At 41.7% G+C, this 134,201-nt stretch overlaps 3 protein-coding genes across 4 annotated transcripts; 1 reads left to right on the top strand and 2 right to left on the bottom strand.

Annotated features, from left to right (window-relative positions):
- Window positions 1-20,213: 20,213 nt before the first annotated feature.
- On the bottom strand, window positions 20,214-31,291 carry baz1b (bromodomain adjacent to zinc finger domain, 1B). Its single transcript, XM_079557760.1, has 21 exons — window positions 30,514-31,291; window positions 29,640-29,756; window positions 28,949-29,093; window positions 28,555-28,747; window positions 28,306-28,427; window positions 28,025-28,222; window positions 27,775-27,945; window positions 26,466-27,699; window positions 26,199-26,381; window positions 25,987-26,125; window positions 25,736-25,902; window positions 25,517-25,637; window positions 25,346-25,444; window positions 24,587-24,764; window positions 24,319-24,507; window positions 24,082-24,229; window positions 23,552-23,702; window positions 23,371-23,486; window positions 22,884-23,008; window positions 22,708-22,814; window positions 20,214-22,626 (listed from the first exon to the last, which is right to left on the bottom strand). The coding sequence occupies exons 1-21, from the start codon at window positions 30,630-30,632 to the stop codon at window positions 21,771-21,773; spliced, it is 4,878 nt and encodes a 1,625-aa protein (XP_079413886.1). The 5' UTR covers window positions 30,633-31,291; the 3' UTR covers window positions 20,214-21,770.
- Window positions 31,292-40,182: 8,891 nt separating this feature from the next.
- bcl7bb (BAF chromatin remodeling complex subunit BCL7B b) lies at window positions 40,183-43,616 on the bottom strand. The gene is made up of 6 exons (XM_079575202.1): window positions 43,459-43,616; window positions 42,901-42,976; window positions 42,712-42,802; window positions 41,469-41,621; window positions 40,506-40,609; window positions 40,183-40,429 (listed from the first exon to the last, which is right to left on the bottom strand). The coding sequence occupies exons 1-6, from the start codon at window positions 43,569-43,571 to the stop codon at window positions 40,358-40,360; spliced, it is 609 nt and encodes a 202-aa protein (XP_079431328.1). The 5' UTR covers window positions 43,572-43,616; the 3' UTR covers window positions 40,183-40,357.
- Window positions 43,617-48,442: 4,826 nt separating this feature from the next.
- hip1 (huntingtin interacting protein 1) lies at window positions 48,443-117,291 on the top strand. 2 transcript variants are annotated; one of them, XM_079573799.1, is made up of 31 exons: window positions 48,443-48,630; window positions 74,474-74,537; window positions 76,010-76,152; window positions 76,232-76,288; window positions 79,865-79,945; window positions 82,188-82,264; window positions 83,821-83,882; window positions 86,805-86,945; window positions 88,389-88,446; window positions 88,631-88,706; window positions 90,568-90,711; window positions 91,762-91,859; window positions 91,943-92,015; window positions 93,362-93,545; window positions 95,025-95,113; window positions 95,202-95,318; window positions 96,233-96,334; window positions 98,273-98,467; window positions 99,663-99,810; window positions 99,883-99,969; window positions 101,282-101,389; window positions 103,375-103,511; window positions 105,804-105,914; window positions 106,509-106,567; window positions 108,201-108,294; window positions 108,784-108,884; window positions 109,902-110,007; window positions 110,139-110,262; window positions 110,365-110,426; window positions 113,921-114,038; window positions 116,221-117,291. In XM_079573799.1, exons 1-31 carry the CDS (start codon window positions 48,514-48,516, stop codon window positions 116,229-116,231), a joined length of 3,144 nt encoding a protein of 1,047 aa, XP_079429925.1. In that variant the 5' UTR covers window positions 48,443-48,513; the 3' UTR covers window positions 116,232-117,291. The 2 variants fall into 2 exon arrangements, with proteins under 2 accessions (XP_079429925.1, XP_079429924.1); XM_079573798.1 differs by lacking the exons at window positions 48,443-48,630; window positions 74,474-74,537 and having other exon boundaries at window positions 75,986-76,152; window positions 96,233-96,346; window positions 98,282-98,467.
- The last annotated feature ends 16,910 nt before the right edge of the window (window positions 117,292-134,201 follow it).

Below are 134,201 nucleotides of genomic sequence, written 5' to 3' on the forward strand. Positions count from 1 at the left end.
GATCGGAAGGTCGTGGGTTCGAATCCCAGCTCCCGCACACACTGTGGTCTCCAGTGTCTGCGTACATTGGTGTGTGAATGAGAGAGTGAATGGGTGACTTACTGTAAAGCACTTTGGGCCTGATAAAGGTGGAAAAGCGCAATATAAGTGGAGTCCATTTTACAATGTATCAAGGTACTGTAAAATAAAGTGATACCTAAGTACATTACACAGTTGTGGGACATATGATCCCTCCAATCAGGCTGCTGTCTACTCAAGGTCAATAACAAGATCCTTTTCATTTCAAATACACATCTTACCTGACTAGAATATGGGGAAGCGATCGTGAAAGTGCAACAAATGCCCAATTTAAATGTGCCCAAAGCCTAGACTTGAGCTGGCCATGTTGCCGACCTAAAACTGGGTGCCATGTCTCGGCCCCCACAATGATAAAAGTCTGGACACAAGGCGCCCCTGGCTACTTGCATCGTTGTTTATTCCCAGTTTTCCTTTGATGTCACTGAAGCGTTTTGTTGGATGCCGAGGGAGTCATATAGGAGTGTTAGCAGAAAGTCACACTGGTGTACACGAGTTCAAATGGGGAATTTTTATGAATGAAACAATGTAATGAGCAAAGTCTACGGCCTCTGGAGAAGCAAGGGCGAAAGTTTGGTGAAAGTCTCGGCTTTTTTTACAGCATCTTTTCCACGGTGCCTTTTAACGTTCTTTGATCAATAAGCAGAAGACAGGAAAGTAGAGCTCCTCGTGCCTCTGTACTCATTCCTGCGCGGTGTCCGCCCGTGGCTGAAGCCGAGATGAATCGCTGAACAGAGGGAGGTTCCGCCGCTCGCGCTCGCTCTCTGAAGCCAACACCACTGCTGTGATCACTGCTAATCTCCTTTGCCACTCCGCTGCCATCTCCTCCAATGCATTCATCTCATTTCCAATAGTGTTCAGAGCCTCTTCTTCCTTTCTAATTAGGCACCGTCAAGATTTCAGGAGTCACTCTTTGGTGTTCGGCGGCGGCGCGAGATGGGCCTTTGAGCGAGAGGGTCAGCGGTGGCAAGCATTTGTTTGAGGGTTAAATCACAGCGAGCCTTTCATCATGTTGTTATGTTGCACGATCAGAGGCTTGGGATTATGTAGGTCAGACGTTGGAGAGTGAGAGCGCCCCTTTTGTAGCTGCCATTTTTATTCGGTTGCTAGGCAGCAGTCGCTCTAATCTCTTGTACCAAAGAGTCTCTCCCCGGAGAAAAAGAGAGGGAGCAGGAGTTACAAAGGATGAAAAACATGTGAAAACAGCATCAACAAAGGACGCGACGCTATGCTAGGACTGCTTTTGGAAACAGTCTAAAAGGGAAGGGGAGAGGAGAGACAGGATGTGGGAGTCTAAGCGCGGCACTGAGACCTGCCTCGGCCCTCCTCCAGGTCAGACTGGACGTCCTTAAAACCAGGCTCACAGGGTTTAAAAGGCCAACCACTGTTAAACTCAAGACTTAAAGGGATATTTCAGGATTTTTGACATAGAGCCTCATTTCCTAGTTATCCAGAGTGTTGTCGATTTCTGGATGTATTTTTTTTGTAATTCATGCAGTTCTTATATTTGAAGAGTTTTGTGGTGCTAGGCTAGTGCAAGGCTAGTGCATTTCTATGGTATCAGCTAGCCTGCATTAAAAACAGTCTGACCCGCTCCACAGTGCACCTGAGGCAAATCCCTTATAACGCCAGACTAACCATATAAATGTCTGTGTCGATAGAATATTTTTTTGGAATATAACTGACCTTGCTTCACATGAATGATCGTATTTTGAGGGACTATTTTTTAGCAGAGCAGAGTAGCTTATACGTTTGTTTAGTTTGAAGTCATGACTTCCGCTTTCGGGTCCTAGCATACCGGCTAATATGCGAGAAAAACAACATTAAAAACTTTAATACAACAATCAATATTTTTTAACTTAACGGGGAGTGGCTGAACCAACTTATTTCTCAGACTCATTAGCCAAAAATGCCGCACCTACTGCTAAAAAAGTATTATTTACTAAAGTCGGTACTTCCGGGGTTGGCGTAGCAGCTGCGCCGTTAGCATTTATCTCCGCTAAACTGGAAGTACCGATTTTGGTAAATATTACTTTTATAGCAGTAGGTTCAGCATTTTTGGCTAATGGGCCTGATAAATAAGTAGGTTCAGTAACTCTCTGTTGAGTCTCAGAAATATTGATTGTGGTATTGAAGAGTTTTTTTGTAGTTTCTCGCACATCTTCGACCCCGGAAGTAGAGCTGTGACGTCACCACTTAATCGACACAGACATTCATATCGTTAGTCTGGCGTTATAAGTGATTTTCCTCAGGTGCTCTGTGGAGCGGGTCAGACTGTTTTCAATGCAGGCTAGCTGATACCGTAGAAACGTGCTAGCCTAGCACTAGCCTAGCGCCACGAAACCCTTCAAATACAAGAACTGCATGAATTTAAATCAAAAAACTATCTTCAGAAAAATCAACAACACTCTGGATAACAAGGAAATAAGGTCCTATGTCAAAAATCCTGAAATATCCCTTTAAGCAGGATTTTACTTGCCCTTTCAGCTGCTGTATCTACTCTACCACCTACCAGTCTTTGTCCAACTGATTGAAGCTTCATCAATCTGTCAGAACGCTGAACTGTCTCCTTCTCCCTTTACATTCTGATTTTGTTATATAGCGTTAACTGTTCTTTTTTCGCCCCCGGAGGTGTGAGAATAAAGCAGTTTTCCGTGCTTTACAAGTGGAGGAATTGACATTAAAGCTAACTGAACGGAATAACATCTGAATATGGTGCAATCATCCAACATACGCTTTTCATAGTTGTTGTTAGACCAATTTTTTAATACAAGTGGCTTTAAGAAAACATTGCCGTTAAACGTTGTCAAAGGATTCGTTCCGTCTTATCTTCGCTTCACATAAGTGTGCAGCAGACGCCGTTAATGATGCAGCTTTGGTGTGACATCACCTTCATCGTGATGGATGTAAAAATAAAGAATTGGAGCTTTACACGCTGACACATCAAAAAAGCGGAAAAATCAAAAAAGCGGAAACTGCTGCGACTGATGAAGTGTGTCCTGACATGCATTACTTAAACTCTCGTAACAAGTAACTAACAAGTCCGGCGCTACTTGTATTCTGGACTATCGCTGGCAGGTCTCTGTACTGTGACAGTGCCACTGCTGCAGCACCCCAATCCTAAACGCGCTCATGTCACGCTCCGCCATCAAAGGCTCCCCCCTCGGCTCAATGTTCAGAGAGGAGCCCCACCACCACCCTCACCACCACCACCACCGCACGCACTCCCGCCCCCCCCCCCATCCCTGCCTCCAGCACGGCGCGGATCTGCTATTCTCCCTTGCATTTCACACTCTTTGATTTTGAGTTTTGAAGTTTGTTCTTGCCTTCCTCTTCTTCCTTTTCGACTAGACGGTGGTGTTTCATATTGAACTGTCTCGATTCATGAAGTTTCTAGATTAGGCGCGCTCTGCAAACCGTCGGCTCTGATGCTACACTTCTCACACCTGATACCTGATCTTAATGACTGCAGCGTTTTAGAAAGTTACAATATATCTGAGTTAAACTAAGTTGAATTAGCTGCTGCTGGCTGCATGCCCGATGGCAGGCAAACAACCATGCTGTTCAATAAGATCTGGATTTCAGAGAATCTCCTCAGACAATACTGGAGCCTAAAATCTGAAGGTTCAGCCTGTCTAGCTCATTTAAAGCGACCATTGCACTGATTAATGGTGCGCCTTGGGTGAGGGGGCTGACTTAATTTCCTTGACCAGACCATAGAGGTATAAAAGGCCTTTGTGCGGCAGCCCAAGGTTTGTTTGGAGGGTTCGAAGGAGGTAATTAATCGGACGCTGTGATTGGTTCTTACGCTCCGTGTGTGGGGGGATTGTATCAGCAGTGGAAACTCATTCCTGCTCTTGTTATTTGTTCCAGGTACTTCTGAAAGAAGTTTCATTTGAGCATGTTGCTCCTTATGTAAGGGGCGAATGAGCCTGTCTGAGGCTGTTTGTGCTTTGCGGGTAAAATGACACAGAAAACACAACCGGACCGTTTGGGGAAGATCAAACAGATTCAGATTTTCCGATCATCAATAAGCGCTGTTTCAGCCAGCACTGTTGACACAGGCATTGGCCAGTCTATGTGGTTAAAGGAACCAGCAAAGACCACAGTCTTTAACACTGGACCTTTGTTGCGGCCAAGGGTCCATAGAACTAAAATAAAGTAACTAAAATAAGTTGCATGAGAGATAGTCTTTGTATGGAAGCAGACATTGTTCCCATTGTGGCATGTCAAAGCTGACATGCCAGATCCAACACAGTGCTGAATAAACTGCGGTTTGTGTACACACTGTAACTGAAGGCTGTGGAAAAGTAGCGAGGCAGCGGTCTGTGATGATCTTGGCGGGCTGAGAGGATTTGGCGTGCGGAGTAAGAGCTGGGGCAGCAGGACCGCATGTAGCCCTCAGGATAATAAGCAACGAGGAGCCAGGACGCAGAAAACCTGCAAGGATCAGCCTTCCTGTTCACACCCGTCATACGCGAGCTGGCCGGCCCCGTGTTGTTACGACCATGAAACATTTCCGGTCTGTGTTATGGTTGCATCTGGCCTTGTTTACAGCCCAGAGTAAAGCCTCATTAAGTGGTACTGGGTACTCAGCGGATGTAAGGGCCCATTAGTGGAGCCGACACATAGCCCCAAACCAGAACCCAACAGGGCCAGGTGCCCCGGTCTCAGCCTGGTTCAGCTAAAACTTAGCCTCGAGTCAGCATCACTTACCGATGAGTAAAATGTGTCTCATACAAAAACATTCAGCTTGAACCACACGGGCTGCAGTTTATGCCTCCGGTTAGATATTATAAAGGGAGACGTGTTTGGTAACAGTTCACAAATCCCATGGAAAGTCAAAATCAAATCATGCATCCTCTTCAAACCCAGACAGTTTTACGACTTCCTTTGCTGCGTGTGGCCGTGAGCCCCAACCTCAGCAATCCAGGACATTTCAAAAAATCAATACACTCTCATTCAGTTTAACGCTAAGTCTTACTTAAAACATCCGGGGCCGATCTGTATTTAGCCGCTGTTGTTCAAACACAAATAAGTGGTGTACTTGTTTCAGGCTATTTTCGGGCAGTGGATTAATACACATATGGAGGATATTTATGGCACAAGGTCTGTGTTTGTGGGAAACCGCGGGGCTCGCGTTCATCATAACCATGGAACCGATCAACCAGTCTGCAACGGTGTCTCACTAATGCGTAGTAATGGTTTTAACACGAAACACGAGGAATAAACTCAAACTGCTGTAATTTGTGTGCAGACGTTGGGCAAGTGTCCCATGTAGCCGCTTTTTATTGCCCAAAACTGTCCCAGCCACTAATGTCATGTTCAGTCATTTTTGTGGGGGGATAATTGGAGCGCTAAACTAAATGGTTGTCAGCATATGTATCGGACTGTATAATCTCATTACATGTAAAAAAAAATTAGTGGCATGGAGGGTTTGGGGTTTGAGTTTTTTGTATATTGAAATGTTTACTGTTCATAAACTAATGTTGTGCTACAGTGGGTTGCGTAAGTATCTGCTCCCCTTTAACATTTCGACATTTTGCCACACTATGGACCATAATAAATATATTTAATTGAAATTTTATGTGAAAGTGACACGTGAAGTGAAATGAAATGTATATATATTGATTATGTTTTATAAATAAAAAACTGAAAAGTGTGATGTGCAAAAGTATAGCCCCCTTTTCCTTTTAGTGCAAACAATTGCCTTCAGAAGTTGCCTGATGATTTCTGAATGATCACATGTTGACCTAATGACAAATTAGAGTCTACCTGTGTGTAATCTAAGGTCAGTTCAAATACAGCTGCTCTGTGATGGTCTCAGAGGTCTGTTAAGAGACTATAGAGGAGCAGACAGCATCATGAGGTCCAAGAACACACCAGACAGGTCCGGGATAAAGTTATTGAGAAGTATCAAGTTATTAAAAGACTTCCAAAGCTTTGAACATCTCTCAAAGTACAGTTAAATACACCATCCAGGAATGGAAAGAGTCTGGCATCACTGCAAACATACCAAGACCCGGCCGTTCTCCTAAACTTACTGACCGAACAAGGACAGCACTGACCAGAGCTGTTACCAAGAAGCCTATGATGACCCTGGATGAACTGCAGAGAGCTACAGCTCAGGTGGGGGAAACTGTCCACAGAACAACTAGTCGTACACTTCACACATATGGCCGTTATGGCAGAGTGACATTTTTTAAGAAGTCCTGTTTTCTGTTTGCCAGAAGCCTCCCTGTGGCTTCTGGCAAAAAGGACTTTATATGGTAATCTTTCAAAAATGGCTTGTTCTAGCCACTCTTCCATAGAGTTGAGTTGTTCTGTGGACAGTTTCCCCCACCTGAGCTGTAGCTCTCTGCAGTTCATCCAGGGTCATCATAGGTATCTTGGTAACAGCTCTGGTCAGGGCTGTCCTTGTTCGGTCAGTAAGTTTAGGAGGACGGCCGGGTCTTGGTAGGTTTGCAGTGATGCCATACTCTTTCCATTCCTGGATGGTGTATTTAACTGTACTTTGACAAATGTCCAAAGCTTTGAAAGTCTTTTTTATAACTTTATACTTCTCAATAACTTTAACCTGTCTGGTGTGTTTTTGGACTTCATGATGCTGTCTGCTCTCCAATATGTGATCATTCATAAATCTTCATTCAACTTCTAAAGGCAATTGTTTGCATTAAAAGGAAAGGGAGGCCGATAATTATGCATATCCCACTTTTCATTGTATGTATTTAATTTCACTTCACAATTGTGTGTCTCTTTCACATAAAATGTCAATTAAATATATTTATGTTTATGGTCCATTGTGTGGCAAAATGTCGAAATGTTAAAGGGGAGCCGATACTAATGCAACCCACTGTATTTCTGAACCCATTGATTTCAGTAGGAGCACGCTGTTCTTGATCATAATGGTGGTTCAGTCCAAGAGTATAGATGTGCACCCCTGGGAGACCCTCCGAGTGGCATTTACATGAATTCCTCTGGAGTGCCTGTGTGAAGTGTCCTTGCGAAGGCCTGGCCAGTGCAGCAGAGGACAAAGCGGAGAGGGATTAGCGTCTCCCGCCTTCCTCCTCCTCCCGCACAGCCGCACCGTGTAACGCCGGGTATAATCAAACGCCCAGTGTGACACAAAACACAACCAAACACTCCTCCGCGGCTTTGCTACTAAAACAAACTGGCCGCAGGAACCCCCCGGCAGGAGGCGAGCGCTCGGAGGAGCCGGGGTGGCGGATGTGAAGGAGGCCAAGCCATAGGGGTGTTTATGCCGAACGGGCCGGGGAGTGGGAAACGCGCAGAACACGATCCCCATGTTTTCCTTGCCCCAGCTAATCCGACAAAACGACAGAGGGAGCAGATTCTCTTACAGAAAAAGCTGCCACTTAGATATTTATCCTCGCTAAGGCAAACATCTGGCCCCAACAGGCTCTTTTCGTTGGGACGCAGAAGTGGGTGTGATACTGGGCTACATTTATTTGGGTGTGAAGTTTTAATTAAAAGTGAAAGCGATGCCCTCTGGCCAGCCCCCATTGCTCTGTCTTTCCCCTGAGCTCCATGGGAGTGTGGGATGAGAAAACAAAGACATACCTCATGAAGGAGAAGCAGGCCGTGTGATGTACTGAAGACAATGCTCATTTCAAACCAATTACTTCTATTCAAATATATTTAGCTTTGGGATTTAGCTTTTTATTTCATGTCACTGGCCATCATTTTGTTGAACCATATGCAGCATAGAAGCTTTGGAAGAAACCCGCTCCAGTTCAGCTTTACCCAAATCTGAAAGCTTCTCAAATGGAGCTTACAACCTTTAGGCCACAGTAACGCCTCCTTTGAAAGCTAAGATCTGCAAAAGTTTCATCGCTTTTTCTGCCACTTTTTTTGCTGCCTTTTTTGTCACTTTTTCTTCACTTTTTCGTGTCTTTTTTTGTCAATTTTTTGCCACCTTTTCATCACTTTTTATGCCACTTTTTTGCTGCCCTTTTTCCCACTTTTTCATCGCTCTTTTGTAGCTTTTTTTTGGTCCATTTTTTGCCACCTTTTCTCCACTTTTTGTAATAATTATTATTTGTAATGCACTTTACAGTTGACACCAAATCTCACAGTGCTACAGTGGACAACATAGTATAGTATAAAACAGATTAGAATATAACACAACATATATTAAAAGACAGGACTAAAAACCAAGCATTAGCTGTTAAAACAAGCTTGAGTAAAAAGGTGGGTTTTAGGTCCTTTTTTAAATGCGTCCCCCATCTGCGGGGCCCTGAGGTGATCTGGGAGGGCGTTCCTCAGGTAGGGGAGCAGCGACTTCAAAGGCCATGTCGCCCATAGTTTTGAGCCGTATCCTGGGCATGACAAGACGGTGCTGTTGGCCTGATCGGGTCCTGGTTGAGGTGTGTGGTGGGACCTTGTATTGTATGCGGGACTGAATGTGGAGCCAGTGCAGTGTACCACGGATGGGGGTGAGGCGCTGGTGTTTTCGCACCCTCATCAGGATCCTGGCAGCGCTGTTTTTGAACATACTGGAGCTTTTCGAGGCTCCTGCCAGGGATCCCGATGAGGAGTGTGTTACAGTAGTCCAGCCTGGAGGAGACAAAAGCATGATTTTTATGCCACTTTCTTGCTACCTTTTTGCAACTCAATACATCAGCAAAAGCAAAACCATAAATTAAAACCTGAGTCTAAGCCAAACTGGAGAAAATGTGCTCTGTTCAAGTGGGTGGTAAGAGGATAACCAAGAAACTCTCACTAACATAACAAAGTCCTGATCCTACATGTTTTCAGTGGTAGGGGCCTCTCTCTGTGTACTGTAATGTCAGGAATAGAAGGGTCAAACCAATAATTAATGATTGGCAAAAGATTGGCATACGTTTTAGCAATGATCCTTGAGCTCACTAACCCAGCAGCCACCTGTTCAGAGGCCGCCCGGGGTGTGAATATCTCCTCCCCGTTTGTTTTCAGTCAGATGGAACAGTCTAGGGTGCCCCCCCCACGCACAGGAGGCTGCTCTGCTGAAGAATCTGCTTACTCTCCAGAGGCACTCTTGCATGTAAGATCACTTTTGTCAAACGGCTTAAAGCACACGGACCTTTTGGACTCATCACCAGAGGGCGGCTCCCAAACTACGTCCATCCCAACGCTCCTCTCCAAACTTTAGAGAAGTTATTTTTCTTTGCGTTGTTTGGTTTGAGGAAGCCTGACGCCAGAGCTGCTTCACATTGTGGTCCCTGACACAGTTTACGAGAGAGACTGTGCTCATGTTGTGTTTACTAATGGCCCCCGGATACAAGCGCCCGGGCCTCGTTTATGAGCTGGCACAAGAATTCATTCATGGCTTTCAAGTTAAATTTAAAAAAAAAAAGTTAATTGTGCATACATGTTGTTTATAGCAGCTCAGGTAATAAAGCTAAACCTTCCACCTATCAGCCGTAATTACCTCGAGGGGGCTCAATCACTGCTCCCACGTGAAGCATTTCCCAGACACGTTTTAATTACAGCTGTGTTTGTTTTCGCTGACACACAGCGAGGGACTGTTCCACATTCATCAGGTTGGGTTTAATTGTACTTTGGAAAAGTCTACCAAGTGAGAACAGTGCAACTATTGTATGTTTTCATACATTAAAGATGTATAAATTGCATATTGCTGAAATTAAAAGTAGTGTCTATGTAGCATGCATTCTCTTAGTAAATTATAAAAGACAATGCAAACTCAGCTGCATGGACACAGTTATGAACTTCTGGACAAACTACAGCCAATGTATGAATCTACAGAGTTCAGTCACTGAGCTTTAACTGGAGGAGGCCAACACTAGCACACAGGAAGTGAGAGTCCTTTTATTATTATTGTAAACTAGTTTGAGCTGCTGGATCTGCCAATCCTAAGAGTGGGGTTTTTCCTGCTTTTTTATTGGATTATCAGCTAAAGAGCCGAAGTACACATTGTAAACATAGCGTGTAAAAGTTTTTGTAATGGTGAGTAAACCAGATAAACATGTTTATCTCATTCATGGATCACAAATCCTACATCCCTACATTTCAACATAAAGGTGAAAGTTTTGTCGTTGTTCACAGGCCACCACTTGAACATTTTAAGAGCTAATAGCGGAGACCATTTTGTGTGAACATTACATACACATTAAAAACTCCATGGCTGCTGAGGGACTGTGTTTTCTAAAACGCAGCTATTGTGTATTACCTGGCTGTACTTGCAAGAGTGAGACAACACTAACTGGTGCTGAGGCGCCAGTCTCTCCTGCTGCTGCTTTGGCGCCAGCTCGAGCCAGGAAAGGTGGCATAAAATGCCTGGCCCACGTCCTGAGGGAACAGGGGGCTTGATCCAGCAAGAGAGGACCATCCTCGAAGCAGACACCTGGCCTACGAACTGGAAAATCTGCCAGAGAGCAATGCAGCTAAGTCAAAGTTTGAACAAAGGAGGGAGTCATTTTCAACTTAAAACACAAAGCCTCTCAGTAAAAACTCTGGTGCTGAGCAGAGCTGCCCTTTGGCAGATTGGAGAGCACCCAATGTGCGTGTGCCCTGGCTCCTGTCTGCCGTCCGTCTGCCTCCCCTGGATAGGGCTCCTGTCGCCTTTCGCAGCGAAGGGCCACTCAACCTGGTTGGATATTCTTTCCCTCACATCTGCTATGAATTTACCAGAGCCAAGCCATTCAAAGACTCCTTTATGGAGCCGTGAGCAGCCCAGTGACTGCTTCCCATTAGGACTCCCACACACTGCAGTAGGTACAACACACCTTGGCGTACGCGGGTGAGGGTCAGTCGCATGCATTTACATAAACATAGAAATAAACATCTCAATTGATGGTGCTGACACCTGCACACCCCCTAAGAACATTGTGCATGCATTCTACTCCCGCAGTTTCTTATTAAACTGAGACCTTTACTTAAGTCAGGCTGAACAGCTGCATGGTGATGCGATTCAGGGGTGGATAAACGGGGCAGCACTTTAATCTATTTATTGCTGGCATCCCCCTCACTGGACACGAGGCATATGCACATCGGAGAAACATGAACCCAGACTGCAGTCGTGTAACTTAAGATTTGATCAGGGGGAAAAAAGCCAAAACAGGGTAGTAGACCTATAGAGTTTCGGAACAAAAGTTAATACATTTACCAAAGTAAATATTAGCCACTTGTGGGGATGCCACAAACATTGTCCATAGAAAAACAATAGGTAAAAACAATATATGAAAAAGAAGAGGGTAACTGGCAGCTCTTACATCAGTTAATAAACCAAAATTAAAACAAATCTGAAATAGAATGAGTAATAGTTATGTCACCTTGCATGTTTAATAAAGACAAGAAAGATTAAGACTGTAAACCCATACAATGTCCAAAGGTTTAAAATGATTTTCAAGGACCAAGGAGCCCATTAGCGTGTTGATAACTGATAGCCAAGGTGCGATGCTACATATCACGGGAACTAGTTCAATTAAAACATGTGTCTTGTAGGCTATTGTTTAAGATTTGGTCAAATGCAGCACTTATAGCCTTATCTTTACTTTTAAGTATATATAAAAGCGTTTTTTTTTTTTGCAGTATTGTAGTCCGACCTCATCCAATCCAGAAACCACTGAAATGATGAATGAAATGGACTCACTTTGTTCTTTTATTTTTGCCACAGAGCTGAGCCCGGTTCTGCAGAAGTTGGTGACGAGAGTGAGCCGACGCATCTAAATAACGTACCTTGCTGTTTAGCATTTTACTTACCTAAATACATAAACAATTTCTTCATATTGTCTTTTGCTCCCACAGTTTTCATCAGATCAAAAAAAAATGTGGAGCACTAACCAGTGATGTCCAAAATAAAAACAATTCTACAGTTACAAATATTGAAATCACTGTTTTCTTCTCTATTAATGATCAAATAGGAAGTAAAATCCTTCTCTGGCATCGGATCCAGACACTCCTCACCAACCTTGATCAGACGTGTCCTAATATCTATGAGAATGTGACATAAGCCGTAAACGCTCTCTGTCACTAAGCAACCATACTGTACATAAGGGCCATGAACAAGTCCCAGCCCTGTCCTAAAGTGAGGCATTCTCCCTTTACCCATGTCACTTTCAACATGTCTTTATGAAACATGAACATCAATGAAACTAAGAAAACTACTCATCACAGGAATATTATTAACATAACAGACTTCAGAGATGATGATTTTAAACAGTTTTATTTACAATTTGAAAACATAAGAAATAAAATGGAACAGGCTAAGATTGTCAAGAAACATGTAGATTAATCAAGAGTTTATAAAGACTGATCAGTTAGCTCAAATCAATGCAAACATTTCTAATTAAGTATATAACTCATAACTTATAACTAACTTATAACTACTAACTTATAACTCATTCAACATATTGTACAGTATTTCATAAACAGACAAATACATTTTTTGAGAAGAAAAAAAAATCAACATACAGTGTGTCAAGGTTGTTAAAAAGGTATATCCAGAAGCAGTCAAGTCAATTCAAATCAAATAAATCACTTGTAATTGCACAATTAATTGTTTTACAAGGCCAAAAAGAAGAACAAGCTTTAAAAGGTTGTGTTAGCGACATGTAAATATATTTTTTATTTAAACAGAATAAAACAGACAACTTCAGAAATAAAGAAAAAATGTTCTCTAAGTATTGGATGTTGAAATTTGCTTTTAACACTGTGTCTTTTTAGACTACATCTCCAGGTGAATGTTTTCTGTCAGACGGTGCAGCAGTAAAGCCTCTCTCCTGTGTGTGTTCTGCTATGTTTTTTTAAAAGCAGACTTATCGCTAAATGTGTTACTACAGATTGAACAGGCCTTGTGGTTTCTCTTTTGTGTGTGTTCTTCTATGTGCCTTGAGGTTAGAGAGCTGTGTAAACCGTTTCTCACAGATCTGACAGCTGTAAGGCCTCTCCCCTGTATGTGTTCTTCTATGTACGTCCAAAGTAAGCTTTTGAGCAAATGTTTTATTACAGATTGAACAGCCGTGTGGTTTCTCTTTTGTGTGTGTTCTTCTATGTGTCTTGAGGTTGGAGAGCTGTGTAAACTGTTTCTCACAGATCTGACAGCTGTAAGGCTTCTCCCCTGTATGTGTTCTTCTATGTGTCTTGAGGTTAGAGAAGCGTGTAAACTGTTTCTCACAGATCTGACAGCTGTAAGGCCTCTCCCCTGTATGTGTTCTTCTATGTGTCTTGAGGTTAGAGAAGCGTGTAAACTGTTTCTCACAGATCTGACAGCTGTAAGGCTTCTCCCCTGTATGTGTTCTTCTATGTACATCTAGATTCCATTCATGAGCAAATGTTTTCTGACAGGTCGAACACTTGTGAGGTTTCTCTCCTGTGTGCACTCTAATGTGTCTCGTTAAACCCTTTTTTGTGCTCAATTTCTTGTCACAAACATGACACTGGTGCTTCTTCCTCTCTGCTCCTCCGTTAGCTCCCGACGTCTCTCCGTTGTTGACCGTAGCGCTCGTCTTTGGTGCAGACTTGTTTTGGGCGGAGACTTTGGTGCTTGTGTCTCTGCTGTGGACCTGGTTGTGGTGATCTCCCTCAGCCTCTGTCTCCATCTGTGCCTCTGAGCGGCTGAATGGAGGTTCCCAGTCTTCATCGTCATCGTCAGTGTCAGACGAGTGCTCAGTGCGTCTCTTCGTCTCTGAGTGGAAATGTGGCTTCCTGTGCTCAGTTTGGCTTTGTGGAAGCGGGGAGGGCTCTTCTCTCTTCACGCACACAGCACTGGACTCTGGGAAGCACCTGAAATATGATTTAAATATGAATACACTGAACAATAATGTGACTGAGACGTGTTTGAAAGTGTGTGAGCCTACACTGGCAGCTCCTCCTCCTGTGTGACGCTCTGCTCTTCTAGCTCCTCTTTGATTCGTGAGGTTTCGGTGATTTCCTGTTTCAAACTTGGACCAGTGTCCACTCTGACCAGTACGACTGTCGGGCTCAGTATGTTGTCCAGGAGCCGCTGCTTCCTCCTATTCTCCTCTTCGGAGCGACGAAGTTCCTCCTCACACTCCGCTGTCGTCCTTTCAAACAGCAGACGTACCTCACCAGCCGCCGCAGCCAGACGCTCGTTCACAAAAGCTCTGAACGTTTGGCCTTCACACATTTTTACAAACAGGCAGCGACTGTTTCAGCCCTAAACAGAGACAACAGAGAAAACAATGAGGTTTTAGCTGATAATTTACATGTTACTCTCCTGTCAAATAGTGCTAAAGCTGAGCCTAGACTTTTAAACTGTCACCAAAATAAATGATGGGAAAGAATACATTTGACTTTTGAACATAAAGTGGCCACATAATAGTAACGTTAACACATATTTTCTGTGGCAGTTACTCTCCTGTTGAGCTAACTGCTAATTTAGCCTTTAGCTCCTGAGAGATTTTTACTTCAACCTCATCAGGATTAAGGCCAACAATCATGAAAACAAATCCCTAAAGAGGTGTTTATCAACCTTATAAAACATTATTAACACAAACTGAACACATTTACTCACCTGCTCCGTGTCTAAAATGATTAAAATCTCAGTCGTTAGCTTCACACAACAGCAGCAGACTTTGGGAAACAGCAGAGTGGAGCTGTGTTGCCGCGGTAACGGACTTAACTGTTTCTCTACAGGAAAAAGTCTGAAATAAAACCTCTACAAACAGAAATAAAAAGGAGAAATGGCGTTCAGTCCTAACGTATGAGGACATTAAACAAGTTGGCTACTCCTCGAATGTTTTCAGAACACTTTAGCCTGTTCAATGTGTTTTTCCTATAGCTGTTAGCACTTAGCAACCTAAAGCTAACATCTTAAATTATGAAAGATCCAGATGTTTTCAGCTGTTGTCAAACCATCAACCACATTTAGGTGATGTCAGAGCCTGGTTATAAATCATTACTGAACATACAGAGCTTTTGAGATTTAACAGATTTAACTTAAGTTAGGAATTAGCTTAAAACAGTAGCATCAGAGCTAAAGGCTAAGTCATATTCAGTTCAGTTTCTGCTTTTAGTGGGGATGTAATGGTCCACTCTAAACGTGAGCAGAGAGTATTTAAACTCTCCTGTTGAGTTACAGTCAGTGGCGTAGCTATGTGGGGGCCAGGGGGGCCACGGCCCCAGCTTGAGCCTGTCCCCCCCTACAAGTGATACATTTTATGAAACACAAAAATTACCAACTTGTTCAACGTAAATCCACTAATTCCACAGCACAATGAGCTCGAAATAGACTATTATTTTATATATGATATCTTATTCATAATATTCTCATCCATAACCCAATTAAGATGGAAGGCAAAAATGTAAACCATTTTTTAAAGAAGTCGCAAGTTCATTGAATAATTAATGAGCATTAACGGTAATCATAATAATGGCTTATACTTATAGTAACATTTTCTCAAATAAATAATGACAAAAGTCAATGCTTTTGTGTCCCATTATTACATTTTCAATGTTTCAGCACTTGTCCCAATCCTTTTTGGTCGGTCAATATTGCTGTGGATGACAGTGGATTCTTTTTATCATCTTTTTGAAGTGCCAGCCCAGCAATATAACTGTACCCCCTTGGCCCCCCTTGTAAAAAAAAAAATTCCTGGCTACGCCCCTGTGCCCAAGTCACCACAACTCTGCTCCCCTTGATGATGGGGCAGCGGCTCTACCTCGAGCTCTCCACAGGGGATCCCTTCTCTCACAAAGATCTGCATGTCGAAACAGTGGAAGAATGCTTTCTAGCATGTTGTGCAACTTTTGCTTTGCGGAAAGAAAGAGCATTGGCCTATATAGTTGAGTATATGAGCTCCCAGAACATTTCGGATAAGTAGGGTAGTCTGAATGCTAGATGAAGTCTGAGGATGAATCATGAAAGGCCTGAGCTTGACTGCCTTTCATCTTTACTTAAAGCGCTTTTATCCAGTTGTTGCGCCTGCCATATTTGGATCCCTGCATTTAGAAAAAAAAGAGCTGGGTGATTTTGAGGTTAGCCTATTCCATGTAATTTTTATAGCTTAGCCCAGTGGTTCTTAAACATTTCACACTGCCACGTCTTTTAAAACAGGTCTAGATCAAGATCAAATCAGAATTTCAGTAAAGAAAGTCTAAAAAGGTCTAAATGGGACTCATTTTTTTCCTAAACTGGGTGTAAACCAAGTCTAAATCAGAAAAACAACCTAAATGCATAATGGAAGCGTACATAAAATATTCTCAAACTGAAAAGTCTAAAATTTCACATAACTCGAGTGGGGCAGGTACCACCTGAGGAAGGCCAGGTACCGCCTTTGCTCTGTCCAATCCCGTCAGATCTCGGAAGCTAAGCAGGGAAGGGCCTGGCCGGTCCTTGGATGGGAGACCAGGAAGCCTGGGGTGAATGAGTATGGGTGTGTGGTTGGTGGTGGTCGGGGGGGCCGATGGCACAGACTGGTTGCCTCACTTCTGTCAGTCCACCCCAGGGCAGCTGTGGCTACAATAGTAGCTTACCACCACTGAGTATGTAATGAGTGAATAATGAGGACAGTGTAGCGCTTTGAGAAACTTGGTAATACAGGCTCGTAAAGCGCATTACAAGTGTAAGGCATTATTGTTATCATTAATACATGTCCCACAGTATGAGAACCACTGGTGGTCAAAAGCCTTTCTACTATTTTTTATTGTGTAAACCAAAATATCGTTGTCTTAGTGCCTTTTTGTTGCTCTACCCTTCAATTTAGGGTTCAGACTGAAGGCTAGACACTGAGGCTGACTACGTCTGTCTGCAAGTAGCCTATATGTTGGAAATCATACATGAGTGATATGTAAATGCAGGAGAATCAGACTATTTTAGATGCGTGCAGGAGGCCCGGTGGGATGAGCGCGGTGCATTCCCAGGAGACAAGCCATCCTCTGAACTCCTCCATTTCTGCAGCCCCCTCTTCTTCCCCATCTTACTTTGGTTATATCATCAAAGGCAGCGGCGGACGCACATCACTGAAAAAGAGGTGCGGGGAAACGGCTCTGTTTTGTGAATAATGCATTTGTAATCATATAGTTAAAACAGAACGGAAAGAAGAATTTGGGGCATGTCCGTGTTGCTGCGAGGGCACTATACTCCCTGACTGATTTTGCCTCTGATCTGTCAAACTGTTATGCCACATCCTGCAAGTCTTAGTTTGTGTTCACGTCTGTTGAGTTAAGACTGTTGTGATTTGAAGCCTGCCATGTTGGTTCACATGCATAAAAAGAGTCAACATGACGCGTGTGTCAACGGGACAGATGTCAAAATACACAAGTGGGAACGCTTGCATTTTGAAGTGAAATTGTGGATCATGACCCAAAAAAGTCTAAATATAAACTCAAGGCAATAAAAGATGAAGAACTTTATCTATAAAGCTGGATATAGGCCTATAGTTTAATTCGTGCCAACTTATTTCTGAATAGAGTTTATGTTCTCCCAGTGTTAGTGTTTGTTCTTGTTCAAAATCATACAATTCTTGCCCTTAATCCAAGGTTATATCTGGCCACAACACAATAACATTCAACTACTGCTAATAAATAATTTAAATTAAGCTTTAAATGGGCTGTATCATGCAAAATTGACTTTTTGGAGCTTTTAACCATGTTGTCCGCCCTATCCTGGAAAACGACTGAGTTGGGACACTGCCACAGGAAGAGCCCGACATTTGTAATGTAATGCCTTATGGCCTAATTTTAATTTGTAAAACAGCTTTTTCATTATATCTGTCGTAAGAAAGAAACACTTCCAGGTCAGCGCTGCCCCTGTGGCCAAAAACAAACGCACCCACTGAGCGTCTGAACAGATGTCATGTTTGCACTGCAAGCTGTGAAGATGGAGCTCTTTCTAACCTACTCTGGACACACCTGTTCTTTTTTCTTACCTAACAATGATGTCACGGAGATTTAAAAAAAAAAGCGCGTTTGGCTACGAGGACTTAATTCAACCTGCCAAAGAAGAGGCCACTCGTCAGAAGAAGTCACCAAAATAATGTTTTTCTGTGGCTGTCTCTGATGGATGCCTGGTGAACCTTGGCCAGAATCAAAGTGGATTAACTTTTACAACCAAGGCGAGTCCCATATGTAAACACCTGATGAAGTTGCCAGGACAGAGCGGTGAGTCAATCAAAACACATGTTAGTGTGTGTGTGTTAGCCATTTATGAAGCTGTGTTGCAGAAGTCAACTCCTTATAACTGCATTGTGAAGTAACTTCACTTATTGCTGTGGTATATTATTTCTACTACAGTAAAGTTGTATGAGCGGAGAGAGGGGGCCGAGTTAACTGAATCCAAGCGTTTTGTCTTCCGGGTTTGAAAAATACCTCCAGAAAATACTTCATTACAAACATCAGTACTCCATAGTGGTAGTAGTACAATATATCACATAAATGCCTATACTTTACTCTGGAATGGCTAAAATAGCATGATACAGATCCTTTAAATGTACAGTTGACACAGCTGCTCTGAAGCCATTACAAACCAATGGTATATGGTCTCAGTGTACACAGCACTTCTACATTAGGCAGTCAAAGCGCTTTGCATAAAAGCCCAACACTAGTGTGCACCTGCAGGAGCTGGGAATCAAACTGCCAACTTTCTGGTAATAAGACGGCTCATTCTCCGAGCTGCACCACCCCCAACGCCAACATCAATGCAAGAAATTTGGCAAGGAAGTGCCTTGCGCAAGGACACACGAGGACAGTATGTATTGGCCAGGAATATGGATTTGAACTGCCAAGTACTCAGATTTATGTATTGCCCTCTGTCATGCTATTTGTGCAATGGCAATCCAATTTTAAACAGGCTATTTCATCACTTGCACTTGCATCTGATTATATATTGAGAAGAAAAAAAGACTCTGATAACAAATGAACAAACTACAACAACATGTAATGATAGTGTGCGTAATAACAATCAGTAGTCGCCCTCTGTCTCTCTCTGTGGCTGCTCTGAGTTGGGTCTGGAGTCAATATTTGCTGGGTGGGCTGCTTCCCATGCAAACTCGGGTCACACACAGCTCCAGTCAGTTTGCTCACGGTTCAAAGATTAGTGTGTGCATATTATGGCTTCTGTTTACTTGTTGTGGAGTGAAAGCACCTGCTGTCGAACCTGCTCCATCCTGTCCCCCCCATTACTTTTAACTTCGACTTGAATGACCTTATGTGGAACTAACAAAGCTTCTGTCTCTGAAACGACCCTACCATAGACTGCCTATATTTTTAAACCGTGCCTGGCCGTCAGCGCATGTGCAGTCAGTCATTGTTTGAAGTTTCCAAGGGAGGTATGTCTCTGTGATTAACTTGGTGCGTAGGATGTGCAGACCGATTTTAATGACTTTGGAAAGCACATGAGATTGTATTTAATTGTTGTGTTTCGGTGAAGCATATAAAAATAGAAGTAGATGATCAAACACTTTATTGCTGTGGTGGGGTTGGGATTATCACAATGGGTTTAAGTAAACTCTTCCCTGCACTACAGAGGCCGAATAGATTCCCTGCATCAAACAATAACCAGAGGTGGTAAAAAAAGAAGTAAAAAATAAAAGGTTATGATAGTCCGTTAAACTTGACTGCATTTAAGAGCCTGTGCTTTTGACATTGCAACCTTTTCAATAATAATGTAAATTAATTTGGCTGATTCTTTAAAGGAACAGGCCACCGCTTTTCCATACTGAGATCTGTTCTTACCTGAGCTTAGACGAGTTGATATGTACCTGTCTGGTCTTTGCCCGTGGAAGAGCTTGGTCGCTTCCAACTTCACCCTGTTTGGAGCCATAATATACTGGGAGAAATGCTAACAACATCTTTGGTCGTTTTGCGTGGCTGAGGGCGCACACAAAGACCAGACAGGTACGTATCAACTCGTCTAAGCTCAGGGAAGAACAGATCTCTTTGTAAAAACAGTGGCCTGTTCCTTTAACCACTGACTTTCCATAATTACAAATACACTATAGACAACTCATGTTCTCAGTGCACATCTCAAATGCCTGAGATGTGCACTGAAGGTTTATTTGCAAACTGCTGCTTTGGTTTGCATGTAGCCACTCAATGTAAACCACCAGACAGGCAGCTGACATTTGTCCACACCATGATCAACAAAATGACCATAATCATGCTAAGTGTCAGTTCAGAGAACAGTCCACACCAAGGTAAAAGCACTGATATTTTATTACAAAGTAAAAGACATCAGGTTTTTTAATCCAAAGTTTTACAGATGGCAGTGACATCAGCTTGACACAGAAAAACCAAGGACTGTGTTGTTCGGCAACAAGCTTTATTGTGTATTTAACATGTGACCCTGCCCAAACCCAATTTCAGAGACTATAAATATATATGTATAAAAGGAGGTGTAAAAGACTTCTGTAGTTCCTTCACTAATAAAGAAAGCATTTACAGTCAGGTCTTACTTTAGAAGGGGGCAGACTGTTCTCAAAAATGATAAACAAATTCAGTAATTAAAATCAAAATACTATTCTGTGGCCAAATAAAATAAATGTTAACAGCATGTAAAGAAACTAACTGCTCCGATACAGGGAAAGCCCTAAAGGAGCTCCTCTTCAGAGAACAAAGACTTCAGCACATGTAAAGTACTGCATAAACAGTCTCCAATAATATTTACCCACCACTGAGCTCATATTCAAATCAGCCCACGGAGAAGTGCCAAATAACAGGTTAGAAACGCCAATGGTAATGCCAGGTGTCTGCATGGGAACCTTTTCAGGCAACAGTTCAATGCCAGAGCACCACCTAGTGGCATTTGCAAAAGCACAAAATAGTCCTCACACAGAATATGGTGATTCTATGAAAATAACATGCAAAAAAACATGTATAACTGAAGAAATGCCCTCCTCTGGCATTTGTTGGATGTGAATAATTTACTTTTACAATAGGTTGAATTGAAATATGAAAAATGCCCATTTTTATAAATCAAATGTAATTTTAAACACTGTTAACAGATGTTTATGCACATAATTTTTCAAACTGCTGGCATATTACACTGAAGACGCTCTTCAGACAAAAATAGTGCAGAGCTTTGAGGTACAGGTGTGCAGCGAGAGCACGGAGAGGCTGGCCAGCTCAACGCAGAGACTCAAACTTGAGTATAATAGACACCGACATGTCCTGGAACAACCCACGTGATGAATGTGGCAACGTTCAACTTTGGGTGCAATACTAAAGCACTAAAAACTATTTTTTTTGTAAACTACAGGTATAATCTTGAACTCGATAGGCTACATGTTGACACTAAGGATTAGGGGAAAACAGACTTCACAGAATAAACAACAGTGACACATTTAAGTACTCTGTGGTGACGTACAAATGGAAACAGCTGAGGCTGAACTGCTTGGGCGACCTGCCAATACAATGCAACGGCTGGACTTGTGCATCAGAATTAACAGCACACCAAATGCAAAAGTCCCACAATTACAATTACATGTTTGAGTGTTTGAGGTTAAATACTTGGAGGAGCCATCCGCCTGGATCATGGATCCACATCAAAGTGTCTAAGAGCTCTGAGGACATTATCGTAATCATAACGTTTGTTGAAAAAAATCCACTGATACAAATATAAATCTATTTTCTTTTATCTCAAAATATGAACAGAAATTCAATAACAGAAATAATTCCTGCTGGTGGTGACAGGGAGCAATGAAGAGCTCTTTCAATGTTTTTACAAAGAGCTGGACACTATTATTAAAACAAGACAAAAATTAATATCACCCTGAATGTCAGCGTCTGAGCCTCTTGGAATGTCGCTGGACGGGCTGCTCCTCGTCACTGCTGCCCTCGTCCCTAGAGGCCACTTTTTTGCGAGTTCTGCGTGAGTCCTGCTCTTCGTCACTGTCCTGTTCCCTGTACTGCTTCTTCCCAGAGCTCCGTGCACTCCTTCTCTTCCCGCCGTCCTCCTCTTCTTCACTCTCGCTCTGCTCCTGCCTCTGGTTGCGTTTATTCTTTGCATTGGCCTTTCCATTTTGCACCTTCTTCCGAGGGCGCACTTCCTCTTCCTCCTCCTCTTCTTCTTCCTCCTCACTCTCGCTCTCCTCCTGCCTCCGGCTCCGGCTCTTCTTTGCATTGGCCTTTACATTTTGCACCTTCTTCCGGGGGCGCACTTCCTCTTCCTCCTCCTCCTCCTCTTCTTCCTCCTCACTCTCGCTCTCCTCCCGTCTCCGGCTCTTCTTTGCGTTGGCCTTTGCATTTTGCACCTTCTTCCGAGGTCGCACTTCCTCCTCCTCTTCCTCCTCCTCCTCCTCCTCTGCCTCTTCTTCTTCCTCCTCCTCCTCGTCGGATGTCTCAGGAGCACGGGTGACCCGTTTGCGAGAGCGCCTGCGGATGTAGTTGAGGCCGGGCAGCAGCTTCTGGAGGAGCTCGGTGAAGGCCTGCTCGGTTTTGGCCAGGCAGCAGAGCACGGTGCTGCCCTGCTGATTGTACTCCTCTGCGTTGGAGAACACCAGTTTGATGTCCTCCATAAAGTCCTGTGCATTCCGGTACGAGCCTTCGCCGAATTTTCCCAGCATTGTCTGGAAATCCATGGGCTGGGAAATTATGTCCAGGTAGTCCTCCGCCTCATCTGGAGACACAGGCTCCCTGGAAAATGACAAGTTGACACTTTAGGACGACATGTACTAAGCACATTTTCCTACATTATCGACAGTCTACACCACATACCTAAAAGGCCAGCTGTAACGAAACTTTGAGAGTTTCTTGAGGATTTCCTCACATTTCTCCAGCTCCAGTCGTTGCCTGCGTGCACCAGTTTGAGAACTTTGGCGAACCTGTGAAAGCCACATTGTTAGAGACAGAAATCTACTTCGAAATGACACAAAAACAAAAACAATTCTTACCAATTCATCAATGTCTGCAGGACTGTTCGGACCAGATTTTTGCTTGCTACTGCTCGACCTCTTGGGCTTGCTTTTTGAACTCTTTGATCGTGATGAGGATTGTTTCGTTTTTTTCCTTGGTCGCACTGAAGAAAGATATAAAACTCAGGATTAACATACATTTGACAGAACAGCCTTTAAATTGGGGGGCAACACCTATTAAATGCAGCAAAGAATAATGTCACGCTCATCCTTGAGTTGTGCCCTGATCTGACAGCAGGGATCATCCTGCCACATACTCTGAGTGAAACCAAAGTGAATCGGGGCTTAGAAAAGTCTCTCTGAACCTGAGATATTCTACATAACAACGCACACAATGGGGACACAACATTCCACTCATTCCAAAACCCACTTTATTAAACCCCAAATCCTTTGTGATCTCCTTGTTTTCTTTATATCAGGTCAGTGGAATTCAACTATAAGCATCAAACTTAATCTGGGCACTTACAGCTGTGGCCCATCGCTTTATAGTCATTCTCCTCTTCGTCGTCCTCCTCCTCGTCAGAGTCCTCTTCTTCGGAATCTTCCTCGTCTTCATCATCCTCTGCATCTTCATTATAGTTTCTAAAACAAACGTTGCGTTACTTTTCCTCCTTACAACTGCCTCCATCACACTCTGGGCCACGTACCTCGAGCGGGAGCCACGTCTGGGAGCCAGAGTGGGTTGGCAGGCCGGGCACAGCCACTCCCCGACGGGAATACGATAGAGCGCTGGCCGTAAGCAAAACAGATGGAAGGCCTTGTTGCACTCATCACAGAGAATGAGTTTCTCATCGTCACCTGGAAGAGAACAGGGGACATTAGAAGCGCTAAAGCGGCGTATTATGTTCAATTTTTGCACGCTTTCCCTGCGATACTGACAAACAGCTGTGTGTGAGATTTGACTGTCATCTTATTACTGTTTCACCTGGTCGCTTTTGGCACGGCTGACACTGAAAGATGACCTGCCTGACACTATTAGCCTGTCCTGCACTACGCTTGCCATGACACTCCATGAGCTTCACCACAGACCGGCTTTGTCTGCACACTGGACAAAAAGGCAAAAGACTGGTTGGGAGGGGAAACTGCTCTTCACTTTGTTTTTTCCTGAAGTACAAATTTATGTAATGCCTCATCTTTTCTAGTCTTTGCCGGTGTCAACCCGTAGTGAAACGTTTACCTTTCCTGCGGCAGACTTTGCAGCGAGCATTCTCAGCAGACATGTCCCACTTGATGCAAGCGTCCAGCATTCCCAAAAGCACATGCATCCTGGAGAAGGTCTGGGTCTCTCGGATTGCCGTCTTCCATTTCTCAACAGCAGTGGCCACCTAAAAATGGAAGAATGACAGTGAGAGGTATTCTATCGGTGGTAGTCACAATGTTTTTACGTTGACACTTGATTTAAGTGTGCTCTTACCCTTGCCTCCTCTGCCAGTTTCTTCTCCTCATCTACTTCTTCAACCTTACTGCTGTTCTCTTCTGTAGCCTGCTTTTTCTTCTTCTTCTGCTTAGGGGCCATGAATCCCTGGAGGAACTTCTTTATGACACACGACTGGATAGTGATGACCAGCTCACCGAAGTCTTTCAGGTGTTCTGTTTTTTCCAACTGCGCCCAAGAATAATAAGTGTCATAGATCAATAAAAGTAAAAATGCAACAACTTTTCCACAGCAATAATAAAGCTACCTGTTCTTCGATATCTACATTGTCTTCCATATATCCCAGGCCTCCCTTCATGAGGCGCGAGGCCACCTCCAGGATGTCACTGCGCAGATACTTGAGCAGCTCTTCATGGCCGTCACAGGTTCGGAGGCCGGTCTTCCCCTTTCGGGTCAAATAGATGGAGTGGAGGATGTCCTGGTAACTGTAGATTGAAGAGTAGCACAGGGAGAGGTGTGAGACCACTGTGTAGCTATGAACTTAATACAAGTGAAAAGAATTTATGCAGGTAGCAGTAGGGTGGGCGATATTGACAAAATTGAAAATCTGAATCCTTTTTGAGGACTTTATAATGACAATGAAGCAATACTTCGTCTAAACGTCTAAATTTACATTGCTTTGTCGCTCAAAAAGATATTTTTCCCACTTTTCCATTTCACTTGTTTCCCCATTTACCCTGATGCTTTTAACGATTGTCCCACCCCTTTGTTTGTTTTCTAAATAAATCCCATGAATCCCAATTCAACATTTATTGACATTGGAGATAGATATTTGCTTTCAAACAGCAATTTTGATGATTATTTTTTATCTTGTAGACGATATATTGCCCACCTCCAGGTAGCAACAAGTCAAAAGTATAATTTCAATGCCACAAACTAAAAAAGTAGAGTAAAAATAGTTCCCCTCATTACTCGACAAAGCCAATTGGACGTGCTCCGTGGAAACCCTGTTATGTGCACACTCCTTTTTATTGTTTGGTATTGTTTAAATATCAACGGCATTCACCTCTTTTGTATCTTTGCTTTCAGTACGCTCTCCCGCACTCCCTGAGGATGAAGACACTCCATCAGCTCCTCCAGTTCCGCCGGGTTGTCGCATACGAACCTGTACAGAAGGCAAATCTTTACAAAACATTCTTACAGGAAACCACCACTGAGTGCAGAGAAGGATCCTTACCAGAGGTTTTGGCCTTGCTTTGGAGAGGTCGTCTCAACACAGATTTCATGAGCTTGTGCTGCCCCCTGCAGGCCTGTTTCACTAACAGCACCGTCCACACTGCCGTCATCCTTTTCATCTGCTGTGAATAGAATGAAGAATGAGGACCAACTACAGTCACAGGCATAACACATCTCACGAAAAGTCATTTTGCTGCACAATACTACAGAGGAATAGTACCTTGTGAGTCCTTAGTTTGAACAGAGCCAGCATCTTCCTCCACATCAGCCTGAGGATCAGTTGGGGTTTTTTCTTCAGGGGGAGGGGTGAAGCTGTAGTCTATGCTATCATGAACCCAGCCCTTTTCAATGTACAGTCCGGGTACAACATCAGAGAACAGCCAGTATCTGGACAAGAAAATTTGAAACCGTTAAAAATATTGCCTTTTTAATTGTGTATTTTCGATGTGCACATGCAGTGACAGTACTGACCGGTTGTGATTTCTGTCAGTACCAAGGGGTGCCCGTCTTAACACAAGTTTGGCTTTGGTGATGCCCTCCTGGAAGGCCTTCTCCACAGCCGCTCTTTGTCTGCGCACCCGTTCTTCCTCTGCCTCCTTTTCTATCCGCTCTGTAAAAATTCAAATGCATTCAGTTTTGCATCAACACATGAATTTGTGCATTTATGAATTACAAAAATGTACCTTTTCTCTGGCGGTCCATTTCTTCCTTGTCTTTCTTGGCCTGAGCAGACATCAATCGCCTGCTCTTTACCAAACTGATCAAGTCCTCTGGTTCAGGCTCCACCTTTACATCACTTTTGCGTTCCTTCTTTGAAGCGTCGTCTTTTTTCTTCTCCGTTTTGCCTGTCGAACCATCTTCTTTAACTAAATCAACAGAACAGAACGGGTGCTTTGTTACATCCTACCAACTTTTATTGTGACATCAACGTGATGAGACAATCCACCAACCTTTGCCCTCCATCTCCTTGCGTTTTTGTTTTTCAGCCTTCTTTTGATCATTGGCCTGCTTGAGCATTGCCAGGCGCTCCTTCCACCTCTCTCCCGCACGCGACTGCATTGCATCCACATGGTCCTCCACAGAGTAGGTCATGAGGATGCGGTGACATAGGCCAACGAGGAGGTAGACTTTCTCATCTGGACTGAGCTCAAACACCTCAACCGTCTCCAGTTTGTCCAAGAACTCGCTGGTCACCACGTCGTCAAAGCCGGACACTGTGCCCGAATCGTCCGATCCATGGTGGCTCTCTTCTCCGTGGGAATCGGTCGGTCGCAGGCACAGGCGGGCTAATTCTGAAGCAGAGTGCATAGTGAGGGGGATATCTGAAAGGGACATATCAAGCTCGCTGTAGCCTTCTGCCAATTCATCCTGCAAAAGCGTCTGCAGCAGAACCACTAACACACGATTCAGGTAAAGGAATCCTGAAGTCTCTCCTGCCAGCGCTTCCATTAGGGCTACAGCCGTTATAGGGTACTGATCGTCAGGCATTAGCAGTCCTGCATAACAATTGAGGAAGTCCACCACCATTGCGATATCACCGAAGAGTGCGTTCGGCAATCCTTCGGGCATGTCTACCAGTTTAAATGCTGGCAGTGGCTTGCAATCTTCGATCTCTTGGTCCTCAAATCTCCTGGACTCTTTTTGACGCCTCTCCTTGGCCTTTTCTTTAGCCTTCTCTGTTATTTCCTTTCGTTTCTTCTTCATCTCCTCCTTCCTCTCCTCCTCGGTCAGGGCTGCCCAGCGCTTCTTCTGCTCCAACAGATCATATCGTTTCTGCACCAAAGCTTTCAACTCCTCTGGCAGTCGATTGCGCTCCTCCCCTGCCAAAGTTTTGGCAGCCTTAGAAATCAGCGTGGAAAGGGTATGCTTTTTGTCTTCTTTATCCTTGTTTTCCTTATAATATTTAAGCAGATGGAGAGCTACTGGGTGTAATGGCTTGCCCAGCTTTGGACTTGCTACGACGGAGCTTCGAGGCCTTTTCTTCGGACTTCCAGCTGATGGACTTTTGGCCAGATGCAGTAGCGTCATCTGCTTCATCTTTGGTGTTTTTGCTCCTGCTTTACCGTCCTTTTTTGAGACTTTGAGGATATTCTTCCCAGATTTTTTCCCTTCTTTCTTTTCACTTTTCTTCTTAGGAGAACCTGAGTTTTTAACCTTAAGCGGAGAACCATTCATCTTAATTTTCTGGAACAAAATTAGGAAAAAAAGTTAGAATACATCTTTTATTTTCTTAAGTCATGTGGACGACTTTGGACCAACCTGCATATGACCCAAAATAGTAGGGCTAAGGGGTGTCTTTTTCTTTTTCTTTTCTCCCTTCTCATTTGCTGAATCGTCTCCAGGTGTGGTGGCAGTCTTCAGCTTTTTGCTTGGTTTTCCGTCAGGAGACGACAGGCTCTTTCTCTTTGCACTGGAATTTTCCGCCAAGAACTGAAATTACAGGGACACATGAGAACGAGAAGAATCTGGGTTCATTGGATAATAAGACACTACAAGATAAAATAAATACCTTTTGTGGATCAAGAAGAAAGTCACACAGTTTACTGGGCAGACTAAACTTTTTCACCATTTCATCCTCAACAACCCAGGGGGCGCTCTCACTTAACCCCAGCCTCAGAGAATGGTGCCTGATGAAATAGCGGATTATCTCTTTGGTCGGTGGGCGCTCGGTTCTGAAAAGACTGTCGGCTGGAACATCACTGATCACCTACGACACAAGGTGTTTACACATTTACACAAACACGAATATAATATATAATGACTCAAATGTAAGATAATTGAAAAACAAACCTTGTCCTCACTGATTAGCTTCACATCATATTTGTGAGGCAGAAATTTGGGCATTACCCATCTCTTTCTTTCTTCTTTGACAGTAGTTTGAACTTTTCTTGGAGATCGACGAGCTCTGTCACCTAACAGGAAATAAATAAACCCTCATATTAAAGATGGCAATACATAACAAGATTTTGCATATTAATGATCCACAGTCCGCCAATATGTTTCATGAAATGCATTTAACATCAATAAATGGTTACATACTCAGACTCTCCCTCCGAATCTCTTCTTCACGTGACGGAAGCTCTTTCCTCTGATTCTCTTGACTGGCATTTTCCTTGTCACTCGATGGAGAGTCACAGGCACCCTCAAGCTTCTTTTCACCCATTTCACCATCCGGATTTTCTAAAGGGTGAATCTTGGTAACATTCACCCTTAGACTTTTGTCTTTTCCCACCTGATTAAATAAAAAAACAAAGCTTTATATCCAGTTGTGGTCTGTCCAGCTTATGTTAAAAGACCCTGTACTTGTTTTTAGTTCACAAACAAGGAGAGTAACAATATACGAAAAAAAAGAAAAAAAGACAATATAACAAGAAATGCAACTTAAAAAAAATGATGCTCAAAGTATTATTTCAACTAAACAATAAAAACTTACCAGAAAGTCACACTCTTCACCAACAGCGTACTTGGTAAGGATTTCCATCCATGCCATTTCAACCAGTTTGTCCAAAGATACAGTGTTATGGTGAACCATCTCCAGGATTGGTTTCTCAAACCAAGGGTTATATTCTTCCTGTAGCCTGAAAGGTATAAGAAATGTCATATTGCAGGCTTCTGTAATAATGCCAATTATTATAGAGATGCAAGATATTTCCCCAACACACTTGCTGTCAGTACAAGCATATTACATAATAGTTATGTCACTAGACCAAGGATGGCCACTAGAGGTCCCAATTCTATTGAAGTGTATAATTAGAGGTTTATTTAACTATAGTATGCTTTATTTTCCCTCTGATGTCGACAGGACATTTCAATACTTAATGGTGGGCACTGAACAGGGATGGACATTCAGCAATTCTACAGGACCGGGATTCTAACCCACGACACTACAGACAGCAATAAACATGCCAGAGCCCGGGAACACCTTGGCCGTGCCGCTTACATTGTGTCTATAAAGGGTGGTGGAAAATCTAGACTGACGAATTGTGTCCAAGCCTTCAAGTAAAAAACTCGTTCTACTAAATGCAATTGTATTACTTAGCAAGAATTAACAGCAAGGTGGGCAAGCAAAGGGTACAGTCCTGAATAATTGAAGGGACACCGTGCTGTACAGTGTGGTTACTCACAGTTCAGTGACTTCTTGTTCCTCCTCCCATGCTTCTTTGTGTGTTAATTGGGAGCTTCCAGTGCTTTTGCACGTCCAGATGCGCTCACTATACCGCTCTATGCGTGCCTCGTATTCTCTAAAAACCGCTCAGTTAAGGTACATAACAAACACATATCTTCACATGTTTATCTACAGCACAAAAAATGTCCTTTAAAGCTTCTGGTCAACATTTAAAGAAAGACGGGACTGGGCATTTGGCATCTGCATTCACAAGTTCCTCCAGGCAGAAGAGGTGGTGTTATAATATGCTGTGCAAACTGTGCAGGACGTATAACTCTTTTTAGTTTGGTAATGTAATTTCAACAATAGGAACACGCTTTCTGCAAACGGGTTCACTGTGTCCTAACTGGGAGCCCGACGTGAGCGTTCGCCGTACTCACGAGCTGTGATTGGGCATGCGTGCAGAGGGCTATTGTGACAAACGCCAATATTAGCGGCGTGTGTGCTAACTCTGCTAGCCTGGTAGCTGTCAACAGAAACATAAAGACGTATAAATGTATCTAGAAAACATCTGACGTGCTACCGCATAGATGTGAACGCTTCAAAGGAGCGAAGGAGCAACGAACAGGTCTCTCTGACTGAAAATAGCGTCGTTGTGAAGCTACAGCAAACCCTAGTGTTACTGTACACGTTAGCATGTTATCAAATGTAAAAGAGGTGGCACACAAAACAGTGGAATGTCAGGTAACAATGAATCACACACTTACCCAAGCTCTCAGTCTGATGTAACCTAGCAGGAAATCATTAGCTGCGTCTGTACGTCACATTTGATGTTTTTGCCGGTGTGTTCGGTGTAGCTAATGTGAGCCTCAGCGGCATAATGTGAAGGATACTCTTTGTTCCTGAAGGCCTCCTTGGTGTGCTCGATGATGAAGACTTCTTCTCCCGGGCCTGGTGGCTCCGCTAGCGGTTTCACTAGCGGGTAAGGTTTACGGCCCAGCAGCGGCGCCATCGTGAACCCCAAAGATGACACTGCCGTACGTTTGAGTAAAATAATCTATCAACAGCTTAGTTCGGTAAAGAGTGAAAACGTGTTCCAAACATTTATATAAGAGTCCAACAGTACAGACGCCAGCTGATAGCACGACTCTCGTTACCGGTGGCGAGCTCCGTGCGTAGCCGCTAGTTAGCTCGCGTGCTAACGGGCTGAGCTGCTATCTCGTTGCAAAACAATAACACAGCTCTTCTCGTCACCTGCCTCATCGCATCCTCCGGTGGTTTTAAAGTGACGACATTTCAGCTACGCGTACCGTCTCTGTTTGAAAGATCCCGTCCGGCGTGATTTCACCAACAACTGGTAACTTTGTGTCTCCGCAGGAAACTGAAAGCACGCGAACACACAAATCAAACTCGCGGCAACAGTCACCCACAGGTCTGGCGCGCGCTATGTAATCCAAGCGCTGTAAAGTAGGTCTGTCCTTACGTGATCACTGAGACTTTGCAATTACAATCCGAGCTGTTCTTCTTGCTGTATCGACCCACGAGGTATCCAGTCGCTGAGAGCTCCCCTCAGTTCAATGAAAAGGTTAATTCCTTGTCGAAATGGCGGGAGTTTCTCAGTCCACCGGCACAATTCCGCGTAGCGGACCACTACGTTCCCCCGGCAGCAAGCGGCACCGTGTACTGGCCCCGCCCACTCTCTACGGGGATTGGCCCACCCGCTTTAGCGCCACAGGCAAATTGAGAACCGAGAGTAAACGATTGGCTACTTTCGCTGCCGATTTCGCATTAGACCCATCCCATAAGTTTTAACCACGCCTTGGAGTTGATTACGCATCAGTGGATAAGGTCAGGTGACCACGACTAAGGCTTGTCTTTATGTAATAAGATTGAACAATTCAATTGATCTGGAATATTAAAAGTTAAAGTGATGCTTGTATACATTTAATGAAATAACGGTGCACACAGTCTAGTTCTAAGGAGCTTCATTTTAGACAGAAAACAGGCAACATTGTTTAAGATGTGTTTAATTTAATATATACAAAGACAAAATTTAAATATTCAACTGTATCCAACCTTGCTCTAAACATTAGTCATGTTCAAGTAATGGGGGAAAAAAAACAATTATTAATTCATAATATCATTGAAATGAGCAAAAGTTCCGTTCATAAGCATCTGCGTAATAGCCTGAAGCAGTAAACATGCAAAACTCAAAAGTCGTCTTACAAACAATATTTGTAATCTAATTATTAGCCCTACAGCTTGTGAACAAAAATACAGTCTGCAAGATAAAGGAAAATATGTCGGATTAAATTCTTAATTATTAAAAACATGATTGAAATAGCGGTAAATAATATATAGCCTACTTCGCCCTCTCTTCCATGCTAGTGATGCGTGGGTCGGCTCAAAACCCGCAGTCAGCCCTCGGGCACTGATTTGGGCGGGTTGGGCACCTCAATGAGATGGCAAACGTTAGGTGGGATGGGTTAAAACACAATACATATTAGTAGTGTATGACTTTGATCACAGGGCCAAATGGGAGCATGAAGGCAGCCCCTACCAGCACACGCAATAGACTGGAACTATTCGACAAAAACGATGCAACATGTAACCCACGTAATGTAGCGGCCCAACATCCTGTGCCTTTATTGTGAAAGGCCAGTTTCCCGGAAGACCTCTCTCCCCGTCGTCACTTCCGCCTACTCTACTACCGCTATTCCACAAATAGCTGCTACTGCTGTGGCGTGGCCAGGAACAGCGTTTTGCTCCCAAAAGCCGAAACCTACTGAGCCTCTCAGATCAGCGATTCCTTTTACCACGGCGGATTGCGCCCTTTCCGTGCCTCACTCGATTTTTCCCGACGCACCATATCAGGACCTACCGGTGCCTGATTTGCAATAGCTACTCATCGGTCAGGTTTTTTTTCCCCCCATCTGTGTCCACCTCCTACGCTGGAACCGCGTTTTCGGTTGGACCCTTTAATGGAAATATGGATGGCGAGCTATAACCCCCACTGCCCCTGCTACGTGGTGTGGTAGGACAGTCACACACTTTTTTTCAGTTGGATTATAAACTGTTTTTTTTGCCCACGAACTTTGCAAACCAATGGACTTGGCATTTTGCTATGATTTTCCGTTTTGTTCCCATGTTGTGTTATTTATATATTACCTATTTATTATAATATCTAATACCTATTATCCATACCTATTTTCTATAATACAACTACTTGAAACTTAATTTTGTTTTTCTGAATGTTTATTTGCACACTTGGCTCCGTGGCCGGACCTATCTCTGTTTGGCCATCAGCACCTTCGGCTGCAGTCAGCGCCTAGCCCTACAGCGTTACATTTGGCGAGCTAGCCAGGAGCCTTGTTGTGTGAATAAATTGAAAATAATTTTGGGTTCATAAAAGGAAAATTGGGGGGGGAAAAAAATTTGAAAAAAAAACAAAACAAAAAAATTTGCAATGGATTTCATTACAAACTCTGGCGTTGACGTAACACGCTCTGTTCTCGTTACCGGTGTAACTAATACTAGCGCTGATGACGATATACATGAGTATTTGCGCGATTATGGTTCACTTAAAACCCTGGTATACGTTAGTGACCCGAAAAGCCCATTGTATAAAAACCTGATCGCTGAGTATGACGACGCAAGCGCGTTCTTTGCATTAAAACTCCTCCTGCCATACAAATATAGACCTGATTCAGCTCCTAACCGTGTGTACCGCATTACTGCCCTCACGAGTGAGTGCGGCGCCACAGCAGGGAGCAGCAACCCAACCCCCGATCCAACCCCTGATTTCATGCGCAGTTTTAAAGAAATGGCTGACAGCAGCGGAACACGTTTTGAGGACGTGCTAAGAACTGTGATGACACAAATTCGTCAACATTTAGAAAAAAGTAATGATAATGACACTGATGAGGAGATGAGTTTAGAGGGAGGACAGGATTCAAAAGTGGACATCCGAGTCACAGCACAGCCCGTGTCTGAGCCATTGGTGTCATCGCTTGGTCAACCACCCCCTCTACCACCCTCCCGTCTGTCCTTCACTGGTCAGCCCGGAGCAAGACCTCGAGTGCCAATCGACTCAAGGGGACCTGGTTACAATCCAAGGGTTTCCCTTTCCCAAAATGATCTCAACCCCCCAGAGATACAGAGGGTTGTTGTAGAACATGTCGTTCGAAATTCTGACTTGGGTGTTCCTACGTCGCTTCGCCTTCGTTCATTCTCCGGCCACCTACCAAAGTCCAATAATGAGGCCGATTATGAATCATGGCGTTCGCAAATTGACTTACTGCTTGCTGATCCTACTCTGTCTCCTTTACACGTTACCAGACGCATCATAGAGAGCCTGCTGACACCTGCTGCGGATCTGATAAAAGGATTGGGACCTGACACCCTTCCCGTTGACCTGCTGCGTGTGCTGGACTCCGCTTTTGGAACGGTACAGGACGGAGAGGAGTTGTACGCTCAATACCTGAACATTCTGCAGAATCCAGGAGAGCGACCATCATTCTACCTCCAGCGGCTTCAGCTCATGCTCAACACCGTTGTAAAGAGAAGAGGAATTGCAGCTGCTGAGACAGACAAACATTTGCTGAGACAGTTTGTGCGTGGATGCTGGGACAATGCTGTAATAACAAAGTTACAATTGGAGCAGCGTAAAGACAATCCACCGGTATTTTCTGAGCTCCTGCTGTTATTACGCACAGAAGAGGACAGACAACAGGCTAAAGACTCACTGATGAAAAAACACATCAGCTCCAGTACTTCTAAGCCGAAAGCTGATATTAAGTCGCAGAGTACCTGTTCCTGTGGCCATACCGGTTCCAGCGAGCTGAAAGAACTGAAAGAACAAATGAAGCAGCTCCAGGTCCAGATGTCCGCCTTTCTGTCTGCGCAGGGAAATACAGCAGGACCCAAGCCCGCACAACGCCAGTCCAGTCGCTCTTCAAAGGTGGAAAAGCCAAAGCCATGGTACTGCTTCAATTGTGGAGAGGACGGCCACGTGTCTTCCTCCTGTACCGACGCAGCAAATCCTAGCCTCGTTGAGCAGAAGAGGAAGCAGCTTCGTCAAAAACAGCAGGCATGGACCACTAAGAACACTCAGTCAAACTAGAAGCGGCTTCTGTGATGGGACACTCAGGAGCTGCAACCATGACCAGTCCCAACGACGTATTCAGAGTGCCAAGGTTGCCCAGGGGACTTGTGGGAACTAAGAGCACAGGACAAATCCAAATAAAAGGACACCACTTCAACTGTCTTCTCGATACAGGCTCCCAGGTCACCACCGTGCCTCACTCGTTTTATAACACTTACCTTTCTGACCACGAGATCAAGCCACTAAATGACCTGTTGGAAATAGAAGGAGCTAATGGACAGTCTGTGCCTTATTTGGGGTATATTGAAATAAATATAACTTTCCCACCTGCTTTTCTCGGCTCCACCATCGCTGTTGACACTCTGGCTCTTGTGGTTCCCGACCTAAAACAATCTCAACCATTGATCCTGGTTGGCACCAACACCCTTGACTCTGCTTATGTTGAACTTTGTGATAGTCACCCCGATCAGCACTTCCAGTCCACTGCTTCAGGCTATCAAGCTGTGGTAAAGATACTTCAGCATCGTCATAGTCACAGCCTGGATGATCAGTACACCACCCTGCAACTCAAACAACCGTGCACCATCATTGCTGGCCAAACGGCTGTCCTCGAGGGATTTCTGGCCACACGGTTGCTGCAGGGGGAGAAAGCTGTCGTGATTGAGCACCCTGGGTTGTGTGCTCTGCCTGGTGGTCTCATTGTTAAAGCCTGTCTTGCTGACCTGCCTGCACATCAGCCATGCCATCTGCCAGTAGTGGTAACCAATGAGTCCGACCATGACGTCACCATCCCAGCACGAACAGTGATCGCTCAAGTGAGTGCTTTCCAAAGCATTTGTTCCAATGAACAAAGTGTTCATCCAGTCCAACCTGCAGATACTCCGCCTCCACCATCGTACGACTTCGGAGATTCTCCTCTGCCCCTTGAGTGGAAGCAACGCATCATCGATCGCCTTAACGACATTCCTGAAGTCTTCGCAAAGCACGATCTGGATTTTGGCAGGACAGACATGGTAAAACATCAAATAAAAATGTCTGATCCCGGCCCGTTCAAGCAGAGGCCCAGGCCAATCCACCCTCAGGATGTCGATGCTGTAAGGAATCATCTCAAGGAGCTGTTGGAGTCTGGAGTTATCAGAGAGTCGGATTCGCCCTTCGCATCTCCAATTGTCGTTGTGCGCAAGAAAAATGGGAGTGTGCGCTTGTGCATCGACTACCGGAAGTTAAATCTGCAGACAATCAAGGACGCTTACCCACTTCCCAAACTGGAGGACACCTTTTCTGCACTTTCGGGGTCCAAATGGTTTTCCGTGCTTGATCTGAAGTCCGGGTACTACCAGATTGAGATGGATGAGGCTGATAAAGCAAAGACTGCCTTTGTATGCCCTTTGGGGTTTTACGAGTTCAACCGCATGCCGCAGGGAGTGACCAACGCTCCCAGCACATTCCAACGGCTTATGGAGAGGTGTATGGGGGAGCTGCACTTAAAGGAGGTTCTGGTCTTCATCGATGACCTCATCATCTTCGCACCGACTCTTGAGGAGCATGAGAAGCGACTGATGAGAGTTCTGAATCGTCTGAAGGAGTTCGGATTGAAATTGTCAGTGGAAAAATGCTCATTCTTCCAAACTTCCGTCAAATATTTGGGACATATTGTTTCGCAAGACGGTATTAAAACTGACCCGGACAAGATAAAGACTCTGTCATCATGGCCAGTCCCCCAGAACCTCAAAGACTTGCGGTCCTTTCTCGGGTTTGCTGGGTATTACCGGAGGTTCGTCCAAGGTTACTCGGAAATCGTGAAGCCATTACATGACCTCACTTCAGGATATCCTCCGTCTCAGAAAAAGTTCAAGTCCAAGATCCAGCCCAGTGCCTACTTGAACCCGAAAGAGCCGTTTGGAGGACGCTGGTCAGAAGAATGTCAGGGCGCTTTTGATAAAATAATCAACAAACTTACCTCCTCGCCTGTTCTGGCGTTTGCAGATCCTCGGAAACCCTACACTCTCCACACTGACGCCAGTGCCACCGGTCTTGGAGCCGTACTCTACCAAGAAAATGATGGGATGAACAGAGTCGTGGCTTATGCCAGTCGTGGTCTTTCCAGGAGCGAAGCCAACTACCCTGCCCATAAATTGGAGTTCCTTGCTCTCAAGTGGGCGGTTTGTGAGAAGTTTAATGACTACCTCTATGGCGCACAATTCACTGTCCTCACAGACAGCAACCCACTAACATACCTGTTGACATCTGCGAAGCTCGACGCCACCAGCTACAGATGGCTGTCTGCTTTGTCCACGTTCGATTTTAAGATCACCTACAGAGCTGGCAAGCAGAATGCAGACGCTGATGGGCTGTCCCGCCGGCCTCACGGTGAGCTGTCAGATGACTACACATCGAGAAAAGAACAAGAGCGTATTATGAAATTTGCTCAGCAACATCTTGATTACTCAGACTATGTCTCTCTCGACCAGCAGATTGTCAAAGCCGTTTCCGACCGTCATCTGCTGTACAGTTCGAACACTGGTCCTAACCATGCCCTTGTGCTGTCCATGTCTGTCAATGTCGATAGTATTCCCGACAGTTTTGTGGATGACACCCAGTTCACCTCTTCTCTACTCCCCCAGCTCTCCGCCACCGAACTTGCCTTCAAGCAGCGGGCTGACTCCATAATCCAGCATGTCATTGCGCAGCTCGAGCGTGGAGAGTCGCCACCCCCTCTGCTGAGAGAGCAACTTCCAGATCTGCCTCTGTTACTGAGAGAAGTTAATAAATTGGAGCTCCGTAACAACCTTCTCGTCAGGAGGAGACAGGTCGGAAGTGAGACTACCTACCAACTAGTGTTGCCGGAGGAATACCGGGCTGATGTGCTTCACCAACTCCACAACCAGATGGGCCATATGGGGATCGAGCGAACTCTAGACCTGCTCCGTTCTCGCTTCTACTGGCCGCGGATGTCCGTTGATGTGCTTAACAAAATCAAGACCTGTGAGAGATGTGTGCGACGGAAGTCGTTACCTGAACATGCTGCGCCTCTTGTCAACATCCAGACATCCTGCCCTCTTGAGCTAGTCTGCATGGACTTCTTGTCAGTAGAGCCAGATGGAAGGATCAAGGACATTCTCGTTATGACAGACCATTTCACGAAGTATGCTATCGCTGTGCCAACTCCGAACCAAAAAGCCACCACCGTTGCCAAGTGTCTTTGGGACAATTTCCTTGTGCACTACGGCATTCCGGAAAAACTTCATAGTGACCAAGGCACCGACTTCGAGTCAAAGATCATCCGAGAACTTTGTCAAATGGCTGGTATCCACAAGACGAGAACTACTCCCTACCATCCGAGAGGCAACCCTGTAGAGCGGTTCAATAGAACATTGTTGGGCATGCTGGGAACGCTAACTGAACAAGAAAAACGCCATTGGAAAGACTTTGTAAAACCGCTTGTGCATGCGTACAATTGCACAAAGAATGACGCTACTGGATTCTCACCTTACGAACTCATGTTTGGCCGTCAACCCAGGCTTCCTGTGGATCTTGCTTTCGGACTGCCACTGAATGATGACAGGCATGACTCCCATTCACAGTATGTCCAGAAATTAAAATCCCACCTGGAAGACAGTTACAAGCTGGCCATTGAGAACTCCCAGAAACTTATGGAACGAAACAAGCTCCGCTTTGATCGTCATGTGACCCCGTCCGAGTTGAGTGTTGGCGACAGGGTCCTGGTAAGGAACGTGCGCTTGAGGGGCAAGCACAAACTGGCTGATAAATGGGAGCCTGATGTGTACGTTGTGGTCAAGAAAGCCAGCAATCTTCCCGTGTACACTGTAAAACCGGAGGGCAGAGATAAACCCCTACGTACTCTGCACCGAGATCTGCTCCTTCCTTGTGGGTACCTGCCTGCTCAAGTGAAAGACTTGAAGGACTTACCTGTGAAGAAGGGAAAAGATAAATCTCCTGCTTTGCAGCCTCCAGATCCTGCCGACAATGATGGTGAAGTGGATGATGATAATGAACTCTCAATTGTGTATGTTCCATCCACACTCGAACCTTTGACCTTTTCAACTGTTATGGACCTACCCACTACCCAGCAGCCCGATCCTTCTCCTGAGCCGCCTGTGGTTTCCTTTCCGTCGCCAGCCTCCATCATCCAAGAAGGTGGAAATGCTGTGAATACTGAAGAGCCCTCGGTTACTGAGCAGGAACGTCTAGCTGTGGGTGTAGTGGGGCCTGAGGTTATCTATCAAGATATTGACCCTGAACCTGAACAGTCTGAGCCTGTGGATACTGGTGCTGCCTCCGTACTGGACGAAAATACTTCTCCTCCTCCGACACCCATCGGCAGTGATCCAGAACAAGGTTCACCTGTGAGCTCAGACCTGTCGAGTCCTGAGCCCCTGCGTCGTTCAGCTCGTTCACGGAACCCACCTGACCGCCTGCAGTATTCGCAACCTGGCCAGCCATTGCTGAAGAGTATCCAAAGTCTGCTCTATGGCCTGAGCTCTGCATTTTCCTTTGCTCTTCAAGAGGGTGTGGATGTGGTTCCTGACCCCGGTCAATCAGCTGTTCGCTGTCAGCCTGGTCCCTGTCCGAGGACGTACATGGGTTCAGGGGGGGAAGATGTAACCCACGTAATGTAGCGGCCCAACATCCTGTGCCTTTATTGTGAAAGGCCAGTTTCCCGGAAGACCTCTCTCCCCGTCGTCACTTCCGCCTACTCTACTACCGCTATTCCACAAATAGCTGCTACTGCTGTGGCGTGGCCAGGAACAGCGTTTTGCTCCCAAAAGCCGAAACCTACTGAGCCTCTCAGATCAGCGATTCCTTTTACCACGGCGGATTGCGCCCTTTCCGTGCCTCACTCGATTTTTCCCGACGCACCATATCAGGACCTACCGGTGCCTGATTTGCAATAGCTACTCATCGGTCAGGTTTTTTTTCCCCCCATCTGTGTCCACCTCCTACGCTGGAACCGCGTTTTCGGTTGGACCCTTTAATGGAAATATGGATGGCGAGCTATAACCCCCACTGCCCCTGCTACGTGGTGTGGTAGGACAGTCACACACTTTTTTTCAGTTGGATTATAAACTGTTTTTTTTGCCCACGAACTTTGCAAACCAATGGACTTGGCATTTTGCTATGATTTTCCGTTTTGTTCCCATGTTGTGTTATTTATATATTACCTATTTATTATAATATCTAATACCTATTATCCATACCTATTTTCTATAATACAACTACTTGAAACTTAATTTTGTTTTTCTGAATGTTTATTTGCACACTTGGCTCCGTGGCCGGACCTATCTCTGTTTGGCCATCAGCACCTTCGGCTGCAGTCAGCGCCTAGCCCTACAGCGTTACATTCAGCAGGAAAAAGCAAAATGAACAGGACAAATATAAAATTAAATCCCCTTTAAAATGAACCCCCCGTTTGAATAACAGCTGGTTATTCAAAAACTGTGCTGGTTCGGTTTGGTTTGGCCAATTGAGATTTTTTTGGGTCTATGCGGGTTCGATTTTCATCAGGTTTGGTTGGACGGGGTCAGAAAAAAAAGCTAACCCGCACATCACTATGCAACGTTCAATATTCAATATTTAGCTTAGCAAGACAGCGGACAGAAAAGTTGAATAAACTATCTAAGAACAGAGTTTTCTCCGGTGCAAATCTTCTTTAATGGGGGTGCTCCTGATTCATCCACATCTTCCTATAAAGATGAGGATAATTTAGATAAAAGCACTTGTTCACAGATGTTCATTCATTGTAAATCCTGTGTGTTTTACCTGTGGATTAGGGGTGCTCCGTCTCACAGTTACAGATGCAAGAAGGTCCTCTTTAATAAGTGTAGGTGGTTCATCCGCTCTTTCCTGTCCAGGATGAGCTAGCTCTACAATAACAAAAAGGCAAATTGAGTCTGAGTCCTTTATATGAAGTGAAAGAAAACTCTTATTATTGTCTATACGTTTGTTAAGTGTGACGTCACGACTTCCACTTCCGGGTCCTAGCATACCGGCTAATATGCGAGAAAAAACCCATTAAAAACTCTTTAATACAACAATCAATATTTCTGAAACTCAACGGGGAGTTACTGAACCTACTTATTTCTCAGACTCATTAGCCAAAAATGCTAAAACAGTAATATTTAGTAAAGTCGGTACTTCCGGGGTTAGCATAGCTGCTGCGCCGTTAGCATTTCTCTCCGCTAAAACCCGGATGTAGCGATTTTGGTAAATATTACTTTTATAGAAGTACGTTCAGCATTTTTGGCTAATGAGCCTGATAAATAAGTATGTTCAGTAACTCTGTTCAGTTTCAGAAATATTGATTGTGGTATTATAGAGTTTTTTGTAGTTTCTTGCACATCTGCGAACCCGGAAGTAGAGCTGTGACGTCACCATTTAACAAATTCACATTACCATGGAGATCCGCCATGTTTGAAGCTGTTAGCATACATTTCCATAGACTAACATTAGCTAAAAACAGTATAAAAAGTGGAGATAAAAGCCGTGGAACATCTCCGTAGCTGCTGAGTTACTGCTGGTAAATACTGTATATCTAAGTCACTGTGGAGTCCAAGTGTTTTAATGTGAACAATAAGTATTTTAACTTTTAAAATCTCCATTAGTTTATAATTGCTCCTAATCCCATGATGCTTAGCGATATGACGTCACATTCCCGAACTCTATTACATTTATTTGCATAGCCTAAGCCTATGAAGTATCACAAAGGAGTGAGGCATACAGTACCATCCACAGTCTCCTGACCCAGCATTGGAGGCTGGGAGTCCTCAGTTCTGAGACTGGTGTGTGGTGGGCTCACTTGCTGTGAACTTGAACTGCTGCTATTATCCATTTTAGAGTGGTACACATCAGACAGAAAACTTTGATTGCTATTTTCATCTGAAATGAGAGGTCAACATTCAATTGCAACAAAATCATAATGGCTTACAAAAGTTACACAGCATCTTTCATGCACCTGATCATGGAAATGTAACAAATAACAACACTGCAATTGTGAACTGTATGTGGCTTAGGGTGACCAGATTTCCCATGTACAAAACAGGGACACAATGGGAGTTTGGGGACAGAGCTCAGCTGAACATCATGCCCGTCTCTCATGGCTCAGAGTAGAAGATAGACTCAAATGTTATTTAATGACTTTTTTCAGAAATATATGCAATAGTCAAAAACCTACTAATTTGTACAACATTTTACATTATGTGACAGATCTTCACAATTATCCAACCGTGCAAGCGGCTCTGGGTCATTTGATCCGCCCCAAACCCAGAACAGAAGCAGTGCGTAGGTCGGTCTTATTCCGAGCTGTGACTTTATGGAACAAACTGCCACCAGCTGTTAAACAGGCTGAAACAAAGTTCTCTTTCAAAAGACTATTGAAAAGACATTTGCTGATGGACCTAAGTTTGTTTGTGAGTGTGTGTATGTCTATATATAAATATATACTGTATATATATATATGTGTGTGTATATTTAGATTTCTTTATATGTATGTGTGCACACAGTGTTTTTTTTTAATTTAACTGTATGATGTGAATATTGTAATTGCTTGAACCGGACCCCAGGAAGAGTAGCTGTCCATTTGGAGACAGCTCATGGGGATCCAAATAAATAAACAAATAAACGTCTAATGCCCATTAAATGGACCAATCAGCTTTGAGGTGAAAGACTTTTAACCCATTAATTGGTCACTACAGGCACACACGTGGCCTCAAGTCATTACGCTTGAAGTAAAATAAAAATCTGCTTTAGGCATGATACTGGAGAGAAAAGCAGGACACCTGGAACAGAGCTTGTGTAAAACTGGGACAAATCAATGGTTTTGAATGGTTACTGGGACATGGGAAGGAGGGCTAAAAACTGGGACTGTCCCGGCTAAACTGGGACATCTGGTCACCCTAACGTGTCTTGTACAACTAAGCATTTTCATGAATAGAATAAAAGAAATGATGGTAATGCTGTAAATACAAACCTGCAAAATCTAGTAAAGAATTATTCGTGGTTTCCAACACTACATCTTTCAGCCCTCTGGCATCTCCACTTGTGGATTTGGTGCGATATATCTTAAAAAAAAAAAAAAAAGAGAGTAAAACAAGAACTACCCTTTAATGCAGAATATAAATAATGATGATAATGTAATTAAACCACACACTGCACGTACCTGTTTTGCTTCCGTTACAGGCACCCACTTGAATATGCGCAAGGACGTATCTCCCACCGTCACCCATTTCTTCTCCCTAGAGATCAAACGTGTAGCAAGTGACCAGTAATTACGCACATTGTCCATGAAGATAATGAAGATTTACTACGGGCACGCTTATTTTCGCCTTCACCAAACGGCTGTTTTTTAAGTGGGCAAAATAAATGATTGTGAGTTAAAAACCATAACCAGGGATGTTTAGTAACGTCCTCGTGGGAACTCAAAATGAACTGTGCAAGGTGCCTGTGCGTCCTTTCTCACAACACAGCGGAGTCGTGTCATTTATAGCCTCGGAGCGCAGCATGTGAAGCTTAACTGTGGCCATATTGACAACTCTCAGCGGAAATCCCTTTCGACCCGCCTCTTCTGTCAAAGCACGACACACATTGGGCAGCGCCGGTGTCAATCTTTCAACTTTTCCGACTGAAGTTTGTTGAGCGGCGCAGCAGCAGATTACACACTACGGTCTCCTAATACTACTCCCTCCATGTTGCCGTAACGCACGGGCGGACTACGTACCATTTGCGCACTTTTTCGATGGCCGCCAAGACCTTTTTAATGTCGTCCTTAGCCCGGCTTCGCGTCTCCGCACGGCCCGATCGTCCCGACATCTTGATGCTGTTATGATTCATCTACCGATTACCGAGGCATCTGAAACTTCAAGACCAAGCCCCAGCACTCCGTTACAGGGATCGTCTCGCGAGGTTTCGTTGCGTCTGCGGGCTTGGCTGTTTATCAAGAAGCTGTGAAATAATAAAGACATCAGAATAATAACACGTTAATAGCTTTTATAATATGATCATTGACCCGTTATTATTTGTAAAGAACATTATAGGTGGGAAAAATACAGAGGTTTAGTTTGGTGTGAAAAGTCATATAATAAGGTACATCAATAAACCTGAAAAAAAAAAAAAAATCAAATGTAATAACACATTTTTAAGATGCTGCTTTCTAAATTGTTCTAATCCCAATTTTGTGAAGAGGAACTATATTCTAAAAGATTTAAAAAAAGATTAGGATTAGAACAAAATGTCTTTCTTTCTCAATACCATTCAAAGTGAACGAAATTGATTTTTCAATTTTAAACAACGTATATCCAAACAACCAAACAAAGTAAATAATAATACTCCTGTGAAATGGCAACATTGACATTCCCCACAACACTGTGTATTTTCTCATGTAATTTAGCTTACATTTTTGTCTATAATGGAAGTAGTGTATTTATCATTTTCCCTTTTTTTTTCTTTCTAAAAGTCAATGATGATATTTATTTCTAACACATACAATTGAATAAAGTCAAATAAAAGTTTTTTTTTTTTTTCGTTTTTTTTTTAACTTAATTTTTATTGTGTTTTTCAAACAGAGAAACTTAACAAGATACATTAACATTAAGTCACTTTTTTTTTTTTTTACATCAAAGAACAAACACACACACAAAAAACAAACAAACCAGCAAGCACTTAAATGCAGGGTCTTAGCATCCGGGTTAAATACTCATTGTCCACGTGAGATAAAATAAATTGTAAGAGAATAATATAAGAGAAAATGAAGCAAAGAATAATTAAAATAAAATAAAGCAAAACAACCCAGATCACTTCTTATTGTATCAGTAGAGGTAGAACGGGTTTCCAGCGTTTATCAAAGATAGGCTTTTGTAACCTCAATGAATATGTTATTTGTTCCATTTGATATATACTCCATACTTTCTGAATCCATATATTGTAAGTCGGTGGGTCTGGTTTAAGCCATCTAGTAGTTATGAAATAAAACGTTTTGTCATATATTTAGATTCATAATTGGATTGTGGTTTCCCATATGCGAATGTCTGTAATTTTGAATTATGATAAAATGTGGTTAATTTGATCTCAAGTGATAAATCCGACTGGCACAGATAGAAGGTCAAGGACTAAACAAAAAGAGGACAAAATCCAAAATTAAAAGGCTACATACACTACTGGTCAAACGTTGGGGTCATCCAGGCCAGTTCAACTTCTCTATTCAGCACAAAGTGTTTTCTAATCTTCAACTACCTTCTAACTGTTAGGTAATTGTGTTAGAGTCGAACACAATTACCTAACACAATGTACCATTAGAACACTGGAGCGATGGTTGCTAGAAATGTGCCACCTCTGTAGGTATCCCAATAAAAAACACCTGTTTCCAGCTAGAATAGGCATTCACAACATTAATAACGTCTAGACCAGGGGTAGGAAAGTTTGCGTCGTCGAGGGCCGATTTTCATCATTGCCAAAACACCCAAGGGCCAAACCTCAACATTGTCGCCTAAAGTAAAGAACTATTTTCTGCAAATGTTTAACATCAGTGGTTCCCAAGTGTCAGGGCTTTGGGAGTTTTTGTTGAACAAGCAGTAGATTTCCCTTTAAGACGGAAATTATGATCACAACAACCCAATAACATTAATTTTAACAGACACAGTTAGTGTTTCCATGCAGTTTCAGATGGAAAATATTGAAAAAAAGTTCCCTATAGACTCGCGACCCACTGAAAATGGTTCCATGACCCACTTTTGGGTCCCGACCCACCAGTAGAGAATCACTGTTTAACATCATATATGACCAAGCGGGATGTTCAGACAGGACATTTTTTAAATACTGACACTATTTCTCGCATTTTAAGAGTACTTTAACAGGTATCTGATCTCTTATTTGCATAATAATATTTCTCACAATCATCTTGGGGCCAGAGGTTCTGTGCTGGAGGGCCGGATTTGGCCCCCGGGCCTGACGTTGCCTACCCCTGGTCAAGACTGTATTTCTGATCAATTTAATGTTATCCTCAATGTAAAAAGCAGTGCTTATCTTTCAAAATGAAGGACATTTTAAGTGACCCAGAACTTTTGGGGTAGGTACATTTAACAAAGGCTATAGCTTCACATACACCATGAATACCCCCTGCCAACTGTCAATTTACTTGTATTTTGCCCATATATGTATCTTATATTCATATAGGGGTGGTGGGTGATATAAAGTTGAATCACTATTGATCTGACCCTGTGGCAACCTACCATTTTGGAGAGATCATATTGTGATTCAGGTTTTTCCTCTTTGCTAAAGTTATCTGCTCAAACATATCGCATGCTTTTCCTCACCCACTCACCTCCTGGTCAGCCTCCATCATGCTGGGAGTGAGTGACAGGTGTTTTTAACAGTGTGAAGTGCTAAGTGAAGTAGACAGACTGACATTTCTTTGAGAAATATAATTTAAGTGCACTGGAATCCAGATAGAATTATTGAAAATATATTCAACTAGCATACAATAATGTAGAATGATTTAGGCCTGGCCCCTGCAGTGCTCACTGGGAAACACCGGGAAGCAGAAATGTAGCCTCACCCAACTTTACTGTTGGCCATGTTTGTTTAGTGCAGGTGTTTTGTTTCTGGTTTACATGGTTTATTACACCCGGCTCAGATATCATTTTGCCAAATTTTCACTTTTTCAGGGTCACGTTCACACAACACAGGTCTGTCATTGAATGTTAAAAAAAAAAAACATGTTGAAAAACATGGTTAAAATCCTAGATAGGAAGCCCATTAGGTCACATCATTGTATCAGTCTGAGGAATTTAAACATTTTATCTTTTGAAAACTTCATTCGGTTTTCCCAGCTGAAGCTGATGCATAAATGTTTGAAGCAGGAAGCCCCACAGGTCTTGAGTGAGTGCATAGTTCCTCTCAGGGCTGTGGGTTCAAGGACTAGAGGAGCTCAAAACGGGAACAATCAGATCTTGAAATGAAACACTTCATTTGGACAATCAGCTTTCTCGGTACAAGGCACTAAAGCCTGGAACTGTTTAGCCACTGACCTGAAGGGAGAGTCGAACTGGGTCCTTTTCAAACACAAACTTAAAGACTCTTTAATCAGAGGTCAGAAATGTGACCACTGACCGTCTGCTCTGCTGTGTTTATATAGTGTTGTACTGTATTATCATGATTGTTGTTTTAACTATGTATTTTTTTAATTTTTTTATGTAAAGGCCCAACTAGGGACAGACATTGAGAATTAGCTAAAAATGTTGTAGTTTGTAACATGAGTTTATATGATATACTTGTCCCTATTCAATTAAACTTGAAAAAAAATGCTAGAAATATAACCTGAAAGTGAAAAAATTGATAAAAATAATTTGCATGCTGTTTACCAGTGTTAATTTTGACAACATATTTTAATTTAGTTTTAGTCTTAGTCTTTTGACGAAAATGTACTTTAGTCTAGTTTTAGTCAAAAAAATATCGTAAATTTTAGTCTAGTTTTAGTCGACTAAAATTGCAAGTAAATTTAGTCGACTAAATTTAAGACGAATTTAGTCGACTTTGCATTGATAATATTCATTATAATCACATTTAATCTTGTTCCTCTGCTTCATGGAGCTGCTCCACATGAACAAAGCTCAGAGCTTACATGATATGAGGCTCTTTCAGACGGTCAATAGAAGTTTGGATGATTTTAGTCTCTCCTTTTCATTTAGTCGACTAAAATATCATTTTAGTCATAGTTTTAGTCTCATGAAAAACTTTTGATTTAGTTTCAGTCCAATTGGCTTGTTGCACAGTATGGCTATGCTAGTTCCTCTGACCTGAAGTTGTGAGCGCCAGTACTTCCTGTCTGTATTCTTTTCCTATAGAAATTAGCTCAGACCATAATAATCATATTTTCTAAAGATTACGTGGTGGACAGTGAGTTTCCTGGTAGATGATCATTTACTGTGTGTTCAAACCTTGATGTAACGAGTTCAGAGGAGACACTTGTAAAAATATATAGCGATAAAAAAATTAAAATAGGACAAGATGGTTTATAGGCAGATTAGTTTATATTTGAGGCACTATTTCAAATTTTAGAATCAAATAAAAATATAAATGAAATGAATGTTAGCCTTTAGCTTCAAGACAAACTCACTGATCCTTATAAACATAGACGTCTCCTCTACGGAAATATTTACACTGTACAGCAACTCATTAACCTGAAGTAAGTGATCATCTACCAGGAACTCACTGTCCACCACAGAATCTGAAGGAAATACGATGATTCGAACGAGTCTGAGCTAATCTGAATGGAAATTAATACGGACAGGAAGTACTAGCGCCCACAGCTTCAGCTCGGAGGAACTAGCGTAGCCACATTGTAAAATTAAGACTAAATATTTTAGTCGACGAAATTAACACTGCTGTTTACTAAAAGAGGACAAAATAAATTTCCATTCCACATCTAAAAGTAAAACCAGGTATCAGAATAAATTCACAGGGACCACAGCGTCTTATTTTGAAAGGACCAGACCCGGAACACGTATCCTTTCCACTTCCGCCGCCGCTTGACGCTGCTGTTAGTTCAGCAGACGGCTGGCTCCTGTCATTGAGTGGGCAAATGCTCAGTGAACGGGAGACTGTGGACTGCTGCCCGCCATATCTACCTAGACTGGCGTGGCAATAGACACCCCTCCCCACCCCAACCCCCCACCCCCCCGGGCCCAGCTCTCTCTCTCTCTTTGGGGTCATCAGACATAATTTTGCACGGCGCGTGTTTTTTCTTTTTTTTTCTTCTGCTCACCGCAAAGACACGACAATGGATCGCGTGAAGAGCTCCATGCAGCAAGTACCCAACGCTATTCCCAAAGTGATCCGGCGCACAGGAGGGGCCAACAGTCTGGAGCTGGAGAAGGAAAACTTTGAGCGAGGCCAGGTATGTGTGCGCGCGAGAGCGAATGGCTGAACACAATATAGTCGAGAGCGATATCACGGGTGTATAATTATCGCAAACGTGGGTGGATGCTGAGAGATTTCCTTTGTAGCGTAACGGGGGATGATAATAATAATAATCGTGGCGTTTCAGTTTCTGCTCGTGTTCACAAAGAGCCTCGTTCTTCTTCTTCTGCTGAGATTTGATCGCTTTATCCACCTCACCTGTTATATTGATATAGATTTCCCACACAACAGCATACTGCATGCGTTTTATTTCACTGTAAGGTTCTCCATTTGTCTGCGCCCGTGTCTGTGATCAACTCAATAACAAAAGAGCTGCAGAAATGTGGGTCAATGGCCTTTTTGAGTTGCATATCTGTCTGTCTCACGTGGATAAAGGGGGGAAAGTGTCTGAAATGGCTCCACTATCCACACTAGAATCACATGTCTGAAGTAAATACTACACAGCTTAGGTGCCTCTATACTGTCAATGCCCATGAATAATGAAATTGTCCAGCACTGTTCTCTTACAGGCACTATACAGGCTGTGGAGGAATGTTGTAGGTTGTTGTTATGCTACGTATCCGGCTGCTTCATACCCTGGTGGTCTCCCTCTCCCCTCTTCCCAGACTATAGGGACATGGGAGGGGAAGAGTGTAAGGGTGGGGGGGAAGTAGGTCAGATGAATTGAGGCAGTCAAACTGTCATGGTAGTGCTCCAACACGCTTCTTGCATTTTCATTGCCTGCTAAACTGAGCACCCGACGACAACAACACACTGGCCTGGCATGCACAGAGGGGGAACTCGAGGGAAGGAAATGATACAGATTCCCCTCGTCTCAACTCCAGCCTCTCCCACCGAGGACTCCAGCGGCATGGATTAGAGATATCGGAGGGGGGGGGGGGGAGAGGCGCATGCGTGACTCTCTAGCCGGACATGTGGTCAGTAGGTCAATGTCCCGTTGCAAGATCACGCCTCTGTAAGTGCACGGGAAGAATCAATGCCCTGACACTGAAATGCTTGTATGTCAATTGTAGAGGACAGGAATTGATAACAAAAAAGCACCACTATTGAAATGTATTTAGGTTAAAGGGATGTTTCAGGGTTTTTGACATAGTGCCTCATTTCCTAGTTATCCAAAGTGTTGCTGATTTCTAGAGCCTTTTTTTTTTGTTTAATTTGAAGAGTTTCGTGGCGCTAGGCTAGTGCAAGGCTAGCACATTTCTATGGTATCAGCTAGCCTGCATTAAAAACAGTCTGACCCAAGCACAGTGCACCTGAGGCAAACAGGGGCGGACTGGCCATATGTCCATTCTGGAAGAGCACAGAAGGGCCACTGGCTCTCGAGCCGCTGGTCTGGCCTCTCAATTTGCTCCTTACCCCCCGATTTAACCAAGTTTTATCCAAATCTAAGAGCTTAAAAGAAAAGCATCATAATAGCGACGAAACAAGGATGAAAACGGAACAAAAATGTGCCGGAAAAGCAACAAATGAATGACAAAAAAGTGATGAAAACCCAACAACAAAGCTTTGAAAAACAAAAACACCACAAAAAAGTGACAACAACGCGAGGTTTTAGCTTTCAAATGAGGCTCTCCAGTCCAGAGGCTTTTGGATTTGGGTGCGGAACTGGAGAAAATGCACTTTGTTAAGGTGGGGGGGTAAGAGGTTAAAATATGTGTTTTTAGAAGTACGTATTTATGACAATTTGGGCCTGGCTGGTCAGAGTCCAGGGCTGTTTTTCCGTCCCAGTTCACCCCTGGAGGCAAATCACTTATAACACCAGACTAACCATATAAATGTCTGTGTCGATAGAGTATTTTTTGGAATATAACTGACCTTGCATCACATAAATGATTGCATTTTGAGGGACTATTTTCTAGCAGATCACTCCGCCGCTGTGTAGCTTATACAACCACAAAGCTGATGCTGCTCAAATATAAGTTCTTTTAAATGCAAAATTGTTAAAATTATTCTACAGACACAGATATTTATATTGTTAGTCTGGCGTTATACTGTAAGGGATTTGCCTCAGGTGCACTAGCGCTAGCCTTGCATTAGCCTAGCGCCACGAAACTCTTCAAATATAAGAACTGCATGAATTACATAAATATCTCCAGAAATCAGCAACACTCTGGAGAACTAGGAAATGAGGCCCTATGTCAAAAATCCTGAAATATCACTTTAAGGTAGAAAGCTACAGTATCTTTTTGCTGACCATGTTGTTTTGAGACCTCTACAATGAGGGGTATCGCCCTGTCGTCATGTCCGAGGTACTGGTCGACAAATGTATTAAATAGATGTCAATAGTTCTCATGATGGGCCAAAACATCGTTCACAAACAGAGCATTGTATCTGTGAAATGATTGGTGCTGTAAAAGATCTGTGGTTTAAATAAACAGCTCTTCAAGCTCGGAAAAATCAGCTGTTTCACCAAAACATCCCGTGAAAATCGCAGAAATAGACAATACCAGCGATCCTCCCTACACATGTGATGTTTAGGGGTTTATATTTCTGTAATCTCTCAAATGTTAATGATCCTGGACGTTTAAGATGCTATAATCACAATGTTTGCTAGAAAAATAACAAAATTGTCTGGACTTGCCATGAATGCAGTGGTTGTTTTGCCACTTTGTGATTTAAAAGGTTGATTCAAACTCATAGCCAAGTTTTTTTTTGGTTTTATTTTCGCTCTACAGGGAGAACAATGGGCACCTCCATGGGCAGAGCGGCATCAGAATCAATGAGTGTGCTCTCTGCTTTACACAGATCAGTGCGCGATAATCTGGTCTGATCTGTCGCGCTGTAAAGCTGCCTAAATCTGCTGGGTGCCAGGCTTTCACCTTCACTATAGAGATCGGACCGTCTCGCACATCCGTTTGTTACAACCGTCTGTCGAGAAGCCACAGGAAACACAGCCAAGTTCTTAAACGGCAAATGGACAACGTTCAGTGAAGTTGCAGGGTTTGGGAGAGGTTTCTATGTAGAGCTAGATTCAGTTTATTGTGTACATTTGAGCACAAGACTGAAATATTAACTGGCAAAGTTATACAATAATGACACGCTCGGGCTGGGTACCGTTAAAGGACACCAGTCTGGTATCGAAAAAGAAGGTTTAGGTTCTACCGATATCGGAAAATTAAAAGTTTCGAAAGCAGGAACCGGAAAGAAAACATCTTTATATTCAAGTGTTGATGCTGTTGGTCATCCTATTTTCTAAGAAATAAAAAAGCGAAAGACAAGTGGAAAAAAATAATGAAAAAACGTTTTTAAAATTGGGAAAAACAAGTGGGAAAATTATGCTAAATTTGGGAAATTTTAAAAAATAAGAGAAATGGAGTAAAAAAAATAAAAAATTGGGGGGAAATTGGGAAAAAATTGAAAATTTTGGGGAAATTGGGGTAAAAACATAAAAACGTGAAAAAAAAATTGGGAACATTGTTTTTAAAGGGGAAAAAATAGATACAAAAAAAATTTGAAAGAGAAAAAAAAAGCTTTTCCCCACCCTTTTGTCATTAAAGAAAGTTTCTTGGTTGTTTTACCTCAAACAAATGACCAGTGTTGGGGTGTAACTAAATGGATGTATTTAGAATAAGTATTTAGAATACTAATTTTGAGTAACTGTATTCTGGTGAAGTTACACTTTCCTTTGATAATATTTAGAATACAGTTACTTTCCAAATATCAAGGAAATACATCCCAGTACTTAATCATTACATTTTAGCTCCATATGCACAACGTCGTTAAGATAAAACTTTGAATGTTGACCTGTTTTTCCTCCTAAATTAAAATAAAGATTATGCCACAGTTCATACAAACACTGCACATGCATGATGATGCTGTATCTGCTCCTGTGCTTTTGCCAAGAGAGTTTTTGAGTTCCTCATTAATGGTAAGTGACTTTAAGATAAGATAAGATAAGATAGTCTTTATTGATCCCACAATGGAGAAATGTACTCGTTACATTCAGCTCTTAGAAGCACGCAGGGTGAGCAAATGGGCAGAAAATGTGAGAAAAATAAACATAAAACAATTAAATAGTAAAACTGTGGCATCATATGTACAATGAGTACCAAGGACTTTGTGGGGACAAAAGTATAAACAGTAAATAGTTAAGTAAACAGACTAGTATTATTATGCAGGTTTACATCATAGTGCAAGTGGTTGATAAAGTGGTTTATAACAGGTGATCCAACAATCGTTTTCTTTTTTAAATTATACACCATATTTATACATAAATATATTGACAATCAATGTGAAGGTATTCTAAATGTATTCAGAATACAGTACTCTGATTAGACAAAGTAATGGAATACGCTACAAAACACATTTTAGTATTCAGTAACTAAATACAATTTGAAAGTTTTCTCCCCAACACTGCAAATGACACAAATGCAAAAGAAAATTGAAGGAAAAGGAATAAACTAACATTATTCATCTGTTTTGTGGTTCTAAAATGACAAATGATTTAATATAGGTTTTGAAAAGTAGCACCTGGTTTTGTTAAAGCACCGGTATAGTAAAAACATTAGCGTTACCCAGCCCTATGACCCGCGGGTCTAACTGAGTGTGTGGAGCATATATGGCGGCTTTGGCTGATAAACAACCTGGGTGTTTTCCAAAATAAATCCTGCCTGCAGTGTCCACAGCGGGTTATAAAAAGATCGTCAGGCTGGCAGATAACACCAAGCACTACATTTAATAACACGCGTTGGCCCAGTCAAGCCTCAGACTCTTTCATTTGGAATTCAAGAAGATATAATCATCTGTATTTTTGTCCTGTAGCGTCATGCCGTCTTTTGGTAACATTGTTCTCGGACACGACGAGTAAAAAAACACGATGTATAATCTTATCTCCCGCCATATTGTGCACGGCGACAGAGTTGACAAAGTCCAGCGGGGTGAAGATTAGCCGGAGTGGATCCAGGAGTCTCCGCACGCCATAAAGACGGCTTGTGGTGAACTTCTGGGGCACCAATTCCCCAGCCGTAGCAAAATTGTGGGTCGCATAATTAAGGTTTTAAAATTAGACGACAGTTTTCCTTCCCCGCATTGATGTCGCCCTACGCATTTCCCAGGTTTGATTCTTGCAGTGTGCGCGCTAATGAACGGCTTGGGTGCAGTGGGGCGCTGTGGTAGCTATGGAATTCCGGAAAGGAGTGGGAACATAGCTTTCAGGCACAAACCGAGCTTGGCAGGAGGCATGTACACAGTAGTGCGTCGGTATCCAGTGTTTCTCATTGTGCAGAGCCAACAAAACAATCAGATTATCTTAAATAACAATACGCTTAAGTGGTTTTAAAAGGCACTGTCTACAACTACAACTGAGCTTATATTCAGCTGCATGTTAAGACACAAGCGTAAGTTCTACTCTATTTGAAAACGCCATTCAAGAACCAGAATTTAGTAGCTCTCGGACAGCACTTGTGAGGACTTGACTGGAGACTGGTGCTTTGATTGTGGAAGTAGGAGAGAGCCTCTTTATCTGCTCATTTATAAACTTGTTTTAGACATAGGATCTGGCAACTCGATATGTGAGGCTCGTTATGATGTCTGCCTAACCCTTGTTATTGCACAATGGTCTTGAAACCAAAGCAAAAAGAGTAGAAGACATATCAGTAAAATCAATATTTGATTTCCACATGCTGACCTCATATCCGGGGACAGGGTAGGGCTGGGCGAGATGGCCAAAAAATAAAATCTCTATTTTTTTTACTCAGTTTGGACAATTTTAAAAAGTCTCCTGATCTTTCATATGAAGAAAACTGCTCAGAGTCCTGCTGATTAATATTTCATAATGTATCTACAATTAGGCCCATTAACATAACATAACCCTTTATTTAAAAAAATGTTTTTTCTGTTTTAGATATTCCTTGTCTGCTGCCAAAAGTAAAACCTCTGTTTTGTTGTCTTCATGCCTCTGCAGTGATTGACAACCGTCTCCATGGAGACTCCAATGGTCCGCTCAGAGCAGAGTGAGAGAAAGGCACAGGAGCAGACCAGAGGAAAGTGGGAAACTCTGTTTTAGAGGCAGAAAACTCCACCACATGGCCTTTGTGAAGCAGCAGATCGTCAGAAAGTTGACGCTTCTCCGCTGGTGTCATTTCGCTACGGAGCATCTGAAACGCTGCTAAATTGACCGCACGTTGGGGAGACATGGAGCGGCGGACTCGATGTTGCAATTTAGCCAATCGTCTGTTTTTAAAAGCATGAATTAATTGAATTAATTTGATATATCACCCAGCCCTAGGACAGGAATAGGTTATGTTAATGAAAAAAAAAAAAAGAAAAAAAACCTACATACCTTACTCTTAAAATAGTTATTATGGAACTTTTTATGAGAAAAATAAATTTGTGCATGGTTTACCTTTTTGTGACTGAATGGCTGGGTGGGTGGTTTGCCTGGCGCCTTTACTTTCAATCATGGTGGCCTCTGCAACGCTCCAGGGTCAGTTGTTTTGTAGATCTTCTGGTGAGAAGGACCCTCAGCAGTAAAAACCTAGCAAAAACTCTAAAAACAATTAATCCTGGAGCATCATAGAGGCCACGGTGAAGGAAAGTAAAAAACACTGCTAACCAGTGGGTCACTAAAAGGTACAATACGCACGGATTAAAAAAAAAAAGTTCCATAATGCAGCTTTTATGTGGGATTGCTAAAATTCATCTTTTATTCTTCATTTAAATGTTCTGCACACCGCAACAAAAACAAGGTGTAACTTTGTCATTTAAATATGTCCGTCCTGTTGCATTGTCAGTGGTTTTCCAAATTAAATTTCAAATCGTAGCTTCTCTCTTAACTTGACTACATATTTTTGCTGTACAGTTTCCTCTGCAGCTGATTTCTGCCCTCGCTGTGCTTTCGTCTGTCTGGCTCATTGTTGTGGTCTTTTGTGCCTTGTGTGACATCCTGTGATACAAACACTGGAATGTTACTGTAGGATATCCTAGTATTTTGTGTATGAAGCATGAAATGGGAGTGAGCTGGGAGACTGCACAGCCAGCAGCAGGCCGTGGTTTGTGGCCTCTTTGCCTCGAATGGCTGCGACCGACACAATAAATGGGCTGGACGGCCAGTCTGTTCACAGTCGAGTTCTCAAAGTTCGTTCATGTTTTGAGATGGATGTTTCATTATATGAAGTTGACACGACAGTGTGATATTAAGAAATGTTAATTTACAAAAGGATAATGACAAGCAACAATGTTATTCCATGTTTATAATCCAGGATTTATTCTTCAAATAAACAAAGCTCAGCAGCACGCTAGGTGGCGTTCACGATTTAGAACGTGATGATGTCATAATGTCAGATGGAGGGCGGGGCCTAAACAACTATGGGAGAAATGCACTTTTTGGAAGAAATCTCAAACGATAATTGTCAGTATTTGATCGTGATTGGATTCACAAACCTGTGATATTATTTTTATGTCTGAAAGTCCTTTCTATTGGACAACATCATAGTCATGTTTTTGCATATTGTCACCACTTTTTGACGTTTTTTTGAGAAAATAATTGGACATTAGTTCATATGTGCTGACAGAGGAGACAATGAACTTAGTGACAGTTTTTGTTTCATGTGGATTCCTCCAGTAATGACTGAGATATGAGCCAAAAAACAAAGACATAAAAATGATTGACCTTTATTTAACCAGGATAGTCCCACTGAGATTAAGAATCTCTTTCAGGGGAGTCCTGGCCCCAGAGAGGAATCTATTGTACATGTTTTTAGTGGTAGGGGAAAACCCGGAGGAAACCTACGCAGACATGGGGAGAACATACAAACTCCACACAGAAAGGCCCCGTCCAGGTGGGAATCGAACCCTGGACCTTCTAGCTGTGAGGCGTGAGCGCTAACCGCTGCGCCACCGTGCCAAAATATTCATTTTGTCAGTTACCATAGTTACCATTAGTTGCCCTCCACCTCAATTTTAAACTATAGGCCCTTAAGAATGTTGTGATGTCACGTGAACGCTATTAATGGTTGCAATAATTTAAAAATAATAATGCATTTTAATAATGCAGTTTATCGCGATTGTTTGGACCCCTCCGACCACCACTCACTCACTCACACTTTAGACCTCGACACACATGTTCTGAAAGGCATATGATTTAGGGCTGCACAATATATACCCAAATTATCGTTATCGTAAGTGCGATATCCATAGTGCCATATCACATATATCGATACTGCAAAATCTCTTACACATTTTCTGCTAAAACAACTGAAAACAAAACTAATTTTAGCTGTTTTTGGTCAAGATTTTGTAGCTTTTAAAGGGGCTAGATTCAAGTTAGCCATTGTATACTCACTACTGCCCCCTCAGGTCATACGTGTAACTGCACCTTCTATATTAAGCTCGTGCATGACGGCACTTCGGACCGAATTAACACCTTTTTGAGTAACAGTGCAGGATTTTAGAGGCAGTTGTGGTGAACAGGTCTGAGCTCATTCTACACATTAGGACATTGATGGAACATGTAGGGGGAGGAATATACTTAATTTTAACATTTTTAAACTCTGTATAGTCCCTTTTAAGTATTGTTTCGACCCAATTTGGTGAAAACTTTTTTGTTGACAATTAATGGAACATTGTGTATTGAAATGGTTCAGTAACAAGTCTCAACACTGTCGTAATTAGACCTACTATGATTATTGTATTAGTGCAGTTCATATTTCAGTCGTCTCCACATGTCAGTGCACCTGAAATGTGCACTGTCAACTGAATGTTACTTTAAAAACAGAAGTCTACTTGACAGAAAAATCCAAAAAACCATCCAGACCTACTTAAAGCAGTACTAAGTAACTCTTCCCCCTAGAGGCCATAAGCGCAACTGCAGGTGTAGTAGCAAGTTACGATTTTTTAACTTATTAATTGTCTTGGAGAGTAAATACTACGCCGACAGGAAAGGCGAAGGGAGAGAGGGTTACTGTGCATCCAATTATACAATGGAAATATTTTTTTTCACTCAAACTTGGCTGTAAATACTGTTTAAAGTGACGTTAGCCCGCAGTTAGCTTTGCCCATTAGCATGTTAGCTTCTTCTTCGTGATGCCATTCGTGTGTACTGGTTGCTCCGGACCGGTGGCAGTCAAGTTGCAAACATGGTTTTCTGGCCAGAGACACCAGGGGGAGATGAAAGACCGTCCAATCATCCCATAAACACTTGTATTACCCCCACAGGGACTACGAAACAGATTTATTAAGGTAAACACGTTACTTAGTACTGTTTTAAATACAAGATTATTAGTTTAGCTTTGTTGCAGGCTAAAATTAAAGCCACACTGCCTAAAATTTTCCCCATGAAGAAAACTGAAATACAAGCATTTATCTTATGACAGATAATTTCATCATTGAACAAACATGAGCTTTTGCTGTGAGCGGCTCAGCTCTACTAAAGACGTGACTGTACATTTACCAGGAGTGGGTAAGTCTACAGCTCGTTTCCATGGAGATGTGACTAAAGTCAGCAGAATTTGAGATATAAACAGGTTAGGGTCTCATCCAAATCCATTTGTTGATTATTCACTGCAAAACAATAATTTTCTGTGTCGAGCTGGTTATTGGGAGCATCTTTTGTGTTGACGGCAACAGTATAGCCCAAAATGTTGCGCAGTGTGCCTTTAACATCTTCAAGGTTGTTCTACTAATGAAAAATGTGTATTACATGAATCAAAATGTGCTTGCTTTCACGATAAGAAACTGAAACACTGTATCCGTCTTTTGTTGGTGCTCAATATTGTCTTACACTGTTTTGACTGTTGTGGATGTCATGAGCCCAAGTTTTGGTTTGCCCACAGGCTGGTGCGAGTGGGAGAGTGAATGGCCGGCACAGACAGAGTAGGCCTGGTGTATGTGAGAAATGCTGTACCAGGAAGTGAAGAGCCTCAGTGTCAAAGAGCTGCCATTGTGTGAGCTTAGACTGTTTATGTTGAGCTGCTCTGATAGTGCAATGAGGACGGGAGCGCGTATTGATTGTTGATCCCACAACTGTTTTACGTGGGAAATATCAGTGATTTATGTTTTAAACTCAAGAGTCAGTTTACAACGTCCAGGGCAGGCGTTTGAACTGCTAAAGTGATACGAGTATGTTTGTGGAGGTCGAAACTATAGGGTTAGCTAAAGGTTTTTATTTTTTATATGGACTTCAAGGGGACAGGATATTGTATTTTCCAAATTACTACGATTTCTGAAGTGCTAATTGCATCCATCCATTCATAATGCAATTTAATTTTGAATGGAATTAACTGTGCAGATCTTCATTGAGACTTATAATAAACAAAAGTCTGCCTCAATAGGTGTTAATAAATAGTGCATCTTCCCACCTGTTGAATAGACAGCACAAACCTTGTCCCAGATGTATTACACATAGCCCATCTTTACAATCACATCGGTTCCCTTTGCATCTCTTGTGGACAGTGGTCAAAACCATGGCATTAAAAGCTTATTACTTAAGTGGTTATGCAAGAAACCCTAGGGTTGATCATTGCAGTTATTGCATGTCAGGGTTTCCGCGGGGCATTAAAAGTCAAGTCATTAAATGAATTGTGCAAGGCCTTAAAGGAACAGGCCACCGTTTTTACATACTGAGATATGTTCTTACCTGAGCTTAGACGAGTTCTTTAGGACCTGTCTGGTCTTCACCCGTGCCTTCAATCACGTAAACACAGCGCACACGGCGTTAGCATTTAGCCTCTCCCTCTCTCCACTATAGCTCCAAAACAGGTCAAGATAGAAGCTACCAAGCTCTTCCACGTTTTCCCTATTTAAATATGGTTACGTGAAGTGTTACACTACAAAGTATAATTACACAAAATTAAACAATGTGGATTTTCTAAGCGGATAAAAGGGGGAACTATATTGTAAATCCGCGCAGTAATCTTCACTTTACTGTGCGGATGCCAAACTACTCCTGGTATTACTATGTTCTTACCTGAGCTGTGTCTGTACTGGGAGAGGCCAAATGCTAACAACATCTTTGGTCGTTTTTGTGTGACTGAGGGCACTCACAAAGACCAGGCAGGTACGCATCAACTCGTCTAAGCTCAGGTAAGAACATATCTCAGTATGGAAAAACGGTGGCCTGTTCCTTTAAATGTCAATAAACAGTGTTCAGTTGGTTTTGTCCAATTCTCTTTCCTCTGTTTGCAAATCTTAGGAAATTAAATATGTGCTGATATTATTAAAGTAGAGTATTTAGGCATTATTTGACTTGCTTCTGCCTGTATAAACCCTGACACAGGCAATGGGCGTAGTCGAAGTAATTAAAGGAATTGAATTAACTCCATCAGTAATCCTATGGGATAACTGTGAAATTCATGTTCCTGTTGTTGCCTAAAAGTATCTTACTAAGTTCCAAATGTGTCCAACTAGATAAGTGTTGGTGGAAACGTCATATTTTTAACCAGATGGGGGCATCAGTCACCTATATGTTCGCAGACTTTGATGTTTGCTTCACTAACTTCTGTCGAGAGTTCTTTGATTAAAACCACGTTATTACCTCGGGGCACGCGCCATTACGCATCACGCCTTTCCCAATCTGCATTCTCGATTTTGTGATTAATTCATTCCACACATTCCCTTTCCATAATATGTGTGTGTACAAACATTCTCTTACTGTTACTATTATGCTGCAAAAACATGTTGCTTTTTCCTTCAACGTAGGTTTTTAAAAGCGTTATTAACTTACGACCATGATGATGGGCTTGGATATGTTGAAAGCGGATGACCCCCTGAGGAACAACAAACATGAAGCTGCATGAGGATCGATTTCCTTAATACGCACCTCCCCGTTTTAGGAGACACCCCAGAGGTACCCCAAGAGCCCATGCACAGCCCACAAGGGGCAATCCAGCCGTCCCACACCGCCGCTGCTGGTCCCATTCTCGCTATTGTCTCCGAAAGAGAGGCGGGTAATTTGCAGCTCCGCTTTAGTGCCTTGCTCTTTGACGTTATATGTGGGCTGAGGGCGGCGTGCGCGCGGGGTGGCTTTAACGCGAGGCGGTCCTCCTCCCTCTCCTTGAATGTGTGTGGGGACTATTCAGCGAAAAAGCGCCCGCGTTTGTCGCCCCACACTCCTCCGCTCGGATGCTGGAAGCTTACGCCGATAAGAGGAGCTCAGCGAGAGGGAAGAAGGGAGGGAAAGGAAACGAGACGGGAGAGATAGGGGGCATTTTTTTAATACCAAATCGGGACACATGTTGAGCTAGCGGCGCCCCCCCCCCCCGAGTCCACCTCCCCCTTCTCCTCCCCAAATGCACTCGTTGCCTGAGTCGCCTTCCCGTCGCTAATTAGTCCGCGGATCTTTTCGCCCCCTTGAACGCGCCGTTTCAAGGACTACAACTATGGATCTCGGCAAAATCGTAAGTTGCAACTTCGAACTGTGTCTGCGTTTCTCGTTCTCCCAACACTTTACGCTGCTTGGGGTTTGCATGTTTTGGGGAAGAAGAAGAAGAGGAGGTGGGGGTGGCGTCCTGTTGCGCACGGGGCTGATGTTTGCGCAAATTCGTGCAAGTTGTGCGTATTTCAAGCCGAGACTTGCCCGTTGCCTGTGCGTAACGCGGCCGTGGGAAGCTCGTGTCTGTCTTTTTGTTGTTGTTGTTGTTGTTGTTGTTGTTGTTGTTGTTGTTATGGTGGGGAAGGTTTTGAAGCTCCAGAAACGGGGAGTTCTGGGGCTCTGGGACCTTGGATAGGGGGGGTTCACTGGGTTGAGAAGTTCTGCACAGTTCTGCTCGCAACACATCTCTTCTTCATCACATTTCGACGTGTTGTCCAAGGCAAGTAAGCCCGCACTGCTTGTTGTCTGGTGTCTTCCCTCTCCACATGACTGAATTGGCAGCCGCAGGTAGAACTGGAACCCACACTTAAAGCCACTGCCAAAATGTGACTTGAATTAATCGCTCCCAAAACTGTTTTACTCTTTCGAAACTGCTCTCCTTATGTCAGTCGTAGCCCTTGTAAGCTTCGCCCCTTGGCATACAAATTTAGTTCCAGAAAAAGATTGGATAGATTTAGAGCGCGTCTTTCTCTTAGCTCTGAATGATGCGACAGAGATGCATGCCCTGACTGCCTAAGTGCCCCCGCTATAGTGTCTTCAGCAGCAGGTGCACGCTGACCAGGGCAAGACAAGACTGGCCTTTCACAGCCAACGTGGATGGATGGGTGTGTGGCGAGCCCCCTGCCTGGCCAGCACAGATGTGGGGGGAGGGCAAACAGGAAGATGGGTGGTGGGTATATACGGCACACACCCCTGGAAGGAGTTATTGTGGAAGAGATGCTCAGAGTCTAGACAGTGGTGGGACATGATAGATATAACAGGTACACAGGACAGAAACAGGATAAGGCTTACGTGTAGTCGACTGGTGAGGACATGAGTGTGTATTGGTGAACTATTTTAACCGCAAATTTTGGAATAGCACAAAAACTGATTAAGACTTTTTAGTAGGGCTGTTTTTTTTCTTTTACACCGGTACTTTGATATTTGGTTTACGATACCGATAACTGAACGATTCTTATCTTGATGCCTATATTAAAGTAGGCCTCCTTGCTTTGTGGCCATACTGCCTTTGCTCTGCCCAATCCCGTCAGACCTTGGAAGCTAAGCAGGGAAGGGCCTGATCGGTACTTGGATGGGAGACCGTTTGGTAACACCAGGAAGTCTAGCGAATGTAGAGAGTGAGTGAGTGTTTGGTGGTGGTCGGAGGGGCCGATATAGCTCAGACTGGTTGCCTCGCTTCCGTCAGTCTACAATAGTAGCTTACCAGCACCGAGTATGGAGTGAATGAATAGTGCGATGTAAAGCGTCTTTGAGTGTCCAGAAAAGCGCTATATAAAACCGATGCATCATTATTATTATTATTAAAATATTTGTCATCTAGAACCAGAAAACGGCACAATAATATATAATTATTTCAGCAGAAACAACCAAAAGGAAAGGAGGGAAAGGGCTTTATTTGACTGACATGGTCACAAAGCGCTTTACATGAGACTTTTTTACATTCACTCCATACTCTGTGGTGGTGGGCGACATATGTAGCTTCAGTTTCCCCTGGGGGAGACTGACAGAAGCGCTGTTGTGACTGAACACATCTGACCACCATGCATTCACACACACATCATTCATCCTGGCCTATTGGTGGGTTGCAGGTTCTAGAATATGATGATGTCATCGGACCGAGCGGGGGGCAGTAGCCACTTTTTTCCTATTAACAGCATTACACTTTCACAAGTCGTAGCGACAAAGAAAATATATGAATTAAAAAAAATATCATTAATATCAGTCACTGGGTCCATGATCTCTCTGTACAAGACCCAACATTTCCTCAAAATATGTTTTCCTCTATATAATAGTATAGGCCTTAAGAATGCTGTGATGTCACCTGCAATCCAGCAATTGTGCATGTTTTTAGTGGTTGGGGAAACCGGAGTACCCGGAGGAAACCTATGCAGACACGGGGAGAACATGCAAACTCCACACAGAAGGCCCCGTCCAGGTGGGAATCGAACCCGGGACCTTCTTGCTGTGAAGCACATGCGCTAACTGCTGTGCCACTGTGCCAGCAACCACGCAACTTCCTTTTAATGTTGTCACTGAACCCAACAGGAATCAAAACGTCTCTAAACATGTATAATATTTTTGGTACCTGCTTTGGATACTTTTATGTTCTCGATACCAGTAGTACCTAAACTTTTTTTTATACCAATCCTGATGTAGTTTAACAGGCCAAATAAACAGAATTGGAAAGTAGAAATCAAATTGAAGTACATTTACTGTATGAAAAAGATATTTTAATGCTCACCCATCACTGTAAGTTAAAATGCTTTTGTTTTCTTTGCTTAATGAGCCTGCTAAGTATGATTGTATGAAGACTACTTTAATAATCTCTTGCTCTGTAAAGCTACCTGAATTACTTTGTGTGTGCTCTACAACTCGCCTACACTTTCTCACACTTCTGAAACCTTCCGAGGTCGGATCTCGCAAGGCCGTGTGTCATTGTCATGTTTTGTCACAGTGATAAAGCATGTTGTGTCATCGTGTAGGGTTGAACTAGTTGCTCTTTTGCTCCTTATATGATATCCTTCTCTGCTTCCACTTTATCCGTACTGTGCTACAAATTGTGGTCGCAAATTGTTTTCTTATTCCTTTAACATTTTCTCCTGTTTTAAAGTCCGCCGTTACATCACAAAATGGAAGCGGCTTACCTCATTTTAGTGTCTCATCAAAGGATTTCTCTTGCGCATATTGAACAAGCGGAGCTGGCGGTTGCAGGATAGACAGGAGAGTGTGACAGAAGACACCCTTTGCTGCGGGAGATTTGTCCTAAAGGGAAGGTGGTTTCACAAAAATGTAGAATCATATTGCTTTAGTCCTATTATGGAAGCTTGTTATACTTTAAAGACAGAAGTGATGCACATTTCTTTAATCCATTCATTGGCTTATGAAATTAGTAGTTCTGTGCTTACCACCCAATCATTCATCATTAAAAAACTGCATTATTGAAAAAAGACAACATATGGACTTGTAGATTATGGGAAACATTTGTCCTTAAAGTGGTAGTCTGTAAGTTTTCAAAGTGAGGAGAGATAGATTGAAATTTAAAAGTAAACAATCAAATTCCTCCCCTCTTTAACCAGAAAGTCCTTCTTAGTTTTCAAAATGAGGAGAGAATTTTCAGAAGTTAATCAAGCTCCTCCCCCTCCCTCCTGATTGGACCTGACAGGCTGGTTCACAGGAAAAGCTCATCTCATTGGTCAAAGTGGGAGGATACTAGACTCTGATTAGTTGCTGACATCTGGGAAGGAGGGACTTAAAAAATAAAAAATATATATTGTTACTTACTTTACATCAAAATGCAAGACCAGGTGGTTGAATTTGCACATTTTATAACATTTGTAAAACATGTAGATTTCCAGACTATCACTTTAAAGGGGCTAGATGCAAGTTGGCCATTTTACACTCACTACTGCCACCTCAGGTCATACGTGTAACTGCAGGTTCTACATTATCCTCATGCATGACGGCACTTCGAACCCGAAGTAACAACTTTTGTGAGTGACAGTGCAAGATTTTATAGGCAGTTGTATAAGTCTGGGCTCATTCTACACATTAGGACATTGCTGGACCAATAACAATATTTTTCCCAATATTGTACAGCCTTGATTTCTGCTACCTTGGCCAAAGCCTCACAAATGTCTTACTGTTTTGCGTGATTGCAAAGTGAACATGACTAAACTCTCTCAATTCTCACTGTAAAGCTTTGAGCACAGATATGAGCGATTGAATAGTTGCCTCTGATTAGCTCCCCACCACAGCTCGCCATGCCCTCACATGTTAGTGTAGCAACGTAAGTGGTTTTAAAGAGCACAGATGTCCCTTTATGCCGAGTGTTCGTGACATCACCAGTGTTGCAGGAGCCGAGAGAAGTTCACACCAGGCTGAGAAGGCTGTATTAGGGGAAGCAGTAAAAGTGCTGCTGTGTGGGTGGAGACCAGGGAGTTTGCTTACGCTGGAGCCCTTCCCTCGACATATGTGTGCGTGTCTGGTGCCTCCTAAACCAGCTGCCGCCCTCATGCACCCCTGGCGTAACCATCACTTGCACTGCACCATGCTCTGAGCCTCCTCCAACCATCAGGGTTTGATATCAGCTTCAGACAGATACCCAAGTGCTGTTTGATTTCTGTTCTGGGTGGTAAATCTTAACTCTCGCTTTTAATACAGATCTATACAAGCATATGCATTGAGACGCAGGCAATATGTTAAAACAATACACACAAAAATAATTAAATTGTGGCAGTGACTTGTAAAAAAAACGACTAACCACAGTAACCAGCGAGCAACATTTTTTATATCGAGCCCTGCCCATCCTTCAGCTCTGTTTGGATGCGTTTTAATGGGCTCTTCAGAGACATGATTATCCCAGCGGGCTCATCACTCAGTGCTCTGATATCAGATATGGAGCGGGAGAAGTCCATTTGGAAAGGATCAGTAAGTGAGAGTACGTGAGCAACAGATCTCCCGGAGAAAAAAAAAATGTCTGCTCATTGTTTGGACCCTATTTTTGTATGTTTTCTTCCGTGTGTATTTATTTGTGTCTGACAAAGCCTCACAGCATAATTGCCAAGTCATTGTTTCCCAAACCTTTCACACAACGTGCCACCTAAGGCTATATTTGGCTGCTTGAGGGCGCCGCCAGGTCTAAATCAGGACTGTAACTGGACTATAAGGGATAAGGAGGTGTTAATTAGGACTTAACCATGATTAAAGTAGTTCTGACTAGGCCTGTCACAACAACAACATTTGAAGTTCGATATATATTGAGGCAGGAAAATGTTATGATATTATTGTAGACCATTTAATGTCACAGAAACTAACTCCAAAGCTTCAAAATGACCCTAAAGCTTTGTTTGAAAAGTGACTCTTGCCCTTTTTTTCACTTATTAATTGTCTGTGAGAGTAAATGCTACGCTGACAGAAAAGGCAAAGGGAGAGAGGAATATTGTTCATCCAATTACACAATGGAGATATTTTTTTCATGTCACACTTGGCTGTAAATACTGTTTAAGTGGCGCTAGCCCGCAGTTAGCTTGGCTCGTCTGCTTGTTAGCTTCTTCTTCGTGATTCTATTAGTGTGTATTGATTGCTGAGATGAAAGACCCCCCAATCATCCCACTAACACTTGTATTACCCCCAGAGGAACTATTAAAAGGATATATTAAAGGCACACTCTGCGTAACATTTTGGATTATACTGTTGCCATCAGGACAAAACCGGCTCATATTGACCAGCTCGACACAGAAAATGCTATTACTGCAGTGAGTAATCAAAGAATGGATTTGGATGAGGATCTAACCTGTTTAAAGCTCAAACTCTGCTGACTTTAGTCACATCTCCATGGAGACGAGCTGGAGACGTACCCACTCCCGGTAAAGTTACAGACATGTCTTAGGAGAACGGAGCCGCTCACACCAAAAGCTCATGTTTGTTTGGACATTTATACAGTATTTTTCAATGATGAAGATACTGTATCTGTATTTCAATTTTATTTATTGGGTGAGATTCTACACAATGTGGCTTTAAGGTAAACAAGTTATTTAGTACTGCTTTAAAGGAGCAGCCCACCGTTTTTCCGTGCTGAGAGGTTCTTACCTGAGCTTAGACGAGTTGATGCGTACCTTTCTGGTCTTTGGGTGTGCGCACAGTCACGCAAAAAGACCAAAGACGTTGTTAACATTTGGCCCCCTGTTTAATTTTGTGTGACTATACTTGGATCGTGTAACTAGTAACGTAACCGTATTAAAATAGGGGAAAACGTGGAAGAGCTTGGTCGCTTCTAACTTCACCCTGTTTGGCCTCATAGAGAAGAGGAGGAGAGGCTAAATACTAACAACATCTTTGGTCTTTTAGCATGACTGAGCGCACGTGTAAAGACCAGACAGGTACGCATCAACTTGTCTAAGCTCGGAAGAACATATCTCAGTATGGAAAAATGGTGAACTATTCCTTTAAATCTTAAAGTATCCCAAAATAAACATGGCATACAATATAACACAACTTAATTTGGGTAAAAATAATGTATTGCTTTAGAAAAATGGGGCGGGGGGAGAGCAAGTAAGTGCACAGGCAATAAACATAGAGCCCAAAAATGTATTGTTTATCTGTTATTTATTGAAAGTTGATGAAGTATTTATCATGACAGTCCAAGTTCTAACTTCTAACTAGCAAGAAAAAGCAAAAACACAAAGAATTGCTCAATGACATGTAGAGGAACCTGAGCCAATGATAGGAAAGATGCTGCTGTGTTAGAAAAGAAGAAGGAAACAAAAATCTCAATTTGGTTAAAACATAACTTGGACCATTACTGCATGTTATGATAATAGTGATTTGACTTAATATGGTGAATATCCACTTTAACCTGCAGCTTGTAGACTTCTGTGCCGACTCAGTTCCATTCCATCATTCCTTGGTAAATGAGTAATGTTTGCTTTCTTTGTTGGTGAGACGCTCTGCATATTGACACGCAAAAATTAGCACATATTGGGAAATGAAAGGTCAGACATTGCATAGCCACCTGTTTCCAAACAAAGACTTGCTACTTCCGAAGAAACAAAGCTCATAACAATAAATAATGGATCAAATGAGGGAGATACATTTCCGTACAGGTATATTCTTAATCCTTTGACATTTATTATTCATGATTTCGTGATTGAGCGCTTAACTTTGACCCTGCCTAATGGAGAATGTGTCCCAGCTAAACATGGAAAATCGCTCCGAAAAATGCAATCTCCCGGTGCTTTCCTCTGGTCCTGGAGGTGCGGAGTGACTGTTCAATGGGAGCGGATGTCCCTGTCCCAGCCTGTACGTGAAATAGCCCTCAAACAGGCAACACTGCAGGCTCTGTGTGACTGTGACCTTCTGAAATGGGTGGTGCATGCCTTGGAAAAATGTTTTGATTCAATGCACTTTCCATTCAATGTCTTAATGTGCCATTTAAGGCAAACCCTAAGTGACGTTATGTGAAAGTAACAGTGGTGGACTCTATTGTGGATTATATTATGGAGAGCGTTTATATTTATGGGGTGAATGTGTGTTTAAATGTGGGAGTGGTAAGCACCCAATAAAAGTGTATAAGCGCTAAATTGTGACCGTTTACCTGAGATTATTACAAAACCCCATGTATTTCACTTAATTCACGCAGTTTAGAGTAATCTTCTGATTATACGGTTAGCTGTTTCTCCTTCTACGGTGTTAGTACTTAGTCTTTACTCCCCAGATGCAGTTGCATCATTGCTAACACTGTCAAAACTGTCCACATATAATCTTAATTTTATTTGAATAGGGACAAGTATGTCACATAAACTCATGTTACAAACTACAACATTTTAGCCAAAGCTAATTCTCAATGTCTGTCCCTAGTTGGGCCTTTACATAAAAACTAAACAATAGTTCAACACACATCATGATAATACAGTACAGCAATATATAAACACAGCAGAGCAGACGGTCAGTGGTCACATTTCTGACCTCTGATTAAAGAGTCTTTAAGTTTGTGTTTGAAAAGGACCCAGTTTGACTCTCCCTTCAGGTCAGTGGGTAAACAGTTCCAGGCTTTAGTGCCTTGTACAGAGAAAGCTGATTGTCCAAATGAAGTGTTTCGTTTCGGGATCTGACAGTTCCTGTTCTGAGCTCCTCTAGTCCTTGAACCCACAGCTCTGACAGGAACTATGCACTCACTCAAGACCTGTGGGTAAGTTTTCAAAAGATAAAATGTTTAAATTCCTCAGACTGATGCAATGATGTGACCTAATGGGCTTCCTATCTAGGATTTTAACCGCTCTGTTATAAATCATTTGTAGTGGCAGTGGCCTGTGACCATGAGCAGATCCAACATTATACACTACTCTTTGCTCAAAGTGGGTTCAAAGTGGCACCGGACCGCCGGTCCCAGCAAGAAGGTCCCGGGTTCCTGTGTTAAAGCAGTACGAAGTCACTCATGCCCCTAGAGGCCATAAGCACCACTGCAGGTGTCATAGCATGTTGCGTTTTTTTACTCATTAATTGTCCGTGAGAGTAAATACTACATCCAATTACACAATGGAGAATTTTTTTTTCCACTCAAACTTGGCTGTAAATACTGTAAACACTGACGTGTGCAGTCATGACAGCGCTTCTGTCAGTCTCCCCCAGGGTAAACTGAAGTTACACACGTAACTTGCCACCACTGACAATGGAGTGAATGTAAAATGTAAAAAGCGCTTTGTGACCAAGTCTGTGAATGACGCTATACAAATAAAGTTGTTGTCGTCCTTCTTTATCACGCCGTGCTGAAGCTGAAAACCACGCTGTAAATGGAAACAGAAAGTATGTTTTTTAATAAGGTAGTCCGGTAGCTGCCTGCAGGAGTAGTTCATTGTTTCTATTCATTTAACATTATAAAACGTAAAAAATCAACCCTGAGGCATCCAAAATAATGTTTTTAAATCCATATTGAAGCCCTATATGCATGATATGTTTGGGCTTATATGTATTATATGTAGGGGGATGCTATGTAAAATCGACATTTTAGAACTTTCTACCTCATTGCCATGTGGTTTCCTCATGAAACACATTGATGGAGTGTTGATGGATGTTTTGAGTCAGTCCATGTTAGAGTAAGAGTTATGGAGTAAACTGGTGCCGGTTTCATTTGTGGAACAGCTCACCCGTTTTTCACGGAGCAGCGACAGCAAAACATCTACTGGAGCTTTGCTACTGCAAAACAACACGCTGCAGCCTCTTCTGGCAACAGCGGCAATGCCCAACAGTTGCTACATCCTCTGAGACGGGGAGGCAGTGGAGTTTGTTTTGACTGGGAGCAAAGGAAGACGAGCTTAACGGGACAGAGGCGATTCACAACAAGTAGTAAAAAAGTAAAGCCAAGGAGTTTTAGATCAATATAGCATTTTCTAAGTAACAAAATGTAAAATGGTGATCAAGATGAGTTTGAAATTATCACCAAAGCATAACACCATAACGCTCCATTGTAAGAGTGAGTAATGTGTATTTCACTGATTGACAGGATACTCTTTGAAGTCCAGCGTAACATTGAGTGCGTTGATTGTGGTGCTCTAGTGTTTTGTTTTCTGCGACCTAGACACCTGGAAGAGTCTGGCAGGAAAAAGGAGAGTGGGCCAGCGGGACCCTGTGGCTGTCTGAGGCACTGTCTGGGTTGACTGAGCACATTTTCAGCAGAAGGAGGGGGTGGGAGTGGAGCTGGGCAGCAGGAAATGGGTAGCGCAGGGTGTGCCAACACAGGAAGCCCAAACTCACTGAGCTCCTGTCACCCTCCTCTGTTTCTTCTGTACCACTATCCACAGGGGCCAGGGCTGACCGTAACAGCGCCTCGTCATTTCCTCTGCCCTTAGCCCTCTGATGTATTTTGGTGACCGAGAAACCATACCAGGTGCTTCTTTGTAAGAGGGTTAGAGTTTTATATAGGCCACTGTACGAGTTTTGGTGTCAACATTTTTTTTGGCTAGTTCTACCTCCATTTTTTCCGAGTCAAGTCAAGACTGCGACGACAATGAGGTTGAAAATACAACAAAAAAAGCAACAAAAGAGCAGCAAAAACATGCCGGAAAAGCAACAGTAACACAAAATATAAAGTGACGAAAACAGCGACAAAAACGAGGATGAAAATACAGCAGAAAAAGCAACAGAAGAGCGATAAAAAAAAAGCAATGAAGAGCATCAAAGTCGTGCCGGAAAAACAACAATAACTCAAAAAAAAAAAGAAAGTGAAAAATACAACCAAAAAGCAAGGAATATAGTGACAATAAAATGACCAAAACAAGACAACAAAACCGGGTAAAACGTGACAAAAACACAGCGACAATGCAACAAAAAACTTTTGTAGGTCTTAGCTTTCAAATGAGGCATTACTCTGGCCTAGAAGCTGCAACTGAAGAACATTATGGACCAAAAAAATAGGACACATAACATTGTAGAAGTTGGCTTTGATGCGATTATCTAATTCAGACCATCTAACTTTACACAATTAACTTAAAACTATATCGACTTTCAATAAATGACATTTCCAAATTACATTTTTGTGCCCATTTTTCTAGTCTCATTGTGTTTCAGGTTCATTGTGAGATATTTTAGGATAAAGTACTTTTCAAACTGTTATTTTTCAGCTTTATAGTTAGTTTCTGTTTCTTTAAGGGATGTGACGATAAACAATAATATTGTTAATCGTGATTAAAAATGCGGCCATTAATCGATGGCCACATTTTATGATTTTCGTGCTAGAAGATAAATCGCTAAAGAGACTATGAGCCGCAAGATCTGGTCCATAGTCTCATTCAATATGACATTTACAGCGGACAATGAAGAGGAAAATTTGATAATTGCCTAATCCCCATCATTTCTGCAGTTTCAGTGATTTTTTTAAACCATAAGCAAATATTGTGATATCGTAAGTAATATCGCAAGTATTTCAGCCAAGATAATCGTGGGCCCAAATTTCATTATCGTCCCATACCTAGTTCAGATTTTGTTGTTCTTAATTGGTAACATTGGAAACGAGGGACTTTCTCTAACTTGGTGGGATAGGGGGTCAAACAAAATAGGGACAGGTGGTCACCCTAATACTGGTACTCAGCCCTACCGCCATAGCAATGTCATGTGTCTGGAAAAGTTGTTTAAAGCCTTATAATATTGACCTGATCTGTCAAATATAAAGTTTCATACTGAGATGACACTGATACTTTCCTCATTTGACCTTTTATATATTTGCATGTGCATTTAAGGAAGCTGCTGTAAGAATCTGACACTGGGGGTGTTATTTGTGTAGAAAAGGGTGAGCCAGTGAGTTCAGGCTGTTGGATTTCACAGGCAGGAGCCACTTCCCCTCTCTGTAACCTGCACCGACCCTTGAGTGGACACGGCCAAAACAGAGGGATCTTTGGTGCAGTGTAATGATTATTCTGTGCTATTGCATGCCACACAGCCTGGAGCTTAAACCCATTGATACGCGGGTGGCAACAAGCCTCCTCAGCCAATGCCATGAGTCCAAGGCAGCTGGCACGCTCTTCCAACCCATACAAAGTCTCCCCCTTGACTTAATTGGGCCTCGCCATTATATCTGTATTTTATGTACTGGATTGTACTGTCTTGAAACTACTATAGAATCAGTCGGGCATTGTTATATATGCCCTGTGCATCTCATATCATCAGAATAAATACACAGTAGTAACATGACAGTAAAACATCTCTTGGACGGATGATTGCCTGGTGGAGAAAAAGCTGCTGTAGTTACTTTACTTTATTTGTTTAATTGAAGTTAATTGAATTGACTGGCTCGGCGGCTTTGGTGCGTTGCCGGTGTGTCGTTGCGTTGTCGTCCTGCTGCAGCTGGGATTGGCTGGGATCATTGTGCTGACTGTTGCCATCAGGTTGTTGTGCATTGCCCCGCCACGGGCTCCAACAACATTAATGTAAATATGATATTAACAGGGGTGGGAATTTATAAGTTACACTTCCTCCCACTCCTTTTCGAGTTTATGTACAGCATTATGTATATATGTAAGTATATATGTCATGAATGCATGTTAAAATGTCGCAAAAGCTGCACATGTTAATGTAAAAAATGGGGTAAAAAAAATGCATATATATTGTACATTGAACTATCAGCACAGTTACTTTGTCTAAATGTCCCCACTTAGTATATACACTATTTATAACACATTATAAAAAGTTTCCCAGTACATCTTACAAGTGACCACAAGATTGATTAGCTTTTAAACACTGTAAAGGTGGAGGACTCTCGAATAGTAATTGGAAGACTATTCCAGCTTATGCACCCTCTCACTGATGGAGTGTTTTGTCCAGTGGCGGTTTGTCTGAATCCAACCTCACAGTCGCCTCTAGTGGCTGATCTGGTTCTAAGAGTCCTGTCTCTTCTTTTAATGAATTACTCCAAAGGGGGAGGGGCCATGGAGGGATTTTTTTTAGACAAGGTTGTTTAAAAGTTCTGAAATTTTCCAAACTCAAGAGATGTTGCTGTTTTTGCTTTATTTAGGATCCATCCTTTTTGGTGATTAGGATGGATACTTGAACCAACCACTTTGTCATCCAATTTGGCAATGCCCAATGACCAAAAAAGCAACTAAAATATGACCAAAAAAAGAGAAACAGTGACCAAAAAAAAAGTGATAGTGAAAGCAACAATCGGTCAACAAATGAGCAACAAAAGAGTGACAATAAAACTAACAAAAGAGTGACCAAAATGTGACCAAAAAACGTAATGAAACAGTGACAAAAAAGTAGCAAAAGAGCGACAAAAAAGTGATTAAAATGTGACAAGAAAAAGTGATGGAAAAAGCAACTAAAGAGTGACAAAAACTGCAACAACACAAGAAATAAGATCCGTTTGTAGCTATTTGATTTGAGTAAAGCTCAATAAAAAATTCATTTTTGGGCTCGATATTTATCGTCTGTACATTTATTCGCATTTCCCCCCATTCTTTCTTTCTTTCTTTGATTTTTAACTGAAGCAAATTAAGTTTCATTATATTTCATGTTTATTGCCGCTTGTGTGGTATTTAAGGATATGATAATGCACTTTTAGAACAGAGGTTTCCTGTCAATTAATGCCTGAGAGTTGACAGTATCTAGTACCGTTAGTCAGTAATGTCGTTTATCGCGATACTTTCCTGCCTCGATATATCGAACTTCAAATTTGTTATCGTGACGGGCAGAGCGCTGGGTTAAGGCGGGGGAGAAGAGGTTAAAGACTCACCAGGAAACATAGTTAGAGTTTTCTTGGGAACGCTGTATTTGTTCATTAAACTCACATCAAACTAAATATTGTAACTTGCTTCCAGCAAACTTTCCCACCGTTATCAGACTGCCTGTTTTGCCTGTTTTGCTTGTTTTGTTTTCTTCCATTTGGTTTTGTTGTCGTTCCAGTCAGATAAGCAGTTTAGATGAGAACCAGGCTTCTTCCATTTAATACATAAATGCATAAATACACTCTGTAATGCAACCGCTAAAGTGATAAATGGATTTGTTTGTTTTGCCGTTTTAAGTTTTTGGTGGGATTTTTGGAGGCAGTGTCTTAAGGTTTGGCTTTTCGAGAGGCGAGAGGTGTTTAGGGTTTCAGAGCTGCCGCCGTGAATACCAACTCCGCTGAAAATAGGTCAATCACGTTCTCTTTAAAGCTCCGCTGCCGCTGATTTCCCAGGTGATTCGATAGAGGAAGCACAAGTTGTTTTCCCCTTGACTCAAAAAAAATATTATTTACGGTTTTGTTTGATGATTACATAATGAGAATTTTCTAATTAAAGTATTTTTTTGTTTCTTTGTCTTTCAGGCTGTGAGCATCAATAAGGCCATCAACACACAGGAGGTCGCCGTCAAAGAGAAACATGCCAGGAATATCCTTTTCATTATTGTGGATGGAACTGTGCTTAAACTTGCCTTCATTTGAGTATATGAGGCGACTTCAGTCAGTGCAAAACATTCGATTTAATATAACCCTGTTATGCAAGGTTTTACTGCCCATTTATCATTCATCATTCATGACTTAAGCAGAGAGAGACAGTGTGCAGTGTAGTCTGTAGACACTTCATATGAACATAGGAGTGTGTGACAACAGTTATTACTATAATTATTCAAAAACATTTGCTTTCCTCACAAGTTTACTCCTGCTCATTTATTGGAGGTTGAGTAGACGGCAGACAAATAATAGCACATACACTACTGGCTTGGACACTCTATGTTTTGGGTTTTCTTCATGTTCAACACTATTTGCATTGTGTTAATCTCATTGAAGACATTAAACTATGAATGAACGCATGGGATCAATGTGGAAACAAAAGGTTGAAATAACTCAAAATATGTTTTGTATTTTAAATTCTTCAAATTTGCCACCTTTTATTTTGAGACGGGTCTGAACCAATGGCCGCCATTGCTGCAGTACCTCCATATGTGGGCGGCAAAACAAGCTAGTTTTCCATTAGATAGCATTGCACTTTACACACGTTTTAAGCAACTATAAAGCCTGGTTTCTAATTTTTTGTAACTTTTTACAGCTTTATACAATATTTCTACTAGATATTGCTCCTGTGATAAACAGACTGGTTTTCATAAGGTGCATTTTAGAAATCTAGCATACTGGTGAGGGCCAGAATTTGATTGACAGGCCGCATTAGAGCTAACAGCGTGGGCTACGATCGAACTACCGAGTCTACAGTGAAGATCCCGCCCTTATGCCCTTTTTAGGAACATGGTCCGTCACAGCAGGGTAGGAGGAGTCTGTAAATCCGCCATAGATTCCCCTTCGAACTTCGTCATTATGTTAAACGGGGAGGAGTGAGGAGACGGAGTCTATTATTTATTACGTCTATGGTCTGAACGCAGCCGGCGGAGAGGCATGTGATCAGAGGAGCTCCACTTTTGCACAGGAAATTACATCACCCCTAATCCTAACCTACAGGATAGTGGAGTTTGCTAAAGGCATTTTATTGAGATTAACTTAAATAAATTACACAGTGAATAAAAGTAGAGCTGACGTCATTTCCTGTGGAGGTGTGGAGCTCCACTGATCATGTGACCCTCCATTGCCAGCGTTAGAGGCTCTTGTTTATTCTTGGCCATTTCTCAATGAGCTTCACAAGGGAGTCGCCTGATATGGTTTTCAACAGTCTGTGAAGTTAAAAGTTTCAGACCATTTCTGATGACAACATTGTGAAGCCCAGTGAGAAGAAGTCAGAGTGTGTGTCATCAAACCAGAGTGTAGTGAATAAGTGAATGGATTCTGCATCAGAATAAAAGCAGGGCTGAAAAACGAATAGCAACTTTGATTCAGTGATTGACCTGATGCACTTTCTTTGACCATTCCCCTCACCCTGCATTTTGGGGACCCATCATGAAAAAGGAGCCCACACTTTCTGGGCCGCAGTCAACAGACTTCCTCTCTCCAGCAACGCGGTCCTCTGCTGGAAGTTCTGCCACGTTTTCCACAAGCTACTACGAGACGGTCATCCAAACGTAAGGGTCACAGCGAACTGACACTAATCACGATATTTTTCTCATCTCTGTCTTACTGTTGTTTTTCTCTTGTGTCCAGGTGATTAAAGACTCCATGCGGAACAAGGCTGATCTAACAGATATGAGCAGGATGTGGGTAAGGAATCGCTACTACTTCAAAAAGTCTTCTGATAAACAACCATTATAAGGTCTTTTATTATGCTTGAAGTGTTTTTGAAACCATTTGATACCCGATAACTAAATATTTGTTGTCTAGATCCAGAGAACAGAACAGAGATCTGCAAATTTACAATATTGAGTTCAATGTCCAATGTCAAGCAAATAAATTGTGGCAAAAATAAGGAAAAATTGTGTAAAAAAATAAATAAAAAATAAGGCAAAAATAGGGAAAAAGGGGGAATAAATTGGCTTTAAAAAAAAGAGAACAATTGTTTAAGAATGGGGGGAAATAATAGTAAAAACAAATAAAGAGAAAAATGGGACAAACATTGGGCAATTTCTTTTTAAAATAGACACAAAAATAATGTTGAAAAAATCATTTATTTGAGCTGTAATTGACTCTGTGCATAACTTCAAATCATAACAACGCCACCCAAGAAGTGACTTCCTGTTTTGATCCAGCACATCAAAATAAAAGCACCATCGTATTCATAAGTTCAGCAGTTCAAGGCAAGGCAAGTTTATTTGTAGAGCACAATTCATACACAAGGCAATTCAAAGTGCTTCACAGTTGAAAAGAAAATTACAAGAAAACATCAACATAAAATGAATGAATTAGAGTAAAAGGCAAGAGTGCAGATAGAACTGTTTATAGCCTGGATTTGAACATTGTCAGAGTTGAGGCCTGTCTCACATCCTTGTGAAGACTGTTCCAGATTTTAGCTGCATGAAACTGAAACGCAGCCTCACTGTGCTTATTATTGACTCTGGGAACCACCAGGAGGCCCCTCCCTGAAGTTCTCAGGGCCCGAGATGGTTCATACGGCTGTAACATGTCAGAGATGTACTTTGGTGCTTAACCATGAAAAGACTTGTAACAAGCAGAGCTGTTTTAAATTCTATTCTCTGAGTGTCAGGAAGCCACTGCAAAGACCGGAGCACTGGACTAATATGGTCGTATTTCCTGGTTCTTGTCAGGACTCACGTTCTGGATGTACTGCAGCTCTTTTAGAGAGGCCAGTGAGCAGCCATTACAGTAGTCTAACCTGCTGGAGACAAACACATGGATAAGTCTCTAAGTCCGGTTTTGACACTTTATCTCTGATCTTAGCGATGTTTTTCAGATGGTAAAAAGCTGCTGATGTTGTTGCTTTGATGTGGCTGTTTAAGTTCAGGTCTAAGTCCATGATTACTCCTAGATTTCTAACCTGATTGAGTTTGTTAGTTAAATGTGCATTTAATTATATTCTTGTAATGTTGCAAGTACCTGCTGAACTAATCAATGAGAAGAGCTGTGTGCTTTTATTTTGGCGTACCTGATCGAAACAGGAAGTCACTTCATGGGCGGCGTTGTTATGATTTGAAGCACATAGTCAATTCTCGCTAAAGTACTGGTATCGGAAAAATATAATGGTGCCCGGCCCTACTCATCCCACTCAAGAATATGAAACCAGTAATTACATCCGAGGGGGGAAGTGTTGACTCTCTGCTGTGGCCATGAGATGATCTGACAGTAACCGTTATTGTCTTTGCGCTGCCGGCTGAAGCGTGTGATGCTAAAAGCCCCGTCAAACATGCCCAAAGTAATTGCCAGTTCCTACAGTGCATCATGCCATGTCGGCAAACGGAGAGTAATCGAGACGGTAGATTTTCTGCAGATCACTGTGCTCACCTGTTAAGGGGGTAGCAGTGCTAGAAAAGCGAGTGGGAGGGTGAAACTTTGTGTTGAGAAGTATTTGAAAAGAAATGATCTAAAGCGACGTATTGCAGTCTATTGTGTCATCCTCCACTTGAGCAAGAGCGACGTTCCTCACTGTCCCAGTTTTGCTTAAGTTTTTTAAATTTCTTCGCTAAGTTTTGGCTGATTTCATGAGTCAGCAGGATACAGGAAGAGGCGAGGGTTACAGCCTCTCTTTCCCGTTGTTTCATTGCCTCACACTCTCAGCACAAAGGAGGAAGTGAAAAGCAATTGGCCACATAGTGCTGGCAATTCAACTTTGTCTCTACTCCAAGTGCATGTTCAAAGTTTACGTCAGTGTCAGTAGATTAGATTTATTGATCCTGACAGAAATTGAGCACAGCGGCTCGGGCAAAAAGTAGGACTGAAGTGTAATTGGAACATAACAGAAACGTGTCCTGTTATGAGCGTTAAAGGAGCTAATATTCTGGGGAGACAGAAAAGTAATGTTTGAGGAATATTTACTGAGAATCTTAAAGTTACCTTACATCAGAAAGGGGCAAGTTTGGTTTGTGCTGGGCTGATTTTCTTCCCCTTTCAATAGAGGCTGACCGATATATGGATATATAAACATGAATATACTGAAATAAAGCGCCCCCTGCTGTCACAGTTCAACACTGACATTTTACTGTTTAGGACAGGGGTCTCCAAATAAATAAAAATCCCTGGGAGCCAAATATATCGGGAGTGTTTTGCCGGGGTCCATAAAATATGTTTGAATTGGGAAAATACTATTGAGGAAACTTTTTTTTTTTAATTAATGAATAATAATGAGCCTGACAGGACTGTAGCCTCATAAAAACGGCTCACACTTGTATTACACTTTACCAGCCTGTGTCACAAGTTTCTGCTACACTGTCTTTATTCACTCACTCCACACTTGGCTGTGGTAGGGTACTATTGTAGCCACAGCTGCCCCTGGGCAGAATGACCATTTACCACGTGGCTGTAATGTCCTATAATTGTTTATATCCTGATCTCTTAATATGTCAGTGCCATCTGCGCGACTTATGTTGAATTATTTCCTTTATTATTTAAGCTGCCCCCTAGTGGCTGGAGTGAGCATTCTGGTTATTTATTTCAAAATTCATAACTCTGCGCAGGAATTGGTGAGAGCCCCCAACTTAATCAGCTCAAGGTCTGCAAACATTTCTTTTGTAACTTTCGACATATGTCCAGGGTCCGGACATATGCAGTCATTGCTCTTGAAAATGTTAAAACTTGAGCACAGGTTCTATTTACAAAGCAGAGCTGATCAATGAAGCAAAAATGTTGCCACCTTATTTCAATGTTATTCAAATTGTTTAGAAAGTTAACACTACTTGAGTTGTACATCCTTTATGACCTAATGGGGGATTGGGGGGAGCCCTGAGGAAATTTCAAAAGTACGTTCAATATCTTCAGCACTTTTAGAGTAGTTTAAAAGGTATTTATACACTAATCAGTGCAATAATAGTCCAATTTGGGGGCCAGAGGTTTTATGCTTGAGGGCCAAAGTTTGCCCCTGGGCCTGACGTTGCCTTCCGCTGCCCTACATAGAACAAAAGCTTTTCATTGGGTCATATTGGCACATAAATCATTTGCTAACATTTACTTCTTTTGCCCCTTATGCTGGATCTGCACATTTTAGGAAGAGGTGAGAAAACCTAGTGTGTGTTAATTGACATGATGTAACTTGTAGTTAGCCTGTGGTTTTGATTCAGATCCCAAACCTGTCCCAAACCTATCACTGACTTCAACAAAAGGGGTTTCATGAAAGTTGTGCGACTTCATCTTGCCCACCAGCTGTAACTTCCCTGTCCCGTCTCTCCGCAGGGCCATCTGAGCGAAGGCTACGGCAAGCTGTGCAGCATCTACCTCAAACTGCTCATCACCAAAATGGAGTTCCACATCAAAGTGAGTGAGGCTGGCCTATAAAAGCCCGCGCCAGTGTCCCTCGCCGCTCATTATCTTTGTCTCTGAATCTCTTTTTAGTGCCAGCGCGTCTCTGCTGGGTATTCACTTCATAGGGAACTCAGCCTTTTACACTAATGGCCTCTAAATAATGTTTAATGTAGCCCCTTTATGAGACAAAGGGGGGACAGAATGATGCCATCATCGTTTCTGAGCTACCGGCTGCAAGTGAAAGCTTAACTAGTGTGATTGTAAGCTCACATTTGTTTCACTCTCCTTAAAGGTGCATTATGCAGCTTTTTTTGTGGAAAAATAAGTTGCTATTTGTGCATATTTGACCTTCTAGTGACCCGGTGGCTGTGTGAGTGGTCAGCATGGCGCCTTTACTTTCGATCACGGTGCCCCCTACAACACAGGATCAATTGTTTAGAAGGTTTTCACTGCTGACGGACCCTCCCATCAGAAAACCTACAAAACAATTGATCCTGGAGCGTTGTAGAGCCATGCTGACCACTCACACAGCCACCGGGTCACTACAAGGTCTAATACACACAAATATCAACTTTTTTTTTTCACATAAAAAGTTGCATAATGCACCTTTTAAAGTGATAGTCATTGATAGAAAGAGAAAGACATTTCAAAAGTAAACGATGCTGAGTGACAGGTTGGTTCACATGAAAAGGAAAGGCTCGTCTCATTGGTTTAAGTGGCGGCACCAGGGATTGTGGTTCGTTGCTGAGTCAATAAAGGGCGGGACTTTGGAAAATAAAATTGCTGCAAATTGTACACAATCTATCAAAATTGTAAAACATTTAAACTAGAGGCTATGACTTTAACCCTGGTTAACACCTTAACCGAGCACATTTTCTCCAGTTCGGCTTTACCCAAATCTAAAAGCTTCTCGACTGGAGTTTACAGCCTATAGGCCAGTGCAAAGACCTACAAAAGTGATTGTGACTTTTTGTCACATTTTTTCAGCGTTTTTGTTTCCTCTGTCGTCTGTTTTTTGTAGCTTTCTTCATTGCTTTTTCCCTTTGCTTTTTTACGCTTTTTTATTGTGTTTTTGTCAAGTTTTTGTCCGTTTTTAGTCGTGTTTTTGACGCTTATTTATTGGGTCATTGTTAGTTGTCCAGTACGTTTTATTGCTCTTTAGTGGCTCTTTCCTTTGCTTTCTCAGCACTTTTTGATCGCGTTTTTGTCATGGGGCTCTATGTCAAAAATCCTGAAATATCCCTTTAAAGGAATAGGCCACCGTTTTTACATACTAAGATATGTTCTTACCTTACTTTAGACGTGTTAATATATCCCCGTATGATCTTTGTCCGTGCGCTCTGTCACGCAAACGGAGCACATACGCAGCCTCTCCCACATGTCACATAGCTCCGAAAAAGCTCACGATAGAAGCTACCAAGCTCTTCCACGTGTTCCCTATTTAAATAAAGTTACGTGAAGTGTTTTCATGCGAAGTATATTTACACAGAAATGTAACATGTCGATTTTATAAGCAAATAAAAAGGGGGACTATATTGTGAGGCGTAATGATACGAGGAGCAAAGCGTCCGCGTAGTAACTCCTAAAGACTTCCCCCGCTCACTTCCGTCAATAACCTTTAGGAGTTACTGCGCAGACGTTTTACTCCTCGTATCATTACGCCTCACAATATAGTCCCCCTTTTTATTTGCTTATAAAATCGACATGTTACATTTCTGTGTAAATATACTTCGCATGAAAACACTTCACGTAACTTTATTTAAATAGGGAACACGTGGAAGAGCTTGGTAGCTTCTATCGTGAGCTTTTTCGGAGCTATGTGACATGTGGGAGAGGCTGCGTATGTGCTCCGTTTGCGTGACAGAGCGCACGGACAAAGACCAGACGGGGATATATTAACTCGACTAAAGTGAGGTAAGAACATATTTTAGTATGTAAAAACGGTGGCCTATTCCTTTAATGAGTGAAACCATGCTTGCTTTACAATCACCTGTAAATCCATTTTAATGTCATTCGAAGCCTTTAATACGAGCTGTGCTGCTTGTAATGCTCATCAAAGTGACATAAGTCTGTGGGATGTAAGTCAGATTGTGTCTAAAGGTCAGTTAATCATCTCTGCGCTCGTGTAAACACAGTGTGATATTAACCACGATCCGGCGCCGGGACGTTAATGTCATATCTGTCAATAGTGCTCTCCCTCTGACGGGCATCGCTCTGAATCTGAGTCATGTCGGCCATTTCTTTTTCCTTTCAGAACCCCCGTTTCCCTGGCAACCTGCAGATGTCAAACCGACAGCTGGAAGAGGCCGGCGAGAACGACGTGAACAATTTGTGAGTGTGAGATATTGTTGAGGAAAAGGCTCAATCTTTCTCATCTGAAGTGTTACCACTGGAGCCATGAGTATTGCGATGTTTTGGTTATAAATAAACACATCTTGATCAATAGCTCACATTTTGTTGGTTAGAAAATGCTGTATCCATCGAAAAACGCCTTTTTAAAAGTTTTTAACATATTTAAGAGTTAGCATTTTCAATATTTTGAAAATTCCCACATACCCCTACCTTAAAACTAATGCCTTTCCGATCATCATGCTTATTTTTAGTTAGTTAGTTTATTTGAGCAGTTTACATTCTTAATTTACATCATCACATCATTACACAGACTCAAAAGGAGTGGGCCGAAGCAAGAAAGCTTTTAAGTGCCTCCCCCATATTTGTAAGTGATTTACTCTAATGCATTTCAGAATAATGCCAGTGAATACAAAACGTAGTAGTATATTATAAGAGAATTAAAGAGATTTCAAATTATGTTTCTCTCATCCTTGATTGTGGAGCAATGGGAAGGGGAAGAGGGGTGGGAGGGAGGTTAGGGAGTTCAGCTTCCCGATGGCCCTGTGTACGAAACTGTTCCTCAGTTGACTGGAACTGACCCGTAGATTCCACAGTCTCCTCCCTGAAGGCATAACCTTGAAGAGACTGTGTGATGGGTGCGAAGGGTTCCTGGCGATTTTGACGGCATTGGGTAGAGTACATCTCCTTAATAGAGGGGCGAGGGGCTCCACAGATCTTCTCCGCTGCTCTCACGATGGGCTGGAGGCTCCTTCGGCAGGAGGCAGTGCTGGTGCCACACAGTGGTGGAGCTGGTCAGGATGCTCTCTATAGTCCCTCTGTAGAAGTTGGACATAACGGAGGCTGGGACTCTGGCTCTTCTCAACTTGCGGAGAAAGTAGAGACGCTGATTACTTTTCTTGACCAGTGATGTAGTGTGCATGGTCCAGGAGAGCTTCTCTGTGATGTGCACACCCAGGAACCTAGTGCTGGTCACTCTCTCCACTGCATCACCGTTGATTGTTAGAGGAGCATGCTGGACCCTTTTGTTATACCATGGTCTAGGTGAATACTCGATTCTGATTGGCTGGAGGGTGTCCGTTAAAAAGTGATAATGTACACCTGACCTGGCAGCAGTTAAATAACAGTTAAATCACGTTCTATATCACTCCACTGCAGCTGTTTCCATAGTATTAATGTCTGTCATTACTCGGAGAATCCACATGAAACTAAAACTGTCTCAAAGTTCATTGTCTTCGCTGTCAGCTTATATAAACCAATGTCTAATTATTTCCTCTTAAAGCATCCAAAAGTGGCGACAATATTCAAAAACATGAGCGTGATGTTGGCCAGTAGAGACCACCATATGTCAGGTTTCTGAATCCAATCACCATTTATAGTTTATAGCCGTTTATAGCCGCTTGCTCGAAAGGATTGATGACGCTGAAACTGTGAGAAATCCCCATTCACTGTCTTTCCAGGATGTTTTTTATGTACCAATATACAGTCTGTGGCTTTCTGTAATCTGAAACCCATAATGATTGTTTGTTTCTCTCCAGCTTCCAATTGACCGTGGAGATGTTTGACTATTTGGAGTGTGAGCTCAACCTTTTTCTCGGTGGTAAGTTTCACGTTTCTAATTTGACTCCGGACATTGTTCGTCGCTCAAACACACACGGGCATAAATATAGTTCTGCTCGAGCCGACAGGAAGACGTGTGCGGATTTAGACCTGCACAATGGTGGCGTAAATTTAAACACCTCAGTGCTGCGGTAATGGCCCGGCGTGTGGGGGTGGGGGGGGGGCTGTTCGTGGTCACAGACTTAACCCTGTTGTCTGGGTGAGTCATCCTCTGTTTGTGGCTCTTAAAGTACGGACTGGACTAAAAATAGAAACAGGATGTGACCTGGAATGGTGAACGGACGAGCGAGATGATGCCAACATGTCAGTCTATAAAGAAAAGTATTGCGTTATGGAACATTTTTGTGATAAAAGTAGTAGATGTAAAAAATTTAAAGCGGCTTCAAGTGGTGCGTCAAGTTTAGACTTGGATTCAACCTCTTAAGCCCCCCCCGCCTTATCTCTCCTGCAAAACTCATCGAAATTGATGTTTTTCCTCACGTTGTTGCTGTGCTGTTGTAACTTTTTTTTTCCATTGCTTTTTGACATTTTTCTCATTCTTTTATCACACTTTCACTTTTTTGTCACTCTTTTGTCACTCTTTCATCACATTTTCTCTTACATTTAATTGTTTTTTTGGTCAAATTTCTGTCACTTTTTTGTCACTTTTTGTCAGTCTTTCATCACATATTTGTCACTCTTACATTGTTTTTTTTTGTCAAATTTCTGTCACTTTTTTTTACCTATTTTCCATTGCTTTTTGACTTTTTTGACATTCTTTCATCACATTTTTGTCACTTTTTCGGCACATTTTTGTCACTCTTTCATCACATTTTTGTCACTTTTTCGGCACATTTTTGTCACTCTTTCATCACATTTTTGTTACTCTTTCACGGCTTTTTTGTCCCATTGTTTTCACTTTTTTGTCTCATTTTTGTCCCATTTTCATCAAATTTTTGTCACTCTTTCATTGTTTTTTGTCAAATTTCTGTCACTCTTTCATTTCTTTTTTGTTGCGTTTTCGTCACTGTTTTGATGCTTTTTTTTTAGATTTGGGCAAAGCCAAACTGGAGAAAATGTGCTGAGTTCAGGTGGGGGATATTAAAGATATTTTCAGGGTAAATTTCAGGATAAATGGCAACGTCTGAGTCTATTTCATCTGTATGACCAGACTTTGTATATAAATCTTGTTCATATCGTGATGTGGGTTCACGGACCACTAGGCTCAACTGATAATTCCACAATATGCTTGATATCCATTTATTTCCAATATTTGCCGTTTTGCTACGGTCAAAAGTAGTGTGCCTTCACACCTCGCAGCACCTGAGGCTACTTTTAGGCCTTTTTTATGGGGTAAAACAAACACAAATCTACAGCGCCACACGGTGGTAGGCGGTGCAAATTAAAAGGTCAAAATGGCTCCTTCATCGTTTATGTGTCGATTTCAAGGCACACCAGGGTTCATTTGTGTTATTGTTTCTGTAAAATAGACCTTAGACCTTCCCCACTTAATCCATGGTATAGTTTCTGTTTTAGGCTTCGTTTCGATCTGGTGGTTCTGGGAAAGTCAATTAGTTTCTGAGGTGTGAAAAGAGTCACAACCTCTCTGACTTAAACACGTATTGAAAAGGAGCAGGATTTGTCATTCTGCTTTTTTGTGTGATGTTTGTGTTTTCTCGCTGTGCAGGAAACCACGCCTGCCGTTTTTCGGAGCATGTCTGAGTTTAGGGCTGGTGCTCCCGGTAAAGATGAGGGTGTAATGATGCCAGACAATCCTGTTACTGTTCGCCCTCTCTCAGCACTTGATTAGCTTTAGCAGAGCAGGCACTTGTGTTGGTTCATGTAAAACTGAGGATGGATGGGGGTTTATGCAGGACTCGCACAGCATCGTTTATCCTCTGAACCCCCACCGGAACCGAGCACGTTTTCTCCAGTTTGGCTTTACCCAAATCTAAGAACTTCTTGTGAAAAGCGTCAAAATTGCAACAGTGACGAGGATGAAAATATAACAGAAATGTGACACAAAAGTGACTAAAGAGCGACAAAAACGCGCTGAAACCAAAGCAACAAAAAAAAACATGAAAAAAACAATGAACAAAAACACGTAAAAAAAAACACGACAAAAAAAACTACAAAAACCCGATATAAAACGGCAAACATTACAAAAATGGAGACAAAAACACAACAAAAAGTGACGGATTAAAAAGTGACAGATAAACGACAAAAACACGGAAAAAAGAAGATAAAAACGACAAAAAACACGACGACAAACGACAAAAACATGACAAAAAAATGTACAAAAAATTGTCAAAAAACAGAAAAAAGCGACAAAAACATGACAATAAACCCCCCCAAAATAAATAAAATAACATGACAAAAATTTACAAAAAAACAACAAAAACAGGAAGAAAAACATGAAAAACACTGCAAAAAAACCCCGACAAAAACAGGGAAAAAATCCCAACCAGAAACAAGAAAATGTAAAAAAAACAACAACACAAACATGACAACACAACAACAAAAAACATGACAAAAAATACAAAAAACTAAAGAAAAAAGACAACATGACAAAAAATGTACAAAATCCTGAAAGAACCCTGACAAAAAAGAGACAAAAAAACGACAAAAATATGACACAAACAAGACAAAAAAGCTGTGAAAATATGACAAAAATTTAAAAATGTGACAAAAACGCAGCGACAACACAACAAAAAAGTTACGATCAGTTTTGTAGGCCTTAGCTTTCAAATGAGGCGTTACACTGTTGCTCTCCAGTCAAGAAGCTTTTAGTTTTGGGTAAAGCCGAACTGGAGAAAATGCACTGGGTTAAGGCGGGGTTTAAGAGGTTAAATGCTGTCTGTGTCTGGGCTGTAGTGATTTTTACTAATACTGTCTATTGATTGTTGGCGTTTCTCTCCTCTAGTCTTCAACTCTCTGGACATGTCCCGCTCGGTGTCGGTGACGGCAGCGGGACAGTGCCGCCTGGCGCCCCTCATCCAAGTCATTCTGGACTCGAGCCACCTTTACGACTACACTGTCAAGCTGCTATTCAAGCTCCACTCCTGTAAGTTTCACCTGAGCTTCCAACTTTGTAGAACCATTGGAAAAAGTATTATAGCATTATATTTCAATGATGGTCCGCCCGGCTTCGCTGCCGGACACAGTCCAGAGTCCGGTTCAGAGCTGGCCAATGCTATTTTTTGTATAGTAATGGAAGAAGGTTTACTTCGCACATTTCTTTGTTTAAAACAGGTGCGTAAGGGAAGGCATAGAGGCCAAACGTAGAACAGGAAAAATCTCTCGCACACTGTATACTTGCAACACCAGTGTTCCTTTATTAATGCAACGTTTCGGCCAGTGGCCTTCGTCAGGCAAAATCTTCAGGCATTTACTGCAGTAATTTAACTAATATATGATATAAACTCATTAACAAACAAAGCCTTGACATATGTCACTTTGCCTGTATAGTTTTAATAATTATGGCTTACAGTCCATTTTTTAAATATTCTAATTTTCTGAGTTGAAGCTGTGAGCCATAATTTTAAGTTTTAATTTATTTATAATTAGCAAATAGCTAATCTAGTTATAATTACCTTTTAACTGACTAATCTATTTATAATCCTAATATATAAAATATATATATGGGAGGTTGTGCCAGGCGTATTGTTTTAAATGTTGTAATCTGTAAAGCACTTTGTGATACCTTTCGGTATGAAAAGCGCTTTATAAATAAAGTTTGATTGATTGATTGATTGATTGATTGATTGATTGATTGATTGATTGATGATAATCAAAATGATAACGAATAAAGGCTATACATATCTCACTGTGCATGTAATGAGTCTATCATCACAATCATAATAGTTTCACAGTTTAAGTTGAATAACAGAAGTGAATGCACGTTTTCATGATATTTTAATTATATGACGAGCACCTGTATGTACCTACAAAGTACCATTTATTTCATTGTGTATCAACACACTGGTACAAGTTGTTACAGAGCTCATTACATTGTACTAAATTTAGTTAGGTACAATGTAACAAGGTACTGTAAAGTTAAGTGATACCTTGTTTTTCTGTTGTTTTTTGCCTGAATTAAATAAATAAATGAAAAAATGAAATGAAAATATCTCGATGCCAGGATTCAGCGGGCTCTCTGTGAAAGAGCGTTTCAGGGAACATGAGACATCATTTTCACACATGGATTGGCCGCCTCAGACTTGCATCTTAACCCTATTGAGAATCTTTGAGATGTGCACCAAGATAATAACATGCAGCAGTGACTCTTTTGCAGAGGCTCATTGAAACTGCCACAGTGAATGCGAGCTGTAATCAAAGCTAAAGGCGGTCCAAGCAAATATTAAAGCCTGTGACCCTTTTCTTTTTTAAGGCGACTTGTTTTTTTTGGGTCAGGCTGTTTATTTTCTGTATTTCATCTTGTCATCATTTCCATACTTATTGCTTTCACAGTTTCTTGAAGCTTTAAGTCTGTGTGTTTTGTTTGCAGGCCTTCCAGCAGACACGCTCCAAGGCCACAGAGACCGCTTCCAGGAGCAGTTTAAAAAGTACGAAGCTCTTTTCCACACACTCAAACTGATTGGACGTAGTGTCTGCGCTCGTGGACTCTCTTTGCACTCTGTGACTGAACGTGTAAATCCACTGAAATGTGTTAAATTACCTTCCTAATGTTGAAGCCCCTCTGCTCTGTCTGCACCTCTCATACCAGCCCGGTCTCACTGTGTGTTCCAGGTTAAAGAGCCTCTTCTACCGCTCCAGCAACTTGCAGTATTTCAAAAGGCTCATTCAGATCCCGCAGTTGCCTGAGGTAACTCCAGATTTGCATTTAGCAGTTTTTGATTCTTGTCACGAGAGACCGACCTGTAAATGTGAGCTGTGACTGAAGCTTATGGTGGAATTCAGCTGTAGCTTCGTAGGTTGAGTGTTCACCCACTGACACAATTTATATTACAATTTGATGTATAGTTGGTCCTAATTCTGCAGAGAACTGGTTTGTGTCCTGATACACATGGCAAGGCCGACAGCTGATTTTTTTTTAGGAATCATATGGGGCAACAGCAAACACTTTATGCCTGGGGCCTCCAACCTCCTTTACCCCACAAGCTACTTTTACGTAACAAAACGACAGCGAGCCACTTGTGTGTCAAAGAAACACGTGCAAATATGCGCCGTAGTAAGTAAGTAGTAAGACAAAACAATACCAAGCGATTTCAACATCAGGATAAAGAAACCCCAGAAAATAGAAGGGGCTCAGAGAAGAGCTGGAGAAGGCCTGGAGGGGTGAAGGCATCAGTGGTGCCCGTGGTCGTTGGGGCACTCGGGACAGTGACCCCAAACAGGAGGAGATCCCAGGAAATACATCAGACATCTCGATCCAGAAAAGTGCAGTTCTAGGAACAGCAAAGATACTGTGCAGAACCTTCAAGCCCCAGGCCTCTGGTAGAGGACCCGAGATTTAATATATTTACATACTTTTTTAAAGAGCGAATGTCACTGCACAAAGGGCACACTGGTGACGCCACTGCTGTGTAACTCAGCCTGGGGTTCAGTGTCAGATAATCTCGCTTTACAATGAATAGTAGACTAGTGCTAGTTGTAGTTTAGTTTAGTGCCGTGACCCAGGGGCGGATCTAGAGGGGTGGCACAGGGTGGCAGCTGCCACCCCTAGTAAAGGTCTTGCCACCCCAGCTGCCACCCCATTGATGTCATTTGATGTCTCTCATCTTCTCAAGAAGCTACTTGTGTGTTTACAGGGGCTCACTCTCAGTTAATACAAAATATTATAACAACTTTATGCTAAACAAGGAGCCAGGTGCCAACTCCTGTGGTTCTCAAGATGCTGCTATTATTATTATTATTATTTTATTTTTTACAAAAGTTTAAGTTAGAAACCCTCTACTTATTTTACGGACGGTGCTACTATTTGTATGTAATTTTGGGAGGCTAAGCTGCATCTAAATGGAAAAATTGCCTTGCGATCATGCAAAACTTGCGTACTCCCTCTATAAACATTCGACATTGTAAAATGTGTTGCCATCCCAGAAATTATCCTTGACCTTGACCCTGATTGCCACCCCGTTTTCTTCTAGATCCGCCCCTGCCGTGACCAAATGCTGTCTAATAGCCCCATTTCATTAGGTTGATAGATAATAGGTCTAAGATCTAGTTAGACGCCTGAGTTGAGGGTGTGCCAGCGCGGGAAAGCCGAGCCAAGGGGCTGGATATGACTTGCTCATGTATTTACCCACATGCTGCACAGATCACACGGGACGAGGTGGAGAATAACTGGTTGTATCCCTTACATCAATGTGCACATCAGGCAATTTTTTTAATCTTGAAATTTTTCGTGGACACCCAGATTTTTTGACAAAGAGGGTTTTAGTGAACACTCGTACCTATGTATTTTTCTACTTCTCTGCTGCACAAGGGGAGAAACTGGGTAGTTCTGCTTTAAAGCTTCCTAAATAATGTCTATGAATCTAAGCTATAATTTTATGTTTTACTTTTACACTTCAATTTAATGTTCTTGGACGGCGTTTAGATGTTGAATAAGAGAGAAGATAATATCTAATATCTATAGCCCTTCTTATTCGTTTCTTTGTTTTTTTTTCTCTTATACAGTAACATAAAGCCCATCATTTACCCAAAGTCCATTGTCATATTCGCAGAATCCTCCCAACTTCCTGCGTGCGTCAGCCTTGTCCGAGCACATCAGCCCCGTGGTGGTGATCCCGGCCGAGTCGTCGTCCCCTGAGTCGGAGCACGTGGTGGAGACCGACGACCTCGTGGACACGGACATCCCAGTGCTGCCAGTAAGTCACGACAAATGAGCCGACGCATGAAGCTTTTGTACTTAAACACCAGCACTGGTCATATGTAATGTAGAAAACGTGCTAATCCTGGAGTTAGAGAAGTTTAGCTCCTGGTCTTCATCCCCACCTTAACCAGGCACCTTTTCTCCAGTCGGGCTTTACCCAAATCTAAAAGCTTCTTGAAAAAACTAGCGATATAATAGCGACAAAAATGAGACAAAAAGGAGGATGAAAACGCATTAAAAAAGGGTCAATTTTTTTTTACAAAAATATGATGAAAAATGTGAAGACAAAGTGACAAAAATTGAACAAAAATTAAACAAAAATGTAACAAAAAATTAACAAAAATGTAACAAAAATATGACAAAAATGTAACAAAAAATCAACAAAAATGTGATGAAAAAGTGACAAAAAATGTGACGAAAAGTTACTAAAATGTGAAGAAAAATTCAAACAAAAATAAAAATGTAACAAAAAATTGATTAAAAGATTGACAAAAATGTAGCAAAAATGTGACGAAAAAGTGACAAAAATGTAACAGAAAATGGTCCCAAAAAATCACAAAAATTGATGAAAAAGTGACAAAAATGTAACAAAAAATTGATGAAAAAGTGACAAAAATGTAACAAAAGATGTGACAAAGCAATGAAAAAAAAATGTCAGAAAGTGACTACAACGCTAGGTCTTGGCTTTCAAATGAGGCATTACACTGTAAGCTTTTAGATTTGGGTAAAGCTGAACTGGAGAAACTGCGCTCGGTTAAGGCTGGTTGTAAATCGTGCAGCTCCTGTGTCGGGTCTCAGTTACATGATTTTGTCTTTTGAGTGTAATTGTGTCTATTGCATTGTCTTTCACATAGTTTGGTGTTGAAATTGGCGATTCAGGAGATAATGAGGTAATAACGTATGTATAGTATGTGCAGTACTGCAGGTTGTGTAGACCGGTCAGTGCAGTACTAGTCCATAGTAGGCAGGAGTTGAGTAAATAGGTTTGTATATTCTGGGCGTTATGTGTTCCTATATGAAGTGTTGCTGTTTCTTTATATTTTAGGCAGCTCAGGAGACAAAGTTCGATGACCTCTTTGGGACGACGGCAGCGGCTGATCCGTTTAACTTCAATAATCAGAACGGCATGCGCAAAGATGACAAGTAAGTCGCCAGTAAAGCTTGTGAAATGGAAATGTAAAATAAAGTGGTTAAACATGTTTCTCTTATGTTTTTGTACTTTCCAGAGACAGGTTAATCGAACAGTTGACCAGAGAGATCCAGAGCCTCAAAGATGAGTTGGAGTCTTTCAGGATCGAGGTAACAGAACAAACAAGCACGGATCTTTGTTATTTCATTTTTTATGTGTCTATATATTTTCTATTCTAATTTTTAGCTCCATGCGGTGAATACAGACTTAAAAGGAGTAATAATATATAAGAAATTGATTAAGATAACAAAAATAACAATGTCATCAAATGGGATCCACCTTTTTTAATTATTAATAGTGAAATACATTTTTACCCCTCATTGTTTGAGTTTGTGGGTAAAACAGGGTTTCCGTGGGGCATTAATAAGCATTAAAAGAATCGTGCCAAAATCAAGGCTTTAAAGCCGTACTAAGTAACGTGTTTACCCTAATAAATCCTTTTCGTAGTCATTGTAGGGGTAATACAAGTGTTTATGGGATGATTGGAGGGTCTTTCATCTCCCCCTAGTGTCTCTGGCCAGAAAACCATGTTTGCAACTTGACTGCCACCGGTCCGGAGAAAGCAATACACACTAATGGCATCACGAAGAAGAAGCTAACATGCTAATGGGCAAAGCTAGCTGCGGGCTAACGTCACTTTAAACAGTATTTACAGCAAAGTTTGAGTGAAAAAAATATTTCCATTGTATAATTGGATGTACAATAGCCCTCTCTCCCTTCGCCTTTCCTGTCAGCGTAGTATTTACTCTCCATAAGTTAAAAAATCGTAGCTTGCTACGACACCTGCAGTTGCGCTTATGGCCTCTAGGGCCAAGATTTACTTAGCACTGCTTTAAATGTAATATTAAAAAAATTATTACATTGAATTCTTCCGGAGGTGGGAGTTGAAGACACCGCTGAATTCAACCTTGCATTGAATCGAAATTCATTGGATAATCTTATCTTTCCTCTGTTTGATGAAATGTTTGCCTTAAGTAGGAATTTTGTGTCCCTTTTTTCTACATGGCATTAAAGTATATTCAGGCATTAAAAAGCTAAATTTGACTTGCTTCTGCCTGTATAAAGCCTGGGGGGGGGGGGAAATGGACCGTTCTAAAGCATCTCATGAGCAACAAACCCAAAAATAGCACAAATTTTAAATTATCTTGGTGCAGGGTTATATTGTAAACATTCATAATAGTGTAAATGCTCCTCAAAGCTGAAGCTGAAGCCCTGAAGGATCAGGATGTTAGGAATGGGAAAGTTAGGAGTAAGTTTGGGCGACAACCAACTATTTCAAATTATCTTAGTTATTTTTTTTCCCTTTGAAAGCTGGAAATACTGAGCCTTTAACTGATAAGCAACTTAAGGCATTCATACACTCGGTGTGTGACGATTTCAAGCCATCTGTGATATTTCTGTGTTGGATTTGCTTTAAGTCCTCGTCTTACTCTGTTCTCTGCTTCGTTGGCATCAGAGCGGGCGGTTGTGCCAGGCGCTGAGGGGGCGTGTCAATGAGCTGGAGGCGGAGCTTGCGGAGCAGAGCCACCTGAGGCTACAGGCTGTGGGAGAGGCCGAGTTCCTGAAGGCCGAGCTGGACGACCTGCGCAGAGTCAGGGAGGACACCGAGAAGGAGCAGCGCAGCCTCACGGAAATCGAGAGTAAGGCTCAGTGTAAATAAAAAAATGTGAAATGGTATAAAGTAACATCAGCTAAATTCAGTATTAAAGTCCAGAGATGTGTCATTGATTTCAAAAACGTTGGAGAGTGCGTCGCTTATAAAAAGAGAACAGGTTGACTGAGGCGTGGTTCAAAGCTGCACTGAGAGGGATGCTCTGATGTCAGCCTCACATTCATTTCCTTGTTTATGTCGCACTGCCTTGTGTTCTTCCTTAACCTCTTAACCCCCACCTGAGCCGACCACATTTTCTCTTTCGCTTTACCCAAATCTAGAAGCTTCTTGAAAACAGCGTCAGAATAAGATAAAAAATGTGATGAAAACACAACAAAAATGAATAGGCTGTGTCCTTTTAGATTTGGGTAACGCCAAACTGGAGACAAGGTGCTCGGTTAAAGCGGGTGTTAAAGGAACAGTTTTTCCATACTGAGATATGTTCTTACCTGAGCTTAGACGAGGTGATTACGTACCTGTCTGGTCTGTGCCCGTGGAGGAGCGTGGTAGCTTCCAACTTCACCCCGTTTGGAGCTATAGGAATACATTGGGAGAGGCCAAATGCTAACGGCATCTTTTGTCTTTTTGCGTGACTGAGGGCACGCACAAAGACCAGACAGGTTTGCATCAACTCGTCTAAGCTCAGGTAAGAACATATGACAATATGGAAAAGCGGTGAACTATTCCTCCCTCTCTTGGGACGATGTTCGTGTCCCGAGAGAAAGAGATGTCACCAACGGCTGGTCCCACTGTGGCACGGGTCGGCACTCGCTCGGGCCATAATTGCGTTTACGCGACCAAAACAAAAGCACATGTTCACCCCCACAACCCCTCTCCCTCCCCCCTTCCCGGCCTTGGAGTTTGGTTGGAGGAAAAGGCTGTTGTACAAAACATCATGAGTGTTTCTCCGGGAATAAGTTGGTGCTGGAGAAATTAGTGTTCTTAATGAGTCCTCAAGTTGCAAAGAGAGGTAGAAGACTCTGGATATCTATCATAAGAAAGGTTTATTCACCATCAGTAGGGGATCCTAGGACATGAACACTTTGTGGTAGTGTTGGAGGAGGTTTACCAGTGGTGTCAAATAGAAGAATGACAGTGAGGCTCATACAAAACAATTTGGCTAAGGCGTAGTGATAAGTCCACAGCTTATGGCTTCTGTGAGACAATGCTCTGCCAAGGAAACTGTTAAAGCCTGTGAAGGGCAGATACAACAGTATGCTGACGCCTGGCATAGATGCATAGACTGAGTAATCCATAAGGAATCTCAACAATGGGCAACACAAGAGATGCCCTTGGTCGGCTGTGCTGGGACTGTTAACATCTCTGGCAGTTTGGAAGGAACATTGTATTGTTTTATATTTGTATTCTCAAGGTACCAATGAAAAATATGACATTGTCTAAAAAGGTGGAATGGGGGGGACAAGCAGTCACTCTTTTTCTGGAATAACTTTACAATTGTGTTTTCCAGGAAAGGCGCAGGCCAATGAGCAGCGTTACACTAAACTGAAGGAGAAGTACACAGAGTTGGTTCAGAGCCATGCCGACCTGCTGAGGAAGGTGAGATTCGATTCTTGTCTGCAATGATGAGCCGTCTTAAGCCAATAGTTTAGTTCTGCTCACGAGTTGCGCATCTGTGTCTGGCCAGAACGCAGAAGTGACGCGGCAGATGACAGTGGCCCGAGCGGCGCAGGACGAGGTGGAGGCCGTGAGGAGAGAGATGCAGGAGAAGGTGAAGGCGGCCCAGGAGGCGACTGACAGACAGGTGCCAAACTGAAGTAGTTTGAACTTTATCTGACCATGTTTGTTTTAGTGGAGGGTTGAAATTGCAATGGGTAAGACTGTCATGTAACTGGGTTTGGAAGAGGACGTTCAGGTTCCTTGGGATTTTTTCTGTGTTCAGTTGTTTTGTTGTTAAGTTGCGATACCCAGTTCCATTCATAGATCGTATTATGCATAATTAAATTTTAAAACTTGGCTTGGTTTTGTTATTAACCTCTTAACCCCCGCCTGAACTGAGGTGAATTTTTGAAAGCTAAAACCAACAAAACTGATCTAAATGGATCCATTTCCTGGCGTTTTTGTTTTCGCTTTTTTTAATCACTTTTATGTTACTTTTTTGTGGCATTTTTGTTGCTTTTTTGGGCTCTTTTTTGTTGCATTTTTGTGAATTTTTTTGTACTTTTTTGTTCCTTTTTTTTTTCCTTTTTTGTGGCTTTTTTGTTGCATTTTTGTGAATTTTTTGGGGCTTTTTTGTGAATTCTTTGTGAATTTTTTGTGGCTTTTTTGTTGCATTTTTGTGAAAAAATGTGTGGCTTTTTTGTTGCATTTTTGTGATTTTTTTTTATACTTTTTTTTTACTTTTTTGTTGCATTTTTGTGAATTTTTTGGGGCTTTTTTTTTGCATTTTTGTGGAAAAAAATTGTGGCTTTTTGTTGCATTTTTGTGAATTTTTTGGGGCTTTTTTGTTGCATTTTTGGGGCTTTTTTGTCACGTTTTTGCCAATTAATTTTTTATGGGGTTTTTTGTTCCGCTTTCTTCCTGGTTTTCGTCTTGTTTTGTGTTGCTATCTTTGCTTTTTCCAAGAAGCTTTTAGATTTGGGTAGCGACAAACTGGAGCAAATGCACTCGGTCCCGGCGGGGGGTAAGAGGTTAATGTGTGTTTTACTGCTTCATCAGGAGAAAGCGCAGCAGGAGCAGCTTCATGAGCTTCAACGAGAGCTGATGTCCAGTCGAACAGAGTTGGAGAGCCTGAAATCCACCGTCACCTCGTCACAGCAGGTCAGCACCACCGTAGTCACTTCCTTTACGCACGTTTCGTCTCACTGAATGGCAACAATCTCTTCAGTGATTCATGTGTTACTTTGGCGTGTTGCGTAAACACCGTCCAAAGTTTGTTTTTCTGCATAATCCTCTGTACAGACATATCCCGCATTTATCATCAGCACTTATCTGAGCCAGGCCAGTGTTTGTAACAGGCCTCTGAAGAAGACATTGGTTTATGCAGACTGTAAACATCAGTAGCAGAAATACCTAATGGCTGAATTACTGTATGTATCCAACCAGCCGTAACCAATGAGCAATAAATATTTATTTTCAAACTGGCTACTCATACTGCTTTCTCATTGGATAATCGTCCCGAGACTCAAACCAAATTATTTACACAAAGAGTCTTACAAACATGCCCTTAAATGTGCTCAAAACATACCCCGACAATCAATGACTTGCCATTTGTCATCGTGGTTCCCAGCACTGCAATAACTGTGGTTTCCTGCATCACCGGCTTCCTCTGAACGCTCTATTCCCAAGGCCTTTCATCTGTCTTCTGTCTCTCGGAGCCTCCCACTCCTGTCGTCCTATTTCTGTAGTCATTACTTATCAACTTTGTCACTCTCGCTGTCCGCCTCCCCCATCTTTCCCAATCTCCGTTGTCTTTTTCTTTTTTTTCTCTCGACGTTGCACAGCTCTCGTCCTTGCTCGCAGTATCTCATTTTCTCATGTGCTAATCATTGCTTTTTTTTCCCCCCCCTGAATGCTGCTTCTTTGCTGCTTCTCGCTGGGCCTAGTCTGTAAGTCAACAAACGGAAAACATTCAACATTAAAGGCCAGTTTTGTGTCCAGCTGTGTAGAAAAAAACAACAACAAAATACAGCGCTGGGAATCTGATTAGAAAGCATTTTAGTGATCAGGAACCAGCAGGCGAGTTGTTATTAGCATTAGCTCACAGTGGAGCAACACTGCTCCGTTAGCCTTTTAAGCCCCGCCTTAACTTAGCACATTTTCTCCTGTTACACTTTATCCAAATCTAAAGGCTGCTTGAAATAAAAAACGACAAAAATGCAACAAAAAAATGACAAAAATGCAACAAAAAATATAAAAAATGCAAAAAATGACCCAAAAAAAACTACAAAAATGCAACAAAAAAATATAAAAAATGCAACAAAAATATGATAAAAAATAAAACAAAAAAATGCAACAAAAAATTATAAAAATGCAAAAAAACAGACAAAAATGCAACAACAAAATAACAAAATTGCAACAAAAAACTCAACAAAAATACAACACAAATAAAGCAAAAACATAAATGTGACAAACCATGAAAAATACGGAATAAAAGCAACACGGCGACAATGAGAGGAAAATTTTTCGATCCGTTTTGTCGGTCTTAGCTTTCAAATGAGACGTTACACTGGCTAAAGGCAGTGCGCTCCAGTCGAGAAGCTTTTATATTTGGGTAAAGCTGAACTGGAGAAAATGTGCTTGGTTAAGACTTATGATGTGAGAAATGGTTCAGAAAAGTGAGTCTCCGAACCCAACAACAAACAGTTTGAACCCTCCTCTTTGTTTGTTTGTGAGGAACATTAAGAAAGAAATCTGATTCTGGACCTTTAACTTTCATAAAGTCTCAGCATTGCAAAGTGGTTGTGGCTTGCGGAAATGCCACATTGTTTGTAAAGTTGACCTCAAACCAAAACGCTGGAGACTGTAAGCCTCCCCGCAGACCCAAGTACACTTATTTTTATTATTGAGTCTTGCAGCACACTTTGTAATCAGGGTCAAAGCAGTCTCTTCAGATCCCTCCCTGACATGTCCAAATGTGCTTATTCCAGGGCTGGTCATTGTGGCTTTTTCATCAGTTACTTGGGTTTTTAACAGCACAGTTAAGTTAGGTGTAATGATTAGTGTATAAGCCATAACAAACATGTTTGTGCTCTTCAGTCGAGCGAGGTCCTCAGTACTCAGATGGTCGCCCTGGAGTCCGAGAAGGCGGAGCTCGTGCAGTCGCTGTCCAAAGTGGAGGCGGAGCTAGTTGTTCGGGGGGAGGAGCTTCAACAGGTCCAGACTTCCCTGGCCGCCGAGAGGGAAACCGGTGTGAAGACGGCGGAGGCGTTACAGAATCAACTCAACGAAAAGGTAAAGGGGAAAGAAAGTCACTGGCATATGTAGCAGCTGTTCACAATAAAGATAATTTGTTTTCTTAGTTTTTGTTGAGGTGTTTTAGATAGATGGACAGGATGGATGGATAGATAGAAAGTGATAATTAAGATAATTTTTAGCTTGTCAATCATAATTCAAGTTACACATGTAAGAATTTAACATTTTTTAAGCAGTACTAAGAAACTTGTTTACCTTAATAAATCCTTTTCGTAGTTCTTCTGGGGGTAATACAAGTGTTAATGGGATGATTGGGGGGTCTTTCATCTCCCCCTGGTGTCTCTGGCCAGAAAACTACCCTTGCAACTTCCCTGTCTCCAGGTCGGAGGCCCCAATACACACTAATGCCACTTAAACAGTATTTACAGCCAAGTTGGAGTGAAAAAAATCATCTCCATTGTGTAACTGTATATACAATATCCCTCTCTCCCTTTGTCTTTTCTGTCAGTGTAGTATTTACTCTCATGGACAATTAATGAGTGAAAAAAACAACATGCTACAACCCCTGCAGTGGCGCTCATGGCCTCTAGGGGCATGAGTTACTTAGTTCTGCTTTAACAACAGAAGCAAATCTCCATTTGAGTAGCTTGATATTAAAAATACTGAGGAACACTCAGAGCTGCTGTCACAGTGATCTTATAGTCTCTCTATCAAGGAGAGATACAAGTCACACACGTTTTCCCTAAACTAATAATTTGAACAAAGACCAAAGGTACGGCCATTAAATTTGCATACAGTGTCTCGCTCAGATCCGGGTCAGAAACATGACTTCACTCTCACTGTAAACTTGTAGCTCATAAATACATGGGTGGCCTGGTGGTACAGTGGTTAGCGCTCGAGCTTTACAGCAAATTTGGGGTCTTCTGTAGTTATTAACTCTATTCCTTTTTTATTAGAGATGCTTTAGTAATGCATTTCACAACAGTTAAAAAACAATTCTTATTTTTTTTATTTAGTACAGATCCATGTAAGGTCCATATAGATTTAAAAGAACCACTGAATTGGACTATAAAAATGAAAGTCAGCAAGTCCACATATAAAGTGCCGCCATAGCTCAAATAAATGGATGGTTGGGTGGACTGGGAGATGTAAAGGTATAGACAGATATTTAAAGAGATAGATTGCTGTTGTCATGTCTAATAAAGCTTGTGTTCTCTGTGCATTGATCCCGCAGGAGAGCAGAGAGCAGGCCCTGGAGAGTCAGCTGGCGGCCGCTCGCTGGTCCAGTCTTCAGGGAGCTGTGGAGGAGGCGGAGAGGACCATCAAGGACTCTGTGGCCCAGATCGAGGACCCGGCACACATCAGCTGCACCAGTTCTGCAGGTTTGGATACACAGCTCATCATAACGTTTTCATAAGGTTGTTCCGTTTGACCATTTCTCCATTTTATTGCAGAATACCTCGCGTCCAGATGTCAGGCTTCGTTAGACTGTGTGGACAGGCTCGCTCCTGCTCTAGAGACCTATTTGGCCGACAACGCAGGTAATGTGTACCATTACTTAGGCTTAAGTTCGATATATTGAGGCAAGAATATATTGTGTGTATATAGTGAATTAAAAGTGTTTCCCCTGTGATGTTTTCGGGCGAGTTGTGAATTAAATTCCCTTCCAATTATTTTACCTTGACCTCTTAACCCCCACCTGAACCGAGCACTTTTTCTCCAGTTCGACTTTAACCAAATATAAAAGCTTTTGGAAAAAAGTGTCAAAATGGTGACAAAGCCGAGACGAAAATGAGGAAGAAAATGTTACAAAAACCCAACAAAAAAGTGATGAAAAAGCGACAAAAAAGTGACAAAAATGCGTTGAAAAAGTAACAGAAATATGATGAAAAAGTAACAGAAATATGATGGAAAAAGTAGCAGAAATATGATGGAAAAAGTAGCAGAAATATGATGAAAAAGTTGCAGTAATATGATGAAAAAGTAACAGAAATATGATGAAAAAGTAACTAAAATGTGATGAATAAGTGACTAAAATGTGATGAAAAAGTGACAAAAATATGATGGAAAAAGTGACTAAAATGTGATGAAAAAGTAACAAAAATGTGATGAAGTAATAGAAATATGATGAAAAAGTGACAGAAATATGATGAAAAAGCGACAAAAATATGATGAAAAAGTAACAAAAATTTGATGAAAAAGTAACAAAAATTTTATGAAAAAGTAACAAAAATTTTATGAAAAAGTGACTAAAATGTGATGAAAAAGTGACTAAAATGTGATGAAAAAGTTACTAAAATGTGATGAAAAAGTAACAAAAATGTGATGAAGTGACAAAAATGTGATGAAGTAATAGAAATATGATGAAAAAGTGACAAAAATATGATGAAAAAGTGACAAAAATATGATGAAAAAGTAACAAAAATTTGATGAGAAAGTAGCAAAAATTTTATGAAAAAGTAGCAAAAATGTGATGAAAAAGTAACAAAAATGTGATGAAAAAGTAACAAAAATATGAAGAAAAAGTAACACAAATTTGATGAAAAAGTAACAAAAAATGGATGAGAAAGTGACAAAAATATGATGAAGAAGTGACAAAATGTGGGACGAAAACACTCAAAAAATGTGACACAAACACTGCAACACTGCAGGGAAAAAGATCCTTCTAGATCAGTTTTGTCGGTCTTAGCTGTACTTGATTAAGTATTTTCAAAAACGTCACTTTTGTCTGTGCTTGTACTAAACAGCAAAACACATCAGCTGTCAATACTGTCATTTAAAGTCACTGCTCAATAAGCTTCAGTGCTATACTTTCTTCATAAACTCTATCTCATCTGAACGGTCTTCCTGCAGCGGTGTCTGAGCTGGTCCGAGCGGTGACTCAATGTGGCCACCTGGTGGGGGACACCATCGTCCAGGGCAGCGCTACCTCCCACATGGTTCCTGTGGAGAAAGCCGATGGTGAGTTGTGAGCGTTTGTTTTGGACACTTAGAAAGGCCATGATGGAAATAAAATCATTAGAATGGATCTCACAGAGCAGTGACGTTCACTTCCTGCTCCCTGGAGGGATTATATCAGCCTGGACAAGCAGCGACATGTCTACGAACAGTCATATCGCTCTGTGGAAACGTGTCCCAACGTGATTAACATTCGTGTTGGCGAGACTAACCTTTTATCTTAATGAGTTTAAATCTATGTTTACATTTTTATGAGCGTGTGAGGGTTGCACAAGCTGGGAGGAATGTCTAATTGAGCTTGCAACGCCAAGATTGAAGTCACACTGCGCCTTTTTAACACACATTGATATCTGAGAGAAAACTGAACCACGATCTGCCAAACTAATTCAAGAATTATTTGTATGTCAGAACATTTTTTGTAGAAATTAACCAGTTCCCAGCCGTCAACCGCCTGTAAATTGTGTTTTACTCATGCAGATCTTAAACATATTTTCAGAAACTACAAGGTCTTAGCTTTCATATGAGGCCGAGGGCTGAAGGCGCTGATTTTTAGCCCAAAGTAAAGCACAACACTGGAAAAATTACCATCTTAAATGAGATAAGTTACTTAAAATTGCTTGAATATAAGTTCTTCTATGTTGAATTTGAGTCTGTTTGAACTAATACACGATACAAATGCTTGCACCAATGGAACAAGAATAAAACCCAGTTGAAATCAGTCAAATAATTGTTTTTCACTTGAGATGACACAAAATTATCTGAATTAAAAGAATAACTACTACTGGAGGTTTTATCTCATCTAAGACCAGACCAAATCTACTCAACCCTTAGATTTAATCTCTTAATTCAAGTAGATTTATGTAATTTCTTCCTTAAAACGATTATGCTTTTTCCAGTGCACTTCCTTCAAATGCCATTGTTGTACATAATATATCACCTAATTGGGTGTATTGACAGTATTTCTACCTTTTTTTTCTCCTATTTAACTCTAATAATGTTAAAAGTACTCTCTAATTTGTGTGATAATGTTTCGCAAAATCATCTCGAGGGCCAGAGGTTCTGTGCTGAAGGGCCGGATTTGGCCCTCGGGCCTGACGTTGCCTACGTCTGTATCTGCGATAGATACAGACGGCATTATGTCATAGAAGGGGGCGTGGCCTCGCCGAGGGGGAAAACAGAATCTTTTGGAAAACACAATTTTTTTCACTCTTTTTAGCCATTTTCTGGTGAAATATAAACTTATTTATCACAAACAAATAAAGTCAAGTCTAAATCAGGTCCATATGGATGTTTATTCACAGCAGTAGAAGCGAAAAAACTGCAGTCGTAGCTAGCGCTAGCTAACCGATAGATTAGCACGATGCTAACATGTAGCATCATGTTAGCATTCTCTGTTATTTATGTATTTATGGGCTGTTGAACCACTTTGCTCCTCTCCATGTCTTCGTATCTTTATTTAGTAGTAAACTATATTCATAATTCAGCATTTGTTAAAGTAGTTTTTGAATAATTAGAGAAAGATATTTCTCCAAATTATTTTCCTCTTAACTGTTTTCAAACATGATCATATATGGGCGATTCCAGAGATGCCGTCTGTAATAGGCTGTAAACAAAAGCATGACAAAAGAAGCAACAAAATATTGACAAAAAAGCAATGAAAACACAACAAGAAAAGGGACAAAAAAATGCACCAAACCTGCCGAAAAAGTTTAGCTCAGTTTTGTAGGTCTTAGCTTTCAAATGAGGCGTTACACTGGCCTACTGTAAAGCTTTTATACAAAAGAAGCTCCCATTGGACACCAGAATTTCCTGCCTACATGTACAGTCTTTCTAAAAGCTATTTCAGTTTTCAACAGCACGAGATTGCTTCATAAAAGATTACTACAAGACAAAACAGTCTTCGTGACTCAAGGCTATGAGAGCCAGTGTTCTACTATCTTCTCCTCGTCTCAATCAGTGTTTCTTGTGCTGTGTGTCTGATATGGCAGCGCTATCGGAGAGTGTGAAGGCATGCGGTGCAGAAGCCTTGAGTCTCCTGGGGGCCATGAAGCAGCGGGACGGTCTGTCCTCGGCCGACGGCAGCAAACTCAAGGCCTCTCTGCGCGTCATCCTGGACACAGCGGAGGTTTGTACCGGCTCTGATTTCACTCACTTTAGAGACGAGGGCTGCGCGCTTTTGGAAAAATAAGTAATGGTGAAGGATTGTAATTAGATTTGTTCGATCAAAACAAAAAAAGATTCAGTTCACTGTACAGAGTTTATACAAGGTCCAGACTTCAGGAGCTTTTGAGAGTAGACTAACATATGAAATGCTACACTGATACAGGGATCACATGCATTTAGGCCGGGGAACTGTCAAACGATACCAGTATGGTATTGAAGAAGAAGTTTAGGTACTACTGGTATCTAAAAAATGTAAATTATCGAAAGCACACACCAAAAAAATTAAATATTGATGATTTAGAAGGGTAACATCAGTTGCAAGTTCATTAGTTGCATCATTATCATTTCATTTCAGTGAAGCAGCCATTTTAATGAAGAAATGTTGAGCAGAAAAGTGACATAGAAGAAGGTAAAGTTCCAGAGCAGTTTGACTCATTTCCCATTGACTTAACATGGTTGGCACGGCAACAGTTTGAAATTGTTGTTCTTCATCTATGTCACTTCCTGTCAGTGTCCAATCAGGAAGTGAAGCTATAAACATCACAAAAATGGCCAAACTAAAGAAAGCTGGATACAATCTGTAGCAAAATCTTAAAGGAACAGGCCATCGTTTTTCCATACTGATATCTGAATATGTTATTGCATGAGCTTAGACGAGTTGATACGTACCTGTCTGGTCTTTGTGCCCGTGGTCACTTCCAACAACATATTTGGTTGTTTTGCGTGACTGAGGGCACACATAAAGACCAGATAGGTACGTATCAACTCGTCTAATCTCATGCAATAACATACAGTGGGGAAAAAAAGTATTTGGTCTGTTTCCCATAGACTTTCTATTGGTTTTTGGCCAAATACTTTTTATAAACCTTTATAAACTTGCCTTGCCTTTTTCCATACTGAGGTATGGAAAAAGGCAAGGCAAGTTTATTTGTAGAGCACAATTCATACACAAGGCAATTCAAAGTGCTTCACAGTTGCATAAATACAAGAAAGCAGTAGCCTGTTCCTTTAAATATAATTGTTATGGCTGGGACGATCCGATACGTATCACGATACTAAGGGGCCGATCTGATGCATATTACGATACAATAAGTAATTATGATTTGTAGTATGTTTACTTTAAAATTTGTAAAAACAGTCATGTGTCCAAAGTTTATCAACCCAATGCCATTTGACAGTTGTGTCTGTGTTAAGGTCAAAAAGTGCATTAACAAACATGCAAAACAAAGAAGTGCAGGTTAAAAAATGCCTCCAAACAAAAGTATTAAAAGTATTGCGATGCTTGGAAAAAGAATCAATACTTGATATTGCAGCACAAAGTATTGCGATCCAAATCCGATCCGATATTTTGTCCCGGCCCTAATAATTGTGTTAACTATGTTTTAGCAAACATTGGGTCTAATGTCGTATGCATTTAAAAGGAAGTGTCTTGGTTGTTTCAGCTCAAATAAATGATTTGACATTTTAAAATAGTTTTTATGGATTTTTATGGCCCCGGATAAAGCGGAAGAAAATGGATTTAAATGGATGGATGGAATAATTATTGTTCTGTTTTCTGGTTCTAGATGACAAATATTTTAGTGTAATTATCGTTGAAGTCCCGGTATTGATTATTTTTTAACAGTACCCAGCCCTACATGCATTTCATAACATGTTTGTTGAAGTTTAAACACAGGGTCAGCTGGATTTAGACCTGATGGAGACCTTTTACTCTGCCTGACCAAAAAAACAAGTCACACTCGCTCTAGTATTTGGTTGAGTCGCTTTTATCTTTGATTTCAGCAGACGTTTGCTGTGGCGTTATTTAAATGAGCTTCTCCGTTCTTAAAAGATCCATATGTCTTGTATCGATGATGGGAGAGTGTGACCTCTGCGCAAAGCCTTCTCCAGCACATCCCAAAGATTCTCAATGGGGTTAAGATCTGGACTCTGTGGCCAATCCATGTGAGAAAATGATGTCTCATGCTCCCTGAACCACCAGATGAATCTTTGGGCTCATAGTGTTGCTGAACCCAGACCCATAACACACAGTCAGGCTCGGTCAGGCTGTGTATATTGTTGTAAGCAAGTGTTATAAAGCCTAAATTAATCAGAGCCTTTGATTTGAGTGTGATTTGTTGTGCAGCTCTAGTTAAAGCATTCCTGAGTCAAATCCTAATTAGCCAAAAGTCATTAAAGCCCCCCCCCCCCCCCCCCCCCCCCCCCCCATGACTGAGCTGCTCCACTTTACTGACTTTGATGTGGTTTGATTTAGAAACTGCGGCCTCGAGGTCTGGAGCTGCAGCAAGGGGAGCTGGGAGATCTGGTGGAGCAGGAAATGGCCTCCACTTCTGCCGCGGTGGAATCAGCTGCCGCCAGGATAGAGGTGGGTTTATGTGCGCCTTTAGCCACGGTCATCCACGGCAGCTGCGTGTGTGTGTGTGTTCTTGTACTTACAACTTTGTGAGGACCGGTTTGAGTTGTTAACCAACAGAGTGAGGACATTTTTGTAAAGTGAGGACATTTTGGGTGGCCATTTTGGTTTAAGATTAGGGCTAGGGTTAGGGTTAGGATTAAGGTTAGGTTTAGGGGGTTAGGGTCTGGGTAATACATTATGTCTATGAGTGTCCTCACTAAGATAGAAGTACAAGATTATGTGTGTGTGTTCTTGTAATTACAACACTATGGGGACCAGTTTGAGTTTTTAACCAACAGAGTGAGGACATTTTTGTAAAGTGAGGACATTTTGGGTGGTCCTCACTTATTTGAAGGAGTGTTTGAGGGTCAAGATGTGGTTTTGGGGTTAGGGTTAGACTTGGGTTAGGATTAAGGTTAGTGCCTGGGTAATGCATTATGTCTATGAGTGTCCTCACTGAGATAGAAGTACAAGATAGTGTGTGTGCAGAAACCATGACCTCTATCTCACCGCACAAGAGCAATAACTTCAAAGGCGTGCTTCTCTCTTCTTCTCTCCTAACAGGAAATGCTCAACAAGTCTCGAGCCGTTGATACAGGGATCAAGATGGAGGTCAATGAGAGGTAAAGGCTGCGTTAGTGCGGCTTTTGTCGGACACAGAGTTCAAATCTGTCTTTGGTTATCGACTCCCCGCAGCAGTGAAGGGAGGGGGGGTGTACGGCTTAAACAGGCAACCACATCTGAAGAAAAACTTCCGCAACATCTCTGTTTGTGACTGGGAAAAGGAAGTGGGCTAGAGTTGTTACAGAGAATTTAAAAACAGCCTGTGAACTCGGCTTTATACAGACACTGACCTCAAATGTTGACGCCAGTAGCTACAAGATGAGGACCGCTGAGCCACAGGAAGTACATGTGTTCTGCATGAAACGCTATGAAGCAAAGGAAGCCTGCTTCTGTGGCCAAAACAAGTGTTTAGTTTAGTTTATTAAAGGGCAATGTGCAGTTACACTAAAAACATGGCTGTACTGGATTTAGCACCATGTACAAATACAAAGTGCAATATACAAACAAGTGTGCAATATTATCAGTTTACCATGCAGTATTTAGCAGCGTTATTTAACCTCTTAACCCCCACCTGAATTGAGCTCATTTTCTCCAGTTTGTGTTCACCCAAATCTAAAAGTTTCTTGAGATGAAAACGAGGATGAAAATACGACAAATTAAGTAACAAAGGAGCGCCAAAAACACAATAAATAAGCGATAAAAGAACACAATTTGATGAAGTGATGAAAAAGCAACAAAATGGCGACAAAAAAAAAAAAACCTGAGCAAAAAAGGAAGGGAAAAGGTGATGTAGAACAAAAAAAACAAAGCATGACAAAAACGCGACAAAAAATCTACACAAACAGGACAAAAAATGCGGCAGGAAACTTTCAGATTTGGGCAAAGCCAAACTGGAGGAAATGCGCTCAGTTGAGGCGGGGGGTAAGAGGTTTAAGTGCAGAAACATAACACACTTGAACAATATCCCAACCCTTTTCAGTTGAAACCCCCCTACGTATGTGTAACGATAATAATAAGCATTTATTTCATACACCTAAACTGAAATTGTAATGTTTTAGGCACTTATACTCCTTTCTCAGTCACATTTGATTATTTTTAACCAAATAATAGAACTTATGACCCGACAAAGCTCTGGGAACCACTGCTCTCATGCAATATTTCAGCTTAATCATGTTTTGTTCTGTCTCTTGTGGTTTAGAACTGCTTTAGTCATTGATTATACACATTTGTTTAGTTTAGTCCTGATTTGGCCATGTTTTGTCTTTGTATAGCCCCCTTATACCCTTACACCTAGTCCGGCAACAGTAAAATCACTTTCTATATCACTCCACTGCAGCTGTTTCCATAGTAACGATAAACAAATGAGCTGGAACTAGTTTCAGGTAAAACTGATTAAAAAGTGAAATAACTCCTGCCTAGGATTTACAATAAAAATAAAAATAAGCAAACCCAATGAACAGTTTCAGTTCGTAGGACCCTGATTTCCCTTACTTACTCACTCACCCAAATGTTTTCTTAGGTGATTTCTTAGGTTTATTACATATATCTATGTTTTTGTCTTTCTCTGTGTTTGCCATGTACTTTGTTCATGGTTTAGTTCTTCTTCAGATCTAATTTAGCCCTCATGTTTTTAGTTTGGTTCCTGCAGTGGAAAGCATGTGTCTGATTTATGTTCTCTGTCGCCCCCTGCAGGATCCTGGCCTCCTGCACAGAGCTAATGCAAGCCATCAAGGAGCTGGTCCTTTCTTCCAAAGATCTGCAAAGGGACATTGTGGAGAGTGGCCGGGTGAGTCGAACTTCAAAGATCAACCAGATTGAAACCATGAAAACAAACATGTACAAAGTGTCATTTAGTATTTTTCTGTCTGTCTAAACTTCACCTAATTAAAAACTCCTGTATTGTGTTGCTTATGAATGGTACATCCAAATTAATATGGCCAGTTTCAACAATTCAAATGTGACAGAATACGGTTAAATTAGACACAAACTGGATTAGAATTCAAGGCAGCGATGACATAATATGCAGTAGATTGGTTGAATAAGCATCTTTGGGCTCTACCATTATACAAAGTCAAAAAACATCATCCAAAGCACTTACTCCTGAGACACAGCTTTGTCCACATCCTCCTTTCCACTGACAGTTTGTGATGAAGAGAACACGATTCGCTTAAAAGGTTTTCCAGAGCAGCAAAACGAAAAGGCAAAGGCACAGTGTCTGTTCTCGCTGTTGCAGCTGCTCATCAAAACAAACGGTTTTGCCTCTTTTGTCCATCAGGGGGCAGCATCCATGAAGGAGTTTTACGCCAAGAACTCCCGCTGGACTGAAGGCCTGATCTCAGCCTCCAAAGCAGTGGGATGGGGGGCGACAGTCATGGTGTAAGTGTCATGTTTTAACACCTAAAAGAGGGCAGCATTTTCAATTTGTTAACGTTAATTGGTTGATTCTGAACCTGAACAATTTGAAATCTACATTCTCCCTCTTTAATTGTTCTTTCCAAGTTGTCTTTCTACTTCAGCAGGATATAGCATTAGATTTTTTTTTTCATGAGGCTAATTAACCTCTTACCCCTCACTTTAACCGAGCACATTTTCTCCAGTTCGGCTTTACCCAAATCTAAAAGTTTCTGGACTGGAGCTTGCTATAGGCCACTGATCTTAACGAATCTTTGTCGTCACTGTTTTCACTTTCTTTTTCATCTCATCTCATCTTTTGCCACTTTTTGTTTGAGCTTTTGTCACTTTTTGTTGCTTTTATTGTAGATTTTTTTTTGTGGCTTTTTATTGCGTTTTTGTCACATTTTTGCTGCCCTTACATAGTTTATTTTTTTTTTACTTTTTATTTGCATTTTTATGGATTGAATTGTCACTTTTTATAAATTTTTTGTCACTTTTTGCCACATTTTTATGGATTTTTTTGGTCACTTTTGGATACCATTTTGTTGCGCTTTCATCCTTGATTTCTTCTTGTGTTGTCGCTATTTTGATGCTTCTTTTAGATTTGGGTAAAGCCAAACTGTAGACAATGTGCTGCTCGGTTCAGGTGGGGGTTGAGAGGTTAAATAGTCCTTAAAGAGACTAAATACATGTTGGTCATTTTGATGCTCACTACTGCCACCTCAGGTCATATGTGTAGCTGCAGCTTCTATATTAAGCTTGTGCATGACGGCACTTCAGACCCGAATTAACACCTTTTTCAGTGACAGTGCAGGATTTTAGAGGCAGTTGAACAGGTCTGGGCTCATTCTACACAGGACATGGCTGGAACATGTAGGGGGAGGAAAATACTTAGTTGTATCATTTTTAAACTCCGTATTGTCTCTTTAAAGTAGCATCAAGTCTTAAAGTCAAAATGCCTTGTCAGCTTCAATTAAATGTATCCCGTGTGATTTTCAGGGATGCTGCTGATCTGGTGGTGCAGGGAAAAGGGAAGTTTGAGGAGCTGATGGTGTGTTCACATGAAATCGCTGCCAGCACGGCACAACTAGTGGCCGCTTCCAAGGTAAGCAGCTAAAGCAAACCGATGTGTTTTTACAGAAGTAAGTACAGCTCGTTCTGCATGTGGGTTTGCTCGGTGGTTGTTCGCCGCTGAGCACAGTATTCAGAAGCTTTTATTCCCCCGCTCTTCTCCAGGTAAAAGCGGATCAAGACAGCCCCAAACTGCACCGACTACAGCATGCGTCCCGCGGTGTCACACAGGCCACGGCAGCTGTGGTGGCCTCAACCAAGTCTGGCAAATCCCAGATAGAAGAGACAGGTGTGTGGGCTCAGGGATGTCGACTTCAGCGCTCCCGCAGCAGAATTCATGACATTTACGATCACAAATAAAGCTGTTTCCTTCACCCCTTTTTCCCCTCAGAAACGATGGACTTTTCCAGCATGACTTTAACGCAGATCAAACGACAGGAGATGGATGCGCAGGTGAGCAGTGCAGCAGATGTTATCTCAAATGTCACATTTATGATGCAGCTGTGGGAAACACATGGGCCGGTAACACTTTAGACTCCGGCCCAGTAAGTCAATTACTACGAATTATGTGGTGCATTTTAAAGCCTCATTCTAAAGCTAAGACCTACAAAACTGATGGTGACTTTTGATTGTCACTTTGTCACTGCGTTTAAGTCACATTTTTGAAGCATTTTGTCATGTTGTTGTAGTTTTTTTGTCACGTTTATGTCATTTTTTTGTTGCTTTTTCATTATTTTTTTCACTTTTTTGTTCCATTTTTTTTGTCACTTTTTGTCACTCTTTAGTCGTATTTTTTGTCACTTTCCCATTGTGTTATCATTGCTCTTCTGGACCGTTTTTGCCGCACTTTTGACGCTTTTTTTGTCACTTTTGCTGTAAAGAGTCGATTTTACGTAATACCCATACTCTCTGGAATAAAGCTTAACCTCTTAGCGCATTTTGGTTTTACCCAAATCTAAAAGCTTTTCGGAGCTTAAAGCCTCATTCTAAAGCTAAGACCTACAAAACTGATAGTGACTTTTGCTTGTCACTTTGTCACTGCGTTTAAGTCACATTTTTAAAGCATTTTCTCATGTTTTCGTAGTTTTTTCCTCACTTTTTTTGTAATTTTTTGTTTGTTTTTTGATTATTTTTATGTCACATTTTTGTTATTTTTTGTTCCTTTTTCATGATGTTTTTGTCACATTTTTGAAGCATTTTTGTCATGTTTTCGTAGTTTTTTGGTCGCTCATTTGCTGCTTATTCGTCACTTTTTGGTCGCATTGTCATCCTCATTATCGTCGCTATTTTGACATTGATTTGGGTAAAGCCAAACTGGAGAAAACTTGCTCAGTTCAGGTGGGGGTTAAGCGGTTAAAAAAAACAATTGGGTGACAATGAGCCCATACCCGCACAGCATTACCACCTCATGACATCAGCAAGTGTTTTGAGCTTTGGTGAAGGAGACAGACTAAACGTGCAGGATAAACTGTCCCAAATGAAACCAAACACCACTGCTCAGTCGATTCTGCCTCACACTGTCCCTTTTTCCAGCTCATGACCTTTGACACAACTTCTTTTTTTTTACTTCTCAGTTACATTTAGAAAGCCTTTCAAATTCCAAAAAGGTTAGTTTTTGCTCGAGACAGCTGAGCCTCCCGAGTGCACTTTCTTATGTAATTTAGCAGTTTTCACCGTGTTTTTTCTTTCTCAAACCCTGTCAAAGAAAAGCTGACTTCAAACCCACCGTGTAAGCGTTAGTTCTGAGCGTCTATAGCGGCCTCTGTTCTCCCCCGACGGAGAAAGAAAAACAGAGAAGGTCTGGACCCACTCACACACACGTTTCATTGTTGTTAAAGAGAGCGCTGCTATTTAAAGACTTGGAAGAGTATTTTCAGTAGGCCAACTCCAGCCTGTGTCAATAATGTGTTCTTAAAGGGCAAATTCAAGAGAGACCGGGCAAACGGAGAACGGTGATGTTTGTGTATGGAAATTGTTGAATGTTGTGGGAGGATAAAAATAACCAGTGCTGCAGCTGAATGATTTTAGCTTTTCCTGATCGACGAGAAGAGCTAAATGCCATTGACCGCACCAAAAGACAGACTGATTGAACTGATTTCTCAATAACGTGATTCTTGTGCCAAAACCTTGTGCACATTTTGCGGTGTGTTATATAGACTCAGAGAAAGTTCACATTTTTGCAAGAAAGTGCGATTTTTGAGCAAAGAGTGCAGTGCTTTGTGAATCGAGTCCTACGTTAAAGTGGACATGTCAGGCATATGGGGCTTAAAGGGACTATACAGAGTTTAAAAATGTTAAAATTATGTATTTTCCTCCCCCTACATGTTCCAGCCATGTCCTAATGTGTAGAATGAGCTCAGACCTGTTCACCACAACTGCCTCCTGCACTGTCACTCAAAAAGGTGCCGTCATGCACAAGCTTAATATAGAAGGTGCAGTTACACATATGACCTGAGATGGCAGTAGTGAGTATAAAATGGCTAACTTGCATCTAGTCCCTTTAACAATAGACTTAAAAACATTATTTCTGGGTGTCGCATTGATGTTTCATGTTTTATAATTTGAATTTATGTCTCTGTAAGAATTGGATAGTTACATGGAAATACAGGGCTGGTAGAGACCTTGACAAGGGCTCCTCCTGCTGGCCGCTGTAGGAATAATTTATTAATAACGGGGCTAGATGCAAGTTAGTCATTTTATGCTCACTACTGCCACCTCAGGTCTTATGCATAACTGCAGCTTCTCTAACACCTTTTTGAGTGACAGTGCAGGATTTTAGAGGCAGTTGTGGTGAACAGGTCTGGGCTCATTCTACACATTTGGACATGGCTGGAACATGTAGGGGGAGGAAAATACTTAGTTTTAACATTTTTAAACTCCGTATAGTCCCTTTAACTTTCAGTTTTGATTTACGACGTGATTTACATTTCAGCACGGCCTGATAGACACAGCGCTGAACGGCTCAGACCCGATATAATTAGATTATGGGCTTTAATAATGGGGAGGACAGTTTCCAGTATCCAGGAAGTACAGAACGAAGTGCTGACACCGTAGAAGACGAAACAGCTAAATGTAACAGGATTACCTGGGGATTACTCAAAACTGGGTGGATGTGCTACTACTTCAGGTCTGTTTTTGACGTGGTTTAAAGCTCAAAAAAGTCAATGTCAATTTTAAAGCCGCACTGCGTAAAATACTACCCAACAAATAATATTGAAAAAAAAAACAACCAAATACCTCATGAATGTACAAAGAAACATGAGCCTTTGCTGTGAGCGGCTGTAACTTTACCGGGAGTGAGGACGTCTCCATGGAGATGTGACTGAAGTCAGCAAAATTTGAGATTTAAACAGGTTAGGTCCTCATCCAAATCCATTCTTTGATTACCCACTGCAAAAATAGCATTTTCTGTGTCTGTGTGTTTTGTATTGATGGCAACAGTATAGTCCAAAATGTTATGTAGTGTGCCTTTAAAAAAAATACTGTGCTATATCAGTAACACAGGCGTGAAAAGCATTAGACGTCATTAAATGAACTGTCCCAAAATGAAGGCTTTGAAATGTCATTAAATAGCATTAAATATGATTCGAACAGTTATTAAATGTCAATTTCTTTCATAATAATGACATGGTTTGACTTTTTCACTCTATGAGTTCATAGAAAACAAGAAATATGGACCAAAACACATGAAACTGCAGCTTTTGTGGAAAATTCAGTCACTTTTATGCAATTGCTTTCAAGTTGCCAAGTGCCTTTGAATATCTCACTTTGTTTGCAAATCTTTAATCTTTTGCTTTGCGGCATCAAAGCAAGTGTAACTGGGCACTAAAATGGCATCAAAAAGAGACTCTAAATCTGACTTGTTGCTTCCTGCATAAACCCTGGGAACAGTGTCTTTGCATTTGAGGGAAAAAAACTGCAGGAGTAAAAAGAGCTTTTCTCTCCAGGTGTTGGTCTTGGAGTTGGAAACGCGCCTGCAGAAGGAGAGGGAGCGCCTGGGCGAACTGCGGAAGAAGCATTACGAGCTGGCCGGCGTTGCAGAGGGCTGGGGCGAGGGAGAGGAGGGTGAGGAGGAAGACCGTAGCCTTCACAAAAATCGCACCATTGCACCGTAAAAGAAGAAGAAGAAAAAAAAAACACAGTAAAAGGCAGCAGACCCATTAAGTGTGACCTCACCCATTCACCAAAGCAGAGCCTGTTTTAAGTTGACGGAGATACAAGTGGTGACCGTATATGGAGGAGGGCAGTCCTTGTGCAGGGCAGAGGCAACCGCATGACGAGAGGCGGCAGAGAGCTTCTAATCCTCCTGAGGTTAAAGCACCACATGGTTCAGGAGGCAATTGTGGGACACGCTGGTTCACCACAGGCACTTGCCAAAGCTGCGCGTTCTCTCATTTTTCAATCAGGTTACATTTTAAGTAACTTTATAGTGGCTAATAAAGGAAGGCCACCACACACACACTCATTATTGCATTTAAAAAGTGATGGGAGTTGGCTGTAGGTTTGGAAAAAGCATACGCAGAAGATCTCCTTAATATAACTTAATTTACGAATCATTTAATATAGTTGCACACTTCTGTCTTTTTCGGAGATTGCATATAGTCTGTGTGCTTTTCCACCCTGTTGTTGTCTTCTAATCTTGTAAACAGGAAGCTCATAGTGACTCAAACACAACCAGCACGAGTGGAAAAAATGAGAGACGGACACAATTGTAGATATTTACAAAACTTGAACGTTACTCGAGTTAGAGCTGCACGGCTTTGGCAAATACTGTGTCTAACTGAGAGTTTTCTGAAGTCAAGATTTAGTCCAGAGTTCACACAAACATGTCCAGGGGCATTTGAAATATGAACGGCTAAACTACCAACAAGAATCCCATGCATTTTGAAACATGTTTGAAGAGGTCTAAACTGGGGATGCACCGATCCGAAACTGGTATTGGATATCGGAGCCGATCATTGAAAAAATACAGTATCGAAATTTTGGATACTGAAACGATGCCTGTTTTGGCTCTCACTGTTTTGAAAAATGCAACTTTAACCAATTTGGTGTAGCTCATTTTGAAGCTCTGCAAACATTTGATCTTCTTTGTGCATAACTTCAAATCAGAACAACGCTGCCCAAGAAGTGACTTCCTCCTTCGATCCAGCACGCCAAAATAAAAGCACACAGCTCGTCTCATTGATTAGTTCAGCAGGTACTTGCAACATTGCAAGAATATAATTAAATACACACATTTTAAGTGTTTGCCTGTTAATAGTTAGGCAAAAAGAAAGCTGAGCTAATGAATAAGATGGTGCTTTTATTTTGGTGTGCTGGATCGAAACAGGAAGTCACTTCTTGGGTGGCGTTGTTATGATTTGAAGTTATGTTGAGTGTTTTAATTCCTGCAGTCCTTATATTTGAAGAGTTTAGTGGTGCTAGGCTAGTGCTAGGCTAGTGCATGTCTATGGTAACTAGTAGCCTGCATTAAAAACCTCTTCAAAATCATCGGGTCGTCCTCCAAACGTTGCCATATCTGATTTGTAGAAAGCTCCTTTGTGAATTCCACGTGTAGTAATGCCGGCCGCAGGTAAACAAACTACTGTAGATCCGGTAACCTAGCAGATCACTCCATCGGTGCGTAGTTTACAACCAGGAAGATGATGCTGCTCAGATACAAGTTTGTTTAAATGCAAAATGGTTATATTAAAAAAAATATTCAGTCAACATAGACATTTATATGGGTAGTCTGGTGTTAAAAGTGATTTGCCTCAGGTGCACTGTGCTTGGGTCAGACTAGCTACCATAGACATGCGCTAGCCTAGCACCACTAAACTCCTCAAATGTAAGGACTGCATGAATTTGAAAAAAATATATATCTCCAGAACTCTGGAACTAGGAAATGAGGCCCTATGTCAAAAATCCTGAAATATCCCTTTAATAGAAAAGCCCTTCTGATGCAATATCTTGTTTGCAAGATAAGAGACGAGACTTTATTGATCTCACAAACTGAGAAATTCACCATTGACTTTTTCACAGCACATTTAAGAAAGTCTCTTGTTGTCGGTAACGGAAGCTAAAAAGCTGGATTGGTGCATCCTTTGTCTATACTGCACAATGAGACTCTTTGGAGTAAGGGATGCATTGTCGTTTGCAAATCAAACAAAACAAGCTTTCCCAAGAGCCTCTCCCCGTATAGTGAAATGCAGGTTAAGAATGTTGTCCTCCAAGACTCTAAAATGTGTGTGTTTGTTCTCGTCTGCAGGCGCCGGCTGAATCTCCGCTCACTGTTGACCCTCCGCTCCCCTCAAAAAGACTGCCTGCCTCTTTCTATTTACACACTATCACCCTTTTTTTTTTCGTGTTTGTTTGCCATCCACGCCAACTGAAAAGGTGCTGCTTCTTCTTCTTCATCGTCGTCTTCTTCCACCACAATCCTTCCCCCTCCGCCCCGCGCTCCGGAAGCTTCCAGACCACCAAGGGCTCCGGCGACGCAAAAAAAAAAAAAAAGGACAGAGCCTCTTGTTTTCACACACTTCCACGGAATTTCACCTTCCCGTTTTTGTACATTTTTTGGATCTGTAAAGGCGAAAGACTTTGTGAAGCGCGGGCTCTCGCACCTCCCCGAGCAGGGAACTTGAACTGCCAAGCCAACCCCCCCCCCCCCCCCCCCCCCCCCCCACTAGAATCACGTCTCTGTGTAGCATAGACGGGTAAACTGAAACAAGCGGAGGTTTGTGAGCTTCGTTGAATCCTTTCGGGGATGGGGGAAAACGTGCTCTAAATGTCAGCGCGATCTCCACCCTGCCAACTCTTTTCCACCGCCTCTAGTTTCTTCCTATTCTTTTTCTCACTGTGAGTCGCCACCTATACTCGAGTCCATACCGTTTTGCACAGAACTGGTTCACTGGACTTTTCTGCCTTCCCCCCCCCCCCCATCGGACTGTGACTGTTAAAACCAATCTTTGTTTTGTTTATAACGGACGCTCGAGAGTCGGTTTATGAACTGGAAAGCACACAGAATTTTCCAGTTTTTTTTTTCTTTCTTTTCTTTTTCCCTTTGAGCTCCAAGACTGCCAGCTACCTCACGCCACACGGTCGGAGGTACAAGTGCCACATTATGGGAACATTTAACGACAGCAGTTGTTCAAAAGTGGGTGTTGTCCCCGAATACACGAAGCACATTTCTTTGTACCGGTTTCGTTTCAGGACGTTTACAGTGGGTTCGCTAAGTTTTCTTAAGCTCCTCGTTATTATGAAGTCTTGATACTGAAAAAGTTCTGATAGTTATTACTTTTCCTTTACTCAGGCTTCTCTTGAGGCTTTACCTTTCCTGGACAATGAATGGATTTTCACATAGACATAAGGGTTTACGAATGAGTCTGCAGTTGTATAGGGTCTGGATACTTGCTTAAGTTAAGAGAAAATTGTAGTTTTCTTCATCAAAACTTCTTAAGGCGAGACACTGCAGACATTTTTCTCATGCTCTGTGCCATTTTAACATATAAACATTCACCTGCAAACAAATAAATCACATAGTCTTCACAAGAAAGTGGGTAATTGACACAGATTCAATGTTTTGCCACAAAATTCTATGGGAAATTGTAACTTATTTGGAGGGATAACATCAGTTGCAAGTTCATCAGTTGCATAACTACAATTTTATTTCCGTGAAGCAGCACTTTTAATGGAGAAATGTTAAGTTATTTTTATTTGAATCTTTAAACCACTGACAGGAAGTGACATAGAAGAAGGTAGCATTCCATAGATACAGACGGCATCTCGTCATAGAAGGGGGCGTGGCCTTGCCGAGGGGGAAAGACAATCTTTTGAGAAACACAGTTTTTCACTCTTTTTAGCCATTTTCTGGCGAAATACTAACTTATTTATCACATACAAATAAAGTCAAGTCGAAATCAGGGCCATATGGATGTTAATTCACAGCAGATTGTTCAGTAGAAGCGAAAAAACTGCAGTCGTAGCAAGCGCTGGCTAGCATTAGCATTAGCACGACGCTAACATGTAGCATCATGTTAGCATTCTCCGTTTTTTTATGTATTTATGAGCTGTTGAACCACTTTGATCCTCTTCATGTCTTTTTATCTTTATTTAGTCGAAAACTATATTCATAATTCAGCATTTGTTAAAGTAGTTTTTGAATAATTAGAGAAAGTTTATATTTTTCTCCAAACATGACCATATATGGGTGATCCCAGAGATGCCGTCTGTACCTATTGTTGCAGTTTCACTCATTTCCCATTGACTTAACATGGTCGGCACGGCAACAGTTTAACATTGTTTACCTTCTTCCATGTCACTTCCTGTCGGTGTCACTTCCTCCAATAATGAAGTGAAACTATAGACATCACAAAAATGGCCAAACTAAAGAAATCTGGTTACAGTTTGTGGCAAAGCCTTAAATATAGTTGACTATGTTTTAGCAAGAATTGTGTTTAATGTGTCAATCCATTTTTTGCTAATTTTTTTTTTTACAATATCTCCACTTCTTAACTAGCACCTACAGGCACCAAATTGACCAACCTTGTACAGTTGTAAAGTATTTTAATTTTTTAAAAGGATTTTTCAATGTTCTGCAATTCTTAGCCTGATTTATTGTGCATTGAGCCCCAAAAACAAGGTGAAGTTTTAATTTTCACAATTTTTTCCAGTAAACACTAGTGTATTCTAAAGTCCTCTCAAAATCAAATGTCATTCAATTGGATTACAACTGGCATCAAATCTAAATTTATTGGTAATTTCTGAAAAAAATCTCGTTTCTATCTACTATGCCAGCACAATCTTAAATCATTTTTGTATCATGAACACACTAATTGATAGAAAACCTTCCCTATTCTTATTCCAGTATTTCCATTTCCAAATGAATTCCCCAGTTCATCTGTTGTGTCTCGCCCTTTATTATTGAGGCGTAATCATTGTAGAATTTTACCAATACAAAATAAGATGATATATTTTCAGTATCAACTTTCTCCATAGCAAAGAGGTATAAAAACTGTCTGAACCTGCTGTAAGAGAAGGCCTTTGTGCGTTTAACAATGACAGGAAGTGTGCTGCGGGCATGATTCGCCTCTCAGCCGCTCGGGGCGCCGAACACAAGACTTTTTCACAGTTAAATAAAGTAGAAGTCCCCCCGGTGTATTTTTAGCCACATTTCCTTAATAGCTGAGTCAGCGGTTGTTGGGCCTGCAGTGACGCAAATCAAAGCAGCTGTAGTGGCCAGTGTCGTTCAACGATCCACTAATGGAGTGGTCTGAAAGAAAATGTATTTAAAGCGCTCGGCTCGGCTTCTCCCGGAGACGCGGCGACTGCGCTGCCGGCAAGGGACGACGATAATGGCTTTGTTTTTGTCGGATGAACAAATGTAAATCTTAAAAAAGAAAAAAAATAGATATAGTTTTATCAGTAATTATGTCACGCGCAGGTAAACAGTACGTATTGTATCTAATTTATCATGAGAGCAGTTTTATAATGACTGAAATGTTTCTGTTTTCAGTAATAGAGCTTTGTTTATCACCATCCTCACATCCAACTTGTGATACTGTAAAAGTAAATTACAGCAGATATTAATGTCCCTTAACATTGTACACGATAGATGTAATCATAACGGTTTGTCACTCATACTGATGAACTTTGTGAAGTCTTTTTGTACTGAAACGACTAGGAAATCCCTTAACGGATTGGTGTGCAGCTCTCTCGGCTGCTTGACTTGTGTTTTTATGAGACACCTGTGGGAAAAGTTGTCCTTCCAAGTACATTTCAAGAACAGCAGATGGAGCAGAGTAGACTTGATAGTGCAAGATGTTTACTATAGTTAGGTAAACTCCCGAGTAAAGCTTTTCAACTTTGTATTCATCTCCCTTTTTTAAATTACCACAATGGAAGCAGGAAACGTTTTCAAAAAGAAGTTCCTTGTTTTTTTGTTGATCGGTTTAATTTGAGTTGAACATGTTTTGTCACTTGTTTATTGTCAATACTGTAGTTGCGCTGATCAGATACAGTTGTGCTCAAAAGTTTACATACTCTGGCATATTTTTTTTTAACTTTTTTTTTCAAAGAATGTGAAAGAAAACGCAAAAGCTTTTTTTAAATCATAATGAAAATGAAAGTACAAAAATGACCCTGATCAAAGGTTTACACACCCCAGTTCTTAATACTCTGTAAAGCAACACTAAGCAACTTGTTTACCTTAATACAGTGGTTCCCAAAGTGGGGTCCGGGGCCCACTGGGGGTCTCAGAGGCACTGCAGGGTCCAAAGGTTGACCACACATGATTACATATAAATGTATCAGTTTTTGTATAATAATGATAAGTATTCAGCCTATAATAACTATAATAACTCTAATTTATCATTTGTTTTGTAAAATTATGAGAAAATAATGAGGAAAATCATTACATATTCTTTGGAAATAGTGAATTCATACTATTGGGGGGCCCTGTTCGATCTTTGGATCAATAAGGGGGCCACAATGTGCTGCACTTTGGGTAGAGCTGCCCTAATAAATCCTTTTCGTAGTCCCTCTGGGGGTAATACAAGTGTTAATGGGATTATTGGGGGGTCTTTCATCTCCCCCTGGTGTCTCTGGCCAGAAAACCACAATTGCAACTTCGCTGCCTACGGGTCAGAGTCACCAATACACACTAATATAATCACAAGAAGAAGAAGCTAACAGGCTAACGGGCAAAGCTAACTAGAGGCTAGCGCCACTAAACAGTATTTACAGCAAAGTTTGAGTGAAAAAAAATAATTTCCATTGTGTCCAAGTTTAAAAAAATCGCAACTTGCTACGATGCCTGCAGTTGTGTTTATGGCCTCTAGGGGCAGGAGTTACTTAGTTCTGCTTTAACATCAATGACAGTGTGGAGTCTTTTGTTGTAGTTGTGGAGAAGGTGGAGGAGGCTTTATGCCAAGAGGAATGGGCCGCTTTACCATTACCAGATTATATACAGAACCTTCTCTTCAACTACTACAAAAGACTCCACACTGTCATTGATGTTAAAGGGGGAAAAACACAGTATTAAGAACTGGGGTATGTAAACCTTTGATCCGGATTATTTTGGTACTTTCTTTTTTCATATGATTTAAAAATGGCAAACTCAGTTGTTTGACCATAAATGGCTTCACACAACCACTAACTATGAGTGAAATAACAGTTTGTGTTATCTTTTTTTATTCTTAGTCCAAAAATTTTGCCAGGGTTTGCAAACCTTTGAGCACAACTGTAAGTAGACTACACGACCTCCCATGTTGTTTGCCAAAAGGAGCTTGTCTTGACCATTTCAATGGGGTCGCCCTAGTTAGACTGAGAAGAACCATCAGCTTCCGTCTTTCTGGTAAATTTGCGAAACTGTGCTTATTTATGACCACTTCCTCATATTTCTTATAGTTCGGTATATTGTATGTAAAATCGATCTGAACCTGAACTGAACCCTCAATTTCCTTTCTCTCCGAGGGGTGACCTCCCAGACCCCCCACCCCAGACTCGCTCCTGCTTTTCTGATCAGTGCGACTTCAGAGTTGACTGAACTTGTAAAACACAATCTAGATCCAAATGAGTACTTTTTGAAAACTTTTACTTGTATGAAACACGCCTGGATAACTGAGAGCTTAACCACAACAGAAGCTTAAAAATGCAAAACAATGTGTCCATGGATTTCATGTATTTTGATGGTTGAATTGAAAGCACCTTGATGACAGATCTGTTGTATTAACCTTCTCTCGGCTCTGTGTTTGTGATAACCAGCTCAGCCTTTCAAACTGCCTCACTCACTGTAGAAACAAATACTCACATCGCAACATCGATTGAAATATGTCTTTGTACGATATACTAAAACTGTCAGTGAATTTGTTTTTATTCTCTCTTTTTTTTTTCAGTTTTTGGGAAGAAATAAATATTTCAACACATTAATAATAGCGACTCGTGTGAGAGCGTGGCTTTGTTTTGCTTGACTCATCAATATGTGCGCGTGGAGGTTCGAGATGAGTTACGAGGTGGAGAGACGACGCCAGCGCAAAAACAATTCCATCTCCGCCCTTTGGCCTTTCAGCTCAGTTTTGCTGTTTCGGGGAAAAGTTAGAAAATTGCATAAGAGCGTGATTGATGACGCGCTCTGGCTGTTATTCTATTAAATCCTCTTACGAGACGATGTCACCAGGATTTCTAAGAAGCGAGTGGACAATTACAGTTACTGTTTTTGCGCAACATTTCTCCAAATAAATAGAGAAAAGTACAAACAATACTTCCCTTTTATTCATGTGAGCAGGCTCGCCTCTCCTCACACCTGACTCCTGACTTCACCAGCTCGTCTCCTGGAGATACTTCTGATTGTCAATTATTTAAAGGTGAATTATGGGGAAAAAAGGCTTGCTCCCAAAATACATCTTTTTTTCTTTTGGAAACGGCATCTCCACTTAAAGCAGTACTAAGTAACTCATGCCCCTAGAGGCCATAAGTGGCACTGCAGTTGTCGTCCCATTTTTTTTTTTTACTCATTAATTGTCCGTGAGAGTAAATACTACACTGACAGAAAAGACAAAGGGAGAGGGATTTTGTACATCCAATTATACAATGGAGATCTTTTTTTTTCACTCAAACTTGGCTGTAAATACTGTTTAAGTTGCGCTAGCCCGCAGCTAGCTTTGCCCGTTAGCCTGTTAGCTTCTTCTTTGTGACTCTATTAGTGTGTATTGGTGGCTCCGACCCGGTGGCAGTCAAGTTGCAATTGTGGTTTTCAGGTCAGAGACACCATGGATTGATTAAGGTAAACAAGTTACTTAGTACTGCTTTAAAGCAGCACCCACAGACAAGCAAAATATTCAAGGTTCAAGATTTTTTATTTGTCAAACCATATGAATGGTTTGAAATTATATTTCTCTCATCCTTGATTCGAGCGGGGGGAGGGGGAAGAGGGGTGGGAGGGAGGTCAGGGAGTTCAGCTTCCCGATTGCCTTTTATGAAACTGTTCTTCAGTCGACTGGAACTGACCTGTAGATTCCACAGTGTCCTCCCTGAAGGCATTACCTTGAAGAGACTGTGCAATGGGTGCGAACGGTCCCTGGCGAGTACTTAAATAGTACTCGCACTTATAGTACTTAAGATTTTGGAGTTGTTTATTGGAAGTTGGATATGTTGATATCCAATTCCTTGCCTGATGTATTGATCTTATAAACCTCCCTCCTACATAATTAAATAAAAAGGTAAAATCTTCAGAAGAGATCTAGTTTGGCTATCCAAAATCAGAAAGACTCTTTACATAAATCCTCAATTTCATCCCTCAAAATAAAGGAATTTTTGGTATTTTGTATGAACCAAATCCATTATTTCAAGATGAGAACATGAAAGTTACATTATGGAACTGAAAAGCGGCTGTATGAGTGATTGGCATATATAATGCTCCAAGATAAATTGTTTTTAGGGTTCCTGGTTCGTTTTCTTTATATATGTAAGACCAAAAAAAAGCAAATCGATCCGCACAGTTTGTATGCTCCCAATCAATCTTTTATTGTTGCTTGCACCACTAAAGGACGTTTGGGAAGTCAGATGAGCCCTTCATCAGACGTGAACATACACGTAACCATGGAGACGGGTCCATCAGCTCAATAATACACCTTTAATGTTTTTATCCTGATTTAAGGGATTATATGAATACAAAATTCGATATTTTGAGGGATTTGGGATATCTTGTTTTAGTAATTACTGACAAAAGGTTAACATTTTTCCTTGTTTTATTTATTTTTTGGGGGGACGGGGGTTTATATGATCAAAACATCAGGCAAGGAATTGGATATTAACAAATTCTTCCTTCAAAATCTTGTACCAAAAAAGGGAAACATTTTGCTGGTCTGTGGCTGCTTCTTTTTACGCCTCATTAAGTGGAGATGCTGATGCCAGAATGTGAGAAAAACACATTTTGGGAGCCAGCCCTTGAAGTTACAATAACCCATATAAACCTATGGAGAAACATTGCTTCAGTGAAATAATGAAAGGCTTTACTGTGTAGATTAGATTCTTTCCATGTTAAGAGACCAGCTTGGCCCAAAACTAAAAACTGAGGGGGAAATAAGTTTCTCCTTAAATCCTCTTATAATGCCACTGTTTTCCATGGAGACAATTACATTTGCTTCTTTAAATAGGCGAGGCGTGGAAATGTCAAATGGGGCTGAAATGCAAACAATGGGCTGATTGTGCGAGTGCATCAAACAAGGGAAAGGTGGCTCTTCATGGGAGTGCAGCTAAAAACCCCTGCCTTATTGATTAATTTGAGTTTTCCAGTAAAAGCATTGGACCGTGAAGCGCACAAAGCTTTTAAGTCCTTTACAGGCATTGAACTAAACAGACTGGGGGTAAATACTGCTTTGCACCCCCGTATACCTGCCCGTCTCCTCGTGCGCACGCCTCCATATAGGCGGATGAAACGCTTGTAAATAAATGAATCAGCGTAATCTGAAACCTCTGTGCTGAGATTACAGAAATCCCTAATCCCAGTCTGAGCACGCTTCAGGATCAGGCCATTGGTTAAAACCCTTATCCTGTCACGTCTGCAGAGCCACACGCCCAACTGGACACTGCGGAGGAGACGACTGTTTCCAAGTTCATTCACGTCACGTAAGTCACACCATGAATAGAACAAGAGGCAAGTCTTTATTTCATTTGTGGTTTTATTGGAGAAAACCACAGCTTTAGAGTAAGGGGCTCTCACAGTGGCACAACTTACAAGGTACTTAATGACAAAGTTAGTACAAATTAAAAGTACTGAATGTTATCAGTCCTAATATGGGTAATTTCTTCAAAAAGTTAACTGTATGTAAGGAGAAGTGTAAAAATAGCAATGAAAATTAGATGAAAATGAAACAGAGGAGCGACAAAATGTGACAAAGCAATGAAAAGGTGAAAATATAAAATGTGATGGAAAAGTGCCAAAAAAGCCAAAAAGAGCAAGAGGAAAGTGACATAAAAGCCACAAAAAAGTGACAAATAGTGGTAAAAATGTGTCTAAAATGTGACGGAAACCCAACAAAAAAGCAATGGAAAAAAATGTCGAAAAAGCGACACCCACACTGCAACAACGTGAGGAAAAAGCTCCATTTTGATTCATTTTGTAGGTCCTTATGGATTTGGGTTAAGCTGAACTGGAGAAAATTAATTGTTAAGAGGTTTATGTGGTACTGTAGCCCAAGTCGCATTTCCTCTCGGAGACAATGAAGTTTACGTTAAAGGAACAGGCCACCATTTTTCCATACTGTGATATGTTCTTACCTGATCTTAGACGAGTTGATGCGTACCTGTCTGGTCTTTTTGTGTGCGCTCAGTCACGCAAAACGACCAAAGATGTTGCTTGCATTTAGCCTCTCCTAATGTATTCCTATAGCTCCAAACGGGGGTGAAGTTGGAAGCTACCGCGCTCTTTCACGGGCAAAGACCAGACAGGTACGTATCAACTTATCTAATCTCAGGTAAGAACATATCTCAGTATGGAAAAACGGTTTACAAACGGCATTTGAGAAATATTGTTTGTTTCCTCTCCCAGAAACATATGTTGATACAGCATCAATTTCCTTTGCCTGATTCTTTAAGCATTTACCCCACATGCTCCTCCCCATGTCTTTTTATCTTTATTTAGTAGAAAACTATATTCATGATTCAGCATTTGTTAGTCATTTTTGAATAATTATAGAGAAAGTTTAGATTTTTCCCCCTTAACTGTTTTCAAGCATGACAATAAATGGGCGATTCCAGAGATGCCGTCTGTATCTATGCATTTAAACCTGGCATCATCCGTTCATCCCTTGAAACATAGACTATTTTGGCTATTTTTATGCTTAAAGTGCCTTATATTCATCCTGCAATGTTTCACTCTATGTCACAACACTTTTCTAATGAAGTGCAAACTAATTTCCACTTATAATAGGATTTTCAATGCTAAATTAAAGTTCATCAAAATAAATTAAACAGCACTAACTGTGATATTGGCCGGGAGATAACCTTTAGAAAATGATCACTCCTGTTGACGGGTGAAAACTGTTGATACCAGACTTCCCTGTTCCTCTGATAAGCCGCAGACTGAAACCACAGTAAAGAAGGTCGTAAAAGCAGCTTTGTGGCAGGTGAGGTCAGGCCATGTTTACACACAGGTCCCAGACAAACACATCCCTGACACAGCATGCTCTTCACTACTGGGAGCATTAGCCATTTTTAATTTACTTTTAGTTTTCATTAAGTACCTTTGTTTTTTCACCAATTAAATGAGAGGGAAAAAAGGCTTTGTCGGTGTTCTTCTGATCATGGAATGTTCCGCAGTGTGAGTTTTTGTCTCATTTTACTCGGCAAACGTAAAACATAAAGGAAAACTATCACAAACTTTGGTATGAATTCAGCCAGGCTTCAGAATGAGAGAGTGACTTTGGGATGTATGTTGTTGCACATAAAACAACAACAACAACAACAACAACAGTGTAATCCAATACACTGATTCCCAAATGGTGCCACTGTGCCTCTAAGTAGGTCATGGGGAGGTCAATGCAGTTTCAGTGGTCACTCGTCATGAGCGCTCCCATCGTTTTACAAGAAATCATAACTTTAAAACCAGAACACCATGGTTAGCATGAACGCTAACTGGCCTGTTGCCCTAGTAACCGTAAACAAATGAGCTGCTGCTGTTGGGGAACTGGTTTCAGGTGAATTACTGTGGGACTATACAGAGTTAAAATGTTAAAATCAAGTATTTTCCTCCCTCTACATCAGGGGTGTCCACGCTTTTTTCATGGGGGGGCGCATATTGAAGCGTACACGGGGTGAAGGGCCGTAGATCAGTAGTTAGTGCCGCAAAACCTTCGACTAGCAGAGGTTTAAATTGTGCCCCATACCTCTATGTAAGCTTAAAACCTTCATGCCAGCTCTGTCTCACAATAAAATCTTAGTTATTAGGTTAGAATTGTATAGAATTATTACATTTCAAATAAAAAGGTCCATCTCTGGTGATGTGTACCGATACAGCAAGAGGCCGAGGGCCACCATAAATTGGTCTGAGGGCCGCATTTGGCCCCCGGGCCGCACTTTGGACTCCTCTGCTCTACATGATCCAGCCATGTCCTAAAGTGTAGAATGAGCCCAGACCTGTTCACCACAACTGCCTCACAACTGTCACTCAAAAAGGTGTTAATTTGGTCCGAAGTGCCGTCATGCACGAGCTTAATATAGAAGGTGCAGTTACACGTATGACCTGAGGTGGCAGTAGTGAGTATAAGAAAGACCAAGTTGCATCTAGTCCCTCTAAAAGCTGAAATAACCAGTGCGTTTGACTTCAATGATCCACCCACTAAAAGGCAAACAAGAACTTAGATTAGCACAGGGGTCTCCAACAGGCGTCCCGCGGGCCAAATTAGGCCTGCGAGATGATTCAATCCGTCACCTGACTTGTCGAGCACAACAAAACAAAAAGGACGTCGATTTTTTTTTACAGAATAACCAGAATGCTCTCTCCAGTCACTAGAGGGCAACTTAAATTTAAAAAAAAAAGAATAGTGTTTTAAAATTTTCTGCCCTCAAATGATTTTCTGCTGAGGCTACACCTGTAACCCATATACAACTTTTTATAAGATAAGATGATACTTTATTGATCTCACAGATGGAGAAATTGCATTCGATGAGAGAGCATCCGGCAGCAGCACCCATTCAGTGCGCACCACTGTATTACAATGTCTTACAGTTGGAGTCTTTAAGCACTATCTACGAAACCCTATTTTTGTTCAGCTTGGAAATATCCTTATTTTCGGCTTGTATAGCAGAGGGCCGCACTATTCTACTCTTTATAGACGCCGGCATGCACTTACATCATGTTCAGCCCAAACAGAACATGGCCGACTGTCAAAACAAACAACACATTTCACAACTCATCATAGACAGTCATTTGGCTTGTGTTATCTTCGCCGTGACATCATCTGCAGACCCTGGGGCACAGTTTATATAAAGTACCTGGAATAAAGACACTGCAGCAGGTATCTGAGGTGAGACGTAGCAAGTGTGAGTGGCTGCAGTTCATCTTTTATGCATAATTCATCCTCTCAGTTCATCTCCCGTGCTCCTACTGACTCCTAACCTCATTCCCTTTGAATTCTAGGTAAATCAGCGACAAACAGACGTGCGCTCGGACTTCTTCTTCTCTCTCTCTCTCTCTCTCTTGCACAACATTTCGAGGAACTTCCTGTCTAGTCACACGGGACGTACTGATCTGATTAGTTTTCCAGGTTTTCCATCGAACGGCGCTGTTGCACAAACACATCTTGAACGCACTGTAACCTTTTTGACCTCTGCATCCGTCTGTGCAGCAGCGCGTCCACGGTTGCGCAGCCATGGCCCACAGTCCGCTTGCAGTGGTGCGCTTGTTTTGCTGCTGCTCACACGTCACATGTCGCAAGAGGAGGGTGGTGCTTGCAGAGGGGAGGGGGGGTAGAGAGAGAGAGAGAAGGCAGCCCGTGCTATTTTTAGCCTCTGCAGTCCTGAGCTGCCTTTCAGCTGGTCTCCTGGCGGCTGCAGCATTGTCTGAGCTTGTTCCAATAACAAAAACAAGCAACCTTTTTTAGATCACTCACACCATTTGGCATTACGTCAGCCTCCTATGTAACTTAATAAGCATATTTCTGGCTCCGAGTTGTGCAACATCAAGAAAACACTGCAGCTTTTTGAGGCCATCTATCAAGTTTAGGGAAGCGAAAGGCTCGGAAACTGTGAAAACCAGTTGGATCGGATCCATTTTGCATAATGCCATTCGGTGCAATCTCTCCCCGCTGTAAATGCCTCTATCTGTCTTCTAATTATGGGAGCAGCTCCATCATATGATTTACTCCTGTGGCTGAGTGAGTCATCTTTCTCACAAGTGTCTTCAGCGGCGAACCAAATGTGGGACAGGCCTAATGAAATGTGGCTTTTGTTTCTCGTCGTACAGTAAGTTTCCGACAAACCTAAACAACAATGCTGATTTTGCTCAACAAAGGCAAGAGCTTCTAACTTAATACGGAAAAGCACATTACAGTATAAGAGCAAACAAGGCTAATGGTAGCACTTGAATGTTAATGTTCATGCATTACTTGAAGCACTGTTTACTCAAGTTAAACAAAAGTCTGGGCTTTGTTTTCACATATTCTCATCAGGAAGAGCCGACTCGGAAATACGGCGAGTGGCAATGGCTCAAAATCGGGTCACTCAGTCATGAGAAAAAGCCTGTGCAGTGTCAAACGACTGCAGAAACTCGGCTGCAAGATAAGGAGAATGGAGCCTGGGTTTACACAGGGACATCCAAGGATTAATTCAGGACAAACACACTGCTGCTACCAAGATGACTAGACCGTAGACACGCTTTTAAGCCAGAACAATGGACTAAGTGGATATTACTAAACACTTATATTGTAACAAAGACATTGAGTAACCCCGGGTTGAAACCATTACAGTTGAAACATGCTGAGAGGAGACCAGTGTGCTTCTTCAGACATGGTTCACACCCAGTTTAGACATTATTTGGTTCATTATTGATCTATTTCAGACCCTTTATTCATGACGGCACTTGGAAGTTCAAATGATTTACAAGGTAGGAGCTGGATTTCAGGACTTGGACACAGAAAGCGATGCAGAACTTTGTGACTGAGATAATATATATTCAAAAAAAGCGCCCTTGTTGGAGCGTTTATCAAAGACCCATTCTGATTCAAAGTCTAGCAAATGTATGCGAGGTTATACGAGGACTAAAGCAGATCTAATGCCTAACTACTTTCGAGATAAGACGGAGACTAGAGCACTCTCACGGCAGCCTTTTGAATGTCTTTCCTGCCCTGCACATTACTGCACTGCCTCGACCTGCTTTTCCGATACAGATATGAGGTCACAAGAGGCTATTAAAAAAAAAAAAAAAAAAAACAATCTCTCTCTCTTTCTCCACACGGGCCTATGGGCACTTCTGGACGAGTAAACAAACACGGAGCAGGCATTTTGCTCCCCTCCGGGGCCAACAATCCTCCCTTTAAGCCGAGACAAGAGCCACAAAAGCAGCTTTTAGGAAACACGCTGCGCCCTGGAGAGGCACTGTTCACTTGTAACAAACATCTGACAATCAGAGGCGTCATGGCGGGGGAGGCAAAGTAGGCAATTACTTGGAGCTGTAGGGGGCCCTAAACCTTAACCAAGAGCCTCTAATGTAATGACAAGCTCTTAACCATTAACTGTAAAATCACTCATTTGTGATACCTGCAAAAACCCCTACTAAAAACGTTTATCTCCATAAATGCATCAGAATAAGTTAATAAATTACCCTCTATTCACTTGCAATGAGCATAACCTCAAACTAGGGTGAAATATAAGTTACTAATCAACCAAAGAAGACAACTGTAGGCAAACGTAGAGATGTTGAATGTTGTGGGGCTTCAGAGGAGACGATATCTGAAGGACAGGACAGAACGAATCCAAATAGGACTTTATTGATTAGATAAAAGAAAATGAAGCTCAAGACATTTCTTGTATCCGATCCAATACGCTGTCCCCCACTGTCCCACTTTCATCAATATTTTCATATTTTCCCATTAAGAAGTAGCTCTGTCTCGCACAAATCAACGAATAGTTCAAGAAAACATCACTGACAGTGAGATACTGAGTCACTCACTACGTGTTAAATGAACAGGCCACCGTTTTTCCATACTGAGATATGTTCTTACCTGAGCTTAGACGAGTTGATGTGTACCTGACAGGTCTTTATGCGTGCGCTCAGTCATGCAAAAAGACCAAAGATGTTGTTAGCATTTAGCTTCTCCTCCTCTCCTCTATGGGGCCAAATGTGAGTTAAGTTAGAAGCGAACAAGCTCTTTCATTTCTCTTAAATACGGTTATGTGAGTAGTTACACAATCCAAGTTTAGTCACACAAAATTAAACATGTCGATTTTCTAAGCAGATTAAAAAGGGGAACTATATTGTAAGGCGTAATAACACCTTAGGAGCACTTCGACATCTGAGCAGTAAAGTCAAAGTTGGATGTAAATTCTGTGTTTTTTCTGTGTTCATCAAAAAACACCACCACAAAAATTAAACAACTAAAAAGTATTTATAATAAAGACAGGCCGATTATTTTTTGTGCAGGCTCTCTCAAAAATACTTACTGTGAAAAGCACGGAAGTTTCCTCCGGTGAATTCTTCGCTCCTGACGTGATGTTTTTGAAACAATACTTGTATCTTGTTTACCTTAATTAATCCTCTCCGTAGTCCCTCTGGGGGTAATGCAAGTGTTAATGTGATGATTGGAGGGTCTTTCCTCTCCCCCTGGTGTTTCTGGCCAGAAAACCACAATTGCAACTGGACTGCCACCGGCGCGGAGCCACCAATACACACTAATAGAATCACGAAGAAGAAGCTAACAGGCCAGCGGACAAAGCTAACTGCGGGCTAGCACCACTTAAACAGTATTTACAGCCAAGTTTGAGTGAAAAAAAATATTTCCATTGTGTAATTTGATGTACAATATCTCTCTCGCCCTTTGCCTTTTCTGTCAGTGTAGTATTTACTCTCACGAACAATTATAAGTTAAGAAGTCGCAACTTGCTGCAACACCTGCAGTTGCGCTTATAGCCTCTAGGGGCAAGACTTACTTAGTACTGTTTTAACATGACACTAGTGACTGTCCACCAGTAACTCACTGCCTGCTATTGAGTCTTGAGCTATTTATTTTTTTAGACAAGACCTCACAGGAAAATAACGGAGACAGAAAGACCAAGTGACGGCTGAGAATCCATTCGGAAGTCATGTGACGCTCCCATGTATATAGCCTATTGCCTTTTTGTCAGGTACTGTATGTTTCAAGTTTGTATTTTCATTACTGTGGTGCCCCAAAGGCTCCTCTCGCCTGGGGCCCCTACATTGTCCAGAACCGTCCCTGCTGAGTCCTGACAATCGCACTCTTCTGAAGCCTGTTTTCATGAGTGAGCCAAAGGAAATTTCCTCTTACGCTTTCATTACAAGACCATCGCTTTGTGTTGTTGTTTTGCGACGCGAATGATGAAGCGTTTGTTGCCTGTGTTGTGCAGCTGGAGGTAAAATTAAAGCAATTAATCAAGCGCCGCAGCGTCACAACATAAAAATATAATAGGCTGCCGTCTGGATTGTGTTCCCGTCCCCGAGGTTGTCTAAAGAGCGGTTGAGAGCCATTTGGCAGTTGCCCGTGAGCTCGAGGACAAAACAATAAAGGCGTGAGGTGAACTGTTGGGAGTTTGCTCTGGAGGTTAGGATTCTCATTTAGGGCAGACTGAGGGAAGACTTAAAAGCGAAGGTGCTGTGAGGACACTTGATTCTTTCTCAGTAACCAGAAGTGCAGTGCTGCAGCTGCTTTGTAGTCAAAAGTTGCTCATTATATTACCCTGCATGTGCTTTTAAAACAGGCATTCACCAGTGATTCTCAAAGCTTTCTCGCCCACTACCCCCTTAAAGAATATCTACCTTTTCAAGTGTCATGACCAGGACAAAACCAAGATTAATAGTCCATAGGATATGTTATAATTGGAGTTTTCTGGATGGCGTGTTAAATAAATAGTATTGATAGTATGACCATTAAATAGTGATAAATGTCCCATCACTTGGAGACACTAGTTAAAGGGAGATCCTGTGTTTGAACTAAGTCCGGTGTTCACTTGCAGATCTAAATGTTAATAGCAGGAGTCAACATTGCTGCTGAAAAACATGCCCAGTGCGCTGTGGGTTTTCCCTGGAGTCTCCTGCCGTCGGGACGTGCCCAGACATGTCTCTAGCGAGGCTCACTGGGGCGTCCAAAACAGATGTAAAAAACAACAACAGCTGAGCTACCTGAGCTGGCTCTAAATGCAGAGGAGCAGTAGCTCTACTCCAAGCTCCTCAAAGGCTTGCCTTGCATTTCAGTCAAATCTACAGAAAAAAATAGACATTTGCACACTCAATCGACTCTATAGCCTAATAGATCATTTTTATTTACCTGTATGGATCATTCCAAATGCAGACGTGATTTCAGCCCAGCTCTTTCCGCATTAAGAAAATCTGTTTTTTAACTGAAAAGTGCAGTATTTATAGGACGTTTATACCTTCACTGGGCACAGGACGGACAGCCGGTAAAGTATCTTGCTCAAGAACATTTTAACATAGGGCTGGGCAATTAATCGAAATTTAATCAAAATCCATTCTCCACTTTGGTCAATCTTAATAATCGTCCTGGGACTTAAATTTTGTAGTTTGGATGAGACATTGGGAGATGTTTGTGTGTTAAAGCAGTACTAAGTAACTCATGCCCCTAGAGGCCATAAGCGCCACTGCAGGTGTTGTAGCATGCTGCATTTTTTTTACTCATTAATTGTCCGTGAGAGTAAATACTACGCTGACAGAAAAGACAAAGGGAGAGAGGGATATTGTTCATCCAATTACACAATGGAGATACTTTTTTTTCACATAAACTTGGCTGTAAATACTGTTTAAGTAGTGCTAGCAGTTAGCTTTGCCCATTAGCCTGTTCTTTTGGATTCCATTAGTGTGTGTTGGGGCCTCGGACCCGGTGCAGGAAAGTTGCAATTGTTGTTTTCTGGCCAGAGACACCAGGGGGAGATGAAAGACCCTCCAATCATCCTAATAACACTTGTATTACCCCCAGAGGGACTACGAAAAGGATGCATTAAGGTAAACAAGTTACTTAGTACTGCTTTAAATGCTACTGCACCTGGAAACTTATTTTTATTTTAGTTGAGTTGGTTTGTATAAAAGGTATGTGTAAGTTCATGACAGCAGCTACATGTATTTATGCTTATCATAAAAAAAATCAAATCGAAAATCGAGATCAATCAACATGAGGAGAATAATCGTGATTATTTTTTTTCTTTTTTCTTTTTGTCCAGCCTTTCATTAACAGTATGCGCTGGCGGAAGCTCAGCTCAATCTTTCTATCTCTTAATCAGAAGGTGAAGTCTCTCCCTACGGATCCTACAGTCTGTGAGTAGATGCATATAAGCAAAAGTTAATTCCACAAAAAACATCACAACCCAAAAGTTCTTCAATTTGCTCAGCCTGAATCCTCCATTTCAGTTTCAGGCGCAGGTTCAGCTGAGGCAGGGGGTTGCAGAGGCTTCATTCTTAAAAATGTCTCACGTACTTGATGGGTTGTGTCCTTAAGAGCCCTCCTGCAGCCCTGCCCTGTGCGGACACTGTACGGCCTCGCTTCACACATTACCCTCCATGCCCTGCTT

This window comes from Gobius niger, assembly GCF_951799975.1.
Source record: "Gobius niger genome assembly, chromosome: 1".
NCBI lineage: Eukaryota > Metazoa > Chordata > Actinopteri > Gobiiformes > Gobiidae > Gobius > Gobius niger.

Excerpts from the sequence above, each read along its gene's own strand:
- baz1b (XM_079557760.1), bottom strand. The coding sequence starts at position 30,632 with ATGGCGCCGCTGCTGGGCCGTAAACCTTACCCGCTAGTGAAACCGCTA. Across the intron at positions 24,508-24,586 it reads ATGTAGATATCGAAGAACAG|TTGGAAAAAACAGAACACCT; the intron begins GTAGCTTTATTA and ends TCTTGGGCGCAG. Across the intron at positions 23,009-23,370 it reads TAAAGCGATGGGCCACAGCT|TGCGACCAAGGAAAAAAACG; the intron begins GTAAGTGCCCAG and ends ATCTTTCTTCAG.
- bcl7bb (XM_079575202.1), bottom strand. The coding sequence starts at position 43,571 with ATGAATCATAACAGCATCAAGATGTCGGGACGATCGGGCCGTGCGGAG. Across the intron at positions 42,977-43,458 it reads ATCGAAAAAGTGCGCAAATG|GGAGAAGAAATGGGTGACGG; the intron begins GTACGTAGTCCG and ends TTTGATCTCTAG. Across the intron at positions 40,430-40,505 it reads GGAGCACCCCTAATCCACAG|GAAGATGTGGATGAATCAGG; the intron begins GTAAAACACACA and ends TCATCTTTATAG.
- hip1 (XM_079573799.1), top strand. The coding sequence starts at position 48,514 with ATGGATCGCGTGAAGAGCTCCATGCAGCAAGTACCCAACGCTATTCCC. Across the intron at positions 82,265-83,820 it reads GAGAACGACGTGAACAATTT|CTTCCAATTGACCGTGGAGA; the intron begins GTGAGTGTGAGA and ends GTTTCTCTCCAG. Across the intron at positions 98,468-99,662 it reads AGAATCAACTCAACGAAAAG|GAGAGCAGAGAGCAGGCCCT; the intron begins GTAAAGGGGAAA and ends TTGATCCCGCAG.